Consider the following 138,354-nt stretch of genomic DNA (forward strand, 5'->3'; position numbering starts at 1 on the left):
TTCCTTATGTAGCCACCTTGATAAATTATTCCACTTAGAAGGTCTCTAACCTCTACCAACCTAAGTTATTTTCACACTTCACACACTCTCATTTTCCCTCTCTCTCTCCCACCTTCTCTCCTTTTCTCTCTCACACACAAACACAGACACACACACACACACGTGCATGCACACTTCACAAATAAGCTTTCAATGCATTTTCTGTACATTTCTAGTCTCTTAACTGTCAATGGGAATTTGTGTCTGGAATTAGGACCATTCACCATGAATTCACAAACAGCTTACACGTTCTCTAAGTCAGCAACTATCAGATCTGTTGCAGAAATCCTACCAGACATGATTTCTGGAGGACAGCCAAGAGGGCTGAGAATCTGTTTCGAGTTAGCCAGACTGTTTCCATTGAGCACATCTGACTCTGCTAACATTTAAGATCATGTATCTCCCTAACCCAGAGCCTGTGACTTGCCAGCAGGAATAAATAGTACAGCACAGGCCCTGAGCCTGGGCTCGAGGGTTATGGTTTCTGAATAGAATCAAATCATGGACTTGGACTTTCCTTCCTCCTAAGGGATAAAGATGATTCAGGCTGAAGCAGCTGAGAAATATGGAAGTCATTAGCAGGCAAAACTGTACACAACAACCAAAGCATTAGAACTCTCAGTAAACAAGATGACCCGCATTTCTGATCCCCCACCAAGCTCCCCAGACTCAGTAACATGGCTAAGAAGACTCTTAGCCACCCCCTGAGCCACTTCTCTTATTCTGTAGTTCAGAAGGTGAGTACTCAAGATTACGCAGCAACTTGCAACTCAGCAAAAACCAGATCTAGACCCTTCTATCTCTTCTCTAGTGATTTTTTTCTACCACTAAATACTGGTTCCCCCCTCTTCTTGCTGCTTCCCAAAGCACCACTTCCTGGCTTTGTTTCCCTGACATCTTGGATTCCACCCACAACCTAATTCCAGGGAAGAGAATGACCCTGTAGTCTGGGTCTTCTGTAAATTCTCTGTGTTAAAATCAGGGCAGAGGGGGCTATATTCTGTTTTTCCCTCTGTCTTTTGTTCTTCCCTGACCATTTTGCTCATGATGCTGTTTTAACATTAGCAGAGGCTGCTATATTCCTATCAGCCTTCCAATTAATTGATTAGTACAGAAAGGAAGATTTATCAGTCTACTGACCCCTAGGAGCCCCCTACTCTTCTTCATGGAGTAGGGATGAACCCTCCCCCAAAAGTGACCCTCAAACACGCCTAGGAACATTTCACTGGTTGCCACTGACTGGAGTACACGACAGCATTCTGTGGGTGGAACCAGGGAAGCGAGGCTCCCGGCAAAGCCCAAAAGGGCTCCCTACAGCAAGTCATCCCACCCAAACTGTCAACAGCACTCCCCTAAGGAAACAGAGATCGGTGAAGCCAGCTAGCTAAGGAAAAATCCCTTCCTCCCCTGTGCTGAATTCCTGAGTCCCACTGGGGAGGCAGGAGAGAGTGGGGAAAGCATCGAGTCTGCGTAAAGAGCAAAGGTTCCCAACACTGCTGCCCCAATGATAATCTGGACAAATCACGTTTCTGAGTCTATGTTTTCATCATAAAATAAGAACAAAACATCTACTTCATAGACTGATCGCCAAGATTAAATGACAATGTACATAAAATTATTAAACACCTATGAGTGCAGAAATAGAGAGGACTTTATTCACCAGATTTCCAAAGACAGAAAAAGAGTGAAGGAGCATGTGTGCTGCTTCATGGGGAAGCTGCAACAAGAGTATCCCAGTGGGAGCTCAAATTTGGACTTTCAGAAGATCCAGGGAGTGTGTGCATAGGACTTGGGTGTCCCGGGCTAGGTAGCAGTGGAAGCGGAAAGCGAGTTTCAGGGCCAACTGCCAGCAGAATACTAGCAAAATACTGTTAACTGTGCAGTGTAACTCGAAAACCTTCAGGAAAGTACAAGAGAAACATGGCATTGTGAGGTTAAATGTTTTGTGGAAACACCAAGTGTGTAGATTTTGCATCAAAACAGCTCAGAAACAGAACTGGTGTGAAATGAGGAGAAGAAGGGTTGAGGTCAGGAAAGATATTAAACATAATGTAGAGCTGGTGACCCCAACCCAGTTTATCTGAATTTCAAAGGTATAGAGAAATGACAGGTCACAGTGGGATCAAGCAGGTATTGAAAACTATTTTTAAAATTTCAATTAAAGCTCAGCGCTCCATTCCCCACCCCACTCTGCCACAGAGTCTCTAACTTACAACTGACGAGTATTTATTGAGAACTTGACCATGGACAAAACCCATTAGGGACTAGAAAGAAGTTGGCAACGCATTCATATCCTCAGGTATTGTGGGTTTAAAGCAAAGGCTCTGGGGTCAAATATAGGACACCTGCACGCAATCCAGATCTCTCATTGTCTTGCAGCCACATCTTGGGACTGCCATTTTGGTTCTAGATTCCTGACATGCTCATCTGCAAAATGTCAGCAAACCGTAGTGCCTACCTCAGAGGAACGTGTTGAAAAGGACCTGAGACAATTCCCGTCACTGTGCGCTATTGTTAATAGTCATTCATGGGGCATGTGACTCAGTTAATGTCCACTAAAGTGGAACTCGAGTTCCATTGAAACTTCTGTGTGTTCGTCCCTTTCCAGGGACTGCAGCTGCACACTCTAGTCCCCTTGGATGGAATTAAGTCAGAATAGATCATGAGACGTGGAAGCCTCCTTTCGGAAGCCCACTGAGTCCTCCAATTTTTATTGCAATCCCAACAGCATTTGGGGAGGATGACAGATAGGATCCCATTAACTTTTTGCAATCGTGTAAATTTACAGAACCATACTCTTCTCAAGCTACTGAAAACAGCCTCTTCCCTGTGAATGGAGACTCACTGCTTCCAAAATCCTGCCCGTGTCTGCCACAACACAAGTTCTGCATTAATGCATGTAAAAAGAACACTGTAAAAGGAGACTCTAGCTATTAAGATATTGACGCTGATGAACCTGCTTCCCAAAGTTTATACGCTGAAATACTCCCATCCTATTTTGAAGCAAGTATGACAGACAAGTCTGAATAACATAAGCCAACAGTTTATGGGACTCAGTATGTGACGATATGACTTCAAGCCTCCTCCTTCCTCTAACGCAGAGACTTGTGCCCTTGTCCATGAATCCAGCCATTCGAATATTTGATATGAACACAGACATGTTCTCAATGCATGATGAGAATAAAACACTGAAGAAAAGCCTCAGCTCTAATCAGATAATGTTCTCTCAACCCATTTATACTTACTGGGAGGCTCCATCAGTGGTGGTGTCCTAATGAGAAAATAATCTGGGGCGGGTGACTAGTAGCCGGTAAATAGGGCACTGAAACATCCTCCATGCTTAGCCACGGGGCCACATCTTTAGATGACGTGCTCCATGAAGGCAGCTGTAGACTGTCTGCGTTATTCCTTCCTGTATGCTCAGTAGTCGCACAGTGTCTTGAAAGTAGGAGGTACGCAATACATGTTTTTTAAATAGATGCTTCCTGAACTCCAGTCTAATTATTGTGAACCACCCCCAGACAGTCAGCTTAGGCAGGAACATGGCCTCCCTGCTGGGGTTTTAGGGAAGCTGCTGTCTAATGTCTCTGTTAAGCGGTTTAGTGTTTCAGCCTCTGGGAAAGGAAGAGCATGGACTATTTTTAAATCCCACTGGCAAGAACCCTTGACATCTTTGAAGATGAAAACAAAGATGCCAAGCAGTGAAAAGCAGTCATTATGCCAGGCAGACACTCGTTTTTCTGACCAGGGATCTTCATTTAATTTACGTCAGTGAAGACTGAGGAATTTGTGGAAAGGAAATTCACTCAGATGGAGAGGATGCCTAGTGAGGAGTCCCGATGTGGAAAGTTGTAAAGAATCATCAACATGGTCTGTGCCCTTCGTTACTGAGAATGTTACCCCATAGAAGTCGGTAATAATAGGACACAGTAATGACAGGGGCCATTTATATCTCTCACATGTACTGTCTTGCTTAATACTCACTAAGTCACCATGAGCTAGATGCGATTGCCCTACTTGTTTGCAGTAGCAAATCTCATCATTCAAAGAACATAAATGGTTCCGTGGAGGTTTCAGATGTATTCAACGGTGGAGTCAGAATTCAAATCCAGTCTGCCCAATTCCAAAAACTCTTGACAACTAGATGAATTTTGAGTTGAGTAAAAGCTTAAGATTTATCTCCATCTTCTTTCTGCAAATTTAGATAAAGACTTAGAAGACAAATAAAAGGAAACTGAATATTGCTGTGTCTATCTTTCTTTACTCATTTCTACCAGTGTTAGGCCGTAAGGAGCTGCAATGACAATGACCTCCCAGGGCCGGGCTCACAGTGGGTGTCAGGGTAGATGGACCAGCCATGATCAAAAAGCAGATTTTCTTTCCTCCACCATGGCACTAACAGAGCTGTTAAGGCATTTGCTATTGGAAGACTTAGTCAAGCCGCTCCCCTCTCGGAGGCTCTTCCAGGAGAACAAGCATGAGCTTTGGATTCACACAGATGGAAGGACTCCCAGGAACCCACCCAAAACAGAGACAATAAGCTGTAATTCTTTGACCATTCCACCGACTACAGTGGAATCACCCAGTGTTTCTATATTCACTCATGTAGTCCAAAGGTGGTCTAGAACCTTGCTGCCCAATACAATAGCCACTAACCACATGTGCTTATTTAAGTTTAAAAGGAGTAAAATTAAAATTTCAGTTCCTTAATTACACCAGTCACTTTTCAAATGCTCAGTAGTGCACGTGGCTAATGGCTACTGTATTGGACAATGCAGATCGTGACCATTTCTGAACTATTCCAATCATCACAGAAAATACTACTGGACAGTACTAGTCTAGATAAAAAGGAGAGCAAACGCTTGCTGGTCAAATGACAGTTATTTAAAGAAAAGGGGCCACATGCTCCAATTTTAGGACAGTTTTAATGGGAGATTTTTCCTAATGGTTAGTCCAGGCTCATTCAATTATAAGGGAAAAATCCAACTCAAAAATAGCTTAAACAAAAATAGAGAATTTATTTGTTCTTATGTCTGAAAAATCTAGGAACAAAGCCCAGCTGGATCCAGGGGTTCAAATCTCTCTTTAAAACTATGTCTCTCATCTCTAAGCTTTACCCTCTTCCATGTTGGCTTTCTTTGTGGGCTGGCTTTACTACAGAGGGGCAAAGGTGACCCCCAGCAGACTCAGGCTCATGTCATTCTTAGTACCCACCATCGCAAATTTATCCTTCCTTATCAGTCTTTCACTGCTGGACTCAGATCCATCCCCACGTTCAGTAGTATGGAATATTCCATTGGTAAGGAATGGGTATATGGGTATATATATTAATACATATTAATATGTTTTAATATATTAATTAATGTATTATATTAAATTAAATTTACTATTAATTAAATTAAATATATATTAATATATATTAAATATATAAAGGTATATATACCTTTCTATACCTATTAAATATACCTATATATTTAATATAAAGGTATATATACCTTTATATATTTATATATATACCTTTATATATATTTTTATATATATAATCTATATAAAAAATATAAAAAATCTATATAAAAACGTATTTAAAAGATAACAAGGGTCTAAACACACCTGGTACTAGTCCAGATTCTCTGATTTATGAGCTGTACAACCTTGGGCAATCTCTCACTTCTCAGTGCCTTAATTTTCTTATCTTAAAATGGGGATAATAATGCCGATTTCATGAGGTGCTCTTTGAGGAGAAATGGCATCATCCATAAGCAGTGCTTAGCGCAGTGTGGGATGAACAGTAACCCCGCTGCACCTGCGAGCCCTTGCTGGCATTGTGAGTGGTACGACCCTCCAAGACAGCACAGAGTAAGGCTCACGAACAGAGAAAACACGGTGTGTTCTAGGAATTCTGCAAGCGAGCAGTCCCTGTGAACCGGTGGGTCCCAGGAGGACTTCACAGAACCCACAGGACAGAAGCAGAGTGTCCAAACGGGGGTGGGAGGGTGGGGGGGGCGGAAGCAGGCTGAGGGAAGAGGGTGCAGTGCTGCTCCCTCACAGCCCCCCAAGAAACTCACGTCTGTGTCTCTGAAGACCCGTCTTCCACTAGGGAGCAGGAAGCAGTAGAGGGAGGAGGTGGGAGTTTCTCTTTAACTGTCTGCAGAAAAAGTCTAGAGGAAGCATGACTTCTTTTTTTAACATTAATAAAAAGAGCACCAGAAAATGGGATGGGAGCAGCCAGGCAGGTGTGTCCCCAGTGCCACCACTGCTCGGAGCTCTCCCGGTGGGGCAGGGGGGCTGATAGCGGTGAGCACTTCCCAGGTGGGCAAGCCTGAGCAGACTGTCTGGCGAGGCTCAGTGCCTCTTCCCAACGCCTGTCTGTCCAGGGGAGTGGAGGCCTCCGAACAGCTGCTGCGATGCTTTGTAAACAAGTGGGGGACACACTTCTTTAACCTGGAATCCTGCGGCTGAAAAATATGTTTACCTCTCCGAGGATTTGGTTGGAAATGCTTCAAAGATTTCTGCTTGTCCCAGAAAGCTGGAGCTCAGTATGAAGTGATGGGCTTCATTTCTGAGAACAGGGCTGTCCTTGGGTGAGAAGAATCAGTATTTTCCAGATTGGTAGTAAATAACTTTCTGACTCGGGCGAGAAGAGCACAGGACCAGATTGTCTCAGAGGCGGATGAAACGCAGTTAAGCTCATGTGCAAAGTGGATGTAAAGAACATGTTCCCATCCGAGGGGGTGGGGGGCAGCAGCCTGCAGGAGGAAGGCACATAGAGGACATTTCCAGGGCATGTTGTGATGACTGGGCCATTTCCAAAGACCACTGCCAAGGCAGGCCTCTGGACAGCTGCAGCTTTAGAGAAGCTTTATCATTCCCCCCCACACACAACTGTGTGTGTGTGTATGTACATGTGCATGTGTGTGTGAGTGTGTGTGTGTGTGCACATGCATGCCCATACACACACCAGCCAAAAGCATTAATTAGCATGCTTTTATGTATTTGATCTTAAAAGGCATCAGGGTAGCTGCTGTCTAGAAGCCAGGGAACTAAATTCAAGTCATATCTCTGTCGTTTGGCCATCCAGCCTCTGCCAGGTCATCTCGACCCTCTGAACTCTGATTTCTTCATTTGTGAATGAAGGCGATACTATCTGAACCAATTAACTCAGGGCTTGGAGGAAGAGCCAAATTAAAATGAGATGATGTGTAGGAAAGTCTTCTGAAAACTCAAAAGCCCTGTTTTTCAAGGTTCAGGCCGCAGACAGGCAGTGCTGACTTCACCGGGGAGTTTGTTAGAAATGGGCTCAGACCCACTGAATCAGAACCCGCATTTTAACATGAGCCTCCAGGTGATTAATATGCACATTCTGGTTTGAAAAACACTTAAAGCACTATAAAAACGGATGCACAGGCCAGTTGCAAAGTTGAATAAAACCCATCCCACTCTTGGCTACCAAAAATCCAGCCACACAACCGACTTCCTGAGTCAGTCCTCTGTCCTCACTGGCTCAGACATCCCCAGAGAGCAGCAACCACTGTCATTTACCAGTTCCTGGAGACATCAAACACAGCGTGATTAAAGTTGTAACACTGTGCAAACAGTATGCTTATACAAGATTAATTATTTTTTTTTTAAGTACCTTGGCTTGAAAACCCTACAGGACAATTTGGACTTGCATTATCAACTGCATTTACTACCACCCCAACCCTATTTTGGCCCTTCAATATCCCTCCCACTTACTCCTATGCGGCCACAATGGCCTCCCTGCCAGTCCTCGAACATTCCAGGCCCCTCCTAAAGGAGTCTTTGCATTGCCATTCCCTCTGCTTAGAATGCTTTTCCCTTCAATAGCCCCAAGAACTCAGTCCTTACTCAAATATTAACTTCTTGATGACGCCCTCTCTAATCCTTCTATTTGAAAGTACAACACCTCCTTTTACCCCCATATACTTTTCTCCATGCCAGTTATCACTTTCTAGCACACTATATACTTTATTATTTGTTATACTTTATTTTTATCTCTTCCCACCCCAAAATAAAATAAAAGCTCATGAAAGCAGAGATTTTTGTCTGTTTTAGTCACTGTTATATCCCGGCTTCTGGAACAGTCCTGGCACACAACTGCTGGCCATTTATTGAATGGATGAATGAATGTACAGAAGAATGACTTTGAACATGGGCTCTGTAATCAGACAGACCTGGGCTTGAACTTCAACTCTGTCACCATGAGCTGTCTGACTCAAGGCAAATAGTGCATGTTACCAGTACTGCGCCTGGCATATAGGGACTGGCTCTGTATATAGGGATTGGCTCTGTATATACTGACTCTCATTATTAAAACATAATTATTATTATCATAAATGTAAACCTCATATGCATCACTTATTTTAACAAATAATCAAACTCTCAAAGAATATGCCACATCACCCAAATAGGGCTAAGGACTGGGATTCATTACTCAGCAGTCAATTCCTCCTGCATCAGTGAAAAGAGACAAAAATAAAATAAAATAAAAATTTGCATGCATAAATATACTTCACCTAAAGAATAAAACTCCCTGTCTTCTTTTTAGGGGAAGATCAGGAAATATTGGTTGCTTTTATATTTCCAACTAAAATATAACATCTGTCATTGGACAAGAGAAAACTTGGACTGAATATCAAAGAATGACTTTACAGTGTTATTAGCTTGTGAAACTAACCAGATGAGGAGGTGGCTCTCCCAACTGATGCGTCACTTAAACACACAGGAAAAGGAAATAGAAACTTTTTCCTATATGCTTTGACCCTTTGCAAATATTTATAAAGTAAATGGAGAGTTTCTCCTAATAGTTACTCCAGGTATTTTTCTTAGAGGTAAGAATTAAATATGCACAGACTATTTTAATTCCATTGGCTCATTCTTTTGACCTTGAGGAACATTCATTTCTTTACCTGCAGTAAAATAACTATTTGTTCCAACTCTTGGAACCTCAATTCTGTTTGCTCTCAAATGGGGAATGAATTCAATAGTACCTGAGCTTCCTTCTGGCTCTAGCAGCCAGGGACTCGGAGACTTAGATCATCTCAATCTCCTTCATCCCTCACCCAGGCTCCATCCACGCCATCACGAAGTCCTACTGGTCTGACTTGAAGAATTTTAAATCTGCCCACCATTACAGTGAGCACCCTGATACTTACTGAGAGCTTCCCAGTTGGTCCTCCTCTCTTACACCTCTCCCAACCTATGCTCCCACAAAGTAGCCAGCATGGTCCTTTCCAAGTAAAAATGTGATTCTGCTTAAAGCCTTCAATAGTTTCCCTAACATCTCAAATCCCAAGCATGGACAACAAGACAATGCACCATCTGGCAGCTCGTCCACCCACGCCCCCTTTCCCTGCCTCTCTTTGTAACGCCCTCCCCTCTTGCTGCCATCAGCACCACACACAAGGTCTGCTCAGGTTCTCAGCTACATGCCGGGCGGTCACAGGAGTTCCTCATCTGCGTGCCATTCAGCCAAACTCTCAGCCTTCAATCCGCAACAAATGTCTCTTCCTCAAAGAGGCCTTCTCGGATTTTCATTGGACTTTGTGTCCCTTTCGATTCTTTTACTTCCTAATAGTCATTGTACTCTGCAGGTATGTGTCCCTTTACGTGTCTCTTTGCTTCATGTCTGTATCTCATTTTAAGCTCCAAGCTCCTCAAGGAGGACGGTTTGATTTGTTCATATATTCAGCACCCAGGAGAGTTCTTGGCATACAGCTGGCAATAAATAAATACTTGTGGAATAAATGAATGGAAGGATGAAGAGTATTATCAACTCCACCTCTGAAGGGAGAGACAAGAATAGGCCTGCTCTTTTCACTACCGTCTTACGAAGTCATTTAAAATCACACACGTAAAGTAATTGGGATTCATAAAGAAATAATTTTTAAAATCAAGGCATTATCCCTAAAGTAATGGTTCATAGATTAACTCATCTAGTAAGGTTTTACTAGGGAAAATATTGTAAAGTTCTCCTTAAATTTTTACAGAATAATACATTTGTGGATCACATAATAAACTGAGTAGCAAAACAAATGGATTCATATTTTAAAGACTCAAACACTATGATCACGGCATTACTGAATCTGTGATTTTAACCAAGTCACCTAGTAAAAAACTACGTACTTTATTATCCATCTTGTATAATTTGGTGAACAGTAATTGGGGATATATTAAAAACATGCATATTTCCTGTTTCATTGGCATTAACAGTGCTATCCAAAAAGAGTACACCAGAAAGGGAACATGCAATTGCAGTAACTTTAAATATATATAATGAGAAAGGGGTTAACTAGTATTATAATTATTATCAGAAAACTGACCTAAAATTCATAGTTTGTTTGGTTTTTAGTTTGTTTGTTTTGTTTTTACTTTTTTTTATTCCCCTATGGCTAGGTTCTCCAAATTTCTGGGGAAGTGAGTTAAATAATGAGTAAGTTACAACATTTTATTACAGAAGTTTGGGAACGTGATATGACCAGTAGAAGGAAAGAAAACTAAGCCAAGTCTTGGAGACTGACGACGGTGAGGAGGGAGTCGTAATCCACTTGCAGTAAGCTTGGCTAGACAAGATGATGCAGCCACCGGAAGTGGTATGCCATTAGGATGAACAGGTGGGCCCATCTCCATGCCCAGGCCACCAAAAAATAGAGAGAATGATCCCTGGTCCTCACGACCAATAAGGAATATTGTGAGAATAAATTAGATACAGTTTTCCTTTGGAGGAAAAGCACTATATAATTTATGATATTGTTATTATAATCATTAGTCATCTTTGTCTAGATTTATGGAGTGACTCATCCTAAATTAAGCCTTTGGAACAATGAGAAGAGGGAAATTTATGAGACCTACAATGATTTTCTAGTCTCATAAAAGATTGTAGTACTTGATTCTTGAGATGTTGAAATATCTCTGCCTCTTAACAAGAGGCTACAGGGACCATCCTTTGATTCATTATCTGATAAGTCTTTCAGGTCTCCCTCCTTTTGCTCCTCTGGGACTAATAACTCAGCAAGCATTTTAACAGTCACCTTGGCTGTCAATAAATTATTTTAACTTACCTTTACAGTGCCTGCTATTTCTCTCCTTTTCCTATGAGAATAAAAAAAATAAATAAATAAAAATAAAAAATAAAAACCTGCCACTTTTTTTATTCCCCGTAATTCCTCTACATATTTAACATTCTTGGAGCACCTATAACATTGAAGCAATAAGCTAGGTGTAGACACAGAAGGAAATAAGATTCTGTCCATCCCTCATAGCTTGTAATCTAGTTGGGGAATATAATTAAGAGGACCAGATCTGGCGGATATTTTAAAGAAGAGTTATCAGGTCACAGGGACTGAATGGATAGAGAATGCAAAAGAGGGGAGAGTCCAGGTTTTCCCCGTGGCAGAAAGGATGGAGAACTGGGCAGATTTGAGGAGGAACCCATCAGACCCATTTTAGGCACACTGAGCTGAGGTTGATAAGATGTCCAGCAAGAAGCTTGACCCATGGGTCTGGAGCTTAAGAAAGAGGTCAGACTGGAGACTCAGATTTGGATTTCATCTGAAGAAAAATCCTGGGACTGGATGACATTCTCAGTGAGAGAATATGAAATGAGAAGGGAAGATGAGGGAGTCTGAAAGAGAAAAGAGACAAGAGACAAGTAATTTTTGGAAGAGATACAAGGGATCAGAAGGTCTAATAAAGAGAAAATAAAGAACAGGAAAAGATAGAAAATGGCAGACAGAGGAGGGAGGAAGAGGCATCTCGATAAGGAGAAGAGTGGAAGAGTCACCCTTGGAAACGAACCCCCTTCTCTCTCTCTCCAAGCAGCACAATAAGGTGCAGACAGATGCAGATGTACTCTGAGGTGGGGCACAGAATACTTAAAAGAGGAAGAACGGTTGGCTGAACAATGGAAAGTTCAATTACAAAAGATTGTGGTAGGGTTCCTGGGTGGCTCATCTGGTAGAGCATCCAAATGTTGATTTCAGCTCAGGTCACGATCTCGGAGTTGTGAGATCGAACCCTGTGTCAGGTTCCATGCAGAGTCTGCTTGAGTTTCTCTCTCTTTCCCTCTCTCCCTCTCCCCCTCCCCACCCCAAATAAATAAACAAATATAATCTTTTTAAAAAGAAAGAAAAGAAAATGTTGTGGTGCTCAGAGAAAACGACAAGGTATAGAGAAAGAAGCACAGACTGTGGCATTGGCCAGCCCTGGATCCACACCCCAGCTCTTACACCGAAGCTCACTGAGATGTTGGACAGGTACCTTTCGCAAATAGAGCCTCTGTTCTGCCTCCTGTAGAACTGGCAAGTAACAAAGAAACATTCCATGAGGTTGTTTCAAGCATTAAGAAAGAGCACATGTGAAGAGCGCCCAGCTCAGCTCCGGGCTTCGGCGGAGAAGAACAGTCAGCACAAACCAGGTGGAGAAACAGAACTATGGTTCTCACATTGAAATGTGCAACTGAATCAGAAATTTCAGATGTTTGGCCTCGTCTGAAATCAGCAGGTCTGGGACAGGACTTTCAAAATCTGCATTTTCTAAGGAGTCCCCACGTAATGCTGATGCCATTGGGCCAGGACCACTGAGTTAGAGAAATCCTCTGTGAGAAAAGATCAAAGGGGTAAGAGACTTTGTTGGCCCTGGAACACAGGTTCCAGAAGAAGATCACATCTCTCGTTAGAATTATCTTTCCATGAATACACTTCATCATTTTGTGCCCAGAACCTCGGCCACCCTGTTTTCAGAGCAAGCGCTCCCTTGCAACTCTTCCAACTGCATGGCCGGATCCGTGGATGCGGGGGAGGGGGGCCGGGGTGGGGGGCGGGGAGGGTAACTCTGAGTTGCCTGAAGAAGGAGATAAAGGCGCCATCCCCCCCAAACCCATTCTCAATGTTTCCCCCAAGGGCTTTGAGCAAGGGCACCTGGGAAGGTGTCAGTAGCGGGGGCCATGTGGAAGCAACATGGGTTTTTAAAAAAAGTAGAAACTGTCAAAATTTATATATTATTTTAATTTTGTTCTGTCTTTTCAATATTGCATGGCCCAAGTGTTTAATATTTCACATGTTTCTCCCTCTTTTTTTTTTTTCATCTTAAATTACTTTTTATTTTTCTTATTCTTTTCCCTGGCCCAAAAGTACCTTTATTGCTAAAAATGGTAGTTTATAACCCTTTGCCATGGATCAGATTATCTCTGAGCAATTTCTTTTCCCTTTTTTGTTCCTAATTCCTTCCCATTGTATTATTCAGTTATTCCATTCTATTGCATCCATTATTCACTACTTTTTTTTTTTCAAAAATTGATTCTGCAGAAATCGAACACCCTCATTTTTCATTTCTTGGTTGGAGTTACTTTAGAAACTCAACTAGATTATGGCTTCCTAATGCACTAATGCTCTGCTGAGTGCACGTCGCCCAGCATTTTTATAAGTTCTGAATATAAAGTCAAGTCAAACCCTATTCCTTTTCAAGATTCTCCTTTCATATATCGTTTAAGGAAACTGCTCAACCATCTAGCTTGCTTCTACTTAGTCCCTGACTCATTTCCTCACTGCTGAATGCCCCATCATCCTTCCTACATTTATATTTTCAGTCCAGGAAAGGAAAGTTAACCTGACATTTAGTTGCAGGCTGTCACCAAGGCTGTGTTCTGCAGCTGGGACCCGAGGACAGCAGGGACATGAGGATGACGCAGGTCCATACGTTAGTTAGGCATCAACCCTTTTCTCTTCTCTGCACCCAGAGCCAATTACACCTCACCTGCGATCTTTTTCATCAGCAAATTCTCATAATTATTCTCAGCTTCCTTTAACATATGGTGCTTAATCTCTTGCTTTGTGCATAGTAAACACTCAGAACCGTGAATGGAGGAATAACTGAATGGCAAATGAATGGAACACAGACCCAACATAGCCCAGGCCAATCTACTTATCTAGAGACTGTCTTACCATTATGCCCCTTTCCCAGGGGGGTTGGTATTCAGAACTCCTCCAGTTCCCTAAACGTACCATGCCGACTCACGCCTCTGAGCTGCTGCACGGGTCGCTCCCTTCCTATCTGCTTTTTCTGACTAGCACGGCATTCCTTCCTTCTCCAGAAAATCACTCCTGAGCCCCTGCCTGGATTGGAGGGACCCTCATATGTGTGCTGAAAATATCTCAGCTTCTTTGGTCTAAAATAGTATGTACACTGTCTGTTTGTTTGCCCCGCTCCTTTACTAGACTAAGGGCAATTTAAAAGCAGGGGCTTTGGGGCACCTGGGTGGCACAGTCGGTTAAGCGTCTGACTCTTGGTTTTGGCTCAGGGTCATAAGATCGAGCTCCACGTTGGGTTCCACACTCAGTTTGGAGTCCGCTTGAGAATCTCTCTCCTCAGCTCCCCACACACACACTCTCTCTCTCTCTCTCTCAAATAAATATGTAAATCTTTTTTAAAAATAAGTAAACAAAAGCAGGGGCTATGTCTCCTGCATAGTTACAATCCCAGCTCCCACCTTACATTAACACAAGCCTAGGAATTTAATTTCCCACGCAGAACACCAGGAGCTCTCTATCACATAGCCTATTCATTTGTGTTTTTAATAGAGAAAAGTATTCTTCACTGGAATAAGACAATAAAGTAGCTAAATTAACTTTGAGCAATTCCAAATAATACCAAGTAATACCAAGTAATATATGGGTAGTTTAAAAATAAAGTCGTAAAACCCAAAAAAGCAGACACAAAGTGCCATTCACAATAGAACTCGGTGTCTCATTTCTTCACCCTCTTTCCTTCCAGCTGCAGTCCAGTCCAGGGATTCCTTTTTTAAACTTCTTTCCAGCTGTTAAGCAGGTGAACGTACACCTGTCATCACTGCAGTCACGTTTTAAGCGTTCTGAAAAACAACATCTCAACTCTTACAGTGTCAGGACTTAATTTCTCCTTTTTGGTGTGATTTGGCCCTGCCCCCTGCCCCCATCTCTCCGTCTCTCTCTCCCATTTCAGCTTTGCTCCCCCGATCCGAGTTGTCTTTGGATGAACGCACTCTATAGAGAAACCTACGCAGACCCTGGTCCCTTCCCATTCTATTTTGGGCAGACCTCTGTGACTCAACACTGGTTCTTAACTGCAGTCACATCTGATATTAGCTGGGAGAACTTAAAATCTATGGCTGTCGCAGGATCCTTCTTTCTCCAACCCTGTGTAAATCCTACTTTTCCTTCCAGATCTGGCATCCAGTCTGTGTCACTCAGCTAACAAATGTCCTCTTAATTCTTCGAGCATGTATTTTCTGTGTCAATAGAAAACGAGTGCTTGTGTCATACACTTCCCGTGGATAGTTCCTCGGAGGACACGAGTCTTTCTCCTAGCAGGAACTGGAGAAAGGTACTGCAGGGATTCAGGAACTACTGGTTACATTTAATGCACTGTCTCTGGGTTTCCAGCAACACCCTCACTCTCTCCTTGGGATAAATGTTTGGTGAGGTTTGAGAACATTCCACAAGACACAGAAGTTAGTCCTGCACATGACAGTCACTTCCTCCCACGTAGATTGGACTGCGACTCTGGTCTGACCTAGCTGGAGAGCGAAGTGGCCAGTGTTTTCTCCTCCTGCCCTGGGAGATGGCCTCATTACTCTTCATAGAGGAAGCCTTCACGCACTCCCCGGAGCCCAGTCTATTAGCACAGGCAGTGGCCGTAGGGCTGAGAAACGCCTCAGAGTCGCCCCTTCTCCCCATCCCGCCCCGCCCACCCCACAGCGGGAAGGAAGCAGTCCAGCCCTGAGCTGCTGGGCCGGCTGGAGGCCGCGAGAGGGAAGGAGGCCCAGCGAAGGGCGAGGACCCGCCGCCGCCGCCCCGCGCGCTGCAGCGCCCGCGCCCAGTGCAGGTGCTCGAGGGGGGCGTCTGCGAGGATGATTACCCTCATCATGGAAGCTGCCAGACAACTTCAGCATATTCTGTGGCATGTAAACTGCCGAGAAAGAACGCTGTCAGCAGTGTCATTTCTAACGAGGGAGAAACAATATAGGAAAAGGGGTGGGGGGGGGATAAAACCCCACCCACCAGGGCCATATCCTAAATACTCCTTCTGCAGCCCCCTCCCCCCACTCCCTATGGCCCTATGGCCGGAAGGGGCCCCCAGAGGGGTCCTGCTCTAATCACTGACATTGAAAGCTAAGGGTTCTTAACAGTGGAAACCATGAAATTGTCAAGCCCTGGAAATCTACATAGAGGTCCCACAAGCCCAGCTCTTTCCTGACCGCCTTCTTTCCTTTTGTTCACAATTCTCACATACATATTTATCTGGAGAGTGTCTGGTACCATATGCAGTAACTGTTTTTCTTTCTCAGTTTGTTAGTTTTAATTCAGCTATTTCATGGTTAAAAAAAAAAAAAAAAGTTATCTTGGTTCAAGAGAATTTCTAGCCTTAGCAAATGTTTTGAGGTTGCAGAAACTTTGTTTCCTTGAATAAAATTGATAAAGTGGAAGGGATATATTATACACACACGCACACACACATTGGGGACACACATATATTGCCACACATATTGGCATGTGGCAAATTAACAACAGCACAATGCATTCCGTGGTGCAGATGCTCCTTCTGGAAGCCCGTCCGTCCTAAAACCCTCACCCAACACCCCTCTCCCTCCCTGCCCATCTCCATTGAAATCTGGCTTTTCTGTGAGGCTACCACATCCCCTGCTGCCTTTTTAAATGAGTGTGTTCATTCTCCTAAATCCCACATGCCTTGGCGTTTGTCAGGATGTAGGCTTCATATCCTCCTTGTTCCCCAACTGTCTTTCACTCTCTGTCAGCACAAGCGTCCCATGTTAATAGCACTTCTGGAACAAGACACGTTTTCTGCTTATGGTCCTGCTTACGCTGGGGCAGAATGGGAAACCTCCTTCCCTCCATAATTCTCATTCTTTGACGACTCTCAGTTATTCCGGTTCTTGGATTTATGAACTTTGTTTCTCTTCCCTAATATATTATTTTGCTCCTGATCGTATAGTACCATTATGTTTATTCTGGTAACCAAACCACGCCCCTCTTTAAAGAAATGCCGCATTAATTGTCTATGCAAAGGCAGTTGTTGGTTTCTCGTATGCAGCTTTCTGATTACTATTTGAACACAGTCAAAAAAGCAATTGGATTTTTTGTGCATGCCTGATTCCCTTGCACGCATGCTTTTGTCAAAATTTTGACGCAGTGAATACAAGCCTCCTCCACGTGGACCCCAATTGATTAATTAAAGGAGAAATTCATTGCAAAATTGCCAGCAGCTGTTGGCTAGAACAGAGGCTGGGGAGACATACACCAAAAAGGCTACCAGTAGAACAGGACCATTGCTAGAGAATGCATCTGAATTTTGTAGCAAGTGAGTTCTACTTCTCAATCTGAGCCTTTGTTCACTCCATGGACTATTTAGAATATTTTACTTATTTTCACTTTATTTTTTTTTAAAGATTTTATTTATTTATTTGACAGAGAGTAATCACAAGTAGATGGAGAGGCAGGCAGAGAGAGAGAGAGAGGGAAGCAGGCTCCCTGCTGAGCAGAGAGCCCGATGCGGGACTCGATCCCAGGACCCCGAGATCATGACCTGAGCCGAAGGCAGCAGCTTAACCCACTGAGCCACCCAGGCGCCCTTATTTTCACTTTAAAAACAACTCATGCTAAACATTTTTCTTTCTTTCCTTCTTCCCTCCTTCCCTTTGTTCCTTCTTGCCTTCCTCTCTTTCTCCCTTTCTTTCTCTACTTCTCTCTCTCTCTCTTTTTTTTTTTCCTGGACCACAGGTAAAGAAATGCATAGCAAGACACATGATGCACTACCAGAGCACTCTTGTTAGCATGGAAAAGCACACCCAGGAAGGGCAATTCACTTGGTACAAGACCGTGGTCAAGACCTCTGAGGGAGAGAAGGCTAAAACAGCTTCCCCTGCAAGCTCTCTGAGTCCTACAATCCCATATTCTGATTCTGCCAGCAGGGATGGATGGCCATGTGGAATTTCAGATCCATCCCAAAGGGTAGATAAAAGAAGTTTCCAACAAATATCAAGAGCAAACAATGTCAAAAGTATGGGTCTGGGCCATAGGTGTAATCAAAGATCGTGGGGAGGCAGAAGGGGACAAAGTCAGCAAAGGAGGGAGCTACCCAGGAGAAAGGGGTCAGAGTAAAACTCTCTAATAAGTCACAGCAATGACAATTCCTAAAGGTACTTCCTGATTCCCTCACAAAAGCTTAAGTTGAAAGTTTCTCCATCTGCACTGTACCTTGCCAGGAGCTCATAAATCTGGGCTCTGACCTCACCATGATGGAGAGCTCAGCAGGGAGAAGAGGTTGTCCCCTGAGCCGCTGCACACAGCACTGGGGGCCACCTATGAGTCACAGCTTGTGGGAGGTTGGGGAGCATCTGGCCAAGCTCACCTCCCGCCACCACCAACTGGTTTGATTCTATGTTACTTGCGTCTGTTTTAAATGTGCCTGTCTCTCCAACACAGCATCTTTGGAACATCAGGATATTGCATAATGCCTGAGTGGAATCCAAGAACCAAACCACACATGTAGAACTATGAGAAACCACATGTGGGAGAGAAAAATAACCTCAGCTTCAACATTATTTTTCTCCTCAAAGCAGTAAATGTGTTGGAGGCCACGTTGAATGTTTGATACAGACTCAGAAAGGGTGTGGATGTCTGTGCTTATAAACTTGTGCACTAAAAAGGGACTTGAAGTATGTTTTCAAAGTAATCTCAATAGTCGCCATTCATTGAGTGACTACTAAGTATCAGACACATATAAACGTCATCTCTGATTATCCATGGCCATGAGAGGTTATTATTATGCTCATTTTTCTAATTTGAAAAGCTAACTGCTGAAATAAAAAGTGACTCATGAAGGTTCCACACTGATAAAGGGACAAGGTAAGTTTGGACATAGTTTCTTTTGCCAAAGCCTACAGTCCTCCTCATTATGCTTTTTTCCCTATCTTTCTAGAAATGCTTAAAGTGACTAGTGATGATTCCCTACAACTCCATTAAGTAGGTAGGCGGTGTCCTTTTCCTCACGGATCTCATTGATCCTCACCCACAGTGGGTAGGAATTCACCAAACCTGCCCCAAATTTTCCTCAGTTTGCTTGTACGGAGCCCACTAAATATTGTAAATAGAGAAGCCAGCTCACAACTGCACCTTCCAATGGGATCTTTCCTGCCTCCCTTTCTCTTCTTCTTTTTCACTTTGTTCCAACCACAAGGGCTCAGGAATCAGAGATGCCAAGATGAGGGAGAAAAAGCTAGAATGCAGAGGGGAAAAAAAGAAGCCAGTCAAAACCCTTGCCTGGTGATAAACTCTGGGCCTCTAGTCTCTCAAAGAGACCCAGCTCCACATTTTGAGTGGAAAGAGGTTAAATCAAGGTCAGAGACAGGTTTCGTTTGATTGTTATAATACCAGAGTTGATATATTATGAATTTATTTGATATTGTGTTTGAGACTGAATGGGACTACAGGAATTTTTATTACCTACCTAAAAGTGACCAGAAATTACAAATACCAAAGTGAGTAGAATGGAACATGAACTCTCCACAAAATATCTGAGACCCCTTTGGTTAATACCAAACAAGAGTCAATGTGAAAATATTCCAGCGTTTGGGATCTACTTTATCTCTTGGTCAAAGGTTCCTAAAAGACCAAGCAGCATTATATATGTAATGTATATAACGTATATTATATATATATATACATATATATATATATATATGACCTCCACTCACCCAGATCACAGAAAAAGGCATATATATATATGAAAATAATGTATTTTATACATATATATATATATATATATTCTTTCACATATATATGAAAGAATCCACAGCTTTTATCAGAGTCACAAAAAGATTAAAATTATTCCCAAAACAAGAACTTCTGGAAGCCCGTGACAATCTTAGACTTCAGCTTTAAATCCGGTTTACATCTTTAGATACAGTGTTGCCCAGTACCCAGCCAGTCCTATCTCAGAGTGGACCCAAGAGCTGGGACACAGACTGAACCATGCTCCAGAAAGTCCTTTGGATGTGATTCCAGAAACATCTATGGCTTAGCTGGGGAGAAGATAAACATTAGCTTTGAAATTTAGGATATAGTTCTCCAGGTTATAGAAACACCTTCTAAGAACTTGGTGGCTCACTGAAGTCACCCTTATTCTGACTATATTTTGACTCTTTTCAGTGAATTTTGGTATGCATGTTTTCTGAGCCTTTGTGCATATTTTGGCACAAAATGCAAATAACACAACTCATTTGATGTCCTGATCCTCAATCCCTGGCTACTAATCTTCCAAGGCCTTAGCACCTCTGGAGTGTCCACAGCTGGATTAGGTGATGCCTGTTCTGCCTGTTTTAGCTGTTTCTTGGAGTGCCAGGTTTTAACTGAGCTCTACCAATGCCATCACCCAAATCATGGGTACCTTTCCCCCCGGACAACCTATCCCAATTGTCTCCCTAGCCATTACAGCATCAGCCAGCTGACAGTCACAGAAAGTGAGCCATTAGCATCTCAAGCTAGAATTTAAGAAATGCTTTCACAGAACTGCAGAAGATATCATTAATTTGATACACAGCAATGTAATTGGAAAAACATTAACTCTCTTTTAAGAATCAAGCACAAATAATAAAACTGATCTATGGAAGAGATCAATTAATTGCTAGAAATAGTATCTTACAGTCAGTCAGTTCTCAACTATCCATATTTATTAAAAAAAAAAAAGTGGCAGAGAGAATCGAACACGGCAGGTAATTCTTCAATAATTAGTATTTGGCTTTAGAACTCTTTATTTATTTATTTGCATCCAAGTTACCTTGCTAATAATGTTTTGCTTATATTAACATTTAAATGAGGACGCAGCTCCCTAGCGAGCAGCAACTGATTGCGCAGGAAGACAACACGTTGAGAGTAGGGAGGTCAGATAAGAGATTGAAATTTTATTCTGCATTTAACTTTCCAAACTCAAATAACTGAGAATGAGTTCTGATCCCCTTGAACATGACCTTTTCTGAAAGTGCTCCCTGACCTTCCAGTTAAATACCCCTGTGGGTGCCCTACATGTTGTAGTTCTTCACCACACCTACCACACCAGTTGTGATTTATGTGTTCAATCTCTGGTTTCCACACAGGCCCATGAACTCCAAGGAGGCAGAACAGAGTTTGTCTTGTTCTACATTTTATCCCCAACACCTGGGAAGTTCACTGGTACAGTAGTAGGTGCCCAATAAATGTTCATTTACTGAGTGAATAAAATCTGCATCATTCTTTCAAATTATCTAAGAAAAATGAGAAAGATTTATTTAACACTGACACAGAATATGTAATCAGGTCCCCAAGAGAAGGCCTGATCTGGGGATGGGAGCTCCAGAAGCTCAGGGACCCCATTGGTCTTATGACGGCAGTGCCCCAGCGGACAGTGCCTGATACATTGTTCCTGTGCGGCAAGTGTGACCAAGCCAGTGGCCCCACAACCTCCACTCACCCAGATCACAGGTGTTTTTCTCCACTTGAGAAATTAGTGCAGTTGTGTCCTTAGCTGTTGCAGCATTGACCAGCTAACAGTCACAGAAACCGTGTGGGACGATGAATGAGAATAACCAAGAAAAAGTTGCAAGGCAACTTGCATATTTTTCCCACCAAGTCGCAGAGAGACAAAAGGGAAATGTGACAAAATTTTAAAGAGGGTCAGTAAGTCAGAGAGTTAGCATAGCTTTGCCCATCTGGGAACAAACAAAACCTGGTGTTGCTAATGTTTGTGTCTGTGGTAAAGGCATTAGTTCCTGTCTGTCTCTGTCTCTGTCTCTGTCTCTTTCCCTTCCTCCCTCCCTCCCTTAACCCCCTCCTTTCCTTCCACTTTCCTCTCTTCGTCTCCCCCCTCTTCCTCTCTCCTTCCCTGTCTCTGTCTAAAGTGGACCTGAAGTGTGGAAGTCATCCACACTTCAGCTATCTTCCTGGGGCATATCAGGACTTTGGAATCTGTGCAGCCAATCCATCAAAATATTCTGTTTTTAAACTATTTTGTTACTATTCCACCCTAATGTTTCCCTTGTGGTAACCTTGACATCAGAATAAAAGTCATCAGTAGTAGCATAGTCCTGCTCTGGAATCCATCAGGGAGACCTGAGAACAAGCCAATACACCCCTTACAGAGTAAAATGAATGAGCAGGAATCTTCCGTTCATCAAAATGACCTTGGAGACCACCTAGTCTAGTGTCCTCACTTTACAAAGGAGATCGAGGCCCAGAGAGCCAAAGTGACCCTAACATCGCAGAACCCACAGGAGAGGCCAAGAGTCATCTGGCTGAAAAGGGAGACATTTTCTATTGGCAGCGATGCTCTAACTCAACGGACAGCTCCTTCCCCTCAGCATGTAGGTAGACAAGAGTCTTCCCAATACTGGAAGGCTACAGAAAGGTAAAAGCCTTGACCTAGCTTCTCCACTAGCAGCCATCCTAGGTATCCTTCCATAACCAGACTCCTAGAAATAGAATGTGGCACTTACTGGTTCTTTTTTTCTCCCCTCAATCTATGGCCCTCTACAAGCATAGCTATTCCGAATCTCGCCCATCTCCCGCTCTTGTCCAACTGCTAAGAGATTTGTTCCACATTCCAGAACTTAAGTTACTCTACCCTCCTCTAGAAGATATGGCTTCACTTTTCCCCCTGAAGGGTTTTCCAAAAGCCTCGGTAACAATTCTAACCACCTTTCAATTAAGTAAGATGATATTTATTACTCTTAACCTACAGGACCCTTGTTGCCACAGGAATACAATTTCACGTCTGTGTGCATGGAATCCAGCTGACAGGGGACTCAACAGATCAATGGAGTCTTGACAAAATCACCTTCTTCTTCCTGACACCTGAATGGTGCCCTTCTCCATTCATATACAGCCAAGAAAAGTAAGTCAGAGCCTGGTGCCCTAGTGCTGAGCTGACCTATGGATCCTGGATTCATCCCCCAAGTAAGCAATTTCTTTATTCAAGTCAATTTTCTGACTTTTGTAAAAGAGGCAGGATTATCAGTCAAAATGAATCCTGGCCATTATTCATGCTGCTCAAATCACGTGACGTCCTGGCTCTAAAAACTGCCGTGGAGTTAGGATGGAGGGGACAGGTCAGCTACTGACTAGAAAAGTCTAGGCTTTGCTGCTGGTACTGTGACGATCCCCAGCATCCGAGGTGGGCATGGGAGACACAGAAATGTCTCAGCCTGGGCTCCACTGAAAACAGAGCATGGACAGGGGTGCCTAATTTGAAAGGTGGAGTCGTGAGGCAGGGAGAGTTAATGAAAGGAGGAGTGTGACAAGGAAGGTTACAGAGCCACAGCATGTCGCTGCACTGGCCGCTGCTGTACCAGGAGCCTCAAAGACACACAGCTGGTCTCTCAGCAGGTGCAGCTTACTCAGCCACCTGGGATGCCTCCAGGCAGTCTGTGCATCGAAGCTGCTCCAAGCAGTCCCTTCAAGGAGGAAGGAAAGGAATGTCTCTGCACGGCAACATCCCCTCTCTAGTCTCCCAGATCCAACACACAGGAGCTTCGTCCCCCTAGATTCCAAGTCATGTCACCCAGCTTCCTCAGGAGCTGCCGAAGCAGCCCAGCCCACCCAGGCTGGCAGCATCCTACTGCATCCAAGGCCGGAGTGGAGAGAGGAGCCAGAGACCCCCAGAGCTCAGCTGACCAGCCTCAGGCAGCAAAAACTGCACAGACCCGCAAAGGACCAACCGATCTGTCGTGGGGGCAGCTGAGGGCATGGCGAGCAGATGAGGTTTGAGACTCTGATGAGGTGTTTAAGATTGTAGCCTAATGGGGCACCTGGGTGGCTCAGGGGGTTAAAGCCTCTGCCTTCAGCTCAGGTCATGATCCCAGGGTCCTGGGACTGAGCCCCGCATCAGGCTCTCTCCTTGGTGGGGAGCTTGCTTCCCCCTCTCTCTCTGCCTACTTGTGATCTCTCTCTCTCTCTCTCTCTCTCTCTGTCAAATAAATAAATAAATTCTTTAAAAAAAAAAGAAAAGATTGTAGCCTACCACAGGAGCTAGGATTATAACCATATCCAAAACACAGAAGTAGGTCCTCCTTCATCAGCTTTTGCCAAGTGTGTCTGTACTGAGAGCCTGGACTAGGTCGCTAATGGCTAAAGTATAGTAGATATACCAACCTTGGCATTCCAACATCTTAAGTCATATGATACATTCCGCTAGACATAATAGTGGTTCTGTGCATGCCAAACCCTAGAAACAGACCTTGTGATGGACAACAAAGGCCACCAATGAATTCCAAAGCCCCTAAAGCCAGTGGGTACCCTTTAATGTTTACTTAACTTGCCCTCTTTACAATATTTCAACAGCTAAACTTTGATTCAATATGCAACATTTTCCTTCCTTCAGTGCCAAATGCAGATTTCTTCCGATTCTTCTCTTCCTTTTTAGTCTCCTTTGGTGGGTGCTTTTCCTCTGCTAAAACTGGTCTTTCTTGGGTGTCCTTTCTCAGCCGGATGCTCTTTTTCATCTACATGTTCTTTCTGCAGAACCTCACCTAAAACTGCTCCTCTGAGCTAAGAATTCGCACAGCTCCAGACTTCTGAGTAAGACACAGTCCCGGCCATCAATGGGGAAGAAGACAAAAGGTATCGATGATGATGACAGTGTGTAGGAAATACTCTACAGAAACGTGTTTTGAGAGCAGTGCACATGGAAAACACTGAGCCAGAAGAATTTGCTTAAAAGGATTCTGAAGGGATAAGAAAGGAGTTATTCTGAAAGATGAAAGAAGGGAGACAATCTCACACAAAAAGGATCTTACAGAACACGGGCCCAAGACAGTGTGGAGTCAGAGAATAAGCAATGAATCTGAAAGGTGAGCCAAAAAAAATCTATAGAGCCACAACTAGAAAGGGAATCAGGGGAAGGTCATCAAAGGCCTTACATGACGGGCCACAGTGTCTGGATGTCGTCCTGACAGCAGCCGCAAGGCAGGGTCAGCTTTCTGGTTTATAAATATTCCTTTGTGAAGACTGTGGTTTGGAGGAGATGCCAGGGGAGAATGGAGACCAAGTAGGAGACTGTTGCCACACCCCAAGCAAGGCACATGAAACCATCAAGAGTTTGGCAGCAATGATCTTTGTTTTTTCCAACCAAAGACACTTGCATGAGGTAAATCCTGAACTAATTCCAATATTTTTGTCTATAAACTCATGGAATAATGAATTGCTTTTTTGATTCTCCATTGTTGACTTGATTTCTGGATATTGCAGGCAAATGTTCATTCAGGGTTCTCCAGCAACCCTGAGAAATAAAAGCTATTTTGCCACTGCCCAAATCATCTCTTTCTCTAGCATTTTTTTTTTGTTGTTCATTTAAAAAAATAAATGTTTATCGACCATATACATGAGAAAAGTTCCCCTATCAGTTACTGTGAGTCCTAAAGAGAGGACACAATTCCCCGGGAAGTGATATGCCAGCTGGGCACAGTCAGAAAAAGGATCAGCTGTGAAGTGGGTCAAATGAAAGAGGGACCAAGAGAGGAGCTGTGGCAGCGTGACAGTGTGACGTGTATGACTGCAGAAGAAGGACTAAGTAACTGTGTTTGCGAGGTTCGAGTCAGGCTTAAAATGACTAGGACCTCAGGCAGGGACGAGGGGACAGGTATCCCTGACAAAGTCCCAAGGGCCTGACATCACTGTGGAATGGCTAAGTTTGGTCAAAGAGGCAGGTGTATAGAGGAACACAGAAGAAAAAGGAAAATGGTGGACAGGTCAGGAAGACCTTAGGACCCAGACTGAGGCAACAGCAAAGTTGAGCTATTGGAGCAGACATCTTCTGGCGCATATGTGTATCTCCAGGAGGGCATCCCACAAAGCCATTAGCGGCATACTGACTCAGCAAATTATCCCCACAACTGTTTGAACTGAAACAAATTGAATCCATTTTCACATTGACAGCACTGCCTTATTATTAACCCAAAGAAGACAAGAGCTTCCTCACAGGTAGCCACCTTCAGGGCGATTACCTTGGTGCAGCCTCATACTTTCCCAGTTCCCTCATGGTCTCTCAGGGAAACAAGGCAGCTCAAAAGAGCCTACAGTATTGTCTACATGCAGAATCCTTTTAAGTTAGAGGAACTGCCATTACTTTAGACTTTAGAGGCCAGAGCTGCTATTTTATGAAGCCTGTGTGAAGTCAAATTCCCTAATAACGCATCAAGATGTAATCTACTTAAATCCATGGGACCGAAAGCTAAAATGTGCTAGTTAAGAGACAAGTTAAGAGGTTAAACTAACATCCTAAATTAAATTCACTGAGGAGACCTAGAAATAACTTCAAGAGGCTCAATCCCTTTAAGGGAACCCTGAGGAACCCTGCCTGAAAGGTATGGCTACAGAGAAAAAAAGAGAGAGAGAAAGATAACAGAGAACTAGGGACCAAGAACAAAGTCTCTGACTTCAATAAGGGTCAAAACAATATATTCCAAACTGTTTCAGATAGAAAAGGTAATCTGGCGAAAATTAAATAATATCATGTATATTCATAGTTGTGAATCTTTTTTCTTTAAGATTTTATTTATTTATTTTACAGATAGAGATCACAAGTAAGGAGAGAGGCAGAGAGAGAGAGAGGAGGAAGTAGGGTCCCTGCTGAGCAGAGAGCCCAATGTGGGGCTCAATCCCAGGACTCTGGGATCATGACCTGAGCCAAAGGTAGAGGCCTTAACCCACTGAGCCATCCAGGCACCCCAGTTGTGAATCTTTATATAGAAACTTGGCAAGACAGAATCTTTATACAGAAACTTAATTTGGTGGTACAATCTATCTACTTCATCAAATGTTGAGGTGCAAGTCACATTAATTCTTTCATTGTTAATTAATATCTAACCTGGGTTTGTGTCTGCTTTTTTGTTTGTTGTTTTTGTTTTCAAGATTTCTTCATCAGTAAACCATATTATATTCTTATCAGAGAAGAGTCCTTACTAAGTTCAGTTTACTCCTTACTTCCTTCTAATTCTTTCCTCTTCCTGTTTCTCATGTGGCCTCTTATTCCAAAGGCCAAAATGGTGGACAGGAGTCAAATACAAAGGAAGCAGAAAGATACTGTGGTAAGCGTGCTGATAGAAACAGTTCTTATCCTTCCTCACCTCAAAACTAAAGATACCCTGGGGTGCCTGGGTGGCTCAGTCAGTTAAGTGTCTGACTCTTGACCTCAGCTCTGGTCTGGATCTCAGAGTTGTGACCTTGAGCCCTGCGTTGGGCTCCACACAAGGTGTGGAGCCTACTAAAACAAAACAAAACAAAATGAAAAAATAGCGCTGCCTTTACCGTCTGGGATTTGGAATTTAGAGCTACTTTCCCCACCTTTGTTGTCTCCTCCCAGTGGGTTAGTATCATCTCATGTGAGTGCAGAGGATAGAGGATGAGTAAGGTAGACCATGTCCCACACAGCACCCTATTTTTATTTTGGTGTGTAGGAGCCACAGAAGTTCAAGGTTGCTATGTAAGTTTCCCATCGCTGCTGTAACAAATGGCCACAAACTGGACAGCTTAAAAAATAAAAATCATTTTCTCACAGTTCTGCCAGCCAAAAATTCAAAATCAAAGCCACACTCCCTCGGAAGGCTCTAAGGCAGGCTCTGGCTTCTGATGGTTGCTAGTATTTCTAGACTTCCTGGGCTCGTGGCTGCATTGCTCCAATCTCGTCTATGTCTCATCACTGTCCCAGTCTCTGTGTTTTTTCTTCTATTGTCTCAAGTCTTCCTCTGTCTTTCTCTCATAAGGATATTTATCACTGGACTTAGGTCCTACCCCCATAATCCAAGATGATCTTTTCATCTCAAGATCCATAACTTACCTACACCTGCAATGACCCTTTTTCCAAATAAGGTAATATCCACAGATCTCACAAATTAGGACATCCGCATATCTTTTTGGAAGCCACTACTCAAAACATTATAATGTCCACATATAGAGGGGTAACTTTCTTGCTGGCTACCGGTGGCTTGCCTCAGAGAGTCAAACACTCTCCCAAGCCAACCAGTGCCACAAATATTACCCAGAGACTGACTCAGAACACTAGACTGGTTAAATGCATGTCCAAGAAAAGCAAATGGCAGCCTGCTCCTATTTGGGAATTTAAACAGAGGCTGAGAATCATTCAAGGAGTGACTCTTTGAGCAGGAGATAGGGAAACAGCTAGAACACTAGGGTTTAGGTACTTTTTTACATGGCACTTGTCAACTATTACAATATATACAGCCTATTGTTAGTGTGAAGTCTTTTGGAAAGAAATATGCTCAAAATGGTAACATTTTACCTCAAAAAATGATATGGAACCCTTTGCTTTCATGTACATTGCATTTCAAAAGAAGGTAGATATTATGCTGTCTTGTACCAAATGCCCTCAAGATTTTTTTTTTCCTGAAACTGTAATATAAAACATCTTTTTTTCTGGCTCTAATCCAATTTCTCTGAGTGATGTGTAAACCTCACAATTGTTTGTAGCTCTGTGTCAGTATCCATTACTTTTGAATGACCCCTACATTTCACATTCTATGTAACATTTTCCTGTCTTTTCCGGGAATTGCAGAAGAGCCTTCATAGACACACTAATTGCTTGGGACACCCACAGTCCTTTTGAACACTGACGTTTTCTTGGTGAACCAGTAAATACTCTGTTATTTGGAGAGGACATTGTTGCAAAACACTTTTCCTGTATCTTGCTTTCTACTTAAACATCATAATCACACAAGGCTGAGTTACAGCTTCACGTTGCCCATGCATATTGTACTCTTAGCATTTCAGGACCTTCAGAAACAACTCTGTCCATCAAAGTACCAGTAGTGATTTCTTTTGTGGATACATTCATCTTACAGAAAGTGAGCATTACGTTTTAGACAAAAAAGGTTGCAAAAGACCTGTCAAATCTAAATTTTTTAAATGCTTTGTATTACGTTCTTCCAAAACACACCCCACTGCATTGACCTTTAAGCACATTAACCTCTGCAGGAAAATTCCTTAAATCCGTATTATATTCATAAAACCTCTAATTCAGCATTTAGTGGGGAAAATAGATGTAGTTGGTGCTAAAATGTCAGCAAGTCATCCACATCTGACAGTAGATTTGCTGAATGACAAACAACAGCATTAAGTTTGTCTTAAAAGAAAACATAGCACAGCTAAAAACACTGGTAGGTCCAAGGCAAATGTTCAAAAAATAGGCACACCCTAGCGCACCAATATCTGATTTAGAAAGATTCCTACATATGAAGTGTAGGTTGCAATCTGTCACCAGCACCAAGCACCATTCCCTACTCACATCATTTCCCCCAGCCCAGTTGCAGTTTTCTGGTTCTTCCTCATTCCTGGCCACGAGATCAATACCCTAATTTGCCCAGCCCCCTCTCCTCACGCTCCCATGTCTTGCCTGTCACTCCTCACAACTTGATGGATTTTATACAGGTCTTCTTTCTTTTTTTTTTTTTTTTTTTTTTTAACTGAAAAATATTTGACATGTAACATTGTGCAAGTTTAAGGTATTCAACATGTTGCTTTGATACATTTTGATACTGTAACATGACTGTCTTTGGAGCGTTGACTAACACCCCTATCATCACATAATTATCATTTCTTTTTTGTGGTGGGAATAATTAGCATCTAGTCTTCTAGCAAGTTTGATGTTTAGGATACAATATTATTGTCTATAATCACTGTGGTTGCACATTAGATCTCTAGAACGTCTTTATCCAGTAGTTCTTTTCTCTGATGCATGCACACAGCCTTCCCACCCTCCCTCCTCTCCTTCTTCCCAGCTCTCCTTCAACTGCTCCACTGTGACTTCAGAACATTTCCATGCCCTTTTTCCTTTTCCTTACTCTGTTCCATTTATGAGTCAAATAAAATCACTACAGTCATGACTGAGAAGCATTAAGTGTATGGTTCACAACATCATAAAATCAAGAGAAAGGAAATCCACATGTTTAGAAGTGAACTATGGCATAATAAGGGATCAGCATCTCGACCACTGAGCCCTTCAAAACACCCACAAAGGCTTCTTTCTCTAATTTAGCATTATATGTCCCTCTGGTTTGACTGATCAGCTTTAAGGACAGACATTCAAAGTAAATTCAAAACAGTTTCTTACCTATTTTTAACTTTTCTGTTTTATTTACTAGCATTGTATGTATTGTTTCCTATTTTTCAAATGTTAAAGACATAGTCATTTGTTTCACTGTGCTAATAAGACTTGCTAATAAGACTCTGTAAGCTTTCAAATTAGTTCTGTCATATTCGGGATCTTTATCCTAGAAATATACTGAGTCAAGATGCAAATGGATGCCCAAAGAGTGACCCAGTGTATGTCGATGACCACACTACTCAGTGTTTTCCCCGTAGACAAACTTCATCTATTCACTGCTGCATCTAAGACTAAGAGTTGCTCATTTTTGTGTGCAGATTTTTTTGCCACTCAAAACTGAAAGAGTCAATGATTTCAAAGATCCAGAATTCTCTAAGCGCCTTTCAATGTATTTCTTCCCTTCCATGTTTCCACAAGGCAAACCAAATGCTCTGAATCTGCTTAAAAGGGTGATCCCTAGTCAGAAATCTGGGGATTTGGGAGAGGGCAATGTTTGGTTCATCTGGTGACTCTAACATTTCCCATTTTACAGCACATGGGTATATTCAACATTTTTTCATTCACTTAATTTGCTTCTTTGTTGTCTTTCCTACTAAGGAGTAAGCTCTGTAGGAACAGGGACCTTGTCTATCTCCTCTTCACCTGTGTCCCCAGTACCTGGACTGGCATAAAGTTGATAGTTAAGAAACGACTGTTGGGTAAGTAGAACATTTAATTAATCAGTTAAATATTTTGATTATTTAGGTTCTGGTTGGCTTTGTCTTTACTTATTTCATCATTTTAGAAAAGAAAAAGAAGACCTGAGCATGTGTGTATGCTAGATTTAGAATCCTAGAAACTAGAGCTGGAAGAGATCCTAGAAATTGTGCCATTTAAAATATTGATTTTATAGCTGAGGGAATAGGGTAATAGGGAAACAGATTAAGTCATATGATGCCCAAGGCTCATCACAGCTGGGTAATGGCCAAGTTGCTATTCCAGCCATTAAACCTCTGGGCCTCTTTGGAGGACACAGAGCTTATCCTCCCCATAGTAGGAGCTGGTGGGATCTTGTTGGCTCTCCAGAATAGATGTAGATCTCTATTTGCAAAACAAAAGAAAAAATGAGATCAAGAATTGTGTGACAGAAGCACAATATTTTCCTGCATTATTTTCATTTAGTCAACAAACTTTGCACCGGGGACAGTGAAGGACTCATGGGAAAACCAGAACTAAGAGCACAAGCACCACACATGGACCAGCCTTGACCAGGTCCAGATCTTAGACACGGCTGAGCTTGGGAGGGAACGTGGGGCAGATTCCAGTGGATGAAGTGTTTTCAGAGTCACTGTTTCACTTCATCGTCACAACCACCCTTTAAGGCAGCAGGACAGATGTTGCGACAGTTGTACAAACGAGGAACTGGAAGGTGAAAGTAGCTGGCAAACTGCTCAAGGTCACATAGGTAGTTGGTGACAAGAGACAGAATGAGGTCCTCTTATCCCATGGCAGTTCAATGTATTGTTTTCACTATTCAATTGTGTGTACTTTCTTGGTCTCAAATTGTCTTTTTTTTTTTCTGAATTAATTGGATTTAAAGCTACTTCCTACCAGCCTATCCCTCCTGTCCCTCCCCTGAGCTCTTGGCTAAGATGTTTACAACGTTCTTTACTTTTGTCTGAAAAAAATAATAGTAATAATTTGCTCTCCTTAATGTTCTATGCATTTCTCTTCTTGCAAGTCTTCAAATGGTTAATTGACAAATATTGTAAAACCCTAGGAGAATATGCAGGCTTAAGATTCTGTAGTTTCAAGGTATCTGCTGGAGGATATATACTGAACTTTCCCTGCTTCTCTCCTCTCTGCTACTCATAATGATTATACGACACCCCCCTTCCACCTGAAACTGTTATCATTACAAGCACTTGTAGATTAGACTACAGCAAATATAATAAAGGCCATTTGTGGGGCTGAAGTGGAAGATCATTGGGGGTACATCACAAGAAAAAGCCTGAATAGGTGTGGTGGTGGGAATAGAGGTAATGTACGATGGCTGGATCACGGAAGGGGGTCCTTGGCAGAAAAGGAATATCCAAATAGAAACCTCAGGAGCTGCTAAAATGGGAGACAAGTTGCTGAGAGTAGAACAAAGGTAAAATAAATAGTGCAATTATCCCCTCTTTCCTCTGACGATCTCTGCAGCAAAATGCCAACTGGGCACTTCAGCTTTTGAAGAAACCAACAGCAGAATATTGGTGAAAAGATTGTGTCTTCAGTGTGTTTTTTAAGGGACCCAAGGTGCAGACAGCTCTTCTCATGTGGCCATGACCATGGCTGGCTGCAGCAGCTTGGCAGACGCAGTACTAAAGAGGGTCTCTGTGTGGCAAGGCTTAGTTGTTCCATCCTCCCTTTCCCCCATCATTTGGCCCCATCATTTGGCCTGGGTGCACCCTGCATGTCTAAGCTCCATTCACCCTTCCTCTTGTGCTCACTTGCCCCACACTGTCTACCCCTTTGATCTATCCATACACACATCCACTACACCACAGTCCACTCTTATAAGGACAAACTGTTTCCTTGAAAGCCAGCTCACAGGTTTAAGCAGGAAGTTACCCACAGCATGGTCTAGAAGAGGAGCTAGGCACTGGGTGGGCACATCCCCTCGGCCACCTCCACACTGTCTCCTGTCCCCAGTAAGAGAAACCAGAAGATGTCCATGAGCACCAGGGACCAAGGCAGGACCCTGACTACTTGGGTCTAGGGGTGACATTGAAACTTGGAGCCATTTGGGCAAAAGAAGCCAGTAAATTTTCAGGTTCAGAAATCCAGAAGTCATCTTCACAAAACCAGTCATTGTGGTTTGCAGGATTTCTGACACTGCCCAGCTTCCTACTGATGGGTGAGAGGGGGTTGGAATCACAGAAATTGTGTAGGATACAGTTAACCTGTGAATAAGCACACATCTTTTAGAATTAGACTTGAAATAGGGTATGAAAGTATCCCCCAAATTAAAATGGATGTCTTAGACAATCATAGCCCAAACTAAATAATCCCCCAGCTTTATTACCTTTTACATTAATTTGAAGAGAGACTTTCAACTTTGGATTGTAGAACAATTATAAGGACAATGGATGGTTCCCTTGGCTCTTCCCTGGAGGTAAAAGCATAAAAGCATAGCTTTAAAGAGCCTATCCAGCTTGTTTGTAAGTGTGGGGAAATGGGGAGGTTAATTAATCTAGTTTGGGGAATGTTAGATAATATCTGTGTTCAGTTGCTTATACATTATGCTGTCCAATTAATTCTTCCCAAGGACTTTTATACAAGATTATTCAGCTCAAAACTTCTGGCTTGAAACTTTTCAAGGTCCTTAGGGTGACCATGAGAAAGAACACATTTAAGAAACTATCACCTTCTTTTTAGTCTTTCATCCTGGTTGGAAGCTGTGTTCTTCTCAAAGGTTAACGAGGTTGCAGGACCTTCAGGGAGTGCGGCCAAGAGACCCATTTCAATTGCTCTCACGTGCTTCTCTTGCTTAATTCTCTAAAGCCAAGTCTGGAGCCTGTGTTCCAAGATGCCTGCCGTTCAGCCCACCAGGGCTTCCTTCAGAAGCTGGCTGGGCCCAGAAACAGTCAGACGCCCTTGGAATCTTTAAACATTTTTCTGACAGAAGGTTTGGCCATTTCTTCTCCCGGTGCTCATTTTAAAGTTAAGCACACAAACACACATTTTTTAAATCCCAGAGAAGACTTTTAATTGATTCCCTGAATATTTTAAGGTCTACTAATTCTGTTGATGTTGCAAACACTGCAATTCATTCCAGCGGCTGTCCGAATCACATTCATTCACAGGCTTATTTTTCCCTGCCAGCTAATATTTTACCTTACATGAATAAAGCTTTCTAGCAAAACTGTGCACAAAATTAAAAAAAAAAAAAGGATTGCCCAACCTCCCAATTGTTCCACAGGGGTTGGGTTATCCAACACCCCTCCCTCAGAGAGGATAAACTAAAGAATGTGTACGGTCCTCATTTGTGACATATAATATTGGATTATTTCAAGCACAAGTTTTCTTGCATGATCTACCCATTTGAATTTTTTCTTTTATATTACATAAAGTGAAAAGGGAAGATAACTCTCACTCAGATGTAGACAGAAGACCTTACAGTAGGTTAAAATAACTCCTATAGCAATGTCCTCTATAGGACATGGTCTCTTTTCAGTAATGATGTTTAATTAGGATTTATCCACTCAGTATGTCTTTGTCCATTCTTGTGTACTGGCAATAGCTTATGAAAGGGAAAAAAAATGCCCATAATCAAATATATAGCATGTGTCATTAAAACAGAGAACAGGTAAATGACCCACACAGCAAACTAATGGTGTCTCTTGGGGTCATTTGTTACTGCTGTGAGTACTGGAAGGAGAGGAAGTGGGAACGCCTGTCCACAGAATCAGAGCTAGACCTCTCCAGAGGAGCTGGTAAATTTTCTGTCATTAAACAATAAGAGTCGAAGAGATTCAGAATTATGGTTAAGAAACCACCTGGCCTTGACTTCTAGCATTGCTGCATATAAGCTGTGAGCTTGGGTAAGATAATTAACATGAGTGAAATCTACATTCTTCTTATATTGAAAATAAAATAAAATTTTGCAGGCAAGGTGCTTAATACAGTGCCTGGCATATAATTAGCCCTTTAGAAATGCAAGCTAAAAGAAAAAAAATAGTTGTGTTTTGCACTCAACTACCATCACTTCTATTAAATTGGGTTTTATATGATCATCATAGGTCAAATATTTTCTACAAAGCCCTAGAGACATTACTTGACTCGCATCTCTCTACCTCATTATAAAAACATCACTACCTCAATCTACATCCCTTCTACCCTCCCACACTCATTTAATTTCAGTCACACCAGCCTCCTGGTTGACCTTAGAACATGGCAGGTACAATCCTGCCCGAGAGCCTTTCCATACACAATTTCCCATGCCTGGAAATACTCTACTACCAGATTTCTTCACGGCTTATCCTCACAGTTCCTATAGGTCTTTGCTCAAACGTCAGTGGTTTAAGGAGGTCTCCCCTAATTATCCTAATTTCAAATTCCACCCCTAATTCCCAACATTCCATATCCTCCTTCCTTTTTTCTCTGAAACTTTTATCACCACCTGACATACTACATGCGTTAGTTATTTATGTTTATATTGACTGTCTCCTCAAGAGGAATATAGGTTTTGTAAAGAAAGGGTCTATTTTTCTGTTTTTGAAAGTAAAAAAAGAAGAAAATAACTAACATGGAACACAGAAAGACAAAATAGTGCACAGAATTGAGATATAAGACAAAAAAAAAATAGCATAAAACTTGAGAGAAGAGTAAATGGAGTTAAAGGATTTTAAGACCGTTCTGACATCAAGAAAATGGGTAGAAGGAATCAAACAATATTAGTCTCTGATAATTTAAAGATACATATTGCATAGCTCAGGATAGGCACCGCAAGAGTAGTAATTGTACAGCTACTAAACTGATGCGATGGGGAAAGAGGGACAAAAATATATGATTAAGAAATAATCTATCAAAACACAAGACAAGAAAAAAAGAAAATAGGAGCATAAAGAAGTTTAGGTAAATTGAAAACAGATCTAAAATGGGAGGTTTAAACACAAAGGTGTCAGTGATTATATTATATGCTCCTCTTAAAAGATAAAAATGGTCATATTGATCTTTCAAAATTTACTATATGATGATTATAAATAATGCACCTCAAAATAAGAAATAAAAAGTTGAAAATAAAAGGATAGGCTATCAAGCCATGAAGAAAACCTTAAATGCATATTACTAAGTCAAAGAGGCCAATTTGAAAAGGTTACACATAGCTTGACTCCAACTATATGGCATTCCAATAAAGGCACACCTATGGGTATAATAAAAAAGTCAGTGGTTGGGGTGCCTGGGTGGCTCAGTGGGTTAAGCCTATGCTTCAGCTTGGGTCATGACCACAGGGTCCTGGGATCAAGCACCTGCATCGGGCTCTGTGCTCGGTGGGTGCTTGTTTCCCCCCTCTTTCTGCCTGCTTCTCTGCCTACTTGTGATCTATCTCAATCTCTCTCTCTCTCTCTCTGTCAAATAAATAAATAAAGTCTTTTAAAAAAATCTAAGATTGTTAGGATGAGGGGGAGGGGAAGGGATAGAGCAGAGAGGATCTCTAGGGCAGTGAAAATACTCTCTAGGATATTTTAATGATGGATATACGTCATTACACGTTTATCCAATCCCACAGAGAGTATACCAAGAGTGAATTCTAAGGTAAACTGTAGATTTGGGTGATAATGATGTGTCAATATAGGTTCATACAAGGTAATAAATGTACCATTCTGTGAATGATATTGGTGATGGGGAGGCTGTGCATGTGTGGAGACAGAGGGTACATGGGAAATCTCTGACCATCCATTCAATTTTATTAAAACTGCTGCTCTAGAAATAAATTCTTTAAAAACATATACAATGAAACGTACAAATCTTAAAAAAAAAAAGTAAGAATTTTAAAAATCAGAATTAATTCTTAAATTTATCAAATCAGTAAGTAAAAAGAACTCCAGATCCAGGTTTTATTGGTGAAGAAATAAATACAATTCTACACAAACTTCTCAGAGAAAATAAAAATAGTATACAGAATTAATTCTTAAATTTATCAAATCAGTAAGTAAAAAGAACTCCAGATCCAGGTTTTATTGGTGAAGAAATAAATACAATTCTACACAAACTTTTCAGAGAAAATAAAAATAGTATATTTTTATGAGACTAGCATATGACTAGCATTTTTATAAGACATTCCAGTGGTATACACAGATAGCAAGACTCGGTATTACAAAAATATTGGTTCTCCCTCAAATTTTTTATGTATTCAAACAAGTCATGTTTAAAATCTCAACATTTATTTCTTTTTTTTTTTAAGATTTTATTTATTTATTTGACAGAGAGAAAGAGATCACAAGTAGGCAGAGAGGCAGCAGAGAGAGGGGGAAGCAGGCTCACGACTGAGCAGAGAGTCCGATGCGGGGCTCCATCCCAGGACCCTGAGACCATGACCTGAGCCGAAGGCAGAGGCTTAACCCACTGAGCCACCCAGGTGCCCCTCAACATTATTTATAAGGAAACTGAAAAGCATTTCCTCAAATCAGAAAAAAATGCAAGTGGCTGGGTGGCTGGGTGCCTGGGTTGCTCAGTTAAGTGTCTACCTTTGGCTCAGGTCATGATCCCAGGGACCTGGAATCGAACCCTACATCAGGCTCCCTGCTTTGTTGGGGAAAAAAAAAAGCAAGTGTTTAAGGATATTCAAGCTCTCTTGAAGAAGAAGATGACAGAATTTGTTCCACTAGATAGCAAGACTTATTGTAAAGCTATTATAATTTAGAAATGTGATGTTGGTAAAAGTCTAACAAATAGACCAATGGAATAAAATAGAAAGTCTAGAAGTGGATCTACAAGTACCTGGACACATTATGACAACACAACAATGTGATTTAGAGGTAAAAGGATAGTCTTTTCTTTCTTTCTTTTTTTTTTTGTTTAAGATTTTATTTATTTATTTGACAGAGAGAGAGAGATCACAAGTAGGCAGAGAGGCAGGCAGAGAGAGGGGGAAACAGGCTCACTGCTGAGCAGAGAGCTCAATTCGGGGCTCCATCCCAGGACCTGAGATCATGACCTGAGCCAAAGGCAGAGGCTTAACCCACTGAGCCACCCACGCGCCCCAAAAGATAGTCTTTTCAATAAATAAGTCAGTTGGGTATTCTTATGGGAAAAAAGAACTTCACTCCTACCTCCTGCCATGCACAAAATCAATTTCCAATAAATAAAGACAAACAATGACCCTTTAGTATATGATATAGGAGAATATCTTCATTAAACTGAAATAAGGAAATATTTTTTAAGCAACACATATAAAGGAAAGACAAATCACCAGCAAGGGAAAGTCCTTAAATTGGATTACATTAAACTAGTTATTTTTTTCATCAAAAGATAACATTAAGGAGGTGAAAAGGCAAACTATAGATTGGGATAAAATGTTTGCTAAAATATATATAACAAAAGGCTTGTGTCAAGAATATACAAAATGTTGGGACGCCTGGGTGGCTCAGTTGGTTGGACGACTGCCTTCGGCTCAGGTCATGATCCTGGAGTCCCAGGATCGAGTCCCGCATCGGGCTCCCAGCTCCACGGGGAGTCTGCTTCTCCCTTTGACCTTCTCCTCGCTCATGCTCTCTCTCACTGTCTCTCTCTCAAATAAATAAATAAATAAATATTTAAAAAAAAAAAAAAAAAGAATATACAAAATGCTCTAGGAGCTCTTTACAGCCTGAAAGAAAAATGGGCAAAAGCATTTGACTTCACAAAGAGCATATCTAAATAAGGAAACATACTTAAGATTCCTTTAGTAATCAGGAAAATTCAAATTAAAATCCCAATGATATATTACTATATAATTACTAGAATGCCTTTTAAAAAGTACCATTACCAATATTTGCAAGATTTGGAGCAATGAGAATTCTTATACATGCTGATATGAGTATGATTTGGGGAAGTACACTGGCATTACGTACTAGCGTTAAACATACACCAAACCCATGATACCACAATCTCACTCCTAGGGTATGCACCCAATAGTAATGTATGCATAGCCACATTATTCAAAACAGCCCAAGAGCCCAAATGTCCACCAACAGAAGAATGGATTAAAGAACTGTGGTGTATTCATTCAATGAAATAATATATACCAATAAAAATGACTACTCTACAGTTAACAAAGAAACACTATGGACAGCCTTCACAAACACAATGAGTAAACAAGCCAGACACAGAAATTGTATACTGTGTGTCTTAATCCATTCAGGCTGTTATAAGAGACTACCATAGACTGGACAGCCTGTACAACAAACATTTATTTCTCACAGTTCTAGAGTCTGGGAAGGTGCTAGAACATTCAGTGCCTGGGAAGGGCCCTCTTCCTGGTTCACACAAGTCAACTTTCTTGTATTCACAAAGGGGGATGGGGTGAAGGAACCCACCATCAAAGTCTCTTTTATAAAGGCACTAATCCCATTATGAGGCCCTCACCCTCATGACCTCATAATCTCCCATAGGCCCCACCATCTAACACCATCACATTGGAGGTTAGGTGTCAACATACGAATTTGGGGGGAACACAAACATTTGGTCTATAGCACTGTGTGACTCAATTATTCAAAGCTCAAAAGGAAGAAAAACTAGTATGAAAAGGAGGTGGAAGAAGGAAACGGAAGCGTCCAGGAAGACGCTCCCTTGGGTGTTGGCAACAGTCTCTCTCTTGACCCAAACAGTGATTTACACAGGTGTTCCACTGGTGATGACTCCCTGAGCTGCACATATATGTTTGTACCACTTTCTTTAGTGTGTTTACTTCACATAAAAAGAAATAGGAATTTTGTGATAATAGCCATAAAATTTCATTTCTAGGAATTTTATTTTCTAGCTATAATGCATCAGCATATTAAAAAGTAGGTCCAAGCACTATTTATGAAAGCAAAAGACTGAAAAACAGCTTACATGTTCGTCAGTAGTTGACTGGCTCCATAAATTATAACACATCCAGGAACACTACAGAAACTTTAAAAAGAATATGTGTACTAATATGTGACAATCTCCAACATATATTTAAGCAAATAGTGAACAGGAAATATAGAACAGGGCAGAGATGCTATCATCTCATTGTGTGTAAAAATAAGGTAGAGTATACATATATGTGCTTATATATGCATATAATATTTCTAGAAGAATGGGTAAAATATAAAACCCAGTAACACTGGTTATCTCTGAAATGGGGAATGGTATACCAGCCTGGTCAAACTTTCTTTTCAGTGTAACTATTGGCATCATCTGACCTTAATCAGGTGATATATATGTTACCTTTTCAAAAGAATAAATTAGAGGGTCATGCATACTTCCATATATATATACACATATGTATATATATACACACACATATATACACATACATGTATACACACACACACACACACGTATATATATACTTTATATAGATATAAAGTCGAAATAATTGAATGAGCTCAATTCCCATTGCATTTGGAAGATTGTTTATATCATAATGCCCTGTCTTTTGGGAACTGACATGGCCTGGAATAGAGGCAGGGAAACAAGTATCCATGTGGCCAAAAGCCAACAGGCAAAGCAGAGACTGGTTTAAGAAGCCAAGGCAAGTGCAAAAGGTAGCAGTCTGAACAGGGCCAGCAGCAAAGGAGATAAAGCCACAAAAGAAGCCAAGATGCCCAGGCCACAGTCACTAGATAGAAGCAAAGGCACAAGATGCAACAGACCTGCAGAAGGAAGACTGCCCAGGAGGGGAAAATCCTTGGCTTGCTTGCAATCCACGGCTTGCTCTCATGGGCTTGGTATTGCTGGCAAGGTTTAATGGGTCATGGATGAGAAGACACCATGCTCTTTACTTATTTACCCATTTATTTATATCGATCCAAAATATGATCGGCCCCAGAATGACATCTTTCCTCCACAATACCTGTTTATAGGCCTGTGCACATAGTGGTCTTTAAAAGGAGCTGTTAATTCACCCCATTTCCTAAAAGATAAAAATGTAACACTTTCTTCCAAGTGGCTTAGCAAGTTTTCACACTGTCAGGCTGGCAGTGACGCTAGGCCACTGGCTCATGGGCAAATGAGGACATAAAGAGATACTAGCCTTTGATCACCTTTGCTTTGTGTCCCTCATCTGATCGTTCCATATTTCAATTCCATATTTCACACTATTTCCGTTAAAGAGATTCATCCTGTTAACAGCCATCATGTCAACATTTTACCTTTAAAATCTGCGGAGGCCGTGGCTTTTGAAGAATATATTTCGGGGTACCAGCTATCCCACTAAGTGCCCGGTTGCATCCATCTCCAGGACACTATGGTCTCCCATGAGGGCAGGAAAGCATGTAAGGGAAGCAAACTGAAAAGAGGGATGATGCCAAGGCCATGCTACAAAGGAGACCTACTTTCCAAGTCATCTTCTAGCCAACAGGGTCCTTTTGCGATTTAACACATCTATAGCTTCTGTATTGTGATGCCAAGGGTAGTCTCGGTGCAGTTTTCGTAAATCACATCCAAAATATGATTTGGAAAAAAAAAATGCACCTTCTTATGAGCCCACTGTGTACTTGAAAGACCCAGTGCACAAATCATTTGCACCTGTACCATTTCCATCCAGTTCTAAGCTAATTTTAAAAAGGGTCTGAAAGCCTGCCAACAGCACATGTGCACAGAAGATAAAATGTAATAGCAATTAATCCAATCATCTCTGATTTAACGTTAATTTAACCCAGTGGATTATGCCTTGTTTTGTGTGCAACTGTGTTGATCCTGCTACATTTCAGAGAGCCCCCAAATCAATCAAGTCACAATCCCTAATTGCAGTCAAAATGGGGAATTCCACTCAGCAGGGCCCTTCTCTGGAGTATCTATTCCTCCCAAGGAAGAAAGGGAAGTCAAAGAAAGAGGCGTCTCTAATAGCAGGCTGCTAACATCACAGCTGATGGTGTCAGGACTAGCTCTGAAGAGTGGCCTCGTGGTTGCTGGCACATTCAATTGCACTGGGGCTTCTTGCCAGAATGAACAGGAAAGGGCCGTCAGAGAAGAGCCAATAGCAACGTATAGTTGCTGTTTAAGCTAGAAACAAACAACAACCTAAAAAATTCTGGGGGTACAATGCCTTCCCTTCTCTTCATTTGCAGTTATTGATTGAATGATTGTAGCAGTTAAAGACCTTTATGAGGACAGCTGTAATGGAAAACTAATACCATGCTACCCGCCTGAGTCTGACTTCACTGGGTTACAGCGTAGACAGATCTACACCCTTGGAACCAAGGTTGATGGGGGGGAACATTTGTACGATCATGTACAAGGAACGGAGAAATTTTCAGGTTGCTAATTCCTTCTGTTTGGGTTTTATTGAGAATTGAAATAATGAAACGTGTTGCCTGGGCTCAGGGGCAGCCCCAGAAGTTCAATTGTAGTTCAGCTTTAGTTAAGGATTAGTTAATAGATACTTCACATAAAGTGCTACCATGTTCTTTTTCATAATTTTTCTCTCCCCTCCTCCCTTCCTTTGCAGCTGAGAATAATTAACTGTTCTTTTGTGAGTGTCATTTGTTCTCAAGGAATTAAATGCCACCTTATTTCCCAGAACAAGAATTCAACTGTCATAATTATAGCTTCATTTCAGAAGCAAAAAAAAAAAAAATCATAATTTATTACAGATTGTTCAGCATGTGAGATAGGTTTAAATGTCATTGGAAGTAAATTGTGGCATGTCATGAAGGGGTTTTAGCCACCACTGTAATTGATTTATAATTTCACATTTAAAATGAACAACATTCACCCATTGTTCTTGTATTATATAACTCTGACAGCAATCCCTTGAGAATGAAGCATTCAACTTGGTCAATACACAATAATAATAATAACAATAACAATGATATGCCAATTTTAAAGATAAGTAGTGAAATTAGCATAAGCACTAAGAACATATGTGTTAAAAATGGAAGCTCAATCTCTATAACACAAGGTAAAAAATCCATTCTAGAAGGAATGCATTTTGATGTTAGCCTTGAACTCCATAAAATTAAATGACTCTCAGGGGTTTTAATGAAACTCATAAAATTAAGGACCATCAGAATTAAGGTTTAAACTGTTCTCTACCCAGAGTTATAAAGAAAGATACGATAATTGGAGAAGGTGGAGATGAATTTTTTCATTTCTAATTTCAAGCAGATTTAGAATCAATTCCAGTTTTTGAACGGTGAGTAATTAGGTTTGCAGTGTGACCCTAAGCTCCCAGGATTACATAGTGACCATAGGCTACCGGTATGGTGGAAGGATTATGTAAATACTCGACAGACCTCTAAGTACCTACACATCTATTTTGTGCAAGATGAAGTGAGTCCTATGATGGTTCTCATTCTTCAAAATTACATCCACTGTTTTTCTTCACTTGGATTTGGGTAGAGTAAGAAACACAAACTCACACAATGACAGGGACAATCTTACTGTTGGGAACCACACTGCATGGGCCACGCTTTAGGCAAAATCAGAATCTTCCCAACCTAACCCCCACCATTCTGCAACCTACAGCATTTTGGAATGCCATTATTTTCCCTTCTGGGAAAGCTAGGACTTTATTGTCTGTTTTTTTTTTAAAAAGTCAATATGATGGTCTAGATAGAGAAAAGCTTTTGAACGGCGAGGCACAGTAGGCTGAATAATGGCTCCCCAAGATGCCTGTGTCCTAATCCCCAGAACCTGTGAATGTTGCATTATACAGCAAAGGGACTTCACAGGTGGGGCTAATTTAAGAATTTTTGAAACAGGGAGATGATCCTGGATTATCCGGAAGACCTAAAGGTAAACACAAATGTCTTTATAATAGGCAGGTGAGGAAATCTTGACTACAGTAGAGGAGAAGACGATGTGACCTCAGAAACAGTCAGGAGCCAAGGAATGTCAGCTGCCTCCAGAATTGGAGGAAGCAAGACATTGAGTCTCCCATGGAGCCTCCAGAAAGGACCACACCCAGCTGACACCTTGATGTTAGCCCCAAATGATTCTTTTTTGAAAGGCTAAGAGAATATATTTGTGCTGTATTAAGCCACTAAGTTTGTGATAATCTGTTACAGAGGCAACAGGAAACACAAGTTTCATTCACTATGAAGTCTGTCCCAAGATTAAGTTATCTCTGTACTGAGGACAAATGAAGGGTCTGACTCCCACTCTGGCTTGGCATTGAGGCTGCCAGCTTCCTCAGGACCTGGCCTCCTCTTCTTCTGGCTCTTAGGTAGTCCTTACAACTGTCCTCATTAGGGGACAGTAATCCAAAACTTCCATGTTACCGATTTTTTTTAATGTCAAGCTTGACTTAAAAGTCATCTTTTGAGGAGTTAAATAAATGTGGTGCTTTAAAACTGTGATATTATTTATGGCTCATAGAAAAGAGATTGCATTTATTTGAAGACATTAATTTATTAACAGGTTTCTGAAATATATAGCTTGTGACTTTTCCAAACAGCATTCTTTTAATCAGGTAAAATGATTGCTTTACAGTTGTCACTTAGCATTCAATAAACATTTGCAGGATGTCAAGGATTTACAGTGTAAATTTTAGACCGAGTTTTTGAAATAGTTATTTATTCATTCTTCCATAATGAGAAGAAAGAAGAGATAAGATACTTTCAATAAACTATTGGAATGATACATAAAACCGTTTTATCTGGGGTCTCTGGACAGTAATTTTTTATCACAAATATGTTAGGAGAATTTTTTTGTTTCTCTCTCTTTGATCCTCCACCAGGGGACACCATCTAAATTTTTCTGTAACAGTTCCCATCTTTCCTTGTCCTATCGCTGGATTTGGGACAGTCACACTGGACCTAAGTCATTAAAAAATCTGGAAAACTCAGTTTTGGAGAAAAAAAGCAAGACTCAGTCTAGCCTCATTAATTTCACTGAAAGGTGAGCCTCATGGTCATCTTTCTAACATCAGTCTATTATTCATTAATTCACTCAACAAACATCTTCATTTTATGCTGTGCAATGTCACTGAGACAGACAGAAGGGCAAAGCAAAGAAATCTTATCAAGCACTACATAACTATATCAGGGAATGACTTTCCTTTACTGTGTGCTTCCTATATGCCAGGGATGCTGATAAATCATATTATATAACTTATCAAACATGTCCTGCGAGACCGTTGTTATTACTGCCTACTTACAGATGAGCTAGTTCAGACTCAGAGGATAAGAAATCCACCCGAATTTTGAGAAGTAGTTCAGTGGCAGAACTTTAGTTCAAATTCTAACTATACAAAACCCATGGTCCTAACCTCTTTGATAGAATAAAACAAATTAGCTGCCAGAGGAAGACTATAAAGGGCGTGGCTTGAGAGTGTGGATGACATCCCCTCTGTGATAGGGAAGGCTGTGTGAGAGCCGTTGGACTTCACCTAGACTGTGAGGACTGAGAAAGAACTGAATTTATGCTGATAGGCCAGTGGGTCATCCCAGGCGGGGGGACAACTACAGCAAAGACACTACAGTGGGAATGTACAGAACACATGGAGGGAAGGGCTCAGCGTGGCCAGATGTATGGGTCAGCTCAAGTAGCATCACTTGGTGCCAGAACACAGTGGGTGGGCCTCAGTACAAACTTTGGGATTTGCTACGGGGGAGTAAGTGGAGAGCCTGCATCAAGCAACTGGTCAAGGTGAGCCAGGGAAACGGGACACACTTCTGTTGACTAGAGTTCGGCTTTAAGCAACCAACTCACATATTCAAACTAATATCAGACATTAAATATTGAATTGGAAAAACCATAAGGGTTTTTCAATAATTAGTATCACATAAGCTGAACCATAATTGATGTCAAAAAAGAGTGATATTCCAAATAAGTCTTCGGTTATTTCTGAAGGATACCACCTCTGCTCTTTATTTTAAAGGAAACAAGCAATGTGCTTTGGCCAGGTGCCAACGTTGTGCATCAGAGAAGATTAACATCCCTGCCCTCCAGGAACTTAAGGACCATGGGAGAATTGACAGGCTACATTATTGTTCATGGGATTTGCTGCCCCTCCCTCCTGTGGGAATATATGTCTCCACTCAGGACTGCTTTGGCTAAGGGAATACAGGTAGAAGCAATGTTTCTAGGCAAAAGCATTAAAGCCAAATGTGATCATATTTACACATGGAATCTTAAAAAACAAACAAGCAAAATGAACTGACAGCCATTAACAGAGGAATGGATAAAGAAGATGTGGTATATATACACAATGGAATACTATACAGCCATCAAAAGAAATGAAATCTTGCCGTTTGCAACAATGTGAATGGAACTAGAGGGTATTATGCTGAACACAATAGGTCAATCAGAGAACAACAGTTATCATACGATCTCCCTGATATGTGGAATTTGAGAGGCAGGGCAGGGGATTGTGGGGGATAGAGAAGGAAAAAATGAAACAAGGTGGGATCGGGAGGGAGACAGACCATAAGAGACTCTTTAATCTCACAAAACAAACTGAGGGTTGTTGGGGAGAGGGTGGCTAGGTTATGGACATTGGGGAGGGTATATGCTATGGTGAGTGCTATGAAATGTGTAAACCTGGCAATTCACAGACCTGTACCCTTGGGGCAAATAATACATTATATGTTAATAAAAATAATTAATTTTTAAAAATGAATTGACAGACACAGGAAAAAGAATACTGGTGGTTTTGCTGGGGGCAAGGGCTGGGGAGGGGGAAGGTGACCCAAAGACACAGACTTCCTAGTTACAAAATAAATAAGTCCTGGAGATGTAATGCATGGCAGGATGACTACAGATGATAATTCTGTATTGTATAAAGTTCTCACCACAAGAAAAAATGTTTAACTGTGTGTACTAAGAGATGCTAATTAGACTTGTTATAGTGATCATTTCATAATATATACATATTTCAAATCATTACATTCTACACTTGAAACTAACATACTATATAGGTCAGTAATATCTCTATTTTTTTTAATTTAAAATTTTTATTTAAATTCAATGTAGTTATCATATAGTCTATTTTTAGTTTCAGGAGTAGAATTTAGTGATTCATCAGTTGCATATAATACCCAGTGCTCATGCCCTTTAACATCTTTTCTTAAGAGGGCATTTGATTCTCTATCTGATGTGTGCTTTCTAGTGCAGTTTTGTCATGGTGTAGTAAATAACTGTCCTCGTAGATTCTTTTTTTTTTTTTAATTCTTTTTTAAATTTATTTATTTTTATTTTTTATAAACATATAATGTATTTTTAGCCCCAGGGGTACAGGTCTGTGAATCGCCAGTTTTACACACTTCACAGCACTCACCACAGCACACACACACCCCAATGTCCATAACCCCACCCCCCTCTCCAGACCCCCCCCACCCTATCTCGAATTTTTTTAAAAGGCCAGATGTGTACTTTGCTGTGATTTCCCTTTTTCCTTTGCTGTGAGCCCAGAAATATCCCAGAAAGGAATGGGGGTTGCTCTCTATGTGCATGGACCCTGCTAAGGAACAGAGCCATAGCCAACTCATGATGGAAAGGCAACATGAGCAGGGAGGCAACCTTTGCTGCTGCAAGCCAGGAGGATACCGAGGTCATTTGGCGTAACTTAGATAAGCTGTCTGATACAGCAAACTAAGATGAGAGCATACATAATCACAATATTAGGTCAGGCCCATAGGAGAAATATGGGATTGCAAAGGAGGAAAACATCATTTATGCCTAGATCACATCAGCAGCAGCCCAGCCAAAACATTCTTTTTTTTTTTTTTTTCCAAGTGGCTTTTTGTTTTGTCTCGCTTGACTTTGCTTTACGTTTAGCGCGGAGTGAAACAGTTCTGACAACTGATGGCTCAGCTGGCCTGAGCACACCCACCATCCTTCCCTCGTTCTCTCCTTTGCACCTGACCCTCGGTCCCCACACACTTTAAAGGTCTGTCGTCAAGGACCAGCGCAAGTGCTGCGAGGCAGTGAGTAAGCCGCTCATTCCCTACGCACACCTTCCTTGAGCATCTGCCCCGTGCAGGCTACCTGAGCCCCGGAGACTCAGAGATGGAAGAAGACTCCCCGTCTAGTCCCCAGTTAGTCCCCATCTGAAGCTTCTCCACATAGAGTAAAAGCTCAGCCCAGAGCCGCTCAACCCCAGTGGATTTACCTGCATACTCGGGGCTACCAAAGGGCATGTGGCACATGAGAGAGAGAAAGAGAGCTAAAGGACCCGGGCATGGCAGAATGGAGGAGTGGTATCAGGAAGCACTTCCTGGATGAAGTGAAACCTGAACTCGCTGTCGAAGGAAGAAAAGGGGTGAGACAGACTAAGGGAAGAGGGAACCCCCACTCTCAAAAGTGCAGAGCGGTGAGGCTCTGGAGAGCTGCCCCGTCTGGACAGAGAGTGAGACAGGAGGGTGGGGCAACAGACACGAGAAGGCCCTAGAAGCCGCAAGAAGAAGTCTGGATTTTATCCCACAGCCAGTCAGAACGCTGGAGTGCGGTATGGTCAGATTTGCATTTTGGAAAGATTTCCCTGGCAGCTCCAAGAAGGAAGGATGTGAGAGGGGCTGGCGGCTCTTGGAGCGGGGAAGTTAGTCAGGAAGCCCTTTCTATAATCCAGGTGAGAAACTGGGAGGGTCTGCACTGAGACAGGACCTGTTTTCTGCTCTGAAATATGACGGAAACAGAGATGCTCAAAGACATGTAAGGAGGGAATGAGCTCACAGCTGGTCAAGTGCAAGACCAGCGAGGAAGCACCCAGGCTTTTCTGTCCCACTCGGCCTCCGTGAAGACCTCTGACCTTTTTACATTCATATTCTAGCTTTTACGATTAAGTTCCAAACTCAGAACTTGATTAGTTATAAAAGTATTCTCCTACTCTTTTACTCTTTTGAGGTCCCTTGGTCCATTCATACTTGTAAATACATTCCTGACAAATGTGTCCCTTCACTCATTCACACCACAAATGTTTACTGACGACCCATGAGGTAGAAGGCACTGTTCTAGGGGCGGGGTAGATAAGAAGAAAAAAACAAAGTCCTTGCCTCATGGTTGGCAGCCTGCATGATAAATATATAAACACATACATGATTACAAAATGCAGATCTCTCTGAATGAACAGGAGCAGAATGACAAATCAAGAATAGCAGCTGTACATGGAAATCACAGAAATGTCCTGGAAGCCTCACCCAAAGAAATCAATCAGTTGAGATGTAGGCATTAGTATATTTACATTTAATTTATATCAGTATCATTCTTAAAAAAAAAAAAGGTGTTGGTACATCTAGGCTGGTGCCATTACCTCAAACCACTAGCATTTAAAATACAAGGTCACCTTCTCCAAACAGCAAGCAAGGCCTCTAGTTGAAGGGGCAGGAGTGGAAGGTTGGCATGAGGGAATTCTAGCCCTTTCTGTCTCTGGGCTCACTGAGGCCATAAAGCCCCAGGGGATCTCTGCGAAGGGCTCACTGGAGCACTTACTTCAATATAATTTTTTTAAGATTCGGTTTCTGTATTTGTCAGAGAGAGAGAGCACAAGCAAGGAGAGCAAGCAGGCAGAGGGAGAGGGAGAAGCAGGCTCCCCACTGAGCAGGGAGCCCGAGGCGGGACTCGATCTCAGGACCCTGGGACCATGATGTGAGCTGAAGGCAGTTGCTTCACAGACTGAGCCCCCAGATGTCCCACTTACTCTGGTATTGATTGAGCCTCTCAAGCAGGTCTTGCAAGAGGCTGTGGTGAGGCTGGGTAAGGGTGATACACTAGGGGCTGAGTTCTGAAGTTAGACTGACCTGCACAATTGTGACTCCTTTTCATGAAACAGAGCCAAAATCCTTATTGATGCTTTGTTTTTAAAATATCACCAGTTAAAGAGACACTCAGTGAGTTCTGCCTTAGTCCCAAGTTCTCTTTGTTTATAGCTTGAAGATGGAAATTCCAGGTCACTCACCCTTAGGGCCGGGCCTTTCTGCAGCGGCCTTTTCAGAGGAGCTCCTGTCACCTAAAGATAAAGAGTGTCTGCTAGAGAGCTGAGCCCAGGTCCCTGGCAGTCCCGCTGGACTCATGGCTTTTCTGCAGATTGTGGAGTCTGCTGACAACAGGGCTCTGGCCATCCGCCCACAACCAGCAGGCCAGGGACCACCCTGAGCCATCGGCCAACAAGGGTGGCTTTAAACCACTGACCAATAGGTAGAAGACCCTGTACTTGATCTTGGCTCCTCCACACCACCCCTTCATCTGTCACCATTTCCCTAGGCCCAATAATTTGATAAAAAAGGATTTGATTAAGTGCAAGATTGATGAGGTTCCACACTGAGACAAATGGTAATTCAATAGAAGCCCATTCTAGAAAAAGGGCTAGAATATGAACCAAATTCTCTATTTCTTTATCTACATCTCTACATTCACACACACACACACACACACACACACACACACAGCCCGTTTGGCAACTTGTCACTCAGAAAGACTAATGATAATTATTCATTTTGCACATTTGGCAGATATAATGGGACACTACTTTGGCAGTGATCAAAAATCATCTTCCTTTATAGTTCTTAATCAAAAATTTATTTCCCATTGACTAACCCCAGGAAAAGGTTATCATCTACTTCAGCCTGTACTTATTTCACTACTAACAAGAGATCCTTTTCTCTCCCATCCTCAGCAATGCAGCATTACCATCATTCCCAAGACCTCTTTGGGTTCCTTGACCAGAAGAGGCATTTAGCTGTGTCATCCATGATGTATTGCACATTTAATTGCACTATGCAGCTATTCAAAAAGCATTCAGAAGTAATCATTTAGCATTAATATCCCAGGGCAATCCAAGGTCACAGTACATTAAAAACTAATTCACAGTGGTTCAAGAATGCATTTTTCATATATGGAGTAACATAATTCTTTTATGATAAAAATGATAGTGGTGTAACAGAATGATGAGATACAAGATATTCTGAATATCCATCATTGGACCTACTGTACAAATGGCAAAGACAGACCTTTGTTCTTCTCATAACTCAACATACCACCAACCTGTATTAAACACTATTGACCATGTTAACCTTTTATAAAACCGACCATGTTTTAAGGAGCAACAGCTCCTTATTTATTATCATAGACAATACAAGCATTTAATACTCATTGTGATAATTTCACTCTGAAACTGTATTACCTTTTCTTCTCTGTAGTCATTCTATATAAAATTATAATAACCCCATGGGTAGCTAAAAGCTTTTTAAACATTTCCGTGTGTGTGTGTGTGTGTGTGTGTATCCTATCAACTGTCTTCCAGGAATGCTGCGGGAGATGAAATCATTATAACTTGCATCAAACATCTATCATGCTACAATAATAGTCCCAAGGCAACAGGCCCTCCACACAACATAGAATGGGCAGGCTCCACCCTCCAGAACCTACCATCTCTCACACCTCATACCATTAGCAGTGTTGTACCACACTTCGCCGCCATTCGGCAGGCAACACATCAGGAATTATTTCAGCACTTCACAGGCAATATTGTCACTTGTTAATATGCTAATCTCTGCATCCAAAGATACCAGATTACATTACCAAGCCAATGTGTTTTTTTCCCCTATTTCTTTATATTTCACTTTCCCAAATCCATCTTTCCAATCATTCCATCTAGACTGGACAGAAGCCCTAAGTTTTGTCCTCTTCAGACGGTCATTCAAAATGACCAACAAGTATCATCCCCACCTTGCATTTAGGACACTGTTCTAGATCCCAAGTGTGAGCTGAGATTGGGCATACACCTATAATGGAGATAAGATATCAAATCACAAAGCACAAATAAAAGTGTAAGTTTGGCCAGCGATAACAGAAAACTGGAACAGGTACCACATGACTTTGGTCAATGAACAGTGCAGATGTTCAAGTGCTGAGTTTGGAAGCAAGAACACGACTGGCCTCCACCTGTCCTTTCTGTCAGCCTCTAGGATGGCCCTGTTACAGCCCCTGGAACATGTGTTCATGGCTCACACCCTCAGCTGCCTTTCTCCAGACTCCTGAGAAGTTCTTTTTCTGGAACTGCAAGGGAAAGGAAGAGCCCTAAGAATCTGGTGACATAAGAGACATGAATGGGATCTGGGAAACTATCCCACAGGTAGGTGAGCAACAGGAGAGATCATTTAAACTTTTAGAAATCTCTATTTCCAAACAATTTTTAACACAAAAAGCCAGATTTGGGTAAATTAGGGAAACCAGTAGTTCTGACTGCATGTACTTTAAATAGGAAGTGTAATTATCTGTGTAACTATCAGCTTTCCTAGCTGCAGTCCCTAAATCCACAGGCCAATGAAACCTGGGGGATTCCTCAAAACACATGAACAAGGTGCTTGGGCCTCCTCTCCTCTTGGTGATGAGAGCTGAAACATTTCTCCCTCCCATTCTTCCTTTTTTTTTGCTTCTTCCCTTTTCTCTTCCTCTTACCTGATTCCTTACCAATGTGCTTTGAGGACTAGAAGGATCATACCAAACTTAGAAAGGAAGACATTAGAAGAAATGGAATAAAATACAGTTGGTGAGCCAAAAATTTCACAAAGGAGGCATGGCTACGTTAGTTCAATCTCCACTGTTTCCAAGTAGCCCGGCTTCTCCATCACAGATCCTTGGGAAAACCAGTAAGATTGACTAAAACAAATAAACTGAACATTAGCACTGATTGCGGTCTGCATTGTAACATTTCTCATTTGAAGACCATCTTAAATGTGCACATCCTGGCCCCTCTCACCCTCTGATCCTACCCTCCTATCAACCAGCAGTCTCAGACAAACCTTATACAGAGTTTTAGCCATATATTGACCTCCCTCAAGAACAGAGCAAGGGAAGCAGGGCTTCCTAATAAAATAACTTCTTTATAAAACGAAGTAACTTCAATAATTTCTTCGGGCACATTTATTGTTATCCCCACTCCCCCTCCCAACAGCATTAATATCATCAAAATCTCCATGTGTCTGTATCCCTAGCAAAAGATACAGAAAGAAGAGAGCAGGAAGCTGGACGAAGTTGCCAATCCTGAGTTCTACTGTCTGTCACTATCAAGCCTCCTGATAGCATACACGTCACTGAAACACTCTGGGTCTTCTTTTCATCATTTCTAAGATGAAAGTGCTGGGATAAGCTCTCTAGTCTCCCTTCTAGATTTAATTTTCTATAATTTTTATTCTAATTTAAAACATTATCACTGGATAAAACCTACCCACTTGGACAGAACTGATCATGGAAAAGTTGATTCAGACATTAGCACTTAAAAGCTAAGAGGATAGTCTTAGCTTAAATATGAGGGTACCTTATATATGAAGAAACTGGAGTTTGAAACAGTTTAATTACTTGCCTGACCAAGGTCAGTAAGTTTATGAGCAGTGGGGTCAGTAATCAAATTCTGATAGGCTTGAACAAAGACTATGGGGTTGGATTTGGATTTTAACTGTGGTTGAACTAATTGTTATGTGACCTTAGGCAAGTTGCTTAAGCTCTCTGAGCACTAATTATTACAAGCGGTAGTAATATGTTGCCTACATCTCAAGATTGTTATGACTTAACACAGGTGAACAATACCTAGTTAGTTCTCGACACATAGTAGGGGTGCAGAAGAGTTAGCTTCTTTTCTTAGCTCCTTCATGCTCTCATGGTGTGCCAAAGGGAAGTATTAGGTCTAATGCTGAGTACTTGTTAGCAGCCATCGTTGTAGCGTCTGGTGGACTGGAATTTAATCTCTGTGTCCTACTGCCCTCTTCTGGATCTTGAACATCAGATCGACTTGTGAATTCAGTTTATTGGTTCCTAATTGAGCAAACCCTGAACGTGACTCTCTAATGCCTACTCCAGAGATGCAATGGAAGCAATTGCTGGATGCAACAGGTGTACATTTCCAGCAGAAAAGATAACGTGATGACTCACCACCATAGCTGGTCTGTTGCAGTTCTGATGAAGTGGCTTAAAGCACACTTTCTCTCATGTGAGTGCCAGGTACTCTAATTTTTGACAGTTCCAAGTTACTCACAAACAGTGACCAAATCTGTGGCGAAACAGATGTAAGTAAGCCGCACATTACTTGGAGACTGGCTTGGAAGGGAATCCTAACCTAATTAAGGTTTGTCGTAGTCCTAGACTAACTATTCTAGGAGCCATTTGGCTTTAGTGCATATTTCTGCAAGCTTTTAAACCTTTAATTATATTTATTCACACAAATATAATCCATCTGTTTCTAATTCACTTTACATCTTTTGTAACAAACTGTTTTTTTATACCAAGTTCATGTCCAAAAAGCCAAAGACATACTTGTAAGTGGTTCAAATGTTTGGAAGTTTTTCTTAGATAAACATGGTGAAATGTATCAAATGCATTATAAAATATTTGAGGTTCAAGTAGTAGGCATATCAAAGAACAATTTACAGAGATTTGAAATATTGGAGAGTAATACTCATATCAGGCCAACACTAAGATTCAAATTTCTATCTAAAACGAACCAAAAAGAAATACTCTGTTGTGCTACCTGATGGTCTACCACAGGTATAAGCATATGGGTAACCCAAATTATATTTTTGAGAAAAGCGCAGAAACAACTAGGCAGTATCTTAGACTTTTCACACTCAAGATTAATTTTTAAGTTGGCTGTATGCGATATCATTACAACTTCAGAAAAAAATAATAACTCGACTTGGAATAGTAGATGGGTTAATGGGTTTGATGGACAGTTCAATGGTTCAACAGAAGTGATACCCTTAGAATTTTTTAAATTCAGTATATTTTTTCCAATTATTTCCATGATCCACACATTCCAAACACAAATTATTTTTCTTTATTATTTCAAATATTTATTTCATGATCAACCATCTAAGTGGAGATATACATTGCTCTAAAAAGTAAGACAGTGCAAAATATTAAGTCAAATTACATTTGAAATATGCTAAAGAGAAATTATAAACATTCTGAAAATAATTTCTCCTACAAAATGAAGAATGTGCCTAATTACAACCTTATTTGTGTTTTATAAATCTCTATTATCACACATTATATGTGTTGAAAGACTTTGAATTCTGATGCCTCCAACTTTGCTTTTCTTTTTCAAAACTGCTTTGGCTATTCTGGGGCTTTCTGTGGTCCCCTACAATTTTGGAATTATTTGTTCTAGCTCTGTGAAAAATGCTACTGATATTTTGACAGGGAAAGCAAAGCTGGAGGCATCACAATTCTGGACTACAAGCTGTATTTCAAAGTTGTAAGCATCAAGACGTGTGGTACGGACACAAAATCAGACACACAGGTAAATGGAACAGAATAGAAAACCTAGAAATGGACCCACAACTCCATAGTCAATTAATCTTCAACAAAGCAAGAAAGATTATCCAATGGGGGGAAAAAAACAACAACAGTCTCTTCAACAAATGGTATTGAGGAAACTGAGCAGCAACAAGCAGAAGAATGAAACTGGACCACTTTCAGGGCACCTGGGTGGCTCAACAGGCTAAGCGTCTGCCTTCAGCTCGTGTCAGGCTCAAGTCATGATCAGTGTGTCTCCTTGCTCAGTGGAGAGTCTGCTTCTCCTTCTCCCTCTCCCCCTCCCCCTGCTTATGTTCTCTCTCTCTCCATCTATCTCTCAAATAAACAAAATCTCTAAAGGAAAAAAGAAAAGAAAAGAAAAGAAACAGGACCACTTTATTACACCACACAAAAATAAATTCAAAATGGATGAAAGACCTGAATGTGAGACAAGAAACCATCAAAATTCTGAGGGAGAACACAGACAGCAATCTCTTTGACCTCAGTCATGAAAACTTCTTCCTAAACATGTCACTAGAGGTAAAGGAAACAAAAGAAAAGATAAACTACTGGGACTTCATCAAGGTAACCTTCTGCACAGTGAAAGAGACAGCCAACAAAACTAAAAGGCAATGTACAGAATGGAAGAAGATATTTACAAATGACATATCTGATAAAGGGTTAGTATCCTAAAGGTATAAAAAACTCAACACCCAAAAAGCAAATAATCCAGTTAAGAAATGGGCAGAAGACATGAACAGACATTCTTCCAAAGAAGACATACAAATGGCTAATAGACATATGGAAAGATGCTCAACATCACACATCATCAGGGAAATACAAATCAGAACTACAATGAGATACTACTGCACACCTGTCAGAATGGCTAAAATTAAGAACACAGGAAACAACAGATATTGGCGAGGATACAGAGAAAGGAGAACTCTTTTACACTGTTGGTGGGAATGCAAACTGGTTCAGCCAGTCTGGAAAACAGTATGGAGGTTCCTCAAAAATAGGGGCACCTGAGTGGCACAGTTGGTTGAGTGGCCATCTCTTGGTTTTGGCTCAGGTGATCATCTCAGAGTTGCAAGATCCAAGTTCTGTGTCAGGCTCCACGCTCAGCGGGGACTTTGCTTAAGGCTCTCTCTCCCTCTCCCCATGCCTCTCCCCCCACTCCTGATTTCTCTCTCTCTCTCAAATACATAAATCTTTTTAAAAAGTTAAAAACAGGGGCGCCTGGGTGGCTCAGTGGGTTAAGCCTCTGCCTTCAGCTCAGGTCATGATCCCTGGGCCCTGGGATCTGGCCCCGCATCGGGCTCTCTGCTCAGCAGGAAGCCTGCTTCCTCCTCTCTCGCTGCCTGCCTCTCTGCCTACTTGTAATCTCTGTCAAATAAATAAATAAAATCTTTAAAAATAAATAAATAAAAAATAAATAAAAAGTTAAAAACAGAACTACCCTACAACCCAGCAATTGTACTACTAGGTATTTATCCAAAGGATATAAAAATACTGATTTGAAGGGACACATATATCACAATGTTTACAGCAGCATCATCAACAATAGCCAAATTATAGAAAGACCCCTAATGCCCATCAGCTGATGAATGATAAAGAAGATGTGGTATGTATATGCAATGGGGTATTATTCAGACATCAAAAAAAAATTTAAATCTTGCCATTTGCAATGAAGTGAATGGAGCTAGAGTACTACGCTAAGCAAAGTGAGTCAAACAGAGAAAGACAAATATCATATGATTTCACTTCATTGCAGAATTTAAGAAACAAAACAGATGAGCATAGGGAAAGGAAGAAATAAAAGAGAGGAGGCAAACCACAAGAGGCTGTTAACTATAGAGAACAAACTGCGGGTTGCTGGAGGGGAGGTAGGTGGGGGATGGGCTAAATGAATGAAGAGGATGAAGAAGGCCCTTGTTGTGATGCGTACTGGGTGTGGTAAATAAGTGATGAATCACTAAATTCCACTCCTGAAACCAATATTACACTATATATTAACGAACTATAATTTAAATAAAAGCTTGAAATATAAATAAATATATAAATAAGTAAATAAGAGGACTTTGCAGATTAGTATTATTAGAAACCACTAAGACATGCCCTTGTTTAGACCTGACATTCACAGATGAGAAATAGTATTTCCAACACCACCTAGCAAAGAAGGCATGGAGTAGGAGCCAATCTCAGGATGGCAGACACTACACCTCCACAATGTACCCTTCTGAAGTACGCACACAAGCGTGCACACACACACACACACACACGCACAATTCATATAACCATATACCCATCCTGCAAACACAAATGGACTATAATCAAGACCCGTATCAAAAATCATCTTCTTAACAAATCCCCCCCATACTCCAACAAAATGAATGGTCCTTTTCTCTGGTACCCAACCCACTTGTTCATTCTTCTCTCCTGGCCTTTATTGCATTATAATTATTGTTTATATGGCTGTCACTTATATCCAGACTATGAACTCGGCAAAAGTAGAGGCTCTATGTCCTATTCAGATTTTTATCCCAAACACCTAGCCTGATGCCTAGAACACATCACAGTAGATGCTTCAGGAAGCGTGGTTGCAAACAGGATAACTTGTTTGAAATTCTCTGGTTCTTTTGTCTGTGTGTTAGACGCTAAACATCGGGGTCAGCTGACTTCTAAAACACTTCTCCACACCCAGACAACAGCCATCTCACAGTTAAGTCAGTAGAAGTGGTGAGCTTTCAGTAACAGAGGGCATTCAGCCATAGACTGGGTGACAACTTGATGGGACCTGAACCATGAAACAGATAATCGGGTTTGATAACCTTTCAGGTTCCTTTCAGGTTCCTTTCAGACATGACCTCCTGTGATTCAATACAGGATGCTTCCTTTCTCATCTGCTCATTTACCTTTTGACTACTTTGTGAGAACTACCAAGGCAATGACATGGAATTCTTGAATTCCTGAGATGTTCTGAAATAACTAGGGAAGCTAAAATATGCTTGTGAGGTAGATCCTACCTATAACTCACCCAGGAAACTGGGTTAGACTATGTCCTCGCTCCCTTGACAGCTCCTAAATTCTAAAGTTACTCATCATTTTTCACTGATTTTGACTTAGACTCTCTTTCATCTTTCCCAGCCAGGGCTCCTTCTCTCAGTTCTGTTGGCTTTCTTCCACCACACAGACTCCCCGACAAGCTCCAATCAGAGCCGACACAAGCAGTACTGTATTGGACGCACTGTGCTGGGCACTTCCTATCTGTTGTGTCGTTCTGCTCCTAACAAGTGAATACACTGCAATTCCCGCATTAAAGGATCAAGGAACTAAAACGAAGAAACACGCCCCATGACTACCACTAAAAAATGGCGGAGCTGCAATCCAAGCCCGTGGCTTTCCTACTCCAGAGTGCATGTCCTTAACCTCTAAGCCAGTGTTTCTCCAACTCTGTTGCGCACACAGGTCATCTGTGCACCATGATTAGAAACAGATCCTGATTCAGTTGATCTGAACTGGGACCTAAAGTTCCACATTTCTAGCAAGTTCCCGGGTGGATCTGTTGGCCCTCTGATGACTCTTTGAACAGCAAGGGATGATGCCTTTGCCCTTCCCTTGCCTTCAGGCTTTGAACAACTAGCTCTCTTCGGTTTCCCTGCCTCCAGATTTGGCAGACACCAAGAAGCTAACTTGAGGGTGCAGTGGGTGGGTTCACCATTTCGGGAACACACACTCCAGCCCATGTAATAGTTAGCGACCGACGGGGATGACAGGCACCAGGACACACCGCACAGAGGTCCCCAGCAAGCAGCTTCAGCCCGCTAAAGAATGGAGAGAAAGTGTCAGGACTCTTTCTTCTCCGGCCTGGACCCACCAGAATTTAACTTTAACATATCAAAAGCAAATAAATAAAGGAGGCATCGGTCTATTTTACAATACAGTATCCATAAAGAGCTACTTTTTAATGCAGTTGATGTTAAAATGTAAATTTTTTTTAAGCTAAACAAGAATACCAACACCAAAGGAAGATCAGGACAAGTAAATTTAATGACTTAATGTTGCACGATATAAAATCATTCCACTTGAATAACTTTTAATTAATTATAGTGCATATATGCCAATTATGCCTGATTTATTAAGAGAAGTTCAGCAGCACTGGCTCCTGATATATAACACTGGTTGCCATGGTATCCAAGCTTTACAAGGACATCTTAAGGATCATGATGCTAGTGTCAGGTGGTAAGTTTGACCTTCTGGGGGTTTAATGATAGATGACTGTCCTGTTGAAAATACCTCAGGCACAAGGTAGAAGCATAAAGGTTGTACAGTTATTCAGCTTCTTATTTTATTGGAGTTTGTGCATCAGCAGCCATAAATATAAGATTGTGCACGTACATGAGGGTATACACACATGCATACGGCTTCACGCATGAGCCCTGTGCTTGATCAGCACCTTCTGTCGTCCTCACCAGGTCCTGACAGGAATCCATCCATACGCCAGACCTCAGCTTACCCATCAAAACCTACCCAGCCTATGCCCCACTTCCCCCAGGACTGCTCTTCTCACAGGGATGACTGAACAGCCAGAAGTCTTCGGACAGCATTGTAGCGAACACACGCATTCACCCCCACCAGAGAACGCCGTGGCTCCATGGCATGGCTTCGTCAAAGATTCATGCCTTCGGCAGGCTCCCAAGATTTCTTGGGAAATTTTAATGGCATGGAAAGTGGCTTTCAAATTCCAAGAACAAACCTAGAGATGAGTTGAAGGTTTCAAACCTACCACAACCACCTGAGGAGCTGTTCTCTCTACCTTTCTGTTAAAAAGAAAAAAAAAAAAAAAAAGGAGGAAACATCTGCTTTCTGTGCCAAGTCTCAAACATGTCAATGAAGATTGTCACGTGAAGAGAAGACAGTCACCGTACCTATGTGTTCTTTCATTATGGCTGTCCTGCCTTTATCCTCGTCATTCCCCTGCTCGCTTTCCAAAACTATCAGTGCTCGTAGAAGCAGTTCTGGTTTTAGTCTCTGCCAGGGATGTCTACTGGGGTTACTGGGACTGGGGATATGGATGCAGGTATAGCTGAAGGAGAAAAAGAAGAAAAAGTAAAGAAGTTAGTTGTAGCTCTTCATGAGTTAATGAATAGCTCAACATACTTCCCGTAAGGTCATCTTATCCTTTAAAAAAATCGTTCTCTCGGATATTTTCTTTCTGTTCACATTCCCTTTCCCCATGAGTCCCAGCTGGCTGTCTCTGAGCTTTATAGGAAGCCTCAGCCCCAGGGTTGCAGAGGACGGCTCTAGCCCACTTCAGCAAGGAGGCCTGGGAACTGCGAACCCTGGAAGAATGACCCTCTGTCTGCAATTATTGTTATAAATGTTCCTCTGGAACTCACTAGTGGCCGTATGGTCTTTAGTTTTTATTTGAGAACATTCTTGGCTTGTTTTCTATTAAAGGCAAGGCAGGCAGAGAGCATAGTAAATGAAAAGATATTTCCAGCCGGGTTCTCAGCGAGATTTACTTTTCAGTAAATAAAATACCCCTGGGAATAAACTGCTCATCCTTTGAGATGTATTACTATAGTTCCTATCATATCTGTCAATTCAGGAAAAGAGACAATTTGCTAAGTATCCTGTTTCCCTGGAAATTAATTCTTACGTGAACTGCTTCAACCACTTTGTCCTTTTACCTCCCAGATCAAATATAGATTCTTGGCCTCCTCTTCAGGGCTACCTGCCACGGCAGCTACTCGTTTCGAGACTCTCGCACCCTCTCGACAGGCTGAGCTGTGGCCAGCCATTCAGCTGCTTGCTGGCTCTCCTGCCTGTGTGTATGACAGCCTCTGACTCAACTGCCTCACCATTAACTCATTCCTTCCTGAAGATGACCCAGAATGATTAAACTAAAATGTTGATTCTTTCCTGGAACATGTCACCAACTCCTTCCTGTCTGCCTTAAGAGCAGGTAGACTGTTGTTGTCCATTTTCTATCCTTGGAATAGTCTTTGGTATTAAAAATGAACTACCACTGAGATCTACTTGAACTATCAATTCCTACCTGCTTCAGCCCTGCCCCCAACACCCCGCCAGTAAGTCAGCAGATTTAACCTTTCCTGGTACCCAAGTGATGGGGTTGTCTGAGCAACCATTTTTCCCTTTCTGGGTTCTTAACCCTTTGAGAGCAGTCAATGGTGGCCAGAAGAGAATCAAAACCCCTGATCAGATTTATTGTTTCAAGAGCTGGACTGGAAAATATTGCAAGACTTCTCTCCTCCCTCCCTATCCCCCTAAGCAGCCTATAGCTAACTGGCAAACCTGGATCAAAGTGAGAAAAAATACAGTTCGGCCTAATAGAAGTCTGTGTATCTTGGTCTGTTTACCCCTGGAGACTGGGAGCACAGGTTTCCATGACGCCTGGGCTCGGGCAGGTCCAGCAGATCAAAGGGCAAAGAAAAAAAAAAAAAATGCAGGGGGCTGGTGCCATCTGTTACATCCATAAGATGATTCCACCCTAGAATTAACAAACAATTGCCAGGTCTTAGGTGCTTACGAACCCCGAGATTGATAGCTTGCTCATGTTCCGAGGCCATGTTGGGTCAGCTGCAATTCAGCTCCCCACCATCTCCACTCCAGACTTATTTATCTTGGGACACTGTTAGTCAGAGGGCAGCCGGAAAGAAGCATAGCAAATCCTACCCTGGTGTTTAAAGCTGCTGAAAAGCAGATCCAATTCACCTCTGTGGAGTCAAGAATTTGGTTTTGCTCAAAGATACAGGTATTTGGGGGCAACGACATGGGCAATCAGTTAAACATGCTTATATAATGGAGCCCCAATAAAAACTCTGAACTCAAAGCTCAGGTGAACTCCCCTGGTGGTCAATGCTGCATGCATATTGTCTCACATTAATGGTGGGAGGGTGAAATGTCCTGCGTATAATGGACACTTTGCATTTGGAACCCTCCCAGACCTTACTCTAGCATGTCTTCCTTTAGCTAATTTTTCATCTGTATGTTTTTCCTAAAATAAACTGTAACCATGAGTACAGTAGCTTTCAGTGAGTTCTATGAGTCTTTCTAGCAAATATCAAACCCAAGAGTGGTTTGGGGAACCCCTAAACTTGCATTTGATGTCAGAAGCGAAGGTGGTCTTGTATGGACTTTTCCCTCAACTGTAGTTGCCCTATCTCCTTGTAGCTGGTGACAGAAAGCTTGGGCAGAATTGGCAGTCTGGAGGACTGTGCCCTCAAACTTTGCAGCTTGTCTAACTTTGAGTAACTTCCATTCAAACTTCCTCAGCCAAAGCAAACCCGAGGCCGCACTGTCTTAATTCATTGGGGGAGGAATATATAACTCTCCCATAAGAAGGGTCATCACAGGAAAGGCAGCCACAGAAAAGAACAGGAAATGCTTTGAACAATAAAATCTACCACAACGGGTTGGGTAAAGAAATATAAAGACATGAACTAAAACGACATTGGAGAGATGACAGAAAGACCAGATATGATAGAACAAAATCAAGGAAATGAGATGTTTGATCCAATATGAGAGTAATGCCATTGAAGTAAGAATCACTTACATTTGTAGGTAATTGCTGATACCATTCACTGAGTAGAAGAGCATTGGGGATAATAAGTTTAATACTGAACATGTTAATTTGAGCATCATCCAAGAAGGGGTGCTTGGTTCAATTATATGTCTAGAACTCAACAGAGAAAGACAGCTAGAGATAGGTTTAGAATTCATCTCCCCATAGGGCAAAGTTGAGTGCATGAGATCACTATGAGTATCTAGAATATTAAATGGGGAGGGCTAAGGGGAGGGACTCCCAGGGCAATGCTTTCCTTGCACTTTTTCACGTCAGTACACATAGATATTTGTGCAGCCCACTGGGGTAAACAGACAAGACAGCTCAAGTCTGGAGGCAACTAGCCTGGGGGCTCTGGCCACAGCAAAAACTAAGGGGATCACTGTTTCATGCTGGTTGGGAAGCTCAGTCCTATGGAATAAATGCATTTAGGCAGCTGGAAAAGAACAAAGAAAACCAGGAAGTAGCCACAGAAGAGGAAAGAACTGTTAGAAGGAACTTGAGAGAGTTTGCATAGAATGAAAACTGAAAGGTATAAGCCAGTTTGGGCGAAGAGTAAGTTGCTGATGAACTAAAAGAAAAGGGTTTTGTGGAGAGGTGATATGGAGTCATGACTTCGCGGGTTGAGGAATGAACGTGACGGGGAAAGGACAGAGCATGAGTAGAGACATGAGGGAGATCCGGTCTATGGAGGAGAAGAAAGACATTGGCAAGAACCAGAATCTGTCATCAGGTTTATGGGAAGTTGTTTTGAGATGGGCAAGACCAGAGCCTTTCTCAAAGCTGAAGACAAAAAACCAAGGGAAAAGGGGAAGTTGACAAGAAAGAGAAGAAGTGGGTGATCTAGAAATAAGAACAGTCGGAGGATGGCATCCAGAGGCCAGACAGGCAGGAGGAAGGACAAATGTTGCCTTGAGGAATAAAAAAAGGAGGATTCATTAGAGCGGAAACAATGGAATCCTGGGCAGTGGGTGACAGTCCTGTGAGACTCTTTTCTCTCTGCAGGAAAAGTTTCTGTCCCCTGAGGGCATGACAGGTGTGATACAGACAAGCCAAGCTGCACACAGTGCTTCACGTGATGTTCCATTAAACTGGGCGTAGACAAAATCTTGAATAATAGACTATTTGCTCAATGTGTCCTTTTTCACTCCATCCAAGGCCATTCCATGATTCACCTCCTCCATTTTCTTCCTGCCTCACTTTGTTCCAAACACATCAGCCTTCTTGTTAGTCCCTGAATATGATAAGCATCCTCCTGACTCGGGGCCTTTGCACAAGCTATTCTTTCCATACAGAGCTTCTGTGTCCAGCCACTGGCATGGCATCCCCCTTCAACTGCTTGAGACCTTGATTAAAAGCTCACTTATATGTTGGCTAATTAAATTCAAATTAAAAAAAAAAAACCACCTCACCCTATTTTAGAAGATTCCCTATTCAATTATTTTATAATAACACCCTTCCAGGATTCTCTTTATTCCTATCCTCCTTTCCATTTCTTTGCAAGACTTGTCCTCACTGACATATTTTTCATTTGATTGCTTGCTTAATGGGTGTTCCTTCGTCTAACCCTGGTCCTAGAGCACAGAGATTTAGTCTGTTTTGTGACCTGTTCCACGACCAGTACCGAGGAGATTGCCTATAGCAAATACAGAACGGTCAATATTTGCTGATGGAATTCCAGCTCTCTCTTCTACTCTGTGTCTTCTTTAGAAAATGTGCCCTTTTCCCTCCTTTCCAATGTCCCCCTTTCCAATGTCTCTGCCTCTTAACTTCCCTTTCTTTCCAGCAGATCAGGAAGGGATCTACCACCAGATAATTGTACAATCATTGCTTGATTACTCTTCAGTGTGATGAATTTGGGTCATTGGACCTTGACATATACATTTATAATTCCACTTTTATTTATAAGGGTGTAAAAAATTTTATTCCAAATTAAAATAAATTCCAGCATCATAAACTAAACTTTTCTCAAACAAAGCCATTTTATGTTAGCTATGGAATAAGAAAGTCAATGGAGAGGATGTCTGAGTGGCTCAGTCATTAAGCAGCTGCCTTCGGCTCAGGTCATGATCCCAGGGTCCTGGGATTGAGTCTTGCATCGGGCTCTCTGCTCCGTGGGCAGCCTGCTTCTCTGTCTCCCACTCCCACTGCTTATGTTCCCTCTTTCACTGTGTCTCTCTCGGTCAAATAAAGAAATAAAATCTTTAAAAACAAAAAAAAAAAGAAAAGAAAAAGTAAGTCAATGAAGAGAGTCTCTCCCCTAAATAATCCTGGCCTGTTAGGCACCATTTTAGAACCCTTTCTCTTACAGTCCCCGTTCTACCCAGCGCTGCAGCAACCAGCTCTACAAGGGCTCCCAACAACCCCACATAGGGAATAGCCCAGGAGAGCCTCACCTCAGGCCACCTGTGGGCCTCCTACCTTATAGTCATGTGTTCTCTCCAGATGGTGGCAGGCCCTACCAGGCATCCAAAACTGTATAGTCCAGAAATTCAGAAGAGTTTATAGCCTCAGGGTAAAAGTCTGGAGCCTGTGGATACATCCTTCCCCCATTCTGCCTCTGTTATGGAATTTTATGTCAGGATGAATCATAACCTACGTCTCACCCACATCTCATTTATGACAGGTAGGGGAGACTTTTGACTTTAGAGCTGATGCTAGGATGAATTAAGACTTTGGGGCTGTTGGCATGGAATACATGTATTTTGCACGAGAAAAGGACATGAATTTTGGAGAGCCAGGACAGAATGCTATGGACCAAATTGTGTGATTAAGTAGTAATTTTCTACTCTGTTTGCTTGTCTTGAGCATGGAAACCATCTGCAACACCGTCTATATTAACGTGACTTTACTATCCACCTGTCAGCATTCATTTGACTTTAATATTCCATGAAAATTTTGCCAGGAAGTTTTCCAAGAAAATAAAGTTGCATTGTTTTTGTTTCCGGAACATTCTGAAAATCCATTTCTCCATGCAATGAGAAACTCTATGACCCCCGTCAGAGTTAAAAGCCCATCCTCCAGACAATAGGCCTCCCAACCTGACTCACTGCATGATGCTTCATCCTTTAAAATCTACTTGCTCATCCTAAACAGTCACATCATGAACTTTGCTCAATCCCAGTCAGGTCCATACACGGAAATACCTTAAACCAGACCCCTAAAGACCTCATAAATATCCTGCTTGTGCCTTCTTTCTTCTAAAATGCTTGCCTCCCTTACTGTTTGTTTTTGTTTTTGTTTTTGTTTTTTAAGATTTTATTTATTTATTTGAGAGAGAGTGAGAGAGCACAAGTGGGAGGAGAGGGAGAAGAAGGGTCCCTGCTCAGTCAGGAGCCCGATGCGGGGCTCAATCCCAGGACCCTGAAATCATGACCTGAGCCGAAGGCAGATGCTTACCTGACTGAGCTACACAGGTGCCTCTCCCTTACTGTTTTCTCATCAATGGTGTCTTTTCAGGGAATTTGACAGTCAATGGACTTTTATTTTTGCTGGAGAATACAGAAGCCAAAGAGGACCATAATAATTTCTGTTTTCTATCATTTTCACACTAAACGCTCTAGCAATGGGCCTATTTGTTCTCCTGCTTATTCCAAACACAGAAGAGAATCTCTTTTTTGTTTGTTTTCTTTACAGGGCACCTGGGCGGCCCAGTTTGTTTCCTTTAGCACTTTCTTCCCCCAACCTTACTGCATTTAGAGCTTTTTAATCTTTCACACATTGTTTCTTCTTTCCCTCCAAGCTTCCATGGCCTTACCTGGTAGTGAGGAAACCGCCTACAGCACAGGACAATGGGGAGATGAAGTGAGAGAATGTTTGTGACTACATTGTGCTATGTATATTTCCGGGACAGAGTCCCCCTTCATTTTCTCATAGCTTTTTGCATTTATCTCTATTTTGGTACCTACATCTGGCTCTCTCTTTCACTACAAACCTCAAAAAAGTAAGAGCTGCCATCTTTTTATCTACTCCAATATTCTGCACAGTGTGACCTCCAGAAGTTGGTCCTCTGCCCCACACGGCAGAGAGGAAAGAGACCAGGCAGCATCGGCGTGGCGGGCAGAGTAGAGAACAGGCAGCCGGAAGTTCCACAAGCCCTGACTAAGGCTGGAGACCTGAAGGCAAGTGGGCAGGTGCCCAACGAAGGTCAGAAGCAAAAGTTCAAGCCTGCACACAGACGCAAGTGGCACCAGTTGACTTCTGATCTGAACGTCCTTGTCTTAAAGGAGTCATCTCCCCACAAACAGCAGATGCGTTCCTGGATTGCCCTACCATGGTCATGCTCCATAGTTCATTTTTACAGCTTCCTTCCCCTCTTGAGTACTATTTCTTTCCATGGTTCCTGGCAACAGAAACCATTATTTAAACTCTTAAGTATTCTCTCCCCAACCTTAGTACCACGTCCGGCTCTATCTAATGTGTTTTTCCTTTACCATTAGGAACTCCAAGATAACCAAGTTGTTTTCTCAGAATTTCCCCTAATATGTGATTGGAAAAGAAATCAGACTTACCCAGGGCCACTGGAGAGCAAAAGGACTGTGTCTAACAAGTATTTAATGGACAGGTGTCTACATAATAAGTCTGAGTCTCATCATTCAGCCAGAGGACATTCATTTACTCTGGCTAGTGTTCAAAATTCTCTGGACAGGAAAACATTCTGCTCTCTCCCCAAGGGTTTTATAGTACCCTCAGATCAGAAGAGCAAATGCGTGTAATCCAAGGATGCGTACATTTTCAGAGAGGGCCAGCTTTCTGTGTGAGCTGATGCCCTTCGACTTGTATCGTTGAGCAGCATAAATAGTAAGAAGACTACATAATAAATTAAGGAGGGGAGAATTTTTTTTTCACTACCAGACACAGAAAAAATGTACTACAGAATTTGCCTTAAGTTTTTTTAGTCAGGAGGCTTTCTTTAACTCCATGATTTTGAAATCTGGACCCTAGTAACAACACAAAAACTAATTATTTACCTATATACGCATACATGCGTGCATATCCAAGTCCCTTAAAACACCCCTCTAATGGATTCCGCAACAGTGTCTCTAATCGAGAGTTACAAATTCAAATGCCTCTAGGGATGAGACAGGTACACTGTTAAGCAATATGCAGCAGTAAAGATGACAGCAAAGCAGAGAGTGCGTGTTCTGCCTAAGAATATTCAGATTTATTTCTTACCAATACTTATTTTGCTAATTAAAGCTCCTGCTCGCCACATCTAACTATGTGGCCCTAGTCTGTGACCTCCACAACCAGCTTCTGCCACGATGCCATACAGAAGCACATTATATTCCTCTGCTAACTCTGTTGCTCTCAATGAGCCTTGAAATGCTTTACTTTGGGTCTTACATACAGCAAAACTCACAGTCTGAGTTCTAATCTCGAATACATTCTCCAGTTCTACCACTAAGAGCCACCAACAGCATCTGATTAGCTGGCCCCCAAGATACTTTCTGGAGACGGACTCAAGTTAATCAACTTTCCACTACTAATAATAGCAACAGCTAACTTTTATTAAGTGTTTATTATGTGCTAACATAAAATCGTTGCTCTCCCCACATGTCATGAACAATGACCAGTCAGTAAAGGTAAGAGCTGTGGCATAACTCACAATTCAACTGACTCACGAAAATCTGTATGGTATTGTGCACACACCATTGCTGCTGTCCACAGAGCTGCCCGTTTGGACTTCAGTCATTGAGCATGAGTGTGTGTGTGTGTGTGTGTGTGTGTGAAAGAGAGAGAGGAAATTATATAGTCTCCAGGTAAATGTGTGTTTCAGCATGTCATTTTACCCAGTACACATTCCGTTCTCATTATCATCCAAGATCTCTCAAGGTGCTTTGCAAAGTCATTAATGTCCTATCACTTTTATGTTAACATAACATTTAAAATTTCTTTCCCAGCTTAATGAAAAAATGAATAAAAGTCATTTTTTTCTTAGTGAATGATTCTAACCGTGTGATAATATGTAGTCTGGGCGAGTTAAAAGTGAGGCAGAAGAGTCTAAGTGAGGCAGAAGAGTCTAAGCGATGCCGTGGAAAGTTAGTCCAGACTCTGATGTTCTTATTAGTGCAGATTAATTATTTGAAAAAAATGTGCTCCGTGACAAGTGGATATGAGGTTGTGACATCAGGAAGTTAGAATCAAAGGCTTAAAATTCCTTTTAAAATTCTAGGAAGACATGTTGATAGGAGCATAAAAATTCATCTCCTAGAGCAAGGGTGGACAAAGTTTGGCTCTCAAGGCCAGACAATCAATATAAGTGTTTATTATGTGCTAAGTCTCCATTGCAGCCAGTCTCCATTGCAAATACTCAGCCCTGGCCCCGCGCTAGGAAAGCAGTCACAGACACCAGCAAGAAACCACATGCAAATGAAGGGGCATGGCTGGGTTCCAATAAAACTTTAAGGACACTCAAATTTGAATTTCATAAAACTTTAATGTGTCACAACATATTATTTTTCTTTTGATAATTTACAATCATTTAAAGATATAAAAACAGGCGCCTGGGGGGCTCAGTCAGTTAAGTGTCCACCTTTGGCTCAGGTCATGATCCCAGGGTCCCCAGATAGAGGCCTGGGTTGGGCTCCCTGCTAGGTGGGGAGCCTGCTTCTCCCTCTCCTCCCTCTTTATGCTCTCCTTGTTATCTCCTTCTCTTGCTCTTTCAAATAAATCAATAAAATCTTAGAGGTATATATATATATATATATATATATATATATATATACACACATGCAAACAGACACACACATATATACATACATACGTGTGTGTGTGTGTGTGTGTGTGTGTGTGTGTGTATGTATGTATGTATCCTTAGCTCGTGGACTGTCCAAAAACATGCAAGGAGACAAAGTTGACTTATAGGCCATATTTTCCCATTTTAACAATCCTGAAACCTAAACTTACAAAGGGTGATTGAATGAGTTTTGCTGTGGAGTAAGAAATGTAGACAAGTCAGTTAGGTTAGTCTGGGCTTCACACCCTCCCAGCATCACCTTACTTTAACTTCCCCAGATGAATGAAAGAGGGGGGCCACCTCCCTCCTCTCTACATGAGACACTGCCCCTTAATCATTTCAGAATCTACAAATAACCCTCTCCACCCTGACTTTATTCTCTACCTCACTCCTCATATAAGAGAGTTAAAATGTGACCTATAATTTACCCAGTTTTGTTTTTTTTTTTTAAGGAGAGGGAAGTAAACCATAAGAGATTTTTTTTTAAGATTTTATTTATTTACTTGACAGACAGAGAAAGATCACAAGTAGGCAGAGAGGCAGGCAGAGAAAGAGAGGAGAAGCTGGCTCCCTGCTGAGCAGAGAGCCCGATGTGGTGCTTGATGTGGGGCTCGATCCCAGGACCCTGAGATCATGACCTGAGCTGAAGGCAGAGGCTTTAACCCACTGAGCCACGCAGGCACCCCTGATTTATCCAGTTTAATTGTGATGTTAGATGAGTGTTTTTGAGAAATAATACTATGGGAGAAAGTGCCTCAGATGGTTAAGTAAAAAAATCAGCAAACCCCACCATACACACAATATGATCCTAATCCTGGGAGGGGAGAGTTACTTTTTTTGAAGGTGGTTTGGATTTTATCTAGATTGTTCTCAGTCGCTTCAGAAGTTTAATAACTATTTAACAATAAAACACATTAGGTTCTTCATTTTCTTTCTAAATATTCCAACCCTTGAAGCTGATCTCCATCCCTTATGTGGCTTCCACTAACTCTGATTTGTATCTCCTGGCCTTAAATCCCAAACCTTAATACTCATCTTCCATCTAAAAATAGAATCTCTAACAAGAGCCATTATAAGTAACACCTTGTGACTCTAAAAACTCTAGAAAGCTGCTAGACTGTTCTAGGGAAGTGAGCCCTTGTCAAAGAGAGACTTTTAAAATCATTCTGTCCTTGTCTGTGAATGGCTTTATTATTATATAGTTACCTGATAATTAACACAGATCAACCAATTAGGCTTAACATTAGTGTCACCTGATGCTTGCTCTGAATCCTGGCTTTCCAGTGCAAATTAAAGCCTACTAATTAAATAAATTTGAATGCCAATAGATGACGCGTGGCAAGAACTGATTCAGAAAATACTATAGTCAATGGATTTGTTAATGCTTCCTTCCTAAATTGATATGAACTCAAAAGGAAGGGAAGGGCATCAAACTTAGCATCCTCTATGATAAAAAGTTAGAGTAGGTTAGAATTTGCAGAACTCAGGTAAAACTAAGCAACACACTCTACTATTCAAAGGGCTCTAATCCCATGGTAAATTCTTAGGTAATATATATATATGTACACATATATTTATATATATATACACACCATTGGCTCTAATCCCATGGTAAATTTTATATATATATATATATACACACACACACACACAAACACACACACACACACATAACCTAAGAATATTATTACCTATATATATTACCTAAGAATTTATATATATATATATATATATATATATATATATATCCTAAGAATTTAGGTGTTATATATCTAAATATATATATTTAGATATATAACCTAAGAATATATATTACCTAAGAATTTACCATGGGATTAGAGCCCTTTGATTAGATTAGAGCCCTATGTACATAAATATTTTTTTAAGATTTTATTTCTTTATTTGACAGAGAGATCACAAGTAGGCAGAGAGGCAGTCGGAGAGAGGGGGAAGAAGGCTCCCTGCTGAGAAGAGAGCCCGACGTGGGGCTCGATCCTAGGACTCGATCTTAGGACCCTATCCTAGGACTCGATTCCAGGACCCTGAGATCATGGCCTGAGCCAAAGGCAGAAGCTTTAACCCACTGAGCCACCCAGGCAGCATATATATATATATATATATATATATATATATATATATATATTTTTTTTTTTTTAAGATTTTATTTATTTATCAGAGAGAGAGAGAGGGAGAGAGAGTGAGCACAGGCAGACAGAAAGGCAGGCAGAGGCAGAGGGAGAGGCAGGCTCCCTGCTGAGCAAGGAGCCCGATGTGGGACTCGATCCCAGGACGCTGGGATCATGATCTGAGCCGAAGGCAGCTGCTTAACCAACTGAGCCACCCAGGCGTCCCCCACATATATATTTTTTAAACTAGACAGAGTTCAGATGCAGTAGTTCACTGCTTTTCCTATGCATTCATTCCACACGCCCAGGGTTCTTGGGCTCAGGTGTCAGATAGCAGGAGGCTCAGAGAATAAACTACAACACTAGCTTTATGAGCTAGTTTGAAACTTGCAGCTAAAATTCATTTGATGTGTTATTTATGGGGTGCCTGGGTGGCTCCATTGTTAAGCATCTGCCTTCAGCTCGGGTCATGATCCCAGGGTCCTGGGATCGAGCCCCGCATCAGTCTCCCTGCTCTGTGGGAAGACTGCTTCTCCCTCTCCCATTCCCCCTGCTTGTGTTCCCATCTCTCACTGTGTCTCTCTCTGTCAAATAAATAAATAAAATCTTTAAAAAAATAAAAATAAATAAAATAAAATTCATTTGATGTGTTTCAGATTAAAAGCTTAGAACTCTATACTGATTTGTTTAACCTAAATTAAATGGACAAAAGAATACTTTAACACCCAAACCCTTCCAAAACTCTCCCTTGCAGTTTTTTCTTCTGGTGTTAGAAACGCCATACTCCTGACTTTAGTACAGCTTCCTAGCTCACTGGCCTCTCCTTCTATCCAACCTATGTATTATCAGCACAGCTGGTAATCAGGTCACTTTCCTGCATAAAAACCCATTACAGTCCTCCCTCTACCTACTCAACAAATGTTTTAAAGATAAACTCAAGATTTTTTACAATTGGCCCTAACTCTTCCAAATTGCTTTCTACTACTTTTGCATGCATGGTTTAAGCTTCAGTCTCTCCCAAGGTAAGCCCTGAGCTTTCTTTCCATTCACTCTTCTGTTGTGTTAGCCTATACTAATAACAGCGAATGGTCATAACGGCCATCATCTACTGAGCCTTTACTATATCCACATAACTTTCTAAGTACTTTACATACATTGTCTCATTTTGTCCTCATAATAACCCTCATATGGTAGGTATCATAGCCCCATTTTATAGATAAGATTTAGAGAAGTTAAACAGCTTGCCCATGATCATCCACTCCATTTTAAGCCATGGAATTAGACTTCAAATGTAGACCTTAGAATCATATGCCCATTCTCTTAACCGTTTCATTTTACCACCTCCTTCATCTTGCTCTATTCCAAGTGTCCTCGTGATCCACCTCCACGTAAACACACACACACACACATGCACGCATGTGCCCAGAAGTTTTACCCATTGTTCAAGAACCACCTCAAATGCAAGCTCTCTCCTGCACAAAGTCCTCCCCTCTCCCACAGCTCCAGAATATGTCCTTTCTGCCTAGGGATCCAATATGCCTCCCAGTTTCAATAGCTGGTGATCTCAAAGTAAGACCATTTATTCATTTTTTTAAAGTAAGCTCTAAGACCAACATGGGCTTAAACTCAAGACCCTAAGATCAAGAGTTACATACTCTACCAACTAAGCCAGCCATGCACCCCACCCTTTATTCTTTAATATTAAACATACAATGACTGAATTTTGTCCCATGAATCATAGGATGTTTATTTTTCCACCAGTTTCTCTCCATATATGATTTCTGGGAACCCCCATAGAATACATACATGCTCCAAATCTATCTTGTGACCTGTCCCATCGCCCATGCTCTGAATTACTGCTGCATCAGAACTCCACTGCAGATCTCTTCAGGGTGTTCTCTCTTTCTGTAGTGATTTGGTCCAAGACTGGACACCAGGCCACCTTGCTGACTATCAACTTCCCTGGAATGACCACCAGAAAAACTGCTGATTGAGCAAAAACTAAGTTTATCAGACTTACTGCAGTAATGGAGAACAACACCATGACAGCATCTTAATAGTATCTCACAAGAGAAAGATCAGAAGAGGACATTTCTACAATTCTGGGTTCTGGATTAAGGGAGAGTCTTTCAGGGCAAGAAATTAACGGATATTAGACAAAGTTTAAGACACAGTAATTCAGAATTGATGATATAGAAACACTCATGTCTTGAAGCAAGTGGTGATAAATATCATCTGATAAGGGAAATTTTGCCTCAACGAACCACCTCTCACTCTGATAGAACTATTTACCCAAGCGACCAAACTCTTTGTCCAGATAAACTATTTTGCAAGAATTTCTTGAAGCAAACAGCAAAGTTATTTATTAGTTTATAGTTTCATCTTACTGCAAAAGAATTACATAGAATAAGTTGGTTGTTTGCCACGGTCTCATTTCCCAACTCTTCACCATTTCCTGATTCACTGCTCACCTCTGGCTACGGTATATAACACGTCTTTGAATTCTTATGGAATAACGGAGGTACAATGGAGAGTCCCCCTTTTGCTTCTAATAGCAATTACTCTTCGTGCACACAGACCCTAAAGCCGACAGTGAAGTTAGTGTTTAGCCCCCAGAATAAAAGATGGAAGACAGCACAAAAGTGGAAAGGGAAGACTGACCGGCAAGGTAGTAAGTAGATCAAAGGAAAACATCAATGCTCACGGCATCAGCCACGAGTTGTCATGATACTGGGTTGTCAAACGCTTTGTTATTGTTCTTCCATTTGAAGTGTTTGGGTTTTTTGCTTTGTTTTTTTTATTTGACAGACAGAAATCACAAGTAGGCAGAGAGACAGGCAGAGAAAGAGGAGGAAGCAGGCTCCCTGCTGAGCAGAGAGCCCGATGCGGGACTCGATCCCAGGACCCTGAGACCATGACCTGAGCCGAAGGCAGAGGCTTAACCCACTGAGCCACCCAGGCGCCCCCATTTGAAGTTCTTATAGCATCTCCCAAGCAAAGTCAATCTCAAGGTTCACGCCATCTATGTGTGAAACCCCACCAGGCTGAAAAGGGATATTGAGGTTTTGCGATCTACTCAATATGGGATGACTTCAGAATTCTAACTGTAATTACAAGCCAACTCCCACCCCCTTTCCACTATCAGCCTCGTTCATGTACCTCAATGTGATGCTATCTGAACTCACCCACTGAAGTGTCCTTAATGACAGAGAGCAAACTCTAACTGTACTGTTGGTCATGTTACTATTCAGGGAAAATAACCATGTTTAAACTGGGGTTTCTAAAAACCAACCAGTAGCCCCTAGGTTTGAAACACACCGCCTTACACTTATCAAATTTATTTGTTATTACTCTGAAAGTTTAAGATGCTGTTATTATAGCTGCTGACATATTAACTGTCCCCCAAAGCAGAATTTATGAGAATCTGCTTTACAGAAGGTTCTCCTTCCTGTACATACCTAAGGTTCAGTATCAGCTTGTTTTTATTTTTAATTTTCATTTCACACGATCTCTCGCTGCCAGAAACACAGGCGCTCGTGTGCACACACACCTTGCAGTCTCCGCGGCCTCAGGAGAATCGGGCTGACTGAAAAGTCGTCTACATGAAACCTCCCCACGGAGCCACACAGACAGGCATCACCTTTTGCCCTGCTCCTCCCAACACAACCCAAGCTCTCCGCGGCACACAGAGGTGAACCAGGTGAAGATGAGGAAGGATTAGATGGAGGGGAAAGGGAATCCCAGACCTATTCTCTAGAGGCCTTCTACGCAGAACCTCAAAAGCCCTCCAAAGTGTTAAATCAGACCCAACCTCATGTTTCTAGGTGTACTGAAGGACGCAGAAGCAAAACAAACATACTTACCACTGTCAAAACTAATCTGTTAATAGGAAAGTTTGTGGCACTCGTTGGGTAGCTCATATCTGTGAGAAAACTGGTTTCCTATTTAGAGAAAATGGAGCTGTTACTCTTAAGCAGAGAGATGCCTATTGTGTGAGTAATTACAAGGAGGCCCGGCTGACCTGGCAATGAGGTAGTGTAGCTAAATACCTGAAGGCACTGGGAGCGCCAAAATGAAAGCAGAGGCCCCATCTGCCAGGCTGTAATGATTGTGCTATTTGGAGGCAGAAAGGTTTGTCTGGAGCAGCTGGTTTCTCTCCAAGTGACCTTTTAGCATTTCTGCTTTTGCCGTCTGACAGATGTGTCAACTCAATAATTTCAAAAGCCCCTGAGTAAATAACCAATTGTGAGCAAGGATGACCCAAAGCGATGACAAAATGGCTGCACGCGGCACATTATGGAGCATAATGCCGAGTGACGGAACCAGGAACATTATCAGAAGGAAAAAACATTTTCGTCTTTCTTTTTGACTAAATGGCTCTCTTACCTACACTTGAGCTGGTTTTGAGAGGGGGAAGAAAAGGGAAATGTGGATTGAGAGGAGGGCTTTGTGGTGGCCTCCTTCCTTGTGGAAGGCTCGCCCGGGCCAGGCGCAGGACCCAGCTGGCGAGCGAACGCTCAGAGTGGACCCCCGCGCTCTACCCCCCACACGGCCCTGCTGGGGCACTCAAGGGCAGAGTTCACGGGCGCTGGGAGTCCCAGGACGCTAGGGAGAGGCAACAGCGATCAGACCAGATCTGGTGGCTTCAAGACTTCCAAACAGTCTTCACAGGCCAGGCTGGATCTGTTGGGCCGATATTATCTGGGAACTCTAAGCGGGCAAAGGTTCAGAAGCCGAAGTTGAGAGGGCTCTGTGCAGCAGGAGTTGAGCTTCTGGAACATGCAAATACAACTGATTCCTATGATTCCTCCAGGAGCACACAGAGCACCCTTACATGGAAATGGGATTTATTCAACATATTCTTATTTTTTCCCAACCTTTCTAACCCTTTAGCTACTCTGCTGGAAACTCCATGAATTAAGGTGAAAACCTCCACCCAGCCACCTAGCACTGAGGGGGTTGGGGGGGGGTCTTGTCAGCCCAAGAAACTTCTGTAATCACATTTCCTAAGACATGGATGTTCACATGCTCATTCAGTTTTGCTTTCCTGAAAGGGTCAGGGATTTTCTCCTCCTCTACCACCACCATCCCCATTTTTTAATGAGTTACAGAAGCTTAGACTAAACTGAATATTACACTTCAAAGGCACATCTTCCTGGAAACAAACCATCATCATGAGAGAACTGATGTAGTAAACACGAGCAGTGGCGTGTTGAGGCCAGCACATACCAGCTTGTGAGAGTCAGTGTCAAGTTTCCAGGAGTTTTGCAAGTGATTTTTAAACCAACAGTACCCTGATATTGGTCACAGTAGTAGTATTTACACCACGGAAATCGGCAAACACGACAGATCAGGGCTTTTTCCCCCCAGACACTGGATAATTACACACTTACCAGAATGCCACTGACACGAGTGAATGTGAGTATTAGAGAAAATAGTTCCATTTGGCCATGAGATCTAGCTTCCTCCTCTCTCCTTTCCCAAGACTGAATCACAGATTCTAAACTCAGCAGCCAAGTTGAGGTTGATCAATGCCATAATAGACTTTCTCATTTGAAAGAGGTTTGAGAAATGTTGAAAACCTGTGTTATGTTCTTTAAAAAAAAAAGCATTGCCTATACTGTAAAGAAAAATGCCTCAAAATGGCATACAAACTTTCCATATTTGGGGTCATACTTCCATAACCCTAGTCCGATTACTAGTCGGCTCCATTTTGACTGATCTGGTCCGCAGAATGCCTAGAATACTCCATGTTCATGCCTACCACCAAACCTGTGTTCATTACATAGTCCCAGTCAGAATTCCATGTCTCTACCCTATCCCTTGTCCCATCCCATGTATCCTTCAAAGTCCACCTTAGCCCGCCTACCCCAACTCTTCTCTCACAACTCTTCTCTCACAACTCTTCTCTCACAGCTCTTCTCTCACAGCTCTTCTCTCACAACTCTTCTCTCACAACTCTTCTCTCACAACTCTTCTCTCACAGCTCTTCTCTCACAACTCTTCTCTCACAGCTCTTCTCTCACAACTCTTCTCTCACAACTCTTCTCTCACAATTCTTCTCTCACAACTCTTCTCTCACAACTCTTCTCTCACAATTCTTCTCTCACAACTGTTCTCTCACAGCTCTTCTCTCACAGCTCTCGTGCACAGTTTGTCTCCTTTCACCTATAACTTCCATGGGGTTTTGTTTTTGTTTTTGTTTTTACTTCTCACTTTGGCGCTTAATCATACAACATACTACCTTGCATTTTTACTTTGCTCTTTGATGAGAAAGCCTTGTCTACTCAAAGGGTTACCGCTGGCAAGGGCTTTGTATTACATAACCCTGTATCTGTTCTTCAGCCTCTGTTCCAGCGCTACCAAAATATATGATTCTCCGTCTTTTGAATATGGACTCCCTGAGGGAGCTTTCCACACCTACTGCCCCTGGACTTCATTTCTCAGAGATCCTGCCTGAGTTGCTCTGTTGCATTATAAAAGTTTCCAAATGGTTACAAATCCACCTACTTTATTGCTATCCAGTCCAGAATTCCTGGCTGATTCTAACATATAACTATGGTTGAGAACCATGACTTAAAAGATACATGGATGGATGGATATAAAACTCAATCGTGCAAAATAATTATCAGCACCTCTTTTTTTTTTTTTTTTAAGATTTTATTTATTTATTTGACAGAGAGTTCACAAGCAGGCATAGAGGGAATCGCGGGGCTGGGGGTGGGGGGAACAGGCTCCCTGCTGAGCAGAAAACCTGATGTGGGGCTCAATCCCAGGACCCTGGGATCATGACCTGAGCCAAAGGCAGAGGTTTAACCCACTGAGCCACCCAGGCACCCCAGCACTTCTTCTTGCCAGTGTTGATGCACAGCTAACTGAGATAACACTATGGTCTTTAACACTCTCTACTTGACCAAGAACTTCCTAAAAACAGAAAATAAACCATATTTGTGGGAAGATCTCAGTCTACCGCAACAACTGCTCCCAGGCAGATCTCAGAGAGAGAGAGAATGAATATACCATGGCTATCTCATGTCTATCTACTTGTCTTCCTCCTGCCCCCAACCACCCGGCTGGTAAAACCTTCCAGATTATAACTGAGATGAGACCAAAATATGAATGTTGTTGTTGTTTTAAAGTTATGATTTTAACAATAAAAAGACAAAGGACTGATAAGTCAACAACCTGATGAAGATGATGAAAGAAAAAAAAATCAGAAAAGTTCTCTCTTTGGTCTGCTTCCATTTTTCCTCCTGGAAGAAGAATAATATTTAGGTTGCAATGGATGAAACACAAATCTTAGTAGGGGAGATAGTAAGAGAGTGTCTAGCAGCTTTAAAATGTGTTTGAGTCCAGATGCATTACATCTAAGACAATTAAAACAATTTGCAGCTGTTATCGCAGCTGCTAGTGTCCTGGGAAAAAAAAAAATCAGAGAGAATGGGAAAATTGCCAGAAGATCAGAGCTAAGCAAATGCCTCAGATTTCAAAAAGGGGGATTTCGTATTCTAAAGCCAGAAGAGTTTAACTTTCATAGCCAGCAACATTCTAAAGTGTACTCTTCACTGGATAATTTATATGTACTTAGTAGGGAAAGAGGTGATCACCGGAGGTCAGCAGGAGATGGCCAAAAGTAATTTAGTGCAAACTATTTTTATAGTTACTGTATTAGAAGGACAGTAGATGGAAAGATTATCACAGGTAAAATTTATTCAAATCCCTGTCAGAATTGAGTATCCAAAAAAAAAAAAAAAAAGTGTACTGAGTCCCTACCATGTGCTGGGTACCACACAGGCCTTGGAGATAAAGTGCCCAGTTTTTGCCTTCAAGGGGATTTCAGTCTAGAGGGAGAGATGGAAAAGAAAACAAAGCCAGTCTTTATGGGGTAAAACATGGGTGTAATGAAGGGGCGCTTCAGTGTCTCAGGCGTTAAGCATCTGCCTTCAGCTCGTGTCATGATCCCAGGGTCCTGGGATCGAGCCCCACATCTGGCTCCCTGCTCAGCGGGGAGCCTGCTTCTCTCTCTCTCCCACTCCCCCAGCTTGTGGTCCCTCTCTCGCTGTTTCTATCTTTGTCAAATAAAAAAATAAATATCTTTTAAAAAAAAAAAGTGGGTGTAATGAAGAAAGATGAAGGGAAGCTCTTAGATGGGGGAAATAGGCTAAGAGATTGGCCTCTCATTGTAGATGGGAAGGACAAAGAGAAATAAGCCAGGTTGAAAGAGCTGGGGACTAGGGACCACAAAAATGCCAGTGGAAGAGAAAAAGAGGTGAAAGGCTTTGAGTTGACGACAGGGGACACAACGGCTTATGGAGCTGCAAGGAGTTCAGAAACACTGGAACAGAGAACTCAGAATGGACAGTGAGGAATGAAAAGAGAAACAGAAATGAAATCAGAAATGAAAAGAGAAATGAAATCAGAACTGAAGCCATGTTGAGGAGGTCAGACTTTATTGAGAGGAACGGCGTGTCTCTGAAAGATCTTTAAGCCAGAAAAGGCGTACTGATTTCACCGAGACATTTGCAGTGTTGCATAAAACTCCTGCGGATACAGTGTAGCCCTCTGGATGGGGTAGTGATGACACAGGTGGATTTCTAACTATTTAGAAAATTGTCCTATGGCGTGTCAGTGCATAAAATTATTAGCAAGTAGAGAGAATTTTGTTGGCATGTTTCTACACCCCATTCTTGATTCTCTTTTTATCCAATGAGTGTATCAAGAATTGGGGCAAAACCTTTTTACAGATGACACAAATCTGGAAAGAAGGCTAATGGATTGTTTAGCATTATCAAGGTCCAAGAAGCTCTCAAAGGTAGGATGAAGGCAGCAAGATAAAATTTTAAACTGCACTTATGTTTCAAATATAATCTACTTTATGGGTTGCCTGGTGGCTTAGTCATTTAAACAGTTCAGCCTCGGGGTGCCTGGGTGGCTCAGTGGGTTAAACAGTTCAGCCTCTGCCTTTGGCTCAGGTCACGATCCCAGGGTCCTGGGATCCAGCCGCACATCAGGCTCCTTGCTCAATAGGGAGCCTGCTTCTCCCTCTGCCTGCCTCCTGCTTTCCCTGTTTGTGCTTGCTTTCTCTCTCTCTCTGACAATTAATTAATTAATTAAAATAAAATATAATCTACTGTAGAAGGATAAAACAGGTAATCCCCACTTTATAACACTTTGTGTGAAAATATAAATTCTAAGGTCAAAAACCTGCTGTATTAGAGAGCCTTACGACCCCCTTGCTAAGATTTGAAAAAAATGAAAACAGAAAAGAAAAAACGAGACTCTGTTGGTAACATTGTATTCGAATCAAGATGGGCAATGGCTCTACTCACACAACCAGCTCACATCTGGAGAACTTTGTCTAGCTCTAGATCCTCACACCCAGTGACAATGTATCTGAAGACCTGGAAGCTATATGATATAAAAAATGGTAGAAAGATATATGTGAAAAAAAGATAGAGGTCCCTAAACTTCTAAAAGAGTAATTCCAGAGCACTTAAAAAGGGATCACTGAATGAAATCTCTACATAAGGAAGACATTGAAAAAAAAATAATTGGGGGGTGGGGTGCGTGGAAGGATTACAGAGCACTGGCTGACAAAGAATTTAGAATTTGTAAATGGAATGGGGCAGCCTTACAGCCTGTTATCTTCCTACTACTAGAGACGAGTGCACTAGAGAAATGGACACTGAAGATGATCATGGCTGAGATACTGGAGATACTGGAGATTTCTTAGGGACACTTGATACCAATTTGTTAGGAATACTTGAAAGAGAATTTTTTTTAATTGGAGGAAAAGCTGGACTCTTCCCACTTTGAGATTCTATTAAACAGTTCATGAGGGCACCAAGGTGGCTCAGTGGGTTAAAGCCTCTTCCTTCGGCTCAGGTTATGATCCCAGTGTCCTGGGATTGAGTCCCGCATCGGGCTCTCTGCTCAGCAGGGAGCCTGCTTCCTCCTCTCTCTCTGCCTGCCTCTCTGCCTACTTGTGATCTCTGTCTGTCAAATAAATAAATAAATTTTTTTTAAAAAGAAAGTGGTTCATGATAACCACACAGATTTCTGTGTCATCAAAGGACTGAAAGGGAATAACTTCACCCCATACCAATTTTGCCACTTCAGATTCATCCTCACCTTTAATTCAGTAGTTATCCCACAGTTTTGGGGAATTGAATACTCTTTCTTATTTTTTTTTAAAGATTTTATTTATTTATTTGACAGAGATACATCAAGAGAGGGAACACAAGCAGGGGGAGTGTGAGAGGGGGAAGCAGGCTTCCCACTGAGCAGGGAGCCAGATGCTGGGCTCAATCCCAGGAACCCGGGATCACTACCTGAGCCAAAGGCAGACACTTAATGACTGAGACTACCAGGAGTCCCTGATTCCTCTTTCTATTGGATATTCTTTTAAAGGGTCCCAAAACCTCTTCATCAGTTTTTACATTTTCTTAAAATATCAGATATTTCCATTGTTACAGATGTAGTGAGATAAATAAACAAGGGTATCAAAGCTTCTTGGATGAGCTCCTTCTAAGGAATTCTAAGGTAAGACCCAGTCATTCCTTTTTGTCCGTCTTAGTCATAAGCCAGGGGCAGCCTTCACTAAACAAGACCCATGCTCCTTACCCATACTTCTTCAAAGTTTTATATACTTTTTTTAAAAAAGATTTTATTTATTTGAGAGGTACGACAGCACTCAAGTTGTGGGGGGGGGGGGGTGGCTAGAGGAGCAGAGGGAGAGGGACAAGCAGATCTGCACTGAGTGTGTGGAGTCCAATGTGGGCCCAATCCTGTAGGGCATAACCCTGCAATCAAGACCTGAGCCGAAATCAAGAGTCAGATGCTTAATGGGCTAAGCCACACAAGCACCCCCAGAGTGTTACACGCTTTTTGCAAAACAAGTCTAAAACTGGTTCTCCAGTCACTTCGGACCTCTCACAGGTATAGCAATTTTTTTTTTAAGATTTTATTTATTATTTAACAGAGAGACAGAGAGCAAGCACATTAGGCAGCGAGGCAGGCGAAGGGAGAGGGAGAAGCAGGCTCTCCACCGAGCAGGGAACCCAATGCAGGGGTCGATCCCGGGACCCGGGGATCACAACCTGAGCCTATTATATCCAGAGCAGAAAGATTTACAGATGGAAACCACAATGAGAAATACAGACTTTATTCAAAAGCTGGTGGCTGCAAGGGGGCTAGCACTCTCCTAAATCACAGACCTGAAAGAGCTCAGGGGTAGGCTTATAAAGGCATAAACCACATTCTGTTGACAGTTTCTAAGAGCTGCCAAGCTCAGTACAGATGCCCAAAAAAGCCAGTTAAGCAGATATCTAAGGTAGGGTACTTTTTCTGAAATCGTTTCAGGTGGAGTGTTTTGCGGTTGTTCTGTTTAGGTTACAGTAACATGGCTGTGTTACAAAATGGCCACTTTTTACAAAATGGCGTGACTTGTGCTCGCTTCAGCAGCACATATACAAAATGGCGTGGCTTATGCCAAGTCCATCTCCTAGGTGGTCTCAAGCCAAAGGTAGCCGCTTCACCCACTGAGCCACCCAGGCACCCGGAGGAACAGCAATTTCAAGTGCAGCCACAGGTATCCTTCATACATTCATCGCAGACGCCTATTTCCTACAAACTCACCCCCACTATTTTAAGCTCTACCTGAGCCATCTCTATAGCTCATTGCCTCCAGAGTCTCCTTACTTTGCAAAGGTTTCAGTTCTCAAGGCTACCGACAGTATTTACTTTGGGCTCTGAGAATGAGCTTCCCATACCTATGACCTTGGAATTCCTTTGTGATACAGACTACAGTCTTCAACACTTTTTAAAGAGCTTCACTCCATAACCTCAGCCCAGCCTCTAGCCCCTCCCCTTTCTCCTTTGGTTTCCTTCCTTGCATTCCATGTTCTTCCAAGAAAGTTTATTCAATAATCCTGTATCTAATCCTGTCAAATTATATTGTCTTTATAAAAATCCCCAAACTGGCCCCAACAGAATTTCTTTCCATCATTACAACATTCTTAAACCCTTCTTTCTCCTTGAAATCTTAATTTACAATCACCCCCCCCCACTTAAAACACACACCATACTGCAACTTCATTGAAGAAAAACTACTTTCTTTAAAAGGAAAACTGTATTTGTTCCATTTATTCTTTTCCTATTTACTCCTTAATCTGTTGCAATCGGGGTTTCTGCCACAACTGTTCCACCTAACTGGTTCTCACAACGGTCAGTTTCATCCCACTGGTTGACAAATACAATGGGCACGTTCCAGTTCAATTATTACTTTATCTTCCTGCAGCGTTTGCCGTTCCTGACCATTCCCTTCTTTTTAAAATTCTCTTCTGCCTTAACCTTCAAGATTTTCCTCATGACTCTTCTTTTTGAGTTTCCTTGTCTCTCTCCAACAGCCACTTAAAAATTGATCTTTACCAAGATTTTGCTCTCAGCACTTTACTTATCTCATTCGTCATACTCTCCCTTGGGTAATCTCTTCCATGCACAAACTTCAACTAATGCTACAGATGATGACATCTGACCCTGAGGCTCACATCTCTACTTGCATATGCCAGAAGCTTATGACTTCAAACTGACCAAAGCTGACCTCATCATTTTCCTTGTCCCAGCCCATCAGAAAAATTGAGGGGAAAAGTCCTTTTGTAAACCTAAGCTGTCTAGTCTTCTTTTTCGGCTTCACCTTTCTACCACCATTTTAATTCCAGCAATGAATTACTAAGTTGTAAAATAATAGCCTATCAAGAACACTCGGCAAATAGAGAGTAGAAACCCTGTTCTGAAAAAGTGATCAAAAACCTAGTGTTTTTTCCGATTCCGATCATTACAAAAGAAACGAGATCAGAAGGGTAGCTATAATCATGCAGTTGCCAGTCCATGATCACAATTTTTCAATAAGCAAAAAACTCAGACTCCAAACTGAAACACACACGCAAAACTCTGAGAATTCAAATGTTTCATTTGGGGGGTAAAAAAAAAAAAAGGATTTTGTGGATAAGTCTGGTATATCAAGTTCACTCAATTCCTCCTTCCCTCCTGGAGGTTTACATGACAAAACCATCTAAGCTGCTGTGTTTCAAGAAAAGAAATCTTTAAAACACTCCTAATGCTTTTTCTGTAAACACAAGCGAATTTGTTGTCAGAAGTACTCTTTCTCCTTTTGTGAGCAAGGCTAAAATATTCCCTGATAAGGTCAGTGTCTTTTTTTCTGCCACGAAGGAATCCTCAGATGGAGGCTGCCACCATAAAAATGAAGTCGTAAGAAGGAAATCCCAGACCAAGACTATAGAGGCCGAAGTGGCATGCACACCTGCCGGCATACGTACAGACTACAAGCCTGTTACTCCACACCTGCTGGTGCCACACTGGGGCAGATTCCAGAAGGACAGAAATAAACACTTATTTTGACAAAGCAGTATTATTGGCTGGCATGCACTGAATTTGCTTGAAATTCTAACAACTTCCCTATAAAGAATATCCACCCACCTAACATTCTTTCTTTAGACACAATCTTACAATAGCAAATCTGTAATTACATTTCCTATTTTCATTTTTTTTCCAAGGACGCTGTTGGCCTCTACTGTATAAGAACTATAGTGCATCTATCTCCATTAGCGTTGTCACACGGGTTTTAGAAAATCATATTACAAAATGTGGGTCAGTGATCACTGAGTCATGTAATTTATCAAGACAATACCCAGATGCACTGTTTGACATTCGTTTTGCAGGGACGCAGTCTACTGGTATAAACAACTCTGCAATGCCTACCATTCTTCAGAGGCAAAGGCCATTTATGACTGGGGGGAAAATCAATATCCAGAGTTCCACTATCAAATACTTAATGTCCCCGTGTTTTATAAGATAATACATCAGTGAAAGTCGACAGGATACCTCCAGTTGATGATAGATCACCTCTTCAGTTTGTCCTGCTAATTATGTTTCCAAAATCAGAATTTTAGAACCAAACAGGACTTTGCTCTTATCCCAATCCCCTGATTTACTAAGGAGGACACTAAAGTACATGCAGTATTGAAGGACAAGACACTTGCCCCGCAGTTGGTGATGAGGTCAGTTGTAAACTGAAGTTGCCTGGATCACAAATTCAATATATATCAAATTCAATTCTTTTCAAATTTTGTATGTTACATTACTTCTCCATTCCCTTCATCATATTATTAGGGTAGAATTAATTTCCTAACCTTTGTTACATTTAAATAAATCAATATTTTTTAGTGACTACTAGGCACCAAAATAGATACAGAGATAATAAGGGTACATTTCTCCTATGTTACCACCAAAGCAGGACGTTCAAGAGTGATGGGCCATAAGACGGCAATGTCTCCCTCTTGCCTAACAGTTCCTTCTCCGTCTTGTTTGCTGACAACTCTTCCTCTGTTACTCCTTTAAAATTTACTTCTCTCCTTGACCATTTCCTCTTATGACACCCTCGTTCTCCCTCATGATATCATCACTCACAAGACCTTGATGTGACTTCAACTCTGATTACTCCTAAGTATGTGCCCTCTGAGTCCTGGTCCCATATAACCAGGTATCTACTGCATCTCCACTGGATGTCTTGCAAGTTCTGTAAGCTCAGGATCCTGAAGGTAACAGTCACAATTTCATTATGCAAGGGCCATATTTCACTTGTCAGTTGTGATGTCTCTCTCTCCTACTAAAGTTGAAACTCCCTGAAAGCAGACCTTATGTCTCCTCACTTAAATATCCCCAGCACTCACCGTTTTTCTTGGGATGCCCCAAATATATAATAAATATTTTTGAATGAATAAAACTATGATCTATGTATCACTCAAACCAAAGTCCTGGGTCTTCCTGGAAGACACATTCTATTTCCAGAGATTTAATAAGTCCAATACATTTTATTCTCATAAATCTTTCCCAAAAACCATAGCTTCCTCTTTATCAAAATACTGCCTTCATTTAAGTTCAATTATTTCTTGCTGGGGCCATTTTCACATCCCCTAAATATTTCTCTTGCTTCCAGAATAACCCTTTCCCACCCATTCTTACACATGGAACGTTCTAAAATTCAACTCAGATACTATTTATTCTTTGCTTAGAACCCTTCTGTGGCTTTCTGCTACCCAAGAGAAGAATGAGGGTGTACAAAATCTACTGTGATCTTGCTCCTACCTACTTACTCAGCTCCTGCCTTTTTCCATTCTCACAACTCACCCACTCTATCCACACTAAACTTCTGGTATTTCCCTTTTGTACCCAAATCCCCTTCTGCATTGAATGCCCTTGGCCCATCTCCAGTTGACAAATTTTTAATGCAATTTTCAACAAAAAGCTTATCTCTTGGTTTTCCCTGAAGCAAACTTTAAAGCTCCTTCTTGAGATTCCCAATTGCGTCTGATACACAATTATATTTCCATTATAGTCACTGTGACATTGAAATCCCTGTGTATGTATCTCTCCCCATCAAATAGTGAGTTATTTCAGGGCAGAGACTGAGTCTTTTTTACTATGTAGTCTCAGTGTTTAATAAAGTTCTTGACATTTAGAAGACATTTAGTAAATAATATGATTATTGTGTAGCCTATGCACAGCCCTAACGCTTTTAAATTTTTTCACATGCATTTTTTAAGTTTTTACTTAAAATTCAGTTAGTGTGTAATATTAGTTTCAGGTGTACCATACAGTGACTCACTATTTACTATGATCATCACAAGAGCCCTCCTTAATTCTCATCACCTATAAATCAAGACCCCACCTTATATTGTCTTGTTCACTTTAGTATTACTAGAGGCTTTATATGCCTCCCAGATATATAAGAGACTGAACAAATAGTGGGCAGAAAAAATGGTTAAAAGACAAGGCCACAGTACACTTTCAGATCTAGCTTCCCATTTGGAGAAGAGTGAGAAATGGAGAGGAATAAAACAGCGGCAGTTTCTCAAAAAATTAAAAATGTAATCGCCCTATAACCCGGGATTCCACTTCTGGGAATTGGAAAAAGAATTGAAGGCAGGGTCTCAAAGAGAGATTTGTGCACCCATTTTCATAGTAGTATTATTCATAAAAGCTAAAACATGAAAGCAACTTGAGTGTTCATCAATGGATGAATGAATAAGCAAAATATGGTATATTCACACAATGGAACATTACTCATCCTTAAAAAGAAAGGCAATTTGATAACATTACAACACAGATGAACCTAAAGGACATGACAAATGACAAATATTGTATGATTCCACTTACATGACTTGGTAGAGTAGTCAGAATCATAGACAGAAAGTAGACAAGCAACCTCCTAGTTGCCAAGGACTAGAGGCCAAGCACAGTTTATAGGGTTTCAGTTTTACAAGATGAAGAGTTATGGAGATGGATAGTGGTGATGGTTTGTACATTATGAATGTATTTAATACCACTGAACTGTACACTTAAAAATGGCTAAGATAGTAAATTTTGTGTTATGGGTATCTTACCACAGTAAAAAAATAATTAAGAATTAAAGAGGAAAAACAACTATGTTAAATTAGATTATAATCCGATTTCAAGCTGAAGAACATAAATCACTTTCCAAGATACTTTTCATGTCCTCCATGGGGACTTTGAGTTTCGATGATTTGTGCAAACAAACTGGAGGCTCGGAGCAGTGGTCTGAGCAGTGTGTGTGTTCTGCATCCATCATGTGGTGAAATGAGTTTCCCAGGCTGACCTCCTTGCTCTGATTCTCTTAAAATATTGGCATGTAAACAGTCTAAGCTAGACTTCCAACCGACGCTGCAGTCAACCACAACAGAGAATATTTAAGCAGGGTCTAAAGAAGATAATTCATTGCCTATCTCCTATGAGGACTTGAAACAAAAGATGTTTTCTCCGTGAGTTTCAAATTGTGCCACTTTCAGAGCCTGGTAAACTCTAGCTCTAATCTCCTGACGCCATCAGCTGTGACCCCAGCTGCTAAACCAGTGGTTTCATGAACGCCTTGTTGGTGCAGACCAAATGGGAAGGGGTAGTTTCCTGTGGCCTTCTCTGCTTCAGATGGGATAAAAGGGAAAGGATTAACATGGAGGGAAGATGAAGAAAACAGGAAGCAATGACCTCTAAAATGTGCATGTATAGCCAAATGTGTATCCTTGAGAAATGCACTCACTGGTTCTCAGATCAGGTCAGACAATAGGCTCCACACCAGGAAAGAGGCAGCAAATGCTCAAATGTGACGGAATGTTCAGGAAGATTATTCACTGGGGTCTACCCTGTCCATCCCCACTGACACAGGCAGGCATGGCTCTCAACCCTCAACCCGTTCTTTGGCTCTTACTAAGATCTGGATTTCTCAAGAGAGAAGCCACTAGGCATGTGTGAAGTCTGTTTTCCTTCACAGAAGTGTCACGGCTCCTCTCCAGAGACTGAATTACTTCTGCTGCATCTGCCTTCGAGCTCGGCTCTGCCTCCCCTGCTGCTGAAGCGTCAGTCTGGAGGCTCACTCTGACACAGAAACTTCCCTGCATCGAACACGCCCTTGGTGGATGTGAGTGCTTCTTGGAAAAAGCGTGTCCACCTGGCAGACGGAGACTCATGTCCTGAGATGAATGAGCTACGTAGGCCAGAGCTGTCGTTAAGACTCCCAGAACTATAATGACAGCACCTGCCTCAGTTGTTAATGTCTGAAACCATGTGGGAATGCATGTGGCTGAGACCCAGAAGAAATAAAAATTAATGTACCTCCCTGTTACGTTTCTTGGGATGGCAGTCAGGGACAAGAAGAATGTGCAGAAGGGATCTAGGTCTACGTCTGCACATTCTTAAAGAGGCAAGATGTTCAGGATGGTGTCAATAAATAAAAGAAATATGTATGAGGGCAAGTTTTGAGGAATAAGGCTAGAGAACTTCCTCAGCATTCGACAAGCAAATGAAAGACTATTTATAAACAGCCGAACTGCATCGTCCAGCCCAACTGACCAGTGCGGTGCCAGCCCCATCGGCATCCAAGTGAACGAGTAACTTACAGGCTGGCATCTAAGGAAACATGTAAAAAATAGAGTATTGTGGCATCAGGGAGGCTACACTGCCTCTAAGAGATCTTTCTGAAAAAATGATGCGATCTAAATAATTTAAGTTTTGGTACAGATGGATGAAGGGGTGGAGGCCAGAAGGATAGAAGGATGGATGAATGGATGGATGGATTATGTCTTCGAAAGAAGAAAATTTTAACAGTTTTCTGATAAAAAAAAAAAAAATCCAACCAGAGTCCATACAGTTCCTGAGGGGAAGGAGCTCAGTCTCCACCTAGTCAAAGCCAAAAATGTACAGCAACCCTTCTGCCCCTACCCACTCAGCAGCGCCCCCCAACACCATCTCCACTGCTGGTAGGCAGCAGCCTCTCCCATTCTTCTAAGATCTCTCTCCCCGCCCCCCAACACCCTCTTTCCCTGCCTCCCTTTTTAAGTCTCCTTCCTCCACCACTCTTTCTCTTTCTCTCTCTCTCTCCACCCCCTCTTGCTCACACACATACACATGATTACAATCTGTGATGACCATATAATAACTGGAGACACTGATCATAACCATGTTGCCAGAAAACCTACCCTTCCCAGTGCTCCCCAGATGCTGGGCGAGTCCAACTACCAACTCTCCATCTTCCTGTCTCAGACACAGGTCACAGCCCAGGGGGGACACCCAGACACAAAGGTGGGAGTATGGCCACTGCCTGCAGGCAGCTAGCAATTAGGAAATGAGAAAATATTAGCGCTTCCTCAGAAAACATAAGAACATCTTTTTCTATTCATTTCCAATGAAAAGATATAAGAAATAATTGTTAGGCCAATATTTAGTGTACAGGTAGAGCTTGGTGCATCCAGGAGTCTGTTTGCCAGCTCTCACGTAGGTCATGTGGGGCATGTGAGATCCTGGCGGGATGAAGAGGTTCACCCTCTTCAGCAGTTCACAGGGGAGCCGTCCCTTGTTCTTTTACTTCAGTATACTGCAGGAGGTTGCAGTTTACCTGGTAGGCAGTTTACCTAGGTAGATATGGGTGATGTCTTAACAATGAATAAAAAGTGAGTGCTTGAAAGAAAAAAAAAAAAGAAGAAGAAGAAGTATTTAGGGGAGGATTGTGAAACTGGTTATTTGAAAATGTTTGCATGATTGCCAAAGACATCATTTAGATGTGTCTTCCAGGTGTCCCTTCACCTCTCTCTGCCTGGTCTCTCTCCTGTCCAGCCCTTCCTCCATGCATGGGTTCTGATCTCCATCGAGGAAACACAAGCTGACAGCACCAAGCCTCCTACCTCTTGGGATGCTTCCCACTGTGGGTTTTTCCTGTTGACATGGAGGAGGGAGAGGACCCTGCTGAGTACCCCACCCAAGAGCAATCCAAAAGTGAACTTTTGAACTACACAAGGTGAGAGCTTTCCCCTTCCTTTCCCCAGAGGGACTGTCCTGGGAAGCAGTCATTTACACAGCCTTTAGGAAGACCATCTCTCAATATTGAGCAATCAGTCATGTTGCATACAAGACAGCGGCCAGCTCAGTAATAATTCCTTGACAGGCTTTTCCTCCCTTCGTCCCATCTTCTTGCTCCCTGGGATTGTACGCTTCTAAATAAATCAGGTCCTGCTTTCTAGGAAAACCGACTATGGCAGGATGGCCCCTCTACAGTCCTCCCTTATCTATATACAAATAAAGCTGTAAAAACAATATTAGAACCAGTTTCAACATCCTCAAAATAATATATCAATCGGTCTTAATCTCATTTGTTAAAATGTGAAAAGGCACCCACTTCCAAGGAATTTGCAAGACCAACTGATCAAATCAGAAATGATAGGAATTTTTCTGCACAATCTAAACAATCACAATTTTAAAAGCCTTGGTATAAAAGATGGATGATTGACAAACCCATATCATAATTAAGGGCGGCTAATGATGTACGTCTTCTATAACGACCCAAGAATTATTTGTGAGGTAATTTTTTCTGCCAGGAATTTAGAAACAAATCTTTGAATAGTTGAATCACAAAGTATAAAAAATAATGAAGCATATTCAATCCCATTTATGAAACCAAAAATATTTTGAGCTGTTAATAAACTTTAAAATAAACTTTAAATACTTCTTTAGCTTTTCACTTGTACTTTCTTTTTTATGGATGTTTTATTATTCACACCATATTATATTTATTTATATACATAATCTTAAATGAATCCATATCTTGGGATTACTGCTCCAAATTATTTTATTAATGGGATAAGTGTTCAAAGAATGTTTGAAGACCATGACAGAGTCTGCCTTGACTTGATTCTTAATTCTGCCTTGCTCTACATGTGTGACCTTGGGAAATTTGGTCTTTCTGAATTTACCACTTGGGAATGATAATACTATTCACCTTGAAAAACTGCCATTAGGACAATAGGTAAGAGGCTGAGAAATGCACCCAGCACCTAGCTAGTAACACACAAATGTTTGTTGTTATTATCAAAATGATACTGATGCAAGTGCAATATGTTCTTTATCCACCGACAGAAGGATCACTCACCAACACAGGCAAATACTGTATACCAAGTGCTTTTAAAGGCTCAGGTAGACGTCCCAGAAAATAAAGATCCCCCTAAGAAAAGTAAAGAGCCTTGTAGAGAAGAAAGTCTTCAAGCTTGAAAGAGTCTGAGGGATCTGCTCTAAGCCATATGTTTTATAAATAAGAAAAGCGAAGATCAAGGAGTGATCACATGGTGTCTGGATGACAGAGCCGTGTCCACTTGATTCTGCAGACATACAAAGCCCTCAGCCAACAGAGGAGGCTCTTGCTTTCCTGCAGTCAACTTTTCTCCCCCAGCATCTTTCCCTCTGAAGTGGGCCAAACGCAAGTCATGAGAAAAATGGCATTAGGGTCCCCTCACAACAGTTCAAGACTGACAGCTCTAAAGAATCCCAGTGAGTGTTCAAATATGGTACTAGCTCCAGCCAACTACAACCCCAGCAGGCCATCTGTGAGTAGAATCAGAGTATATTTTCTTCCAAAAGCATTATGTACTAGTAGGCCATGGTAAATTTGCAAACCCAACACTGCCTAGCCCCTTTTCTGCCTTTTTTCTTCTTCCAAAACAGTTATCAATAACTAGCATGTGCTGTAAATTACTATTTATCTTGTTTACTATCTGTTCTACTATCGCGCAAGCTCTAGGAGGGCAGGGGTTTCTGTTTTGTCCCTGCTACGTCCCCAGCACAAATACTTGTTGAGTGAATCAACAGAATCTTTTGAGTCATTCCTGCCACTTTGTTAACTTTGGCTTCTACAAATATACAGTTACAGATTTCCTAAATTAAATTTTATGGGATCCCACTAGATGCCTGATCATACACATAGAATTGGTTTTTCTACAAATAAATATCTGATGTTAATGATTCGATTAAAGTGTATTTCAGACCAACATGTGAGCGAACACCTACTAATCTTACCAATGACAGCTAAAATATCATTTCCTGAAGAAAACTATCTCTAGGGGCGCCTGGGTGGCTCAGTGGGTTAAGTGTCTGACTTGATTTCGGCTCAGGTCATGATCTCAAGATTGTGAGATCAAGCCCCGTACCAGGCTCCATGCTGGGCATGAAAACTGCTTAAGATTCTCTCTCTCCCTTTGCCTCTCCCGGCTCATACTCTCTCTCAAAAAAAAGAAAAAAGATAAACAACTCTAACCCCCAAGATGAGGCATTTCCCATCCTAATGACTTCCATTGTACACTGTAATTTTCTTCTTGTTCCACTTACCACAACTGTAATTAAATCACTATACATGTCATTTATTTGTTCAATTACTATCCTCCTTACTAAACTCTAAGATCCAGGAGGATAGAGATCATCTTCTTCATGCCTATATTTCCAGGACCTAGCAGAACCTGACATAGAGTGGATGCTCAATAAGCACATGCCAATGAATAAATAAGCAGACACCTAATAAGTATTCCAGCTAGAAAGGTTCTGCAAAAAAAGGATTTAATAGTATGTGATATAAGCTGTAAATATGGTCCTTGAAGTCATTTAAGCCAACTCTAGAGAGCTGAGCAATTATTTCTTCAAATGAAGCTGGTTCCCAGCTTTTTCATCTAAAGCTGATGATATACAGTTACTTCTGGGAAGATATTTTAAGTTATTTCTTTTATATTCCTCAAATCTTAATACTGCAGGCTTAATAAAAATTTTTAAAAATTAAAACAAAAACAAAAACTTCAATCTCTCAGCAATTGTGCCTTTGACCCTAAGTGAATTGTACTGTCCAGGCTCCTGGTTTCCTTCCAAAATCTGTATCTGGTTTTAAGATAAATTTTCCCAAATAAGCTATAAACATGATTTTGATGGTTGAAGAATATTTTCATTTTAGATGAATAAACCAGAGGTAACACAGACATTTAAAATTCATGACCTACGTACCTATGCATACTTGCTTTCATTTCCAAGTTTCCATCACTGTTAGCTCTTAGAGTGAAAATAATATCCTCTCTCCTCTTGAGTATTTTTCCTGGATCCTAGGAGAATAAAATAGGAGCAAACTAAACCAAGCTTCTTTTATATTAAAGAGATATATAGGAGTAACTATCACCCTCTCCCCACATACACACACACAATTCTCTGCCAAGATTATATTGTGTTCATCTTGCAAATATCCTTCGAGTTTAAGAATTCACAGAAGATTTAACATCATGGCAGTGAGTACTTGGAGCCAGACAGTCTGGAAAGAAGGAATGAACTGTTTAGCCCCAGCAATTCACAAACTTACCTGAGAGTATCAGACATACAGAGACACCATAGAATGATGTACTTGCTATGAGTGAATTAAAAAATTCATGTTTCAATTTCATTTAACAACTATGTGTTTGCCTCATACCATATGCTAGGTTTGAAAGACATAAGAATTTCATGCCAGGACAGAGGACTTTCTTCTGGGGTAGCAGTGGTTTGAAATATGAACCACATACATTATATTTTAAGCAGAACTACTGTATGTTTTGACTGGCAGCCATGTCGGGGGAGAAATGAGTTTTCTCACAAGCAGGAAAAGTAGAAAAGAAAAAGAGGATCGGGAGAGGACAGTTTTCTGGTTGGCACTGTGTGGATAACCTAGTCCATTCAACCCCCAAATCGGAGAGGCATGAAAGCTCAGCACATCCCAACTAACTGAGAGTGGGGTTGGAAATGTTGATATAAGAAATGGACTACAGCAATGGCTTTCCACTTTGCTACACAAGGAAACTACTCTGAGAGCTTTTTTCTTTCTTTTTCAAATTTTTATTGAAATTCTAATTAGTGAACATACTGTGCAATATTGGTTTCTGCAGTAGAAGTCAGTGGTTCATCATTTACATACAACACCCAGTGCTCATCACAAGTGCCTTCCTTCATGCCCATCCCCCACCCACCTCCCTCCATCACCCCTCAGTTTGTTCTTTATCGTTAAGAGGCTCTTATGGTTTGTTTTGCTCTTTTCCCCCCGCCCAAAGGCTCACCTGGTTTGTTTCTTACATTCCACATATGAGTGAAATCCTGTGGTATTTGTCTTTCCCTGACTGACTTTGCTTGCCATAACACACTCTAGCTCCACCCATGCCACTGAAAACAGCAAGATTTCATTCTTTTTAATGGCTGAGTAATATCGCATTGTACATATATACCACTCCTCATTTATCCATTCACCAGTCGACAGACATTTGGGCTCATTCCATAGTTTGCCCATCGTTGATAATGCTGCCATAAACATCGGGGAGCATGCCCCCGTTTGAATATGTATTTTTGTATCCTTTGCATAAACACCTACTAATGCAATTGCTGGGTCATAGGGTGGTTCTATTGTTAACTTTCTGAGGAAACTCCATGCTGTTTTCCAGAGTGGCTGCACCAGCATGCACTCCTACCAACAGTGTTAGAGGGTACCCCGCTTCCACCCCATCCTTGCCAGCATCTGTTGTTTCCTGGGTTGTTAATTTTAGCCATACTAACGGGTGTGAGGTGGCATTTCATTGTAGTTTTGATTTCTATTTCTCTGATAATGACTGATGCTGAGAATCTTTCTTTTTTAATTTTTTAAAGATTTTATTTATTTATTTGACAGAGAGAGACACAGCGAGAAAGGGAACACAAGCAGGGGCAGTGAGAGAGCGAGAAGCAGGCTTCCCACCGAGCAGGGAGCCCAGTGGGGGTCTCGATCCCAGGACTCTGGGATCATGCCCTGAGCAGAAGGCAGAGGCTTAACAACTGAGCCACCCAGGCATCCTATGTTGAGCATCTTTTCATGTGTCTGTTGGACACTTGTATGTCTTCTTTGGAAGTGTCTATTCATGTCTTCTGCCCATTTTTTAACTGGGTTATTTGGTTTTTGGGTGTTGAGTTTGATCAGTTCTTTAGGGATTTTGGAAACTAACCCTTTGTCAGATGTCATTTATAAAGGTATGATGTTAGAATGAAGAACACTATCTAGGTGCACAGAAATACTTTGGCATGCCAGTGTTAGGAATTTGACAGTTGTTTTAATGCATAATAGCATGACAGTCTACCCTTTCTAATTGTTCTTTCTAGTTCTCCAGCTTTTTGTTTTAGGATTTCTCTGATACTTACCCTTATTTCCTTTAGCATTTTATTACTCCCCAAGTAGGTACTTATATTCCTTGTTCCTTCTGTGTAAGACTTAGACAACTTGGGACCACAATACCAATGGCCCTACATCCAGAAGCCCAAATGTGATCTCTGAGAGGTTGTGAACAACCTCCTGAGGAGATCAGACATGCTAAGGACCATCCTTATGTTTAGATGACCAAAGAGAAAGTAGTAGATTTTCAAGGTGCCCCCAAATTTGTCCAACACCAAGAAACCAAGTTCAGCACAGGTCAATGAAGTTTGACAGCAGGGAAATACAAGGAAAAGAGAAAATGGAAAACATAAATAAACAATAGCAATGGTAAAATGTGTTACACATTAGAAACTGAATTTTATTAAATGAGAAAGGAGTCTTAGGTAACTTGGTATCCAACAGGGTTCTAAGGACTTGACAACCATTCAGTAATGTTCTGGCAGCCAGAATAGGCAGAACCTTTGGAGAGATGAAACAAGATGGGATTGGGAGGGAGACAAACCATAAGTGACTCTTAATCTCACAAAACAAACTGAGGGTTGCTGGGGGGAGGGGGTTTGGGAGAAGGGGGTAGGATTATGGACATTGGGGAGGGTATGTGCTTTGGTGAGTGCTGTGAAGTGTGTAAACCTGGTGATTCACAGACCTGTACCCCTGGGGATAAAAATATATGTTTATAAAAAATAAAAAATTAAAAAGAAAAAAATCAGAACCAGAACTGAAATTTCACTTTTAATTCCCTCATGTGCAAAGACTAAACAGTCAAGAAAGGAATATATGGGTTATATATGTTGTCATTAGTAGTATATAAGACCTATATAACTTAAATAAATTGCATTAAGCAAACCACTTGGATTTTGCCCATTAGTCTTTACCAATTATTCCCTTTGCTTTCAAGTCCAAAAAATAATAATAATAAACTCACCGAGTCAGCAGTTCTCAAACTTTACACTAGGTTCTAATTCAGATAGATCAGATGATCTGATGGATACTAACATTTGAGAACAGCTGTTTTTTTCTTCAAGTGGAAATACCTTTAACTAGCTGACCCAATTCAACAAGCTAGAAAATTTTGACCCATAAGCATTAGGGAGGCAGAAGGGTGATGTTTTGGGCTCTGCTGGGCTTCAAGTTTACATAGATAGGCTTTATGTACTCAAACATGAACAGAACAGGATTGGGCTGGTGCAGACAGGTGCATGTTATCTACTGCCACAGTAATAATGTGTCACAAACCAAAATCCTCAGTGGCATTTAATGATAAGTGTTCATTGCTCACATGTCTGGAGTAGTTGCTAGATGGCTAGATGCCTCTGCTTATCTTGGCAGGGCTCACTCATGTGTCTGAGTGCTGGCTGGCTCTGAGCTGATCTAGGATAGCTTCAGCTGGTATACCCGGAATGAGTCAGCTGTGATCACATCTGTGACCCTCTCCGTGTCTCTAGTAGCTGGTCAGGCATGTTCTCACAACCCAGACACAGGGGCAAAGAGCAAACAAGCCCGACCAAGCACGAGTGCACTTCCCAAGCTTTTGATCGTATCCTTTTACTAACTTCCCACTGGCCAAAACAAGTTACATGGCCCAGGCCAACATCAAAATAGGGATACATTACAAAGTTACATACATACATAGCAAAAAATGCAGACATGGGGAAGGGATAAAGAATTGGAGCACACTGATAATCTAACACATCAGATTACCCATTTTATTTTAGCACGGTGCTAGTCACTGCAGGAAGTTCAAAATTCATATAGTGTCCTGCACTGTAAATGTCTTAAATATTTTTTCAAAATGCGGACCATGACTCATTAGGTGCTACTCAAACAGTTTAGTGGATTGTGATCACTATTTTTTTTTTCACAGAACGAATATCTGACTTTTTTTTTAATAATTTTTTATTTTTTATAAACATATAATATATTTTTATCCCCCGGGGTACAGGTATGTGAATCACCAGGTTTACACACTTCACAGCACTCACCATAGCACATACCCTCCCCAATGTCCATAACCCCACCCCCTTCCCCCAACCCCCCTCCCCCCAGCAACCCTCAGTTTGTTTTGTGAGATTAAGAGTCACTTATGGTTTGTCTCCCTCCCAATACCATCTTGTTTCATTTGTTCTTCTCCTACCCCCTTAACACCCCCTGTTGCATCTCCACTTCCTCATATCAGGAAGGTCATATGATAGTTGTCTTTCTCCACTTGACTTATTTCGCTAAGCATGATACCCTCTAGTTCCATCCACGTCGTCGGTGATCACTATTTTTTAATGGGATGGGGTGGAACGGAATGGCAGAAAAGAACGACACAGAACAGAATAGAAAGGAATCAAATAGAATTGAATCAAATCAAATAAAAAGTACCAGAGTGTATCATCCACAATGTAAGTATTGCTTTCAGAAAACCTTTGACTGGAGTGTGTGTATGTATACACAGTGAAAAATATATTTCTTGCTGTAGATTTCAGACAAAAATTTGAAGTCACTGTTTTAAAACATAGTGATATAAAGGAAGATTCTGATTTTGCATGTCCTTCATCCTTCATCCTTACTGCCATCAGTAGGAACCAATGAATGATGAGCAAAAGAGTGAAGCCCAGGTCTTCACTAAGCAGCGTCCAGTGAGCAAGGGGGTGACTTGTGGAGCGGTGGAAGTTTGATTAGGTCACAGTCTCAGAAGCGTACAAATTGCCATAATAGTGTAAACTTATACATAAGAAAAAATTCTAGAACAGAACTTAAGGTGAACATGTTATAATTAGGTGATAATTAAGTGACAGAGTTTGAAAACAACATTAAGTTAAAATAACTCCCAAATACATACTTATAATCTACCCAAAAGCTAATTCTTTTTTGAGCTTATACTTTGCAAAGGACTTAACCACAACTCCGCAAAGTGGATATTATGGTTATCATTTACTAGCTTTGTAATTGGTAGCATATTATTTAATTTCCAATTCCTCACTTTCCTATGTGTAAAAACAGTAACTATAATACCCATTTCACAGAATTCCTGTCAAGTGCTTGGTACAAAGTAGGAGCTCAAAGAAAAAGTCAGTTTTCCCATTATTTATCTTTAACCTCCACAACATTGAGAAGGGTACCTAGCACATAGTAGGTATTCAACTACTCAGCTTAAAGGAAATCGATTGTACTCTCTAGATTATTAAGTATATTTCCTTTGGTCTACCTGACCCTCTCCATCAAGAAAGTATACTGTAAAGGCAGCAATTCTCAACAGAGAATTTATCTCCCCATCCTAAGTTTACTCAGTGACCTTGCAAAAGTTCTTATCTCCTTTACCACCAATACTACCTGAGATAATCTCCTTCCTTCTTGCCTCCTCAGAAAATGAGGCTTCACAACTTTTCTCAAGCTAGCACTCTGCAGTTCTTTTTTTTTTTTTTTTAAGATTTTATCCATTTATTTGACAGAGATCACAAGTAGGCAGAGAGGCAGGCAGAGAGAGAGAGGAAGGGAAGCAGGTTCCCCGCTGAGCAGAGAGCCCGACGCAGGGCTCAATCCCAGAACCCTGAGATCATGACCTGAGCCGAAGGCAGAGTCCTAATCCACTGAGCCACCCAGGCGCCCAGACTCTGCAGTTCTTTGCTGACATCTGACATTAAACCTCAAGTAGATCATTTTCTATATCCCACAGGTGGTTCTGAAGCAGTTCTGAATGAACAGAAGTCTCAATCCATGAACCTGACACTGCACTCCCCAAGACAAATTCTGACTTTTCTTGTGCACGTTTTCTGTCTTTGTGTGGAAATATATTGATGGAATTATTTGGTTCACTGACTTCTCTTGCAGAATGACAGCATAATTTGGAAATGCTAAGTTTCTTTACAAACTCAATTGAAAATACTTAGCATTAAAAAATAAAATATGGGGCACCTGGGTAGCTCAGTGGTTTAAGCCTCTGCCTTCCGCTCAGGTCATGACCTCAGGGTCCTGGGATGGAGCCCCGTATCAGGCTCTCTGCTCAGCAGGAAGCCTGCTGCACCCCCACCCCCACTGCCTGCCTCTCTGCCTACTTGTGATCTCTCTCTCTGTCAAATAAATAAATAAAATTTTAATAAATAAATAAATATAAATAAAATATACCACGGATGCTCAATAGAATCTATAGAGAAAAAAACATATTTTTTAAAAGGTAAGAGGTAAAGTAAGCCTATTTACTTTCTTTAAGTATGTATTTAACTAGTTAATACATCGTTTTCCTTCTATAGTTTTTACATATCTTTGCAGTATCTCAGTCTTCGAGCTTCCTTTAAGAATATAACCATTCCTTTTAAAAAACCATCTGATACTGATTCTATTTCGATTAAATAACCACATGTGAAAGAGAAGAGTTTCCTTTGGATTTGCGATTAATAATAACTCACATGCAGCTGGGTTCAAAATAAGGCAATCATTTTGTAAGACAGAATGTATTTCTAAGATTTTTAGAACTAAATGAATACTGGAGATGGGACCTTTTCACACACTATAAATGGTTCCATTCCCTAATGAGACAGACCAAGCATGTCTCAGATACATACAGTATATCAAATTATGTTTCTATGTATCAAATACCTCTCCTGCTCCCTATTATTTGCATTGCACACATTTGTTTTACCCTTTTAAGGAAAATAATATTCCAAAAGACCTGAATATAAGGATCAAAATGATTCTTTCAAGTAGAATTCAGGGAAGACCTGAGCTGGAAGACTGCTTTAACTCTAGAAAAAACTATGTACTTGAAAAGGCCCGCATTTAATCAAATTAATTTGCAATCACAATGATTTCAGGTGAACCTTAACTCTGGCAAATAGAACATTTTTTGGTTTTGAGCCCCTTCCAAGTGACCCTAAAATTGCAAAACATGTCATCATCTGTAACCTTGGGGACAGTTAATTTGAACTGCATATACTGTAACATGGTCTTACCCAGAACAGTAACAGGAGAGAAGGGTGACCAATCAGGTAGAAGGCACAAGAGCTCTGATGGGGCATGAAGGCACTGAACTTAGCTTTGTTGTTCTCTTATCGTTGAAGGTGAACAAATCATTTAATGTGCAGTTATACTGTAATACATTTTAGAAGAGAAATCATATTCCAGAGGAGTAGTAATGAGGTTAGATCCTTTGAGAATATCAACAATCTAGTCTCCTGTTAAATGGCAACCTGAGAATCTCCCCTTATATTTCTCATCAAGAGGCCCTATATTTGCAGAGCATTGTCCCCAACATGACACTTTAGCTGTACCTTCAACGGGCCAATCCAACAATACTCTATTAGACTGACAGATTACAGACGGTGCCGAACATGATCCTGCCAGTGAATTTCATGATAATGGGCCCACTCTTCCATTTCCTTCATCGTATGAATGCTAGGGATCAGGTAAGCCTCCAGACTTCTGGGTGCAAACTCATTTGGAACAGGTATTGATTCCTCTTAGTGCAAATCACTGGTACATCGAGGACAAAAAGGCCCAGTGTAGCCAACTTGCCACCAGTTAGCTAGTGGGTCTCAGCTGCTTGTGAGGAACAGCTCCATGATAGCTGCTCAGCCTTGAGATTTGCCGCTGGCAGGCTGGACACTCAGAGCTGGCGTAGCAATAGCTGCCTTCATGAGCAGGAACCCATGTTGTTAGACCCATGTGTAGCTTTCACCTCTGCCTCTGTGGCCTCTTCATTCACGTGCCCAGTGTGCAGTCCTGAAGGAACCAATGACAAAGCCTGGCTCGTGTCAGCTGAGTTGTATCATCTACTTGATTGTTTTAGTGCTACTTCAACAGTATATGCTTTCTGGGAAGCAGTAATTAATACAAGATACAAAATTCTCCCTCCGTGCCAACCTCCACATGTCCATTCACATTACCTCTACCCCTGACTTTATCTGATCTTCCAGCCTTTTTCCTTCGAGGCCACTAACCCAAATGGTCAGGCCACTCAGCACTGCCCCGGTAAAGGGACCCTTTCTTCATGCTCATAAAGTGGATGATGAGGGGCCTGGGTGGCTCAGTGGGTTAAGCCTCTGCCTTCGGCTCAGGTCATGATCCCAGGGTCCTGGGATCGAGCCCCACATCGGGCTCTCTGCTCGGCAGGGAGCCTGCTTCCCCTTCTCTCTCTGCCTGCCTCTCTGCCTACTTGTGATCTCTCTCTGTCAAATAAATAAATAAATTCTTTAAAAAAAAAATAAAGTGGATGATGAGGGAGACTGCTCAAAGCTCTACTATGGAAAGGTTTCTCTCAACATTATCTTTCAAAGCTGCCCCTGCCTGTGGTTGTAGTGCTTCTACCATCCATTTTTGGCCTGGAACCAGCTACCAAGCCAACCCATCCATAAACCAAGCTTGGGTTATCCTCCTTCAGCTAGTTCTACACATGCTCTCCTGACATATGACACCTCAACCTCATGCCAGCTTTGAGCTGAAAGACAGGTGCTGCTCCAGCCATTGTGAGTGATATGGGGGTCAGGTCTATTCATGCTCTCTGGTCCTGAAACATACCATGTTCCTCTTATCATGTCAGCTGCTGCTGGGTCCACTCAACTTCATGACGTAATGTGTCCAACAGAACCCAGAACCCAACTCACAAGTTCTTCATGCACAATCACTTAGGTTGTCTGATTTACGGCCCAGAAGACAGAGCTTCTTCTATCACAATCTGAATCTTTTACAGAGCTCTTTCCTGTTCCAGGCCCTTCTCAAAACTGACAGCCTTTGCTTCACATGATATATGGGCTGGAGCAGTATTCCTAGATGTACAATGTGTTCCTCCAGTACCTGAACAGGTCTTGTGCTGCCTTCTTTGTGATGATGGGTAAAGGCTGAAGCAAATTCTCTTGTATTTCAGAGATGTCCCAGCATGCCTCTCGAAACACTGGACCCCTGAAAACTTTACCAAAGTGGCTGGTTTTAAAGCCTTTGTAGAATTTACCTCCCATGCTCCAGACTGAGCACCACTGCCTCCAGCATGCTACCGTCTCTTGCACATCCTGCCTGATCAGCATGAGGCTAACAATATAATCAATCGACATTCTGCAGGATAGCCCAACAGTCTAGATATGTTCAGACTATATCCTGGAAGAGGGCAGGAGACTTAACATCATCTTGCATATGGTTATACTATAAATGTATATGGTTTTCCCTCCTTGTGAAGGCAAACTCCTCCCAACCTCTTACCGAAAGAGAAAGAAAGGAGCTCCATTATCAAAATAATGGAGGCATACTGAATAACAAAGGCATATTAACCTGTTCTAACATACTAGATCCACTCTGCCACAGTCTCTGAGATCAAGACTACTGTTAGATTGAGCGTCTGGAGTCTACCGTCATTCTCCAGGATCCATCCAGTTTCTGCAGGGGTCAGATTAGTAAATTAAAAGGAAATATGACAGGGACCACCACCCTACATCTTTGAGATCCTTAAAAGTGGCTTTAATCTTCACCATCTCTCCCATAATGTTGCATTGCTTTTTGTTTACTATCTTGGCTAAGGATGTGGGTAGGCAATTTCAAAGACTTATTTTTTAGAATTCTTACATTCACCTCGTAGTTTAAGAACCCTAGAAGAACTCTAGGGTAAGAACTCTAGCTCAAATCCAGTTCTCCTACTCATTAAACTTCACTAAAAAATTGTCACCAGCTATCAACTTGAGGATTGCTGGAGGGAAAGGGGTGAAGGGATGGGGGTAACTGGGCGATGGACATTAAGGCATGTGGTATAATGAGCACTGGGTATTGAATAAGACTGATGAATCACACACCTGTACCTCTGAAACCAATAATACATCACATGTTAATTAACTGAATTAAAATAAAATAGAGATAGACAAATAGATAGTTTTGTTGGGTCCATGGTCAAAGGAGTGAGACTGATACAAAGCAAAGGTCAGGCAAAGCTTTATTTCAAGACAAGCATCAAAAATCAAACTGACCGTCTCTTGCAAAGAAGCGACCCCTCTCTTCTTTACAGACTAGCTTTTAAGAGCAAAGGCTATGTGGTTGGGCCTGGCCATGCACAGGTGACCAATGAGATTGTAACAGAGAAAGCTGCAAAGTCCTGCTAGGTCACACATAAGTGACCAATTGAATTACAATTTACCCTATAGTAGATATTTGAACCAGCCTATCACCTTGGTCAGAATTGGTGCCCAAAGGGCACCCAAAGGGCAGGCCCCATACTCCTTGGTAGCTAGGGAGACAGTATGTGCCCCCAACGATTGGATACCTCCACCTGGCCTGACCCACCCTTGTATTTGGGCTTTGTTACCTGGGACTGGTTTCCAGGACCTGTTTTTTAGTAAGTTACCTGAAGGGGGGTGGGGCAGGGTCAGGATGGAGCTGCTCTGGCTAAATAGGGCCTTACAGTTTAAAAAAAAATTGATACCAGCTAGACCCCAAGACCTGATCTTTACTGTCCACCTGCTTATGCCCTCCAACCTTCATCCTGCATTTTCCTGTAAGCTCTTCTTTCCAGCTTATCTCTTAACTCAAGTAAAGAGAGAAGCTGAAGAGCTATTAAAAGGGATAGTGACTACCTTGACAAGACCTCCCACCAGCCCAATTTGAGTGTAACCCCCTACGTGCACCTGTGCAGATGGATCAGGGAATGACCTCTAGAATGCCAGAAAACTACCTTTACCTCATTCTACTACTAAAATCTCCACCCAAGGAGAAGCACAAGCTTCATTTAAATCACATACAATGCATTTACAGGCATGTTCCCTAAGGCACATGGGTAGCCTTATGCCTGCCTCTACATACAATGACAAGGCTTCCCTATCTAAATATTCATTCTAACCCTAAATAAAAGGAACCCATTCAGCCTTGCTCAGGGAGTCACAGCTTTGGAAGATATTTCCTGGGATCTCCTTATTTGCTGCAAATAAACTTGACTTTGTGCAACACCTCCACCTGGTGTATCTGTGACTCACCAAGGAGCACACTCACATTGGCTCGACTACAAAAATAACTATTTTGAACTGCACAGTAGGAAGAGTTTTCCCACCACAAATCCTATTCTACATTACAGGTGTTAATCCATGCAAAACTATTGCATACTCACTAACAGTATAATCTCTATAAAATAGACCAAGAGAATAGTCTGCTGTTAGTATTAAAAAACGGGTGGAGGGAGCAACTTTCTTCTCACTTTGCTTACCACCCAGCAATCTTCAGAATATCCTTAAAAAAAAAAAGTCTTTACTCTTCCACACTGCTTCTCTGGGTGTCGCAATATAATATCCTATAGGAAGAGCACAAATGCTTGAGAGATAGCTTTGCTATCTTGGACTATTACTATACTCTATTTCCTCTATTAGGGAAAATGGTTAGAAATAATTGGAGACTTACTGCATTTATTACTCTATTGTCAGCCTTTGATTTTTATGGACAGAAACCATTTATGGGCCAAGTTGCATAATCTCGATATTGATCCCTGGCTTTTAATAGTCCTTCAGAGCCTTTACTGTAACATCAAAAAGGGATCAAAACAGATGAAAAATGGGCTCTTGACAGAGCAGCTTACAGCCCCAAATAGTACAAATGTCCTAGTCCACCTCTTTAATTTTCCCCCAAACCATCTAATACATCTTTTGATAACCTGGATACATGACCGCCTGTCCTAGCACCCTCCTTTATGCTGATGACACAGTCCTATTATCATTCTCAGAGTGGCCTCAAGGAGCCACTAAGCTTAGTGGGCAATTACAAGTATGAGGAACAGCTCAATATCAATTAGACCAATACTAGGATTGCTGATTTTGGCAGAGACTTTTTGCATTTTGTTAGCAAATACAGAGCAATTCCATAAAAAGATTAACTCATTTCATTATTTAATGGAGCATTTTGCAACTAACTCACTCAAGCAGGCTCACTGGAATGCAGCCCAACACAAAATTAAAAATTCTATAAGTTCTACTAGCCTAGGGACAGACTACTTATGAGGTCGGTTTTCAAAAGTCTCCTGTCCTAAAAAAAAAAAAAAAAAAGAGGAGTCAAGATGGCGGAGAAGTAGCAGGCTGAGACTGCTTCAGCTAGCCGGAGATCAGCTAGTTAGCTTATCTAAAGATTGCAAACACCTGAAAATCCATCGGCAGATCGAAGAGAAGAAGAACAGCAATTCTGGAAACAGAAAAACAACCACTTTCTGAAAGGTAGGACCGGCGGAGAAGTGAATCCAAAGCGACGGGAAGATAGACCCCGGGGGGAGGGGCCGGCTCCCGGCAAGCGGCGGAGCAACGGTGCACAAAATCAGGACTTTTAAAAGTCTGTTCCGCTGAGGGACATCGCTCCAGAGGCTAAACCGGGGCGAAGCCCACGCGGGTTCAGCGTGGCCTCAGGTCCCGCAGGGTCACAAAAGGAGCAGGGGTGTCTGAGTGTCGCAGAGCTTGCGGGTATTGGAACGGGAAAGCCGGCTACAGAGACAGAGCCGACAGTAAGCTCACAGCTCGGTGTTACCTTGAACTGGTCGCAGGTTCGGAGAGCTCGGAACGCGGCCGGAGGTCAGGCAGACGGGAGTAACTGGGCGCTGTTCTCGGAGGGCGCACTGAGGAGTGCGGCCCTGGGCTCTCGGCTCCTCCGGGCCGGAGACCAGGAGGCCGCCATTTGTATTCCCGTCCTCCGGAACTCTACGGAAAGCGCTCAGGGAACAAAAGCTCCTGAAAGCAAACCCGAGCGGATTACTCACCCCGGCCCCGGGTAAGGGCGGTGTAATTCCGCCTGGGGCAAAGACACTTGAGAATCACTACAACAGGCCCCTCCCCCAGAAGATCAACAAGAAATCCAGCCGAGACCAAGTTCACCTACCAAGGAGTGCGGTTTCAATACCAAGGAGAGCAGCAGAATTCGGAGGAAGAGAAAGCCAAGCACGGAACTCATGGCTTTTTCCCTGTGATTTTTTTTTAGTCTTGCAGTTAATTTAATTTTTTTCTTTTTCATTTTTTTTTTTTCTCGCCTTCGGGTAAAATTTTTTTTTTTTAACTGTTACCTTTTTCTTTTTTAACGATTTTTTACTAGTTTATCTAATATATATATTTTTTCTTTTTTACATTTTTCTTAGGTGTTTTCCTTTTTTTTTTATTTTTTAATTCTTTTCTATTCTTTTTTCTTTTTTTTTTTTTTTTTTTCTTTCTTCCTTTTTGAACCTCTTTTTATCCCCTTTCTCCCCCCTCACGATTTTGGATCTCTTCTAATTTGGTTAAAGCATTTTTTCCTGGGGTTGTTGCCACCCTTTTAGTATTTTACTTGCCCCTTCATATACTCTTATCTGGACAAAATGACAAGACGGAAAAATTCAACACAAAAAAAAGAACAAGAGGCAGTACCGAAGGCTAGGGACCTAATCAATACAGACATTGGTAATATGTCAGATCTAGAGTTCAGAATGACAATTCTCAAGGTTCTAGCCGGGCTCGAAAAAGGCATGGAAGATATTAGAGAAACACTCTCGAGAGATATAAAAGCCCTTTCTGCAGAAATAAAAGAACTAAAATCTAACCAAGTTGAAATAAAAAAAGCTATTAATGAAGTGCAATCAAAAATGGAGGCTCTCACTGCTAGGATAAATGAGGCAGAAGAAAGAATTAGTGATATAGAAGACCAAATGACAGAGAATAAAGAAGCTGAGCAAAAGAGGGACAAACAGCTACTGGACCACGAGGGGAGAATTCGAGAGATAAGTGACACCATAAGACGAAACAACATTAGAATAATTGGGATTCCAGAAGAAGAAGAAAGAGAGAGGGGAGCAGAAGGTATACTGGAGAGAATTATTGGGGAGAATTTCCCCAATATGGCAAAGGGAACGAGCATCAAAATTCAGGAGGTTCAGAGAACGCCCCTCAAAATCAATAGGAATAGGCCCACACCCCGTCACCTAATAGTAAAATTTACAAGTCTCAGTGACAAAGAGAAAATCCTGAAAGCAGCCCGGGAAAAGAAGTCTGTAACATACAATGGTAAAAATATTAGATTGGCAGCGGACTTATCCACAGAGACCTGGCAGGCCAGAAAGAGCTGGCATGATATTTTCAGAGCACTAAACGAGAAAAACATGCAGCCAAGAATACTATATCCAGCTAGGCTATCATTGAAAATGGAAGGAGAGATTAAAAGCTTCCAGGACAAACAAAAACTGAAAGAATTTGCAAATACCAAACCAGCTCTACAGGAAATATTGAAAGGGGTCCTCTAAGCAAAGAGAGAGCCTACAAGTGGTAGATCAGAAAGGAACAGAGACCATATACAGTAACAGTCAACTTACAGGCAATACAATGGCACTAAATTCATATCTCTCAATAGTTACCCTGAATGTTAATGGGCTAAATGCCCCTGTCAAAAGACACAGGGTATCAGAATGGATAAAAAAACAAAACCCATCTATATGTTGCCTCCAAGAAACTCATTTTAAGCCCGAAGACACCTCCAGATTTAAAGTGAGGGGGTGGAAAAGAATTTACCATGCTAATGGACATCAGAAGAAAGCAGGAGTGGCAATCCTTATATCAGATCAATTAGATTTTAAGCCAAAGACTATAATAAGAGATGAGGATGGACACTATATCATGCTCAAAGGGTCTGTCCAACAAGAAGATCTAACAATTTTAAATATCTATGCCCCCAACGTGGGAGCAGCCAACTATATAAACCAATTAATAACAAAATCAAAGAAACACATCAACAATAATACAATAATAGTAGGGGACTTTAACACTCCCCTCACTGAAATGGACAGATCATCCAAGCAAAAGATCAGCAAGGAAATAAAGGCCTTAAACGACACACTGGACCAGATGGACATCACAGATATATTCAGAATATTTCATCCCAAAGCAACAGAATACACATTCTTCTCTAGTGCACATGGAACATTCTCCAGAATAGATCACATCCTCGGTCCTAAATCAGGACTCAACCGGTATCAAAAGATTGGGATCATTCCCTGCATATTTTCAGACCACAATGCTCTAAAGCTAGAACTCAACCACAAAAGGAAGTTTGGAAAGAACCCAAATACATGGAGACTAAACAGCATCCTTCTAAAGAATGAATGGGTCAACCGGGAAATTAAAGAAGAATTGAAAAAAATCATGGAAACAAATGATAATGAAAATACAACGGTTCAAAATCTGTGGGACACAACAAAGGCAGTCCTGAGAGGAAAATATATAGCGGTACAAGCCTTTCTCAAGAAACAAGAAAGATCTCAGGTACACAACCTAACCCTACACTTAAAGGAGCTAGAGAAAGAACAAGAAAGAAACCCTAAGCCCAGCAGGAGAAGAGAAATCATAAAGATCAGAGCAGAAATCAATGAAATAGAAACCAAAAAAACAATAGAACAAATCAACGAAACTAGGAGCTGGTTCTTTGAAAGAATTAATAAAATTGATAAACCCCTGGCCCGACTTATCAAAAAGAAAAGAGAAAGGACCCAAATAAATAAAATCATGAATGAAAGAGGAGAGATCACAACTAACACCAAAGAAATACAAACTATTATAAGAACATACTATGAGCAACTCTACGCCAATAAATTTGACAATCTGGAAGAAATGGATGCATTCCTAGAAACATATAAACTACCACAACTGAACCAGGAAGAAATAGAAAGCCTGAACAGACCCATAACCAGTAAGGAGATTGAAACAGTCATTAAAAATCTCCAAACAAACAAAAGCCCAGGGCCAGACGGCTTCCCGGGGGAATTCTACCAAACATTTAAAGAAGAACTAATTCCTATTCTCCTGAAACTGTTCCAAAAAATAGAAATGGAAGGAAAACTTCCAAACTCATTTTATGAGGCCAGCATCACCTTGATCCCAAAACCAGACAAGGATCCCACCAAAAAAGAGAGCTATAGACCGATATCCTTGATGAACACAGATGCGAAAATACTCAACAAAATACTAGCCAATAGGATTCAACAGTACATTAAAAAGATTATTCACCACGACCAAGTGGGATTTATTCCAGGGCTGCAAGGTTGGTTCAACATCCGCAAATCAGTCAATGTGATACAACACATCAATAAAAGAAAGAACAAGAACCATATGATACTCTCAATAGATGCTGAAAAAGCATTTGACAAAGTACAGCATCCCTTCCTGATCAAAACTCTTCAAAGTGTAGGGATAGAGGGCACATACCTCAATATCATCAAAGCCATCTATGAAAAACCCACCGCAAATATCATTCTCAATGGAGAAAAACTGAAAGCTTTTCCGCTAAGGTCAGGAACACGGCAGGGATGTCCATTATCACCACTGCTATTCAACATAGTACTAGAAGTCCTAGCCTCAGCAATCAGACAACAAAAGGAAATTAAAGGCATCCAAATCGGCAAAGAAGAAGTCAAATTATCACTCTTCGCAGATGATATGATACTATATGTGGAAAACCCAAAAGACTCCACTCCAAAACTGCTAGAACTTATACAGGAATTCAGTAAAGTGTCAGGATATAAAATCAATGCACAGAAATCAGTTGCATTTCTCTACACCAACAGCAAGACAGAAGAAAGAGAAATTAAGGAGTCAATCCCATTTACAATTGCACCCAAAACCATAAGATACCTAGGAATAAACCTAACCAAAGAGACACAGAATCTATACTCAGAAAACTATAAAGTACTCATGAAAGAAATTGAGGAAGACACAAAGAAATGGAAAAATGTTCCATGCTCCTGGATTGGAAGAATAAATATTGTGAAAATGTCTATGCTACCTAAAGCAATCTACACATTTAATGCAATTCCTATCAAAGTACCATCCATCTTTTTCAAAGAAATGGAACAAATAATGCTAAAATTTATATGGAACCAGAAAAGACCTCGAATAGCCAAAGGGATATTGAAAAAGAAAGCCAACGTTGGTGGCATCACAATTCCGGACTTCAAGCTCTATTACAAAGCTGTCATCATCAAGACAGCATGGTACTGGCACAAAAACAGACACATAGATCAATGGAACAGAATAGAGAGCCCAGAAATAGACCCTCAACTCTATGGTCAACTAATCTTCGACAAAGCAGGAAAGAATGTCCAATGGCAAAAAGACAGCCTCTTCAATAAATGGTGCTGGGAAAATTGGACAGCCACATGCAGAAAAATGAAATTGGACCATTTCCTTACACCACACACAAAAATAGACTCAAAATGGATGAAGGACCTCAATGTGCGAAAGGAATCCATCAAAATCCTTGAGGAGAACACAGGCAGCAACCTCTTTGACCTCAACCGCAGCAACATCTTCCTAGGAACAACGCAAAAAGCAAGGGAAGCAAGGGCAAAAATGAACTATTGGGATTTCATCAAGATCAAAAGCTTTTGCACAGCAAAGGAAACAGTTAACAAAATCAAAAGACAACTGACAGAATGGGAGAAGATATTTGCAAATGACATATCAGATAAAGGACTAGTGTCCAGAATCTATAAAGAACTTAGCAAACTCAACACCCAAAGAACAAATAATCCAATCAAGAAATGGGCAGAGGACATGAACAGACATTTCTGCAAAGAAGACATCCAGATGGCCAACAGACACATGAAAAAGTGCTCCATATCACTCGGCATCAGGGAAATACAAATCAAAACCACAATGAGATATCACCTCACACCAGTCAGAATGGCTAAAATCAACAAGTCAGGAAATGACAGATGCTGGCGAGGATGCGGAGAAAGGGGAACCCTCCTACACTGTTGGTGGGAATGCAAGCTGGTGCAGCCACTCTGGAAAACAGCATGGAGGTTCCTCAAAATGTTGAAAATAGAACTGCCCTATGACCCAGCAATTGCACTATTGGGTATTTACCCTAAGGATACAAACGTAGTGATCCAAAGGGGCACATGCACCCGAATGTTTATAGCAGCAATGTCCACAATAGCCAAACTCTGGAAAGAACCTAGATGTCCATCAACAGATGAATGGATCAAGAAGATGTGGTATATATACACAATGGAATACTATGCAGCCATCAAAAGAAATGAAATCTTGCCATTTGCGACAACATGGATGGAACTAGAGCGTATCATGCTTAGCGAAATAAGTCAAGCAGAGAAAGACAACTATCATATGATCTCCCTGATATGAGGAAGTGGTGATGCAACATGGGGGCTTAAGTGGGTAGGAGAAGAATAAATGAAACAAGATGGGATTGGGAGGGAGACAAACCATAAGTGACTTTTAATCTCACAAAACAAACTGAGGGTTGCTGGGGGGCGGGGGTTTGGGAGAAGGGGGTGGGATTATGGACATTGGGGAGGGTATGTGCTTTGGTGAGTGCTGTGAAGTGTGTAAACCTGGTGATTCACAGACCTGTACCCCTGGGGATAGAGTATTATGCCTCCATCAGAAAGGATGAATACCCAACTTTTGTAGCAACATGGATGGGACTGGAAGAGATTATGCTGAGTGAAATAAGTCAAGCAGAGAGAGTCAATTATCATATGGTTTCACTTATTTGTGGAGCATAACAAATAGCATGGAGGACATGGGGACTTAGAGTGGAGAAGGGAGTTGGGGGAAATTGGAAGGGGAGGTGAACCATGAGAGACTATGGACTCTGAAAAACAATCTGAGGGTTTTGAAGGGACGGGGGGTGGGAGGTTGGGGTACCAGGTGGTGGGTATTATAGAGGGCACGGATTGCATGGAGCACGGGGTGTGGTGCAAAAATAATGAATACTGTTATGCTGGAAAAAAAAAAAAAAATAAAAAATAAATTAAATATTTTTAAAAAAAAAAAAAAAAAAAAAAAAAAGTCTCCTGTCCTGACCCACTATCAAAATTGGAGCCTGGCACCGAAGTTAATCTGATAAGGATGCTGGTAATTGAACCATGCACCAGATGGTATCACTGGTCCGCCAAGATACCCTCAGACCCTTCTGAATGCCCCTTCCCTAGCTACTGTGTGCTTTTGCTCCCACTATCCAGCCCTCATCTGTGTTCTTGAAGGACAACCTCATGGTACTGGAGTGGCTTTCCTCTGCATGAACAGACAGCCAGAAGTACCTAGGAGTTTTCTTCCCAGCTCCCGGCCCCGCCACAAGGAGTCACTGCCAATCAATCTGAATATTGGGTGTAAGAGTACAAAATTCTCTTCTGCCTCAGGAAGAAAAATTTCTGAGGCATAAATTACATCACAGAATTCTTCTGAGAACCAAACGCTATTTATACTAGTCAGGATTCTCTAAAGAAGCAGAACCACGGGGATGAATGAATGGATAGACAAAGATTTGTTATGAGGGATGGGGTCACACAATTACTGAAGCTGAGAAGTCCCACAGTCTGCTAGCTGCAAGCTGGAGACCAAGAAAGAGTGGTATAATTCAGTCCAAGTCTGAAGGCCAGAGAAATGGAGGAGCTGGTAGTGTAAATCCCAGTTTCAGGACAGAGAATGAGATGTGTCTACGCTCAGCCAGGGAGGCAGGGAAAAAAAAGAAATTCCTCTCCTTCTGCCTTTTGTTCCTTCCAGACCCCTAGGTGACTGGGTGATGCCCCAGTTGCACAGTCTTGTGGAGAACAACCTACTTTACCAAGGTCACTGATCCAGCTGCTAATCTCATCTGGAAACATCCTCACAGACACATTCAGGAATAATGTTTACTCTAGGCCTCCTGTGGCCAGTCATGTTGCCACATAAAATTAACCATCATGTTACCTCCATAGAACTCTCCACGAGACCTCAGTCTCGGCTGGCTTCCTCCCCTTCTCTGCCCTACTTCTTCCCTTTCTTCCAGGGACACTTCCTTAATAAAGCACTTACACACCAACCCTACTCTTTGGATCTGCTTGAGGAAAGCCTGACTTAAGACAAATGCTAACATTTTTCCATTTAGAGTTAGGTTAGCCCAGAGAAGAGGGAAGCTGAGCTCACAAGTCTAGGTCACGTGGTACCAGAGGTGGAAAGAGAGAAGATGGGAACCCCGCTGAGCCTGATGTTTCTATCAAAAGTCAAAAGAAGTGAGCTGGCATTAGAGAGAAAAATTAGCCTCACCTTCTGGATAGAAAGAATTTGTGCATTTCAATATCTTATTTGAAAAGGCTCCTGATCTCAAAATAAGCCTTGTAAAAAAGCACTCCTGATGGCTGAATGGACAGATATATTCACATCTCTTCTGTCACAGGTTGGGCTCTCCAGGCAACAGACTCTAAGATGGAGATTAGCATAGAGAAGGCTGATTAGGGGGTTCCTCTGGGGTCAACTCCTATGGAAAAAAGGGGGGGAAAAATAGGGAGAAGCTAGGCCAGGCAGATTCTCAATGAAATTTGCTGCCAGCTCCAGGAATCTCTGAACCTGGGTGGTCCTTCAGAATCATAGCAAATTGGGTTAGAAGGTAGAGCCTTGAGTAGAATGAGTCATTGGATGAAGGCTCTCCCTGTGAAGAAGCCAATGGTAGGCAGCTGGATGAACAGGCCCGTCAGTCCTGAATGTAACCTCAGTAGCACATCCAGCATATCCTTTCGTTCCGCCCCCCACCTCACAAAATCTTACTGACACAACAAGTAAAATATAAAAACAAAAGTGAATCTGTAATGAATTCAGAATATCAGGAAAGATGTCTCCAGCAAAACTGAACATGGAAGATTTTCTAGAAACTGATGGGAAATGATTGATAAAAATCCCCACAGAGCTAAGGAAACTGAAGTGATATTCAGGTGTCAGGAAAAAAAAAAAATCTCTCAAACAAATCCCAAAATATCCCAGGCAGAACCCAGAACAATCCCAACATCAGAAGTAGCAGAAGCTAGCTAAATAAGGATGCATACCCCAGGCACTTAGTTGGATAATTAATTGCAGAGTGAAGCAATTAAAACAGTCCCCACACTCTCCGACAACCCAATTCCAGCCTTTGCTGTGAAAAAATCAAAAGGGTTCAGTGTCAGAGAAATCAAGTCAGGAAAGCATCCAACAAACAAATGGGGGCCAGCAGTAGGGGGAGCAGGAAATGATAACCTGAGCCAAATGCTTCTAGAGATTAAATAAGGACTAAAAATTCATCATCCCGTTGTATAGATTAGGACGGTGAAACACAAAGTAATTGAAGAACTTGGCCAAGGTCACATAGCTTTTTTTTTTTTTTTTTTCAAGAGGCTAGTCCCATTTGGAAGAGTAGCTCATCAGGGGACTGCCATTGTTTATTTTATTTTTCTTTAATTTTTTACTTTTTATAAACATATATTTTTATCCCCAGGGGTACAGGTCTGTGAATTGCCAGGTTTACACACTTCACAGCACTCACCATAGCACATACCCTCCCCAATGTCCATAACCCCACCCCCCTTCTCCCAACCCCCATCCCCCCCCGCAACTCTGTTTGTTTTGTGAGATTTAGAGTCACTTATGGTTTGTCTCCCTCCCAATCCCATCTTGTTTCATTTATTCTTCTCCTACCCCCTTAACTCCCCATGTTGCATCTCCACTTCCTCATATCAGGAAGATCATATGAGAGTTGTTTTTCTCCGATTGACTTATTTCGCTAAGCATGATACCCTCTAGTTCCATCCACGTCATTGAAAATGGCAAGATTTCATTTCTTTTGATGGCTGCATAGTATTCCATTGTGTATATATATCACATTTTCTTTATCCATTCATCTATTGATGGACATTTAGGTTCTTTCTGTAGTTTGGCTATTGTGGACATTGCTGCTATAAACATTCGGGTGCACGTGCCCCTTCAGATCACTATGTTTGTATCTTTAGGGTAAATACCCAGTAGTGCAATTGCTGGGTCATAGGGTAGTTCTATTTTCAACATTTTGAGGAACCTCCATGCTGTTTTCCAGAGTGGTTGCACCAGCTTGCATTCCTACCAACAGTGTAGGAGGGCTCCCCATCTTTTTCTTTTTTTAACAACTTCATTGAAGTATATTTTATATATCATAAAATTCACCCATTTCACAGGTGCAATTAAATGATTTTTAGTAACTTTACCAAATGGATGCAACCATTACCATAATTAAAGAACATTTTTATACCAATAAAATTCCTCATACATACATTAAATCCATCTCACCCCCAGACTCGGGCAACCACTAATCTATTTTCTTTCTCTAGAAAATGACCTTTTCTGGACAGTTCATGGAGCCATACAATTCATGGTCTCTTGTGCTTGGCTTCTTTCCCATAGTGTAACGTTTTTGAGGTGCGTCCATAATAAGCATGCATGTGTCAGTAGTTTCTTTTTATTGCTGAGTCATATTCAGTGGATTTTCCATCAATTTTGACTGTCCATCCACCAGCAGGTGGACATGTAAGGTGTTTCCAATGTCAGCTGTTATGAATAATGGTTCTATGAACATCCGCAAGTCACACCGCTTCTAATTGGGATTACTAGAATACAAACTTACTCTGAAGCAAGGACACACTCCATCCTCATGTAGTTTGTGATGAAACAGCTTTCTCTGATTTATTTCCACAAAGCTGTCTTCTTGGGTCTTAGTCACCAGGCAATGGGGATGAGGCCATGCTCAAACTCACCGCTGCCAGAGCCACGCCACTAGGTCTCCATACTCCACAGTGGTACAACTTAGGTTTTCAGACTAAAATCACTGAAGGCAAGATGAATGGAACTGATGGAGGTAACAGTCATAGAACAAGACCCGAACCATGTGCCATGCTCAGTAGGTGGTTGTTATCATATATACCCATAAAATTATAGCTGACCTAATTCTGTTTTATTTTTTGAGATTAAAACAAATGTATTTAATGTCCCCCAGCCAAGAAAAAATAGTTCTTATTTATGAAATTATAAAACATAATTACTTATAAATTATAGTAAGTTTGAAATCTATGCATTACCAATTTAACCTACTAGAAAAAAACTTAATAATAATATGGGGTTATAACTATTGACTGGTGAAAAATAAAACCTCTCAACACCCTTCTGAACCTTGTTTTCCTCCTGGATCCTCTGTGTCTACGCTGCTGGCATTTCCACCCATCCCACCAAGCTAGAAGTCTGTGAGGCTTCCTACACCTTTTTCACCTCTCTCATTCCCTCTGTCCACCCAGCTGTCCATCAGGTCTTCCCTCCCTTGCCTTGTTCCACCCTTCCGTGGCACCTGCCATGGCCAGCCCCCATCACATTTCCCCCAGCCCACTACACAGGCTCCAACCTCATTTGGTATCGGCTACATCGTAGATTCTAAAAGATCCACAAGGAGCTGGCCCCACCCACCTCTCCAGGTTCATCTCCCAAAACTCTTTGTTTGACACATGATCCTTCAGAAACACCAAAGCCCTTGTAATTCCCCACACACTCCTTTTCACAAGTTATGCCCTCTGTCTCAAATCACCAATATATTTCAATCTGCTTTCAGGCCCATAGTTTAAGGTTACACTCAAAAACCACTATCTCCAAATGCCTTGACTGAATTCCCAATGGTGGGGTCGATCCCTCTGCTCTGTTTCCTCAGTCCCCAGGCACGCCTCCCTCATTGCATTTATCACCTTCTAGTGCGATGACCTCTTCGTGGGAAGTTCCCAAGTAAAACAGCCTCAAGTTCAAATCTGACTCTGTCACTTACTAGCTATGTGGCCTTGGGGAAGCCCCTGAGAGGCTCAGAGTCTCAGTTTCCTCACCTGAAAAATGGGATCATCAGAAGATTAAATGAAATGACACATATAAAGTACTTAACACAAAGCCTGGCAAACTGTAAACTCAAAATCAAAGTTCTCGTTATTTTCAGCGTCTTCCCTTGGTAGACTTATTCCAGCTTATATACAGGGCCTCGGTGCCCAACACAGAGAAGAAGCTCATATTGAGTCAGTGGGTCCGTGACCACAGACAAGGCGATGGAGAAACAACAGAGCCAGCCCACCCTTTCACAGATTAGAGTGGAGATCCTGGGTGGTGCCCACAGGGCCTAAGGGTTATTTACTTGGTTCTCAGGCACATCATACCCATCTTTCTGTATCTACCAGAGCCATCCTCATCCCTCCCCGGTGCCCAGGCTGCATGGACAGCCTCTCTAGACGCTGGGCAGGAGACAGGCTGACCGCCCCACTTCACGCAGCTCTCAGCTATGTTTTTGTAGTTTCATGGAAGTAGGACACTTCTCAAGGAAATCAACCCAGCGCTTTGTTTTCCTTTTCTTTCTGCAACAAAGAATAAGATACGGAGATGACAGAGTTAGGGAGGGAGAAACCATCTCTTTTCTCAGAGCTGGAAGGGACAAGTGCCTATAAATGAGAACATCCAGCCCCCAGCTGAGAAATAAAATGAGAGAGGGCCTTAGACCTACAGCTGTCACCTGTGTCCCTCTTCTTTCTGCTTCTGCAGGGAAGGGATTCTGAAGGCTCTCCTGGCCGCAGGAAGGGCCCTTCCGCAGCCGCAGCCGTCCTGGCCAGGTTTTCCTTAGTCCCTATCCTCTTCTCCTGACAGAGGCTAGGCAGTGGGAGGGAAGGGTACCCAAGCTCCATTCACATCACACCCTTATTCATTCACTCCAAATGTAAAACAAAGTATACATTCCCAAGATTTTTCCTTCCAATCCACATTCTTTTTTTTTTTTAATTAACATATAATGTATTATTAGCCGCAGGGGTACAGGTCTGTGAATTGCCAGGTTTACACACTTCACAGCACTCACCATAGCACATACCCTCTCCAGTGTCCATAACCCAACCACCCTCTCCCCACCTCCCTCCCCCAGGCAACCTTCAGTTTATTTTGTGAGATTAAGAGTCTCTTATGGTTTGTCTCCCTCCCGATCCCATCTTGTTTCATTTTCCAATTCACATTCTTAGCAAACATGTTTTTAATAAGGTCAAGTCAGTCCCGCTCGGTAACGAACTTCCATCTTCCTTTACCAGTGGGCCACAAGGCCCACTTCATGCAAGGCACCAGCCTCCCTTCCGCGCGTGCTAGCTTCAGTTTTCTGGGTGAAGTCGGAGTGTATGTAAAATATTGTCACTAAAACACATATATACTGTAATATAAAAATGGACACGTGTTTCTTTTTTTTTTTTTTTTTTTTTTAATTTTTTTTATTTCCAGCATAACAGTATTCATTATTTTTGCACCACACCCCGTGCTCCATGCAATCCGTGCCCTCTATAATACCCACCACCTGGTACCCCAACCTCCCACCCCCCGTCCCTTCAAAACCCTCAGATTGTTTTTCAGAGTCCATAGTCTCTCATGGTTCACCTCCCCTTCCAATTTCCCCCAACTCCCTTCTCCACTCTAAGTCCCCATGTCCTCCATGCTATTTGTTATGCTCCACAAATAAGTGAAACCATATGATAATTGACTCTCTCTGCTTGACTTATTTCACTCAGCATAATCTCTTCCAGTCCCGTCCATGTTGCTACAAAAGTTGGGTATTCATCCTTTCTGATGGAGGCATAATACTCTATCCCCAGGGGTACAGGTCTGTGAATCACCAGGTTTACACACTTCACAGCACTCACCAAAGCACATACCCTCCCCAATGTCCATAATCCCACCCCCTTCTCCCAAACCCCCTCCCCCCAGCAACCCTCAGTTTGTTTTGTGAGATTAAAAGTCACTTATGGTTTGTCTCCCTCCCAATCCCATCTTGTTTCATTTATTCTTCTCCTACCCACTTAAGCCCCCATGTTGCATCACCACTTCCTCATATCAGGGAGATCATATGATAGTTGTCTTTCTCTGCTTGACTTATTTCGCTAAGCATGATACGCTCTAGTTCCATCCATGTTGTCGCAAATGGCAAGATTTCATTTCTTTTGATGGCTGCATAGTATTCCATTGTGTATATATACCACATCTTCTTGATCCATTCATCTGTTGATGGACATCTAGGTTCTTTCCAGAGTTTGGCTATTGTGGACATTGCTGCTATAAACATTCGGGTGCATGTGCCCCTTTGGATCACTACGTTTGTATCCTTAGGGTAAATACCCAATAGTGCAATTGCTGGGTCATAGGGCAGTTCTATTTTCAACATTTTGAGGAACCTCCATGCTGTTTTCCAGAGTGGCTGCACCAGCTTGCATTCCCACCAACAGTGTAGGAGGGTTCCCCTTTCTCCGCATCCTCGCCAGCATCTGTCATTTCCTGACTTGTTGATTTTAGCCATTCTGACTGGTGTGAGGTGATATCTCATTGTGGTTTTGATTTGTATTTCCCTGATGCCGAGTGATATGGAGCACTTTTTCATGTGTCTGTTGGCCATCTGGATGTCTTCTTTGCAGAAATGTCTGTTCATGTCCTCTGCCCATTTCTTGATTGGATTATTTGTTCTTTGGGTGTTGAGTTTGCTAAGTTCTTTATAGATTCTGGACACTAGTCCTTTATCTGATATGTCATTTGCAAATATCTTCTCCCATTCTGTCAGTTGTCTTTTGATTTTGTTAACTGTTTCCTTTGCTGTGCAAAAGCTTTTGATCTTGATGAAATCCCAATAGTTCATTTTTGCCCTTGCTTCCCTTGCTTTTTGCGTTGTTCCTAGGAAGATGTTGCTGCGGTTGAGGTCAAAGAGGTTGCTGCCTGTGTTCTCCTCAAGGATTTTGATGGATTCCTTTCGCACATTGAGGTCCTTCATCCATTTTGAGTCTATTTTTGTGTGTGGTGTAAGGAAATGGTCCAATTTCATTTTTCTGCATGTGGCTGTCCAATTTTCCCAGCACCATTTATTGAAGAGGCTGTCTTTTTGCCATTGGACATTCTTTCCTGCTTTGTCGAAGATTAGTTGACCATAGAGTTGAGGGTCTATTTCTGGGCTCTCTATTCTGTTCCATTGATCTATGTGTCTGTTTTTGTGCCAGTACCATGCTGTCTTGATGATGACAGCTTTGTAATAGAGCTTGAAGTCCGGAATTGTGATGCCACCAACGTTGGCTTTCTTTTTCAATATCCCTTTGGCTATTCGAGGTCTTTTCTGGTTCCATATAAATTTTAGCATTATTTGTTCCATTTCTTTGAAAAAGATGGATGGTACTTTGATAGGAATTGCATTAAATGTGTAGATTGCTTTAGGTAGCATAGACATTTTCACAATATTTATTCTTCCAATCCAGGAGCATGGAACATTTTTCCATTTCTTTGTGTCTTCCTCAATTTCTTTCATGAGTACTTTATAGTTTTCTGAGTATAGATTCTGTGTCTCTTTGGTTAGGTTTATTCCTAGGTATCTTATGGTTTTGGGTGCAATTGTAAATGGGATTGACTCCTTAATTTCTCTTTCTTCTGTCTTGCTGTTGGTGTAGAGAAATGCAACTGATTTCTGTGCATTGATTTTATATCCTGACACTTTACTGAATTCCTGTATAAGTTCTAGCAGTTTTGGAGTGGAGTCTTTTGGGTTTTCCACATATAGTATCATATCATCTGCGAAGAGTGATAATTTGACTTCTTCTTTGCCGATTTGGATGCCTTTAATTTCCTTTTGTTGTCTGATTGCTGAGGCTAGGACCTCTAGTACTATGTTGAATAGCAGTGGTGATAATGGACATCCCTGCCGTGTTCCTGACCTTAGCGGAAAAGCTTTCAGTTTTTCTCCATTGAGAATGATATTTGCGGTGGGTTTTTCATAGATGGCTTTGATGATATTGAGGTATGTGCCCTCTATCCCTACACTTTGAAGAGTTTTGATCAGGAAGGGATGCTGTACTTTGTCAAATGCTTTTTCAGCATCTATTGAGAGTATCATATGGTTCTTGTTCTTTCTTTTATTGATGTGTTGTATCACATTGACTGATTTGCGGATGTTGAACCAACCTTGCAGCCCTGGAATAAATCCCACTTGGTCGTGGTGAATAATCTTTTTAATGTACTGTTGAATCCTATTGGCTAGTATTTTGTTGAGTATTTTCGCATCTGTGTTCATCAAGGATATCGGTCTATAGCTCTCTTTTTTGGTGGGATCCTTGTCTGGTTTTAGGATCAAGGTGATGCTGGCCTCATAAAATGAATTTGGAAGTTTTCCTTCCATTTCTATTTTTTGGAACAGTTTCAGGAGAATAGGAATTAGTTCTTCTTTAAATGTTTGGTAGAATTCCCCCGGGAAGCCGTCTGGCCCTGGGCTTTTGTTTGTTTGGAGATTTTTAATGACTGTTTCAATCTCCTTACTGGTTATGGGTCTGTTCAGGCTTTCTATTTCTTCCTGGTTCAGTTGTGGTAGTTTATATGTTTCTAGGAATGCATCCATTTCTTCCAGATTGTCAAATTTATTGGCGTAGAGTTGCTCATAGTATGTTCTTATAATAGTTTGTATTTCTTTGGTGTTAGTTGTGATCTCACCTCTTTCATTCATGATTTTATTTATTTGGGTCCTTTCTCTTTTCTTTTTGATAAGTCGGGCCAGGGGTTTATCAATTTTATTAATTCTTTCAAAGAACCAGCTCCTAGTTTCGTTGATTTGTTCTATTGTTTTTTTGGTTTCTATTTCATTGATTTCTGCTCTGATCTTTATGATTTCTCTTCTCCTGCTGGGCTTAGGGTTTCTTTCTTGTTCTTTCTCCAGCTCCTTTAGGTGTAGGGTTAGGTTGTGTACCTGAGACCTTTCTTGTTTCTTGAGAAAGGCTTGTACCGCTATATATTTTCCTCTCAGGACTGCCTTTGTTGTGTCCCACAGATTTTGAACCATTGTATTTTCATTATCATTTGTTTCCATGATTTTTTTCAATTCTTCTTTAATTTCCCGGTTGACCCATTCATTCTTTAGAAGGATGCTGTTTAGTCTCCATGTATTTGGGTTCTTTCCAAACTTCCTTTTGTGGTTGAGTTCTAGCTTTAGAGCATTGTGGTCTGAAAATATGCAGGGAATGATCCCAATCTTTTGATACCGGTTGAGTCCTGATTTAGGACCGAGTATGTGATCTATTCTGGAGAATGTTCCATGTGCACTAGAGAAGAATGTGTATTCTGTTGCTTTGGGATGAAATATTCTGAATATATCTGTGATGTCCATCTGGTCCAGTGTGTCGTTTAAGGCCTTTATTTCCTTGCTGATCTTTTGCTTGGATGATCTGTCCATTTCAGTGAGGGGAGTGTTAAAGTCCCCTACTATTATTGTATTATTGTTGATGTGTTTCTTTGATTTTGTTATTAATTGGTTTATATAGTTGGCTGCTCCCACGTTGGGGGCATAGATATTTAAAATTGTTAAATCTTCTTGTTGGACAGACCCTTTGAGTATGATATAGTGTCCTTCCTCATCTCTTATTATAGTCTTTGGCTTAAAATCTAATTGATCTGATATAAGGATTGCCACTCCTGCTTTCTTCTGATGTCCATTAGCATGGTAAATTCTTTTCCACCCCCTCACTTTAAATCTGGAGGTGTCTTCTGGCTTAAAATGAGTTTCTTGGAGGCAACATATAGATGGGTTTTGTTTTTTTATCCATTCTGATACCCTGTGTCTTTTGACAGGGGCATTTAGCCCATTAACATTCAGGGTAACTATTGAGAGATATGAATTTAGTGCCATTGTATTGCCTGTAAGTTGACTGTTACTGTACATGGTCTCTGTTCCTTTCTGATCTACCACTTGTAGGCTCTCTCTTTGCTTAGAGGACCCCTTTCAAGATTTCCTGTAGAGCTGGTTTGGTATTTGCAAATTCTTTCAGTTTTTGTTTGTCCTGGAAGCTTTTAATCTCTCCTTCCATTTTCAATGATAGCCTAGCTGGATATAGTATTCTTGGCTGCATGTTTTTCTCGTTTAGTGCTCTGAAAATATCATGCCAGCTCTTTCTGGCCTGCCAGGTCTCTGTGGATAAGTCAGCTGCCAATCTAATATTTTTACCATTGTATGTTACAGACTTCTTTTCCCGGGCTGCTTTCAGGATTTTCTCTTTGTCACTGAGACTTGTAAATTTTACTATTAGGTGACGGGGTGTGGGCCTATTCCTATTGATTTTGAGGGGCGTTCTCTGAACCTCCTGAATTTTGATGCTCGTTCCCTTTGCCATATTGGGGAAATTCTCCCCAATAATTCTCTCCAGTATACCTTCTGCTCCCCTCTCTCTTTCTTCTTCTTCTGGAATCCCAATTATTCTAATGTTGTTTCGTCTTATGGTGTCACTTATCTCTCGAATTCTCCCCTCGTGGTCCAGTAGCTGTTTGTCCCTCTTTTGCTCAGCTTCTTTATTCTCTGTCATTTGGTCTTCTATATCACTAATTCTTTCTTCTGCCTCATTTATCCTAGCAGTGAGAGCCTCCATTTTTGATTGCACTTCATTAATAGCTTTTTTGATTTCAACTTGGTTAGATTTTAGTTCTTTTATTTCTCCAGAAAGGGCTTTTATATCTCTCGAGAGTGTTTCTCTAATATCTTCCGTGTCTTTTTCGAGCCCGGCTAGAACCTTGAGAATTGTCATTCTGAACTCTAGATCTGACATATTACCAATGTCTGTATTGATTAGGTCCCTAGCCTTCGGTACTGCCTCTTGTTCTTTTTTTTGTGTTGAATTTTTCCGTCTTGTCATTTTGTCCAGATAAGAGTATAGGAAGGGGCAAGTAAAATACTAAAAGGGTGGCAACAACCCCAGGAAAAAATGCTTTAACCAAATTAGAAGAGATCCAAAATCGTGAGGGGGGAAAAAGGGGATAAAAAGAGGTTCAAAAAGGAAGAAAGAAAAAAAAAGAAAAAAGAAAAAAAAAAAAAGAAAAAAGAAAAGAAAAGAATTAAAAAAAAAAAGGAAAACACCTTTCAGAAAGTGGTTGTTTTTCTGTTTCCAGAATTGCTGTTCTTCTTCTCTTCGATCTGCCGATGGATTTTCAGGTGTTTGCAATCTTTAGATAAGCTATCTAGCTGATCTCCGGCTAGCTGAAGCAGTCTCAGCCTGCTACTTCTCCGCCATCTTGACTCCTCCCTGGACACGTGTTTCTTAAGTGAGTAAATAAGTATCACTTTTCTCCAGTTCTCCAAACAGGCTGATTAAAACCAAACATATGTCTGCACATACACTAGACCCATTTCAATAGAAGAATGTAAAAGTAAAAAAATTTTAGAAGTCAAAAAACAGACTTTTTTCCCTCTTTTTATTGTCTCTTTATTTAGGCAACATCTAAATTTTGCCTCCAAGTCACTTACTACCATAATAAGATTTCAAACTACTATAGAATGCATATCTATATATATCTATATATATGATGAACATATACATGTTATATACATAAATATATGTTCATATATGTGTGCATATGAGCATATACATGTATTATATATGCATATATGTATGCAAGCATATACATAAACACATACTAGTCCAGCAAAAAATCAGTTCATATCACTTCATCTTTGCACAAGATAGGTAAACTATAGGAAAAGGGGAAAAGCAGGGCATTTTGGTCCTGCTTTGTAATCATACCCCACGCTTGAAATGGGGCTTCAGAGAATATAGGAGCCAGAGGTTCCTTCAGAATCAAAGGGCAAACTCTTTTCACCACTGAGGGAACCAGGGCCTGGAAAAGTAAAGTGCCTTCCCCAAACCACACAGCCAGATGGCAGAAAAGCTGTGAAATGCACTCAGATTCTGATAAGACAACCCCTGGGAGACACAAGCTTATGAAATACCAGTTTATGGTTGGAAGAGACACCAGTTAGACTCTCACCCGGAAGAAAGTTCCTTAAAACCATAAAGACAGAAAATTCCAAACTCAATCATCCTTGGACCTGACCATGACATTGTAAGTAATACCAGCAGTAATGAGTAAGCAGGGTGTATTGGGGTTGGGGGGGGGGGGGGGCGGGACACAGCTGTGCAGAAGCATAAATGGGAATCCTGCCTTGTGGACATGGTCAGGAAGGGCATGCCTTGCCACAGCTTTCTCCTGTTCTCTCCTTACATGCTTCCTCTTGCCGCCATCTTTCTTCTTTCTGTTCCCGTTATCCTCCCACGCACCTACACTGCCCCTCTACACGCCCTGCCTACACGTGGTCAGCCTCCGTCTAGTGACTTCCATGACTCCAACAGCTAAATCATATCAACAGTTCCGTGACACAATTCATGACACAGTGCCCCAGTGGTTAAAGGCAGCCCCTGCAGTCTCAGAACAAGGTGGGGCGACAGCAGGGTCATTACATCATAAGATATGATACCGTTCCGTTAATCAGCAATAATTTTTGAGAATCCACTGTAACAGGGCATCCTCATCAACTGTAGCAAACAGCAAGTGGCAAGAGGCCACAGCAGCACTTGGCTCACACTTGCTCCGAGGGCTGCACTCACTGAGAGCTCTGGGGGGTAGAGAGGAAGAGGCGGGGGAGAGCCGAGGAGAAGACAGCTTGCACACGGGACAGAATGGGTGCTTTACAGGTGCAACCCCAATGTCAATCTGAAGAAAGACCAGGAGTAAAACAGCAACGAAATCCCTCCATCTCATAAAAGCCCTGCTTATTATACACATGCAATTAATAAAATCATTTAAATGTATTTAATGCTTAAAGAATTTCAGGGGAAAGATTTCCTTTTTTTTCTCTCTTTTATTAGAGGAACTCGAGAAGTCGACTGAGCAGGTTCCAATTAAAAGAAAGGTTGGCTTCTGTTGCTAGACTACAAATTTTCAGAGAAAAAAAAAACGGATGCCTCTCAAAACCATTCGCATCTGTGGGTATATGTGTATTTGTCAAATCCGTATATTGTGAACATATAACCCTACATCAACATTCTGCATGCCATGTGTTCACTTTAAGTCCAGAAATTGTCATGAGATCATTAAATCCTACTTAATGTCTCTAGAAATGATAGCTAGATGATAAATAGATAGATGGACAGAGAGGTAGACAAAAATCAACTGATCTTTGGTGTGAATGGGGAGGTAACAGGGCAGATTTTTACTAAATAAAAGGTGAACTACATGTTTTTGTTTAAAAAAAAAAAAAAAAAAAAAAAGATGTTAGCCATAAACTGAAACTCTTATACCCCTGACCTAAATTACACTTATGGGCACCTGAGTGGCTCTGTCAGTTAAGCAATGGACTCTTGATTTTGGCTCAGGTCATGATCTCAAGATTGTTGAAGTGGAACTGGGGTTCCTGTGCCCACTGGGGAGTCTGCTTGAGATTCTCTCTTTCCCTCTCCCTCTGCTCCACCCACCTTGGGCACAAACACAACACTCGCACGCACACTCTCTCTCTCTCAAATAAATTAATAAATCTTAAAAAAAAATTACACTTAAATTCAGTATCTTTGATGGAAGAATTTGATAAGCAAAGGTAGAGAAGTCATTATTGTCTTAAATGTTTACAATCCTAAGAAATAATTCCAAACAACTAAAATTTAAATTATGAATATTTCATCTGTCCACTTTATGCTGAAGAGGTGGAACGGAAAGACGGCTAACGTTCATGGAAAGCTACCCGGCACCAGCTGCGCGATACTTCACAACCAATATTTATTTTATTTTAAAGATGTTCCTACTGGAATCAAAGGTATGATCATTTTGCAATATCTACACATTATTCTTTCAATTCTGACAAACACTGGTGTTAGAAACCAATTTTAGTGACTATAAAGACTTTGAAAATTAAAAATATCTTTTCTTGGGACGCCTGGGTGGCTCAGTTGGTTAAGCAGCTGCCTTCGGCTCAGGTCATGATCCCAGCGTCCTGGGATCGAGTCCCACATCGGGCTCCTTGCTCAGCAGGGAGCCTGCCTCTCCCTCTGCCTCTGCCTGCCACTCTGTCTGCCTGTGCTCACTCTCTCTGACAAATAAATAAATAAAATCTTTAAAATAAATAATATCTTTTCTTCACAAATCTAATGCCCTTGATGTTGTTTTTAATCTGGCAAAACACCAGAATGTTTGAAGTTTTTGATCCACATTGTATCAAATTACAGGCAATACACTGCAAATTAATTAACTACACCAAAAACAAGGAGTGAGTTCTGTTGCTCGTGGGAAGGAAGAAACGGACTCCTTTTTTCCCCCCTTTTTAATAGATAAAAAACCATAATAAAAGCCTATTAATATAAAGTGACACATTTCAATGTGAAAAATGCAGGCTGTGAAAAGCTTGAGGTTCTCACTGTACTAACAACAGACCCACATTACACAGATGGAGTTTCTTTCCTTATTCGCCTCATAAATGTTAAGAGTAGCACACACAGCTTTTTCACTGTAGATGAACACTTGGTAAACACTATAATTGAGACCTTTAACTTGTATGTTTCCCTAGGCTTGGTGTGACTGTTTGTAGCCTCAATGTGACAAGAGTAAAGCTCTTTCATTGAATACATATATCCCCATAATTGTGGCACATTCCCAGGGGTTGTTCTCAGCACATGGTTAGTTGTTAGTTTTTGTTTCTTCTTTTTTTTTTTCTTTTTTGTTTTAATTTCAAGAAAAACTAATGAGTTTCCAGAAGCAGTGTGAGCGCTTTGGGGCTGAATGTGATTTAAAACCAGCAGTAAAAGAAAAAGAAGACAGGGAAGGTAGCTGGTTAATTGACCTTTATTGTGCCTTCTGGTTCATTTAGAAATGGAAATTAAATTAACATGATAATTCAGTCCTACTGTGTTAAGGCTGCTATAAACCCATTAAATTTTATGGCCATTGATTTAGCATTTTTTTCTATTAACTGGGTTTAATTTTCAAAATTGTCATGCAGGTTCTGAAAAGTGGTTCATCCACTCTGATTCTTCCAAGTTACTAATGTGTAGCCTTTTCTTTAATGGTACTCACTTAATTATTCAAGCGCGGAGGGCCCAACTGCCCTCAAATGCCTCCATTAATTTTGAAACTAACCCCACCGAAAGTCTTTATAAGAAGCAAGGAGGGTTCGGGGATGGGAAAAATCAGTGAAATCCCCTAGTGCATATACCAAATTTCTTAAAGATTGCACCCCAAAACTAAGCCTGACAAAAGGAATTATTTTTTATTTCTTTTTTGTGAGATCAAGATTTTGTGCAGTTATTCCTCTTTTTACAGCTTCTCCATAATATGAAATCTTTCAAAATGGAACCACTGCTCACCTGTGAGATTCCCAAACCTCTTTTCAGCTACTAATTTGGAATCGTGACCAGTCAAAATTCCCATTTTTGAACTTTTTAAAAGGATCCATTTTTATTTGAAGCTAAAACTATTTTCTTGATTCTGGCTTTACCTGATGTACATCTAAAAGTAAAGTTTTCAGTATACTCTGAGCGCAGTTTTCATTAGTAACTCAAATATGAAAGTTTTATTTTGAAACTTACTCACACCTAAGGTCTCCAAGTTTCAAAAAGGTTCTCTAACTTCCCTAACCTCATAGTATTCCTAAACAGTAGAAACATGATGATTTTACCTTTTTGATTTTTTTTTTTTACTACTAAAGAAAAAGAAGGTAATTGATGGCCCACAGACCCACACCTAGAACTTCTTGACTGGTCAACAGTCCTGGACTTGCAATCCCAGTTCATAAATTCCAAGAAGTGATGAGTCACTAAATTTTTTGACTAAATTGTCAACATTTTCTCATTATTTCTTAACAGTATGTTCAATTAAAGTAGCTGCACTTTTTAATGCTACATCATGGCTGGTCTGTTCATTTTAGAGTCTAAATGGCTGTTTTTAGGTAGGCAGCATACTTTTGATAGTTTTAGCAGTTGGCAAACATAATTAAAGACCCTCAGAGCATCAGAAGATATTGCTATTAGAAAATCGCATACAAATACTTCACTCCCTTCTCAGCAAGGTAAATCAGGTTCTTCATTATCCAGACACTGTTGCTTTAGAAGATGTTTCCACTCCAAGCCGAAATTTTCATACAGTTACAAATACTTCCTTGTTCAATGAACAGCCTGATATGGAACCTAACAGAAAATGCTGACCTATAAGAAGAGGTATATGGAGAAAGGATGGATTGATTATTTCCTTAAAGGGATAGCACAAATGGGTTATAAAAATTGTTCAGGTGAAGAGGAGTTAGAAGTGATGAATACTGTGGGAGGAACTCTACCCGGAAAATCTCTTATTGTTCCTAGTATTTATTACAGTTATCTTGCACCTACAAGATGTTCAGTATATAAATCTAACAATTGCCAACACTTAATTGTACAGCCCTGACGATGTGCCCTGCACTGTTCTAAGGCTCTCATACATATGAAATCATACAACCTTCACACAATATGGGTACAACAATTACCCTCCCCACCTTTAGGTAAGGAAACAGAAGTACAGAGGGGTTAAATAAGTCATACAGGATTTAAACCTACACTATCTGGCTAGTGACATCTGTGTTGAACTCTGTCTGTCAATTTCCATCATTCCCCATTCACCAAGCCTGGAAATACAGACCATTGTGGACTTACCCCTTGTCCCTGATGTCTTTCCTGCACATCTTTCCCCATTCCATCCCTCAACACCCAGCCCATTTTAAATCCAAAAATCCTGATTAGTTTTCATTCTCTGATCATGGAATTTAAAGACACTTCCTTGAGAAAGATTTCTAAATGGCTTGATTGTGATAATACTTCGAAAGTTGAATCCCCTGACCTCTGCTGAATGAGAGGAAAAGAGGGAGAAGGAGAGACCATAAAGGGGAGGGAGCACTTCAGCATGGCTTCCTTCTGTCTGCATACATTTGGGTTTAGAGGATTTGCCATAGTAGCATTTGGTTTCCTTCTCAAGCACTGTCCTGGCAATGGACCCTGGGGTAGGGGAAGCTGCCCAGATAGAATGGATTCACCTTTCCCTTTTTCTTCTACTGTACCCCACACTCACCTCCTGCATAGTACCTAAGCACTGGGTTCCTCACAGTGGTCCCCTTACATTCCCCAACTCTGGAGTTGAAGGGTGTTGATAAAGACTGTAACTGACTGTAACTGACTCAAATCTCTATCCTCAAGGCCTCGAATAATGTCTGGCTCATTAGTGCTCAATAAATGATTGATGACTGAGTGAGTTAATGAATGCCTGAAATAAACCAGCCTTCCCCAAGAAGCCTAAATGAGAGTCAAGATTATATACTAGCTGTGTTTTTTTTTTTTTTTAGAAAAAAAGGTTTGAGGAAAATGTAATATCAATTTTAAAAATACTGTTTATTCATTTCATACTTATTCTAAGAAATCAAGCAAGTAAATATGTGATCAAATTTAAGAGAGTAATTGGCTTGCTAAAATTCTTATTATTTAAAATTCTTATTATTCATTATTATTCTTATTATTCAGAAATGATTAGATGATCTAATTCTGGTTTTATCTTCCAGACCTATGCAGCAAATACAACCTGAAGCCAGAGCCTTCTTGTGACATGTGCTCTTCTGATGTCTTATCCCCCCTCCCCCACCCAGGGGACCTTAGGCTGCATCCGGTCTTAAAATATCTGCCTGCATCCTATAAGAGTGTGGGCATTCATTTCCCTCCTTCATTCTATAGGGGCTTACCTTCTACACAGTTTCTCTGGGAACAAATCTCACTTTCTTCCTTACACATTGTTTGCCATGGTTTGGTGTTTTAAATTCCCCTAAAGATTTTCATAAATCCTTTTCCTCACTCATAGCTAAAGGGGGGGGAGGGAAAGGAGAAGGAAGGAAGGAAGGAAGGAAAAAGAAAAATGAGAAAAAGATACACCTTAAATTTACACTAAGTTTTATGTCAAATATATTCAATTTTTAAAAGGAAATAAAAAGAGCTATCTGAAAATTTCTTGTATCTACTTCTAACTCTGAGGTGGTCTTTCTATGTCCCTTCAAATAGCTCATCCTCTTTCCCAATAACGCCATAATTTCCAAAGAATCTTCTATCTTTGCAGAAGCAAAATTCTAGAATTTTTTTCAACCTGATCCAGCTTTCTGGCACAAAATATTTACTTTACCACTTGCTGCATATTTAAAATGGATATTCAGACAGAATGCATATTTTTTTCCAAACAGAGTTATATAATTCTATACGAGTGTCTCAAAACAGAGGCCAGAAAGAAAACCTTGTTTAAATGTCCTCTAGCATCTGGGTGTCACCAATAAGTCTTGGACAGAACACGTAGTCTGCAAGGACACAGCAGAGAAGTAGCTATTTGAAGAGCTGGAGCAAGCTGAACATATTACTTCTTACATCATAATCACTGAATCAAGGAGAAAATGCAATAAAAGCATAACCAAGAAATAGGGCCAAATTTGGAAGCCCGGAGAAAACAAATTATGCGTCAAGCTGAAGGACAAGGGGAAAGCACGCATAGATGAGAGAGGGAAAGGTCAGCAATGAAGGAAACTAAAAGCAAGTACTGAAATGAGCTAGGTTTAGAGGACTTGCATATTAGAGTATTTGCAAATACAGCATGTATTTATCAGCCCCATCGGATCAGAGGATTGAGGAATAATGATGCCCCAGCATCCACCAGCACCAGCTCCCAGAGCTCAGCTTCTAATACCACTCTCCAACAACAGGAACCAGGGCTCCTTGGAGAAATGGCCCATTCTAGGAACTGGGATGGAATATACAAAATGAGAATGGGGTATCTTGTAAAGCTGGAAGGTAAAGAAGTGCTCAAAAAACAAAAGGATGGGAGCATGGCAAAGGGACAGAAGAGCCAACTCAAAGAGCTCTCAATTACTAAAGCTGGAACAGTTTACAGAACAAAATAAATAATGCAGCGTTCACTTGTAACCCGAAGCAAAAAATAAATATCCACGGGTCCACATTGACATTTAAAAAATAGTTGAGTAAATAAATAGAGGAGAGAGCAATCTCCCATACAGGAGAATTCCAAATAATTTCTGTAAGTGCTCCTCCCCCGGAGGGGGTGAAGCTTCACTCCCCACCTCTTGTGCAAGTGGTACTTCGTGGTCCTGCTTCAAAAGGGTAGAGTGTGAGAAGAGGGAGGAAAAAATGACGTTACACTGGAGACACCCGGCAAACATGACTTCCAGCCGGTGATCAAAGTTAGTGTCAACAGTGTAAGTCATGCAGATAGGACGCACTTGATAGTACGTGGTGAGAATGACACTTCACCCCAGAGGTCTTCCTCCCCCATATCCCATCACTCCAGTCTAACCACGAGAAAAACACCAGACAAACCCAAATTGAGGGACAGTGTACAAAATACCCTACCAGCATGCCTCAAAACTGTCAAGGTCATCGGAAACAAGGAAAAGCCCAAGAAACTATCAAACAGCAGGAGGCCAAGAAGATCACCACTAAATATCCTGTGGGACCTTGAATGGGATCCTAGAAGAAAAAAGTAAAAAGATGTTAGGAAAAAACTAGTGAAATCCAAATAAACTGTGACGATCAGTTAACAGTAATGCACAGATGTTGTTTCTTAATTGTGACAAATGTACCCTAGTAACGTATGATGCTAACAACAGGGAAAACTGGGGGATGGGATAGTTGACAATTCTCTGTGCTATCTGTGTGCCTTGGCTATAAATTTAAAAAAAAAAAAAACTCTGAAATTTAAACTAAGCTTTTTAAAGCCATAACTAAAAGGCTCCTCAATGAAAGGAGCAAGATAGACGCATAGAATTACAAACCTAAGTTCAGCATCTAAGCACCTGAAAATTGAGTGTCCTCCAGAGATTTCTTTTACATTAGTCTCGATGCATTTCCGTGGGCCCAGAAAAGATGTATGGAGTTACATTGGCCTGGACATGTGGTAGACTTTTTAAAATGCACATCTCTTTTTTTTGTTTTTCGGGTTTCTTTTTTTTTTTTTTAATTTAAATTCAATTTAGTTAACATATAGTATATTATTAGTTTCAGGGTAGAGTTCAGGAATTCATCAGTTGACCCTAAGACCCAGTGTTCCTTATATCATGTGACCTCTCTACTGTCCATCACCCAGTTACCCCATCCTCATACCCACCATCCCCTCCAGCAGCCCTAGGTTTGTGTCCTATAGTTAAGTCTCTTATGGTTTGTCTCCCTCTCTGTTTTTCTCTTATTTTTCCTTCCCTTCCCCTATGTTCATCTGTTTTATTTCTTAAATTCTACATATGAGATAAATCCCATGGTATTTGTCTTTCTCTGACTTATATCACTTAGCATAATACCCTCAAGTTCCTATCCACCTCTTTGCAGATGACAAGATTTCATTCTTTTGATGGCTGAGTAATATTCCAATGTATATATACACCACACCTTCTTCATCCATTCACCTGTCAATGGATATCTGGGCTCTTTTCGTAGTTTGGCTGTTGTGAACATTGCTGCTATGACATCAGGGTGAATGTGCCCCTTTGAATCACTATTTGTGTCCTTTAGAGAAATACCTAGCAATGCAATTGCTGGGTCATAGGGTAGCTCTATTTTTAACTTTTTGAGGAAACTCCATACTGTTTTCCAGAGTGGCTACACTGGTTAAAATGAGTATTTGTTGATCATATTGCAAAATCAACCTACTGTGTTTTTTACTTCAGTATCACTTCCTGTTGTAAACTACCCCCAAGAACCACCTCCCAAGAAGTATTCAGCTAAGAAACCCTACTATCTACAGGTGCTTACATGTGATCTAAGCTGAACAATCAGAATGCCTAACTGCCCTAAGCACAGTGATTGGTCCAACGGCAAACATGAAACCCAATCAGAGCCAAGCACAGACATTTTGGGTGTATTGGAGTAGACATTCAGTATCCTTCTGAAATTATGATCTATATTGGACTAGGTAAGCCTAGAGCTAAAAGAACCATCTTTTCCAATCACATGGAGAGAACTTGTTGGGTAAAGCACCTCAGAGGAGAAAAAAGACGTGGAGAGAAAAGAGATTTCTAAGGGCATCATCTGAGACCTGGATCCAATATGCCCGTAGGGAGCACCACTCCTTAGACACACAATTATTTGAACTAATAAATTCCTGTTTTTCCTTAAGTGATTTTGAGTTGTGTTACTGCTACAACAGAAAATCCTGATGAATAAAGACAATTCAAGACTGAATAGATGAATACTCAACGGGTAAGTTACATATTTTTTAATTTTAATTATTTATATATTGAAAAACTCAACATTTATGGAGTACCTACTATTTGCCAAGTGCTGTGCAAGGTCTTGGAAATATAACGAGACAATAATCAATCTCTTCCTCAAGAACATACAGTCTGCAGGGAAAACAGACAGGCAGCAAACAACTACAGTACCACGTAAGAGACACCGATAGGTGTGTTACTATATGCAACGGACCTCACAAGATAGGCACTCAGCGCAGACGAAGGTGACATTCTAAGAGACATCCGAACTGGGTTTGGCAGAATGGTCTGGAGGAGTAAACCAAGCTGAGTCAGGGGTGGAAGGAGTGTGTCGGATGGAAGAAGCAGATATGAAGCAGTAAGAGCAGTCCTGTGGTCCAGAGGTAGTCAGAAAGCCTGACCGCTTTGAGGAAATGCTAACAGCTCAGCATGACTGATCTGTGGGGACAAGGAAGGCAGTGGCAGGATATGAGGCCAAAGAGATACACAAGGGCAGCTCATGACTTTGAACTGTAACCTAAAGACAGTTGAGGGCTACAGATGATGGTTATGTTCTGACAATTATCTCCATCTGTGTAGATGAACGACACTCTGTAATATTCGTGTGTGTGCGCGCGCACACACACACACACACACACACAGTGTAGCTGCAACTCACTCAGCCACATACTCTTTCAAGCCCTGTCCCACCTGGCTCTCAGCTCAAAATTCAAGCTGATTGCCCAGGACACAGCAAAGGATCAAGGAAACTTGGTTCCAATTATAGCAGATAAACTGTCAGTGGTTAACGCAGAGCTCAGGTGGTAGCTGAAATGGATACCTTAGAGCTGATATTCCTTCTTGCACATTTTATCAGCACAGGTCAACTCTTGCATGAGCACACACTTCAACTCCCAATGACTATTTTTGTAAAAGTTTTCTTTGGATCGAGTGAGATAGGTATTCACCACTGTATTCTCTCCTTTAGAAAATGTTCGCAAGCCTGGCTAAGGCTCCCTTCCTACTTGAGGGTGCAGAGAACATGTCACGATTGGTTCATGAAATTCAATGAGAATTTACTAACAAGAATGGTGTGGTGTCTGAGGACCCATTTTTTAAAATGTTGATCTGGTTCAATCCAACAAATACCCATTAAGTTCCTATCTTGTGAAAGTCACTATTCTGGTGGCTCTGGGGTGCAAGCTGAATTCCCCATACAAAAACAAATTTTCTCCATCATGCCATGAAGGGTTCTTTATATATCAAAGTTGGCAGGAGATAGAGGACTAAAATTGTTTCAAACTGTTGTTGGCAGTAAGCTTCTGTCTGTGTTAATTACACTCTCTGTTTGATGTTCATCATTCAGTCAACAGTTAACGCATTGTAGCCTTTCTGTGATTGACTAAATACCAAATTACTATGTGCAGCTTTTTAGATTTCTGAGTATATCAAATTTATATCATTCTCAGACTTGATTCTAATAGTTTGGGGATTCTTCCAGCCCTAACTCTCTTGATAAACAACTAATCAATGAAAATCTTGGGAGCAAATACAGACACATTCACGAGGAAAGGCTTACAGGTTTAAAACCCTTTAGAAATACAGATTTTAAAGGAAGCTCTCTTTAAATTTGGAAGGATAGATGACCTGTGAAAAAGAAAATCTGCACCATATTTTAGTATTATTTACTCATACATAATTACATAATGCACAGACATCATCAAAAAAATCAACAGAATTTAGATATGTGCATATACGTGCTCGTGTATGCACACATTTGGTACGACAGCAAGAGAGAGCTATTAAAATTAATTCAAAGTAAAGATCCTAATGAACTGAAACCAAATAGAAAGCACAGGCTTTGTAGTACTTACTTTTAGGTTCAGTATTCAGTTCTCAAAATATATGTTAAAATAGGTATTTTAGTACTAAAGAGAGCAGTCTGCACCTCCCCAAGCTGCTTACACTCAGAGGTATGCTGGAGCCAGATTGTATCACTTGCAAGAACCAATTTTGTGCATTTTTTTTTTTCAGCTCTACGTTCAGCAACTTACCCTGGTTAATTTGATATTACCATGGTGGGAGTAGTTACACTACAGAAATTGGCAGATGCTCTAAATCGAAGTGTTTTTCTTTTTTCCAAGAGTGTTGATTAGTAAACCATTACTGAAAGACAACTGTGTATACAGATAGGTTAGTATTCATATGTGTATATAAATATATTGTATGTTTATATCTATAAGTATATATGTATATGTGTACATGCACACTCACACACACATATACAAAACATGTGTTAAGGAATAGATGGCTAGACAGAAATATGATGTTTTATTTTTATACCTTCATATTGGACACTGGGCAGCGTATCTCCTTAGTAGTTATAGGATATAGGTAGACAGTAAACAAATGACAGAGAGATAATGAGAGAGAGGGAGAGGGACAGAGTATGACTAACTGAATAATAAAATTATTGCTATAAAAGAAAACAAGAATAAAATTGTAATTAAAAGACATAGTGGCTAATAAATGTAGAAAAATTATAATAGCCTTACTAAAAAGAAAGCAAAATTCTTAAGCATTTCATAAGCTTGTTAGAGCTAGGAAGACAGTCTAAGATTAGTCCATATCTAATCTAACTACCCATGGCACCTATGGGGAGACTGCGGCACACATACTTAAGTGGCTCAGCTGTAATAACAAAACCAGGCAATAGGGCACTTGGGTGACTCAGTTAAGTGTCAGCCTTCTACTCAGGTCATGATATGAGGGTCCTGGAATGGAGCCCTGAATCCTGCTTCTCACTCAGTGGTCTTCTTCTCCTTCTCCCTCTGCCCCTCTCCCAACTCCTGCAAGCACACTCTCTCTCCCAAATAAATAAAATCTTTAAAAAACAAACAAACGAACAAAAACCTAGGCAAGTAACAAAACCAGAACCAGACTCAAGTTTTCTCACTCAGACTTTTAAGGACTAGCCGTATTACGTTCCCTTTCATGCTATTTTAACAGAATGAAATTGCCAAAACAAGATCGACTTTTCCAGAGAATGCTTTTCATTATTAAAACAAAATACTAGTTGCTTTATCAAGCCCTTTCAAGAGAGCAGAAATATATGACAGCTGTTTCTTTAAAGCAGATTTCCCATAGATCCAAGTCTTGAGTAGGGTCACCAGTAACTTCTTTTTTTTTTTTTTTTTTTTTTTTTTTGACAGAGAGAGATCACAAGTAGGCAGAAAGGCAGGCAGAGAGAGAGAGAAAGAGGGAAGCAGGCTCCCTGCTGAGCAGAGAGCCCGATGAGGAACTCGATCCCAGGACTCCGAGATCATGACCTGAGCCGAAGGCAGCGGCTTAACCCACTGAGCCACCCAGGCGCCCCCACCAGTATCTTCTAGATGAAAAGACTGGAGCACAAAATTTGAGATGTTAGGATGATCTAAGTATTTTCTTTTACAAAACTTATCTGGGGGGA

The 138,354-nt window shown here is 41.3% G+C and overlaps 1 long non-coding RNA gene across 1 annotated transcript; it reads left to right on the forward strand.

Moving 5' to 3' along the window:
- The first annotated feature begins 24,289 nt into the window (after positions 1-24,289).
- On the forward strand, positions 24,290-61,513 carry LOC116575240. Its single transcript, XR_004279667.1, has 3 exons — positions 24,290-24,366; positions 30,793-30,893; positions 60,760-61,513. It is a non-coding gene; the product is annotated as an uncharacterized LOC116575240 (long non-coding RNA).
- The last annotated feature ends 76,841 nt before the right edge of the window (positions 61,514-138,354 follow it).

This window comes from Mustela erminea, chromosome 16, assembly GCF_009829155.1.
Source record: "Mustela erminea isolate mMusErm1 chromosome 16, mMusErm1.Pri, whole genome shotgun sequence".
NCBI classification, from domain to species: domain Eukaryota; kingdom Metazoa; phylum Chordata; class Mammalia; order Carnivora; family Mustelidae; genus Mustela; species Mustela erminea.